The 126,223-nt window shown below is 41.8% G+C and overlaps 3 protein-coding genes, 1 long non-coding RNA gene and 1 other non-coding gene across 10 annotated transcripts; 3 read left to right on the top strand and 2 right to left on the bottom strand.

The window, feature by feature from the left end:
• Window positions 1–15,681: 15,681 nt before the first annotated feature.
• IER3IP1 (immediate early response 3 interacting protein 1) lies at window positions 15,682–22,480 on the top strand. Its single transcript, XM_037033941.1, has 3 exons — window positions 15,682–15,855; window positions 20,284–20,385; window positions 21,581–22,480. The coding sequence occupies exons 1-3, from the start codon at window positions 15,765–15,767 to the stop codon at window positions 21,634–21,636; spliced, it is 249 nt and encodes an 82-aa protein (XP_036889836.1). The 5' UTR covers window positions 15,682–15,764; the 3' UTR covers window positions 21,637–22,480.
• LOC118980620 (U6 spliceosomal RNA) lies at window positions 21,120–21,226 on the bottom strand. Its single transcript, XR_005065150.1, has one exon. It is a non-coding gene; the product is annotated as a U6 spliceosomal RNA (small nuclear RNA).
• A 3,419-nt stretch (window positions 22,481–25,899) lies between the features above and the next one.
• HDHD2 (haloacid dehalogenase like hydrolase domain containing 2) lies at window positions 25,900–56,716 on the top strand. Of its 5 annotated transcripts, none has more exons than XM_037033913.1 (7): window positions 25,900–26,078; window positions 32,297–32,407; window positions 34,883–35,091; window positions 39,983–40,067; window positions 49,121–49,337; window positions 51,377–51,440; window positions 55,895–56,716. In XM_037033913.1, the coding sequence occupies exons 2-7, from the start codon at window positions 32,307–32,309 to the stop codon at window positions 55,996–55,998; spliced, it is 780 nt and encodes a 259-aa protein (XP_036889808.1). In that variant the 5' UTR covers window positions 25,900–26,078; window positions 32,297–32,306; the 3' UTR covers window positions 55,999–56,716. The 5 variants fall into 5 exon arrangements, with proteins under 5 accessions (XP_036889808.1, XP_036889797.1, XP_036889824.1 ...); XM_037033902.1 differs by having other exon boundaries at window positions 25,900–26,082; XM_037033929.1 differs by lacking the exon at window positions 55,895–56,716 and adding an exon at window positions 55,583–55,629 and having other exon boundaries at window positions 25,900–26,043.
• An 8,354-nt stretch (window positions 56,717–65,070) lies between these two features.
• KATNAL2 (katanin catalytic subunit A1 like 2) lies at window positions 65,071–122,329 on the bottom strand. 2 transcript variants are annotated; one of them, XM_037033868.1, is made up of 16 exons: window positions 122,212–122,329; window positions 105,994–106,064; window positions 103,017–103,183; window positions 101,582–101,624; window positions 97,625–97,742; window positions 96,023–96,121; window positions 93,273–93,371; window positions 92,987–93,064; window positions 90,074–90,172; window positions 87,033–87,096; window positions 86,715–86,833; window positions 81,931–82,022; window positions 79,498–79,608; window positions 66,803–66,965; window positions 65,912–66,014; window positions 65,071–65,417 (listed from the first exon to the last, which is right to left on the bottom strand). In XM_037033868.1, the coding sequence occupies exons 1-16, from the start codon at window positions 122,260–122,262 to the stop codon at window positions 65,278–65,280; spliced, it is 1,617 nt and encodes a 538-aa protein (XP_036889763.1). In that variant the 5' UTR covers window positions 122,263–122,329; the 3' UTR covers window positions 65,071–65,277. The 2 variants fall into 2 exon arrangements, with proteins under 2 accessions (XP_036889763.1, XP_036889766.1); XM_037033871.1 differs by having other exon boundaries at window positions 101,582–101,621; window positions 122,212–122,314.
• LOC118978424 (uncharacterized) lies at window positions 83,222–100,283 on the top strand. Its single transcript, XR_005064706.1, has 4 exons — window positions 83,222–83,471; window positions 90,670–90,737; window positions 95,475–95,476; window positions 100,138–100,283. It is a non-coding gene; the product is annotated as an uncharacterized LOC118978424 (long non-coding RNA).
• Window positions 122,330–126,223: the final 3,894 nt, after the last annotated feature.

The following is a 126,223-nucleotide window of genomic DNA, read 5'->3' as shown; positions in this document are numbered from 1 at the left end:
CCTTCTTCAACCTAGGCATAGTCCCCATTGGGGCAACAAATTCTATTTGTTTAGCTCCCAGCTGTGTAAAGTGTAGTTTATTTTATTTATCCCCAAACTCCCTCTTAAAACAAGCCCTGATAGATTAGACATTCTCCTGCTCTGCATATTTGTTTCATTGTAGCTCACGAGTACAATGGAAATGACTTGAAAAATATTTTACAATTTTATATGTATTATTCTTTCACCTGGGACTGCTTTTAACACCATAATTATTCCTGACAGCCTTCCTTGTCTTCGTTGTTTGTGTCCTGCATAGACACCCCAGTATAATCTGTGTGTAATCCGTACCCCAAATAAATGCTAACATTCATTTAATTATTACTTTACATTCTTTTTCTTCCATGCACCATTTAACATTATGCAAAGGTCATCCATGTACCTAGGTGAAACACCCAGGTGCTTCACAGAGAACTCAGTAATTTCATATAAATGGAAAGTGAATCACAGGAAATGGCTCATTCATAGTCACACAGAAACTTATTGACCAAGCTGGAAATAATAATAACTATAATTTACTGAGCACTAACTATACCAGATAGTAGACTAAATTCCTTGCCACCTTATCTTTTTCGATCCTTAGAATTCCATAAAGGGGATCCCACTGTTACCCCCAGTTCATGCATGAGAACACTGAGATTCAGTAGGCCACTTAGCTGTAAGTGAGAAAGCCAGGATCCCCCCCGGGGCCGATATGACTTCAAAGCCACTTCTCCTTCTTACTAGAATCATTGAGGTGGTTTTGAGAAAGTCTAGCTTCTAAATCTGATTCTACCTCCCTATGTTATCTTGAGTAATATCATTTAATCTCTTTGAGTCTCACATTCATCTATAAAATGTGGTGGCCAAATCTGATCCAAGTCTTTGCCAGCTCTGAAATTTTGACTCTTGCATGCAAATCTCCTGCCATATTCTCTCTCCTTTCCCACAAAGGGGCTGCTTTTATTAAAGCCTACCCAAGATCATATACAACACTCAAGGGAAGGCCCACCTACATTTGCCTTATGTCTGCATTTTCTTCATCACTGGTTGCTACTTTATATCCTATAAATTTGAAAATATGAGTTGTTCCTCTACACTAACAATATCTACCTCTTTGGTGAACTCTCATTATTTTTATTTTACTTCTGGAACGATTGCTACAAAAATAACAACAAAGAAAAGGTCTTAAGAGGATGTTGAGGGATTGCAATGGAACATTCTGTGTCTTCTTTTTGTATGGACCAAAGATAAGGGAGCGGGGAGGGGGAATAGCACATTCATTCTCTCCTCTGTAGTCAGACATAAGAGGACCAGATTCTTTCAAGAGTCTCCATTGAGAATGTCAATGTGTTCCCACTGTTCTAAGCACTTTATGCCAATTATCCTATTTAATTTTCGTAACAACCCATTTAGAGAAGTACTGCTACTTTCACTATTCTACTGCTGAAAAAACTGAAATGTGGAGAGATGAGTAAGCTCTCTGTACTTCCACTCCTAGCAAGTGGCAGGATTTGAGTCAAACCATTCAGCTCTGAGGTCCACGCTTCATCCTCTCTCCTCTGATTATAGCCTGAAATTGTGACCTAATTCACATTTTCTAGTATTAGTTACTAAAATGCAGTTAATAACCAATCCAATGGTTTCATCGGTGTTTAATCACAACACTTCTAGGGCTACTTCAACAATTGCTCTAACACCCTAGGTCAGGAAATATAGATTTAACTTGGGCCATCCATCCAATCCACCAGGGCACTGGACCGTGAAATTCTGCCTGTCCCTTTCGCTGCAGGTTGTCTTAATGTTTGTCCAAAAACAAATCAGAGCTTCTAGAAGCCAACAAGATGGCTTTAATGTACAGAAGGCATAGCAAACCATCACACTTGGCTTTGGTAGCTCTGGTTTGGCCTCAATGTCAATGGAGATGCATAACCTAAGATAAACAAACATACGTTAAAAAGGAAAATGATTTCATGGTCACCGTTAAAAGTTTTTGTCCAAACTGTACTAAAAATGTCTTCCCTTAAGGATATATCCATACTACATATTACTTCAAGTTTTTTTAAAAATTATCTGCTTGTATCGTGCCAAGTTTGTCATTCTGCACTCTTTGTCCTACACAGGTGCACAGAACCACTTCCTCTCATTCTCCTGTAAGATACAGCCTGCCACGGAGCACTTCCGACCCACGTAAAGACTGTGATTGAAAGGGCTTGAGAATCAAACACAAAATCAGGTTCAGGAGAACCCAAGGACAAGTGACCTCAAAGCCGCATGGACAACCATGTAAAATAGACTGCAGCGGCCATTCACTAGTGGGGGGAGGGGGGAGCCAACCAGAGCAGTCAATGCCTGTCGCATCTTTTGGTGGAACCAAAGTTTGAGTCTTTGTGTGTTTAAAGGCTGACTGAACCCAGAGAGAGGGAGCTTTGGGAGTGCTGTTAGCCAACCAGGGTGGGAAGTGCATGGGCTGTCCAAAGTGATCTCGGTGTGGAACACTGGGAGTGGGCAACCCTGAAGACTGTCTTTTACTTTGGAAGAGGTGATACTTTGTGGGCGGAAAACACAAGCTCTGTCTGTCCCAGGAGTGGGGATCACGTTTCAACAGCTAGGATGGCATCAGCTGCACAAACCCGCTTTTCATAGCAAACTGGACAGACTGACGCGTGGCCCCCTTCCACTCTGGTACTTTGCCTGCTGTATGAATGAAGATTGTATTCCTCTGGAAATATTTTACAGTTTAATATTCAGTGTAATTAAGAATATAATCATGTTATCAAAAATGGTATTTAACTCTGTTGTAGTTTCTTTAACATTCATGTGGATAAAAAAGTCTATAATAAAAAAAACTATGAAGTAATAGCTGTGTTCATGTAGTTAAATACACATTTGCTTGGGGCCAACTAATAGAAACTAATACTTCTTAGAATTATTTTGGCATACATTTTGAATAAATTATTTTTTAAAACGGAATTTCTTCCAAAATGATTATTAAAGTCTAGATTAGCCTTTGGCCATTGTCAGCGGCCAGAGGCCTCCACCACACTGAGGTCCACGCGGGTGGGGGAATGTTCTCACTTCCTGCTAGGTCTTCTACCGTGTTGGTGATGGAGTTCGTATTGTGCCTTCCTCCTTACTGTGACATTGAGTCAAAGTCAATGGATCATTTTATGTAAAAAATTCTGCCTTTCAGAATTTCTGCATGTTGGAAAGATAGAAGGGCCTGAAATGGTGGCCTCCTTGGGGCCAGGATGGTTCAGGGAGTTCTGGGCTGCATGAAATCTACCACAGATGGCTTCCTGGTGTGAGGTTGCCCAAGACCATCCTAACCTAAGAGGCATCTCACCAATGGTGCCCCTCAACAGATTTCAAAAGATGTTTGTTTAGAATGTATCACCAGGATATTTGATACTTTCCCCCACCATCTCCATGATCATTAATTATGCTAAAAAGCTTCACAATTTCTTATTGAGATAAATTTTCTTATCCTTAGCTGCCATATTAAGAAATCTAAGGAGGGATACTCATGGTGATTTTCTTCCTAGCCTCTGAGGAATGGGAAGCCAGGTCACAGAAGGGATGTAAACCGACTCTCAGCATCTGAAGATAGGTTCTCAGTGATGACTGGCTAAAAGTAATTTGGAGATACTGCAACTGGCTATGAGGGGGGCAGGATGTTCTCTTTAAGGGATTCCTCCAGAAGGGGCCTGGATCTGGGCATGGGGCTCACAAAGCCCTTCAGATATGTCACAGATTTCTGAAACTGGCAGCTGTGCTTGGCGGGGGCAGGGTGGTGGTGACAGTGGGGTGTGTAACTGGACAGTGAAGTTGAACAATGGATCGTTTTCTCCCGTGTATTTTAAATTCCATGTTGTGCTAGAAGCCCAGTGTCCTTAACTTTCTACTTGAAGCCAGTAATACCAGAGATGACAGAAAATTATCTGGTAGGACACACACCTGATTTCTGACCAGCTACCAGGGAACAGCAGAAGTCATTTTCTGCAGAACCCAGTGCAAACTCAGGGACCAGGCAGCTTCTCTGAGCAAGAGCAGCACCTCGGGTAGAGATTCCTGAAGAACTAGGAGGTCTCTGCCTTGTAGCTGCCTCAACTGGCAGTGTCAACGAGCTTTGAAATGTCATTCTTTTCTTTCCAATCACAATTTTTTAAAGATTTTATTTATTTATCTTTAGAGAGGAAGGGAAGGAGAGAAATATCAATGTATGGTTGCCTCTCATGAGTCCCCTGCTGGGAACTGGCCTGCAACCCAGGCATGTGCCCTGACTGGGAGTCGAACCACGATCATGTGGTTCACAGGCCCATGCTCAATCCACTGAACTACACCAGCCAGGGCTCCAATCACAATTTTTAATGGCTCAGAGTTATAGTGCCAAAATCAGCAAATGAGAAATAAGAACCAGATAACTTGGCAGGTATGCCTGCATGCCTGGAGTTATTAACTGTGGCACAGCTCTGAAATGAGTTAATGGCCAAGCTCGATGTGAAGGACCACTGGCCTCTGCTAATGAGAACGCAGAAACCACATTGGTGCCTTCCAATTCTCCACCTAAATTTCAGGAGCCCAGCTGTACATCTTTCCCTGAGCACTAGGAGACTCCTATCATCCTTATTCTTACAACCTTAGAGTTTTCCCATAGTTTGAGATATTTTATCAGACTGACTCCATTCCTTACCAGCACCAGAGCTTAACAGTCCTCTATGCAACCATGAAATTACATACCAAAACCCAAAGCCTCAGATAAAGAGAGTCAAGAAAATCCAACATACAGTATAGATACATTGTTTACCCATATATTTTTCTCGTTAAGGGGAGTGAATCTCTCTTCTCTAGCAATGCTTGATGGTTCTAAATTGGAACAAAAAGAATTTGTCCCTAAAACTGCATGTGATTGGGCTACCTGAGCTGCCTTGTAGAAACAGACAGGACATCCATCTAAAGCACTTCATGGGGCTAAAAATAAAGCCACTCTTCAGAAGGACAAGTAATCCTTGGCTCCACAGAATGACAGCAGAAAAACGGTGTGCTCTTTCCTTCGACTATTTTATCATGTCAGAACTTCAAGGTCAACCCAACTATTAGCTAATGAAGAATACAGGCAATGCAAATAAAATTCTTTTTTTTTAAATTTTTTTAAAGATTTTATTTATTCATTTATCTTTAGAGGGGAAGGAGAGAGGGAGAGAAACATCAATGTATGGTTGCCTTTCGTGCGTCCCCTGCTGGGAGTTGGCCTGCAGGGAACCGGCCTGCAACCCAGGCATGTGCCCTGACTGGGAATCCAATCGCGATCCTCTGGTTCGCAGGCCCACGCTCAATCCACTGAGCTACGCCAGCCAGGGCCAAATAAAATTCTTTATTTTAGCTCCAGATGAAATTATAAGACCAGGAAGGGCCCTAGCAAATCAAAGCAGAAATCCTGGCATTTCCTATAGGGATAGACTAGACATTTCAGACTAATGCTTTTGATCCTCAGAATTCCTTGAGTAATTAATTGCTCATCCTTTTGCCACAAGCAAGGAGAGTGGGACACTACAGCCCAGCTTCCTTAGAATGAGCAATGACTGTTAGCCTTGGGTCTTCAAAAACAGAGAGAACTCTCTCCTAACTACAGGGAATATGATTGAGCAGATAGGACCTCTGTTATTTAAGACAGCCTTGGTCAGCAGAGAGGAAGGTCAGAGAAGAGGAACACCATCTGTGTGCTAAGGATGTGTAACCACCATTGAATGGGGCACTTCCAGCTGACTCCAGGACGAATGAAGAGAGCTCCTTTGTCTCTCTCTACTGAGTTGAGCACACAAAGTTCAATTCTGACCATTTACAAAGCACCCCATACACACCACAGTTTGTAATCATTCACTTCCTGTTCTACAACACCTTCCTACGAAGGTGCACACTAAAAATTTTATGAGGACTGGGGATGTTTGTTTCAGCTCACTACCATCTCCCTAGTACTGCACATAGTCCCTGGCAAGTAGTAACTACACATTTTTTGTTGAATGACTAAGTGGATCTCATCTATTTTACTTGAGCCAATCATAAGGGAAGATCATTTCACTGTTACTACTTTAAATGCTCTCTCAAAGAATGCTGACTTTTCATTTGGTTTCAGGTGACTATGGCAAATTGCTAGTAAATGTCCAATGGTATCCACACTCAGAGGGCAATAGGCCTAAGTAAAGGACTACATTCCCAGGCTTGCTTGCAGTGGATGTGGCCGCATGACTATGTTCTGGTCAATGAGATGTAGGTGGAAGTATGTGGAACTTGCAGGAAGGTCACTTCGAAGGTGACCTTTGACTTAAGCAGTGTCAAGGTGCTAGCTCTGGAGGGATCAGGTGTCAGCTCTGGGACACCCGGACTTGGGTCAGTAACCACCACACAGGACCAGGAGAAGAAATCTAGGGTTTTCTGCACGCAGCTTGAGTGCAGCTTTGATTTGGGTTCGAGAACAGTGTTACAGCTTCAGGAGTACGAATGGAAGGAGGGCTGGTTCTGAACCAAGAAAGGATCTGAAATACACTAAGAGCAGAGAATCTTTCTGCAAATGGCCACTTATTGCCATCACAGGTCTAATACACAGATAAATTAGAAGTAATAAACTCATGTTACATAAAGTAAATAATCATCGTGAAAACCCATGATTCTCTACTAAATTAAGAATTTCCCTGAAAGCATTGGTTTGTCTGGAGTTTTCAAATAATACTCTTCTAATCCAAATTCTACATCATCTCACTATTAAAGACAGTGGCTTCCTGGATGATTGTTAATGATGGTTTTCTTTATTATATTTTAGACCATTTAGCAAAGTTTATTGATTTATACTTCCTTGTAATTAGTTGTAGTGATTAAAATAGCTTTTATGGCTCTCTAGAGATTGACTTTATAAAGAATCAACATTTCCCCCAAATTGTGTGCTTTTAAAACATGGTTAAATACTGTTTGAATTAAGTACTAAGCCATCACTGGTGAAACTGATTTTCTATGTAGTTGCTTTCTCATCCCTCTATTTATATGGCACAACCATCAATCCAATTACTTGGCAGCCAATAATAATAACAGCAGCCAACTTTCACAGAGTGATTACATTGTGCTAATGTATTAATGCATTATTTCATCTAACAACCCTACGAGGCAGGAACTGTTTAACTATTTTAATTAAAACTTGAAGGAGTTAACTCACTCAGCTCATAAGTGGCAAACCAGGAATTTGAATCTATGGCCATTGTGACTTCAAAGGAAAAGCATGTTGGCAAAGAACTATGCGGTTTGCATATTACCTAGAAAAAGGAAAGCTACTCCATGATAAAACAGGCTTTCAGAGCCTCCACAGTCCCCAGATCCTACCTAATGTCTGTAGGCACCCTTCCTACTATACTTTGGTTTCCCTACCCACCCACCCCTCGTCTTTCCTGAGTGTATGAGGTTGATTCAACAAAGATGAATAAGGTCATGTTTGTAAAGAGAGACCTTTTCTTTGATAAACCACATGAGTAACAACAGACATAAGAAAGTCCTTTAGGAGATACTAATTAATTCTCAGAACTCCTAAGAGGTTTTCTTCCTGTAACATAACATTAAGTAATAAGGAAAGAAAACTCTTGGCAACAACCGATGGGTGTTCCATCTTCTAGAACAGAACTTTTTATTCTTAACTCTCAATGAGCCAAGGCTAATTGACCCTGTGTGCTCCAGAACCAAATTGAATTGACACAGTATTCGCACATAGCTGGGGCCTTAAAAACTGATACTAGAACACCAACATTTTCATCTTGGAAATGTTTGACGTTACCTATTGTTTGCAACAGTGACTTTCAACCTTTTTCACCTCATGGCGCACGCAAACCAATTACGGAAATTCTGCAGCACACTATCAATGTATTTTTGCCAATCTGACAAAAAATGGATATAATGTCAATTCATTCACACTAGGTGGCTATTGTTGTGTTGGCTTTTGTCATCTTTTTATTTGACAACCTAGAGGGAAAGAGGTCAGCGCTCCTGACTAAATAGTCAGGTATGGTGTGTTTTTAAAAATGTTTGTGGCACACCTGTTGAAAGTCGCTGGTCAATAAAATAAACCCCAAACCCTTTCCTGTTGTCAAGGGCCTGTATAATGTGGACCCCCTCTACATTTGCCATCTCATAGCAGAACTCTTTCCCTTGGTGGGCCCCCAATGCCTACCTTCTTGCCTTTGCTGACACCATTTCTCCTTCCTCTCTTCTTGCCTAAGCTCTGCCCAACCTTCAAGGTTCAGTAGTTCAAGTCCATCTGCGGCCCTGGCTTTCCAATCCCTTAGATTTTCCCCCCCTCTAAGCCCTGTAGGGGTACTTGATTTTCTATATCAGTCACTTGGCCCTTCCCGTATGCTGCCTTGGGTTTCTTATTGCTCTCTCTGTCTGACATGGACCCAGCAAGACAGGAAACTCCTTTAGGGCAGGAAGAGTCCCAGTCCTGCACTGCACTGCTTTGGGCTGGATAAATGCAGCTGCTCTGTAAGTGTTTTCTAATGCAGATGACTTGGATGTCTTAAATACTGTAAACTGTGCACAGGTTTGCAGAGAACTATCAGAACCTGGGGAAGGATCAACACACAGAAATGTGGCCAACCAAGCTAATCTTTCTGAGCCACACTTGCCCGCCACTCCCCCAGTTCAGAATCTCTGTTTGTCCTCTGCTTGTACATACGGATGCTTCATGACTTTACAAGTTCCATGTATTATGGAGCTTTGCTCCAGTTCCAAAGTAGGTTAATTCCACCAACATCAGAAAATGACTCTGGTGAGTAGTTGTCCAGCGTCCCTGGATTTGTGAATAAATGAACCAGCCACGGTCATTCTTGAACTTTGCCTTCTTTTTAAGCTGCTCCCCCCTTTATTCTTCCTGTCCTTTCCAATTTTTTTCTTGATTCTTCATAGATTAATTCGCTCCTTGGAACCTAGCTTCTGCCTTCACATATGGCCACATTTATCTTGACTTTTTATTGAATCATGAGTTTATTTTGAGCATTTTATCATGAGCATTTTATTTTGTTGAGTCCTGGCTATATTTTTTGTTTCTTATCGAAGGAAGAAGGCACCCCTTCCTTCCTTCCTTCCTTTCTTTTTTTAATCATATTTGTAGTTAAGATAGGTTAAGAAATGCTGCAGTAACAAATAAAAACCCCGAGTCTCAGTCAGTCAGTGGCTCAGCATTCCAAAATTTTATTTCATGATCATATCACCATCCACTGTGGATCAGGAGAAAAGTTTTCTTCTGTGCTGTGGCTCTGACAAACCCTGAGACCTTAGGAGTTCTCTATTGGATCCCGTCCATCCAGCTTACAGAGGGAAGAAAGATCAAGCAGAAAATTCACTGTTTCTTAACCTTGGCCTGAAAATGTAACTCACATTTTACTGGCCAGAACTCATTTATACAGTCCCACCTAACTGTAGGGAACACTGAGAAATGGTAGACATTTTTCGTATCAGGAAGATTGAACTGGGTATTGCTGAACATTCATGATTGCTACCATACCACATCACTTCTATCTTCTGGTTGATTATCATTTTATCTATTATGTTGAATCTATTTTTATTTCTTTTTTTTCTATAAGAGCTTCTTCATGGGGCACACTGACTTCTTGTTCTAATTTGAATCAATGCTTTTTAGGAGTGTGGCAGGCCTCTCTCATCTTAGATTCTTTTCATTGACTAGTTCTATTTCTTATAACTTCTTGCTTTCTACCAATGCATTGCTGGAGTACATCTTCAAATAACTTTTTCAAAAAAAATGCATGATACTTATCTCCATTAGAACATAAGTTTCTTGAGGGCAGGGGTCGTCATATTTATTGTTGTATCTCAATTGCCTAAAATACTGCCAGAATGGGTACTCAATAAATATATGTTGATTGACTAGGCAAAAACTAGTCTTTGCACATTTATAAACTTTTTTGAAAAATGGTTTTTGATCAGAATGTTAGTTTGGCCTTTGTTTTTAAAGTCTTTATTTTACCCTTACCATTAATCATTTGATTGGCCATAGAATTTTAGGTTCAAAGTTATTTCCTTTCAACACCTTAGGAAAAAAAAAACTTTCTCTCTCTTTCTCTCAAATCAATAAACATATCCTCAGGTGAGGATTTAAAAAAACTGTATTTAATTTTTAAAAACAAATATGTTTTTGGTACTTGGTAAGATGGTACTTGATATACCATCTTGAATTAGAAGAAAAGTATGTGTATTTAAAAGCTCCCAGGCAATTCTGGTGATCAGCCAAGTTTGAGAGACCCTGTTCTAAAGTGTCATTTGTTCATACTTTCCCTTTCTTCTAATCATGGAGCATCACTACTTTGTAACTCCTTGAAATCTATGGCATATATATATATATATATATATATATATATATATAAATTGACATGAGAGAGAGATGAAGGGGAGAGGGGAGGTGGGGGAGACATGGATTCATTGTTCCTCTTGTTTAGGCATTCATTGGCTGCTTCTTGTATGTGCCCTGACCAGAGACCAAACCCACAAACTTGATGTATCGGGACAATGCTCTAACCCATTGAGTTCCCAGGCAGGGACATCTTTCTTACTAGTTGATAATTTTCATCAGAGCAGGAGCATGTCTAATTATTATTTGTGTTTAACCTACTGCACCTCACCTAAACCCTTGCGCAATGTAAGGCACATCTTAGAAGTTCAATAAATTCTCCTTGAGTAAAAGAATGAACAAATGAATGCATGAATGAAGGAATGCTACGCACTTGAGAAAGTTGTATGTCTAGTTTTTTATTTGATTTTTACTCAGGTGGTATTTTTTTTAAAAGCCTAGTCAGATATATGTAGCCACTCAGAGTTAATCTGTATAAAAATAGGTATAGTGACTCATTTTTATTTTTTAAAGAAACTTTCTATTTCTAATAGCCCTATTTCCAGAATCACTTCATAATGCACAAGCTTTCAGCTTTCAAATGGTTTCATTTGAGTTTCATACCAGGAATAGCTTGTATGTATGAATCCATAAACATGAATGAGGCTCTTCTTGTGGGATTTTCCTATTTTAGTCCAATGCTTACCTCAAACAGAACCCATTTGGCTGAATTCTGCTGCTGTAAACCCATTTAAGCTCAAAGGTGCCATTGTAAATAGCAGGATTGAAAGCAAACATACCTCAGTCATCATTGATTCATATCTCAGACACAGACAATAAGATAAATATACCTATTAAAATATATTAGGATAAAATGTTTTAAACCAATACTCTATTTTTACCACCCTTCAAGGTGAGTCTAAATTTTTAATAAATAACATGCATAATTCTTACCTTAATGAACTACTTTCAATGAATGCAAAAATAAAAATGCTGAAATTTTAAAATATGAGTGGAAAGAGCTGACAACACATTTATTGAAGGGTTATTCTAGGATTTAACTTGTGAAATTTTTCCTTTACCACATACCTGATGTTTTTTATTGAGTTAGTAAAAGGTTTTAGTCAGTTTAAATAGTGACTACTCCCTTCAATCAGCAAGTGTTTTCACTTTTTACAGAAGATTCTGGCATTGTGTATAGCACTTAAGTCAGCCAAGAAAATGGGGATGCAATATGCAAAATCTGATAATGTGGGAAGTTCTACAAGATAAATGACCCAGTTCTCTCAACAAACAAATTGCATTCCTTACTTGGATTTAGAAGTACTTGGGCTGCTCTGGGGAGAATAAACTGTAGAGAGTTAAAGATGGAACCATAGAGACCTGTTAGGAGGTATTCCACTGATCTATGGACCAGGGCTTGAGCGTAGAGAAGGTGAGAAGTAGTCAGACTTGATAGATGGGTTTTATAATAGAATTTTAAAAAATATTTTTTAAAGATTTATTTCTTTATTTGTAGATAAAGGGGAAGAGAGGGAGAGAAACATCAATGTGTGGTGGCCTCTCCTTTGCCCCCTCCTGGGAACTAGGCCAGAACCCAGACTTGAGCCCTGACTGGGAATCCAACCAGCAACCTTTTGGTTCGCAGGCTGGCACTCAATCCACTGAGCCACACCAGGCAGGGCTGAATACATGTTTTAAGCCCAAAGAATTTGCTGATAGATTGTACACAAGTCATAAAAGAAAGAGATAGAGACAGGGACAATCCAAGGATTTGCCTGGACCCACTAGAAAGATGAAGTGGCCATGAACTTCAGTAGGATGACTGCAGGACACACAGTTTTCAGAGGGAAATCGGGAATTCAGTTTGGGGTGAGGTAAATTTGAGATATCGATTAGACACTGAAGTGATAGTCAGTTGGAAATATCAACCAAGAGTTCATGAGTGAGTTCTGGGTAAGAGATATAAATTTGAGGGTCTTTAGAGTACATAAATGTTTTTAAGCCATTAGAATAAATTAGATCATCAAGAAAGTGACTAGACAGAGATCTGTTGCTTCGGGTTTAAAACAGCAATCATTTATTCTCATACATCTGTGGTTGGAAGAGGATTCGCTAATCTGGGCTGGGCTGGGCTTGAATGGGGTCGTTTGGTTTCACTCCAGCTGTCTCTAATCTCTATCCTAGAACCTGAGGAGTAGCTAGGGACGTTCCCCATTCCTGCCCACCTATGCTCAATTTCAGAGGCACAAGAAACAACCCAGAAACATATACAGACTTTTAAGGTCTAGGCTCAGAGCCGGCACAGCCTCACTTCCTCCTTATTCTACTGGGCAAATCAAGTCATATACCTGAACCCAAAGTCAAGGAAGGATCAGTAAAATAATAAGACAAAGGCATCGATACAGAGAACGGTAAAAATTTGAGTTCAATATGCAATCTCTTGTAAGTCCAAAAACTGGGGCATTTTAACTTTAAAGGGCTCCCACATCTAATTAAGGACCAATCTTAACCATTGCTCACCCTTGTCTGAAGAAGCTTTACTGAAGGCACCGTTCTTTGATTCTTGTCAGAGGAATGAAAACACTGACTCCATATCACTAGTTATAAAGAACGTCTGTGGCAAGATGCTCCCAGACACCCAAGTGTGCCATCTAATAGTCTGAAGTGGAAAAAGCAAAACAAAGCTTGAAGAAGCAAATGATAAGGAGACATCTGCATTTGACATTGAAGAAGGTCCATCCTCAACGGTAGTGTTTGACAGGGTATCTAACACGAGTACATGAAAATGTATCAGAAGCTTGGCACCAAACAGCAAGTTCTAATTTTAAACAGACCATAGCCAGCCATTTTTTCCCAGGCTGCTAAAAATGCAAAATATGTATTTTACCCTCTTCTTTGTTTAGGGGGTGATTTTGAAAAAACTGAGGAAACTATTTCTAAAATATACTTTAAGAATTTGGGCTTTTGAATATCTTTGGGAGTAAGAACGTCAGAAGAACAATTCTTTTAAAGGTTATAATCTACTGTTATCAATTTAGGCTGGAAGCCTAGGTTTTTAAAAAATAATGAATTAGATAACACAGTACTAGTATTTAGACCATCTTATATTTTTAAGCTGCTTTTGCTAAATATAGAGATTCTGGGGACTGAAGGAGCCTTGAGATCATAATCACCTGATTTTATAGATGAAGTAACAGAGGCCTAGAGAGGTCAGTTAACCTGTTTCTTTTGACAATAAAAAAACTGGATGTGTAAGGCGTAACTCAGTGGCAGGTGGCACAAAGGGGTGACTGTGGGAACCCATAGTCCCACCTCCACTCCATCCATCTCCACAATCTTGTTACCAGCCTTTACTCCCCTCTTCAGTAAATTTCATATTTACTGCTCAGGCAAAGCTTCCAAACAAGGCTCCACAGGCATCTCCTCTGTTCCCCTAGCCCAGTGAAGAGACAAATCCTGGAGTGCTTGCTGTCTGCTTGCAGGAGCTACCTTCCTTCTCCATCACTATCACCAGTGTCTGGAGTTTTGTGGGCCTTGAAAAACTGGAGGATGTGTGGTATCCTGTTATTTTGGTTATGTTATCTTTACTTATCTTCCTGGGACTCTCCCTACCTGATTTACACTTATGGCTGATTTTGGAGATGGTGTTTATGGATATCCGTGGGAAATGATACATCTCTTTTGCCCTGTAGGCATTGACTAGTTGACCTATTTAAACTTAATTTCTTCTTGAATGTTTAACTAATTATTCTCTCTTTCTCGACTAGTTTCTCTGCATACCATACTTGCTCTCAAACAATATCTAAAATTTAATATGATCAGGCTCAACTCTTACTGCTCAACTCCCACTGTCAAAGATACAGTGGGACCCCGAGTGGAAGGGTAAAGACAGTATATGAGTAATATGCTGTCGCAATAGGGAAGAGGGTCAAGTGTGAACTAAACTCAACCTCAATTTGTACACAGGTGACTGGGCATTTGAAAGGGAGAGTGAGGGAGTAGAAAGGGAGGAGAGCGGAGGCTCAGTAGAAGGTGGGAAGTGAAAAATACTAAGTGTGGACAGAGTAGATGTCGATTAGACGGGCTCCATTAGCTGGCAATTACCAGCTAGGACACTGCCCTCCCACGGAGACCGAGAGACAGAGGGTTTATCCTTCCTGATGATTACCATATTTTGCCATGTAAAATAGTCACTTTTTGCCCAAATTTTTGAGGGAAAAATACATAAAATTTCTCGCATCATAATATGTTCAAAAATAAATACTAAAATTCCTTTATAATATGTAAAACAAGTATCTAAATATAAATAAGAGTTGAATTAAAAAATCGAAACAAAAGATTTTTTTCCTAAAAGTTTGGGCCCAAAACGTGGGTGCGCATTATACACAGCACAATACGGGTACATTGTAAAAACTGTGGCCTTCAAGCGCTTAAGAAAGACAATCTGGAACTGTGGGAGATTCATATACATCTCAAAAGGATGAAAGAAGGACTCACAATTTTAAGGCCTTTTGGTAAGTGCTGTAATACAGGGCGGGTCAAGGGCCTATTTGCAGCTGTCAGCTAGAACAAAGAAAATTGTTTGGCAGCCTTAAGCTACTTCCAGCAGGTATAGGGCCTTGAGCTGTTTAAAAATGTAACTTGGGCATTGGGAGTGGATGAAATCATGTGTTGAGCATCTGTGGGGGTTTTTGGCGAAGGCCGAGATCTAATAGAAGGCTGAGGGGAGTCTGGCCAGAGTTTGATCAAGCGGAGAATGACCCTCACTGAGTAATTTTAAGGTAAGTTATTTCATTTTAAATAAAAATAACATTTGCCAAAGGCTCCATTTCTTCATCTGTAAAATATTAAGACCTCATATAGCTCTTGGAAGCTAGTAGTACTGCACTGTCCAACAGAAATATAATTCAAGCCTCACATGCCATTATCAGTGTTGTCACAGCCACATTAAAAAATAGAAATAACAAAAGTAATGTTAATTATTAACCTAATACATTCAAAATATCATTTCACATATAATGAACATTTTAAATTTGGGGGGAGATTTTTACATTCTTGTTTTCGTCCTCGGTCTTTGAAATACAGTGTGTATTTTACACTTATGGCACCACAATTTTGACCAGCCACATTTCAAGCTTTGAACAGTCACACGTGGCTCTTGCGTTGTATAGCCTCGTCTGCACAGCTAAGCAGAGACAGGCCTTACAAAGGTTAGCGTGGGGCGGGGCTTAGACAGCTGGGGGCGGAGTTTCTCGGAAAGTGCGTTTTGGTCCTCATCGGCTGCCGTAGGAGTCCACCGGCCTAGGTGGTGCCACGTTCCCTGCAGCGGCCGCAAACGAATCGGTTGGGCTGGCTCCCGGCGACCATGGCCTTTACCCTGTACTCGCTGCTGCAGGCTGCCCTGCTCTGCGTCAATGCCATCGCCGTGCTGCACGAGGAGCGTTTCCTCAAGAACAGTGAGTGGGGCCGCGGGGCCGGTTGAGGCGGCGGCGGTGGCTGTGGCAGAGCCCGGGGGGCGCGGACCCGAGGCGGGCCGCGTGAGGGGACAAGCTGGGCCGGGACCTACGAGCGGCCGAGGGTCCGATTCTTGGGCCCTTCCTTGCGGGGGGAAAGCCGAGCCACTTTCATCTCAGCAGGTTTTGAACTCGACAACGAGATGAAGATCGTGAAACAGACTCCCACTGTGCGCCGGGCCCTGGGGGTGGGAATGAGGGGGATACTGAGACGAGCCGGGGACGCCCCTGCCTACGAATACTTTCGTTTAGTAATCTAATGCAATTCTCCGCGATCGCTTTTAATGCTCAAAAACCTGGGGTCTGAGTGTTTTGCTAAAGAGGGAGGGGCGTGGCTCATTTGGAGCCTAGATGATTGGGTGATTGAACTCCTGGAGGGCCATGGGGCTCCCTAGGCTTTGGGGTTAAGAGGCAAGGGACGGTGTTGGGATTTTGACGACATCCACCCACGCACATTCTAAGAAAGTTTATTCAGCACATAGTTGTTGGTGCCTCCAAGGTGCCAGGAACCGTGCTAGAGTCGTACAAAGGTGAAGACACAGATTAGGCCCCTGGGACCTCACGGTGCAGCTGCCTCCAGGCCATCCTGAGCAGGTTGCTTCTTGCAGTAAGAGGTAAAATTGAGGCAGCTACTGCGTTTATGTGTCTTACTTGACATATTGCACCAATTATGTCTATGTGAATCACTAAAACTCAAACCCATGGACAAGATTGATTTATTCCTACAGAAGAGATTTATTGAGCGTAAATTATGTGTCAGGCCCAGGTGATAAGAGCTGAGGTTATAGCAGTCACCCTGCCCTTCCCATGGAAGCTAATGTAAATAAAACTGAACAAGTAACAACAACAAAGATAACAGAATATTATAGAGAAGAAGTGCAGTGAAATTTAAACCTGTGACTCTGTGAAAGCTTCTTGGAGAAAGTGTGTCCAACCCGAAATCTGATAAGTGAGTAAACCCTACCCAGGTGAAGGTCAGGGCGGCGGGTGGGGTGGGGGGTGGGGGGGGTTGGGGGGAGTTGAGAGGGTGAGAAAACTCTAAGGCAGGCGAAAAGAAGGTCTTAAGCAGGGCAGTGACATGATGAGTTGTGTGTTATTTGCAAGATCCCCTGGCTACAGTATGGAGAACAGATTGGAAGAGTAGAAGAGTGGATGGGGAGCAGCATTGCCAACAGGGCAGGTAGGGGTGGTGGCATACTATCAGCTGAGTGGGTGTAATAACAGGACTAATAACAACTGATACTTCACATTGTGTGTATCAGGTGATGCACATGTATTAACTTGTATAACCCTGACAGCAACCTTATGAGATAGTTTTATCCCCACTTCGGGATGGAGAACCTGAAGCACAAAAGAGAGGAGGTAGCTTTCCCGAGGTCACGCAGCCAGGCAGTGGCAGATCTTGGATGGAAACTTACCGGTCTGACCCGAGTCCATCTCTTCACCCACTGTTGTCTACCAGAAAGTGGAAGAGATCGTGTTGTGGGTTGAATTGTGTGTTTCCCCCAGAAGGTTTGGTACCCATGAATGGGACCTCATTTGAAAGTAGAGTCTCTGCAGGGTAATCAAGTTAAGAGGAAGTCACACTGGAATAGGATGGGCCCTACCCAGTGAGATGTCCATGGAAGGAGAGATATAGAAATACACAGACACACAGTGGGAGGAAGGCCATGCCACACGAGAGGCGGAGATTGGAGTGATGCAGCTACAAGCCAACTGATGCCAAGATTCCCGTTAAGTTTAGCAAGCTAGGAGACAGGCATGGATGAGATTGCCCCTCTGAATCCCCAGGAGAAACCATTTCTGCTAACACCCTGATTTTGGATTTCTGGACTCCGGAACTGTGAGAAAATAAATTTCTATTGCGTTGAGTCACCTAGTGTGGGATGCTTTGTTACAGAGCCCTAGGAAACTTACAAATCAGAAGATATTTAAAGTAGAAAAGGCAGGTTTGTTGTTTGGACGTTAGAAATGAGGTAGGAAGGAAAAAGTCAAAGATCCCTCATGGTTTTCTGCCTTAAACAACTGAGTGAAGGGTGGTACCTTTACCGAGTTAGAGAGTGCTGGAGGAAAATTGGGGTGGTAGTGGTGGTGGATAAGAAGGTGAAGAAAATAATGTTTTGTATGTGCCAAGTTTGAGATTTTGTCTGTGAGATATGCAAGTGGAGGTGTGGTGTAGTTGGCTGGACTTAAAACCATAAAACAGAGCAAGATCCAGAGTGGAGGTTGAACTTTGAGTTTGTCAACCACAGATGATCAATGAAGCCATATGAAAAGAAGAAATAATTGCTTGGGGAAAGAAGAGTACAAAGGGAATTGGTGACCAGTACAGTCCTTGAATCTCTTCCAGTATCTAATGTTTAGGTAGAGATGGAAGAGCTGACAGGAGAAACTGATGAGTGAGTAAAACAGAGAAATGGGAAAATCGGAATAGTGGGGTTTCACAGAAGGCAGGGAACATGTGAGGACGGGCTAGCACAGCAATGGCATGTTCTGAGAAGCCAAATAGGGTCAGGACTGAAAAATGTCCTGAGGATTCAAGGAAGTAAGGTCCTGTAAAATAAAGTGAAATACAGAAAAAGGAGGAATGATTAGCTGGAGAAGTAGGCAAGTCCTAGATTTGTTGGCAGGAAGTTTTTTCTTCATTCCTTAAAACAAAGGGCAGTCACTACATGCTAGGTCAAAAAGATGTAGCAATGTCTCTGTCTCGTATATCTTACAGTGGAACAGACTTTTTAAATTTTTTTAAAGATTTTTCTTTATTTTTTAGAGAGGGGGAAGGAGGGAGAAAGAGAAACATCAGTGTGTGGTTGCCTCTTATGTGGTTCCCACTGGGGACCTGGCCCACAACCCAGGCATGTTCCCTGACTGGGAATCGTACCTGTGACCCTTTGGTTTGCAGCCCATGCTCAATCTGCTGAGCTTTGCCAGCCAGGGCTGGAACAGATATTTTTAAATAATTATACCAGTAGTTCACTGAGCCAGGGGCCAGTTCACTGAGCCACAGGCCTTGGAGGTGAATTTTATCTCAATAATGCTGGGTTTTTTTAAATACATTTTTAAAAAATTGGACAAGTATTTATTATGTCCAGTACTAATGATGAGTGATACAAAAGAAACATGAAACTGTATTAGTCAGCTGGGGCTGCCAAAACAAAAATCATTAACCAAAGTGAAATCTTTTTTCTGATACTTGTATAAAATGAAGACTTGTTCTCTGTCTTCAGGTTTAAGGGTTAACGTGTCAGGAATTAATTAAGTCATTTGAGATTTCAAAAATGTAGTCATAGGAGATATGACAGGTGGACCTGAAATGAGGACAAGAGAAGGACACATTGTAGAAATGAGGACATGTAAGTCTTTAGAAGAATGTGTCAGGCAATTAAAAAAAGGAACTAGCAGGTAAAGATAAAGAAATAATGATTTATAAATCAGGAAAATGATGTAGAAGAAGGTAAAGGGCTCATTTACAGAACACAAATGAGATAGCGGGCTAAATTCCTCACCTCAGAACTGAGAAATGAACAAGGGGAAAAAAAGACGTGCCCCCACTGACGTGACGGAGCATGCTCTGAAGGCGCGGCCAAGCCATGACCACGTCTAGGTCAGAATTTCCCCCATGTAATGTAGACAGCGAGTCTTGGTTACAATGTNAAATGAGGACATGTAAGTCTTTAGAAGAATGTGTCAGGCAATTAAAAAAAGGAACTAGCAGGTAAAGATAAAGAAATAATGATTTATAAATCAGGAAAATGATGTAGAAGAAGGTAAAGGGCTCATTTACAGAACACAAATGAGATAGCGGGCTAAATTCCTCACCTCAGAACTGAGAAACGAACAAGGGGAAAAAAAGACGTGCCCCCACTGACGTGACGGAGCATGCTCTGAAGGCGCGGCCAAGCCATGACCACGTCTAGGTCAGAATTTCCCCCGTGTAATGTAGACAGCGAGTCTTGGTTACAATGTCTTTAGACTGGTAGTTACGGTAGGTTTTATAAATTCTGAATTCAGCTAATTAATTATTCAATTTGACACTACTTTTTCAGTTCTGACTTGAGAAATACTTTGTTAGCTTAAAAAAGGAGTAAAAAAACAATCAGTGTCACATTGGTCATCTTTACTGAATTAAATGCCATGGAATAATTTATTAGACTGCAGTTTATTTTGTAAAACCAAAGTGGAAATGAGTTTTTGTTGCTTATCGAAAGTAAAAAAATATACTGTAAAGTATTTCACTTAATAGTGTTGGTACTTTTGAGTTGTATGACTTTCTATAAAGGCTCAAGATAATCTTTCAGAAAATGACTAATGAGGGAGTAAGGCCAGTGCATAATAAATTCTAACACAGCTAATCATTTTTATATTATGCAGTCGGCTGGGGAACAGACCAGGGAATTGGCGGATTCGGAGAAGAGCCAGGAATTAAATCTCAGCTAATGAACCTGATTCGATCTGTGAGAACCGTAATGAGAGGTAAGAAGAAATACTAGTGGGGCACTCTTATGTGTTAATTGTATGGTTCGATTTAAGTAGCAAAGCTTCTGAGTGTGAATGCTATCTGCTATCTTCGTGGTGGGAAAGTTTTTTGTCTTTAACCTCGCTTTATTGGTTTCTTAGTTTGCTTCTTGTTTTTAAGCCTGTTGATGCCAATGGAATGCTCAGTGATATAATCTAAGTTACCTCTCAGAGTCAAAATACTTGATATTCTTACCTTCTGGAACTCTGTTGCTTCCAAGTAGTAAAGTCATCTAGAGTCCTATATGGGTCCTGTATCTGCTATATAAAGTCCTAGAAAGGTCCCATATCTGCTATTCTCTTAGAAAATAAATATTTTAGAGCTGCTCAATGAAGAAGAGTCCGGAACCTTTTCTTTTTATTATTATTATTAATTAATTAATTAATTAATCTTTAGAGGGGCAGGGAAGGAAAGAAGGAGAGAAATATCAATGTATGGTTGCCTCTTGCAAGTCCCCTGCTGGGAACTGGCCTGCAACCCAGGCATGTGCCCTGACTGGGAATCGAACCACGATTGTGTGGTTCACAGGCCCGCGCTCAGTCCACTGAGCTACNTTTTATTTTTTTTCCTAGATTTTTTTTTGATTTTTTTTTTTTTTTTTTTTTTTTTTTTTTTTTTTTTTTTATTTAATTATTTTTCAAGTACAGTTTTCTGTCTATTACTCCCATCCCGTCCCACCCCCCATCCTCCCAAAAATATGGAACGCTTCACGAATTTGCGTGTCATCCTTGCGCAGGGGCCATGCTAATCTTCTCTGTATCGTTCCAATTTTAGTATATGTGCTGCCGAAGCGAGCACTTTGCAATGTATTTCTAATGTCAAGTGTCCCTGATAGCCAGTCATATGGGTCTCTGAATATTTCTGCCTGGGTCTAGTGTGCTGTGTTCCAAGAGCTACAACAGCACTACCTACATGTGTTTATGTATTAATATAATTGTAACAATGTGACCTTTATTGCCAGTAACACAAGCCCTCTTTAAGTTTTGAATTTTATGATCCAGTGATGTTTGAATGTTCCTGTTACAAGTATTGGCAACATGTTTATGATGACATATTATTAAGTATTTCCATCCTTCCCGAATGCTAGTAACTGTGACTTAGTTTTTTCAGATATTTTCTTTATAGTAACAAACTTTTTTTTCTTTTTTGCAGTGCCATTAATAATAATAAACTCAGTTGCAATTGTATTACTTTTACTATTTGGGTGAAGATCAGTGAGGGAAATGGAGACTCAGAAGAAGAGATGCCAGCAGAAGTTACTACTTTGGCCTTTATTGGAAGATACATATATTAGCTGGCTGTCCTTGGACTTGACAAAAATGTAAACCTGAGAAAACCAGAGTCCCTATTTATCTTTTTTTTTTGAATGTCGCACTTAACAGTTTCATTATGAAAAGATGAGATCATCAGAGGCAGTCACTCTCCAGGATTGGAATGCAGTCGGTTGCTGACTGTCAATAAAAGTACGCGGTGCGGTAAAGATTGTTCACAGGTGCAGGGCCGTCTCTGCTGTGTTTCCAGAGCTTTTCCTCTCACTTCTCAGGGATGACTTTTTTCAACTTCTGAAGTTCCTTGTGACTTAGCTATGATGCTTGGAGAGTTGTTCTCCAACTAGACAAAATTTAAAAGATTTTAAAAAGTACCACATATAAATTGATAAAAAGTACTACATATAAATTGAACTCTTTCATTAAGTATTTTGTCTCTATTGTCCTGGCTATGAGAAATTCAAATTTACAGTAACTATCGAGGACCAATATAATCTGACTTCAAGGAGAATTATAATTTTGTAGGTCAGATAGTTGCATGGCGATTGTTTTTTTTTAATTCTTTTCATGCATTTCTTATTTTAGGAATTTGCCTGAATGATGAGACCAGATCAGTATTTATATATTTTCACTGGTGGGAAAATCTGAGTAGAAAAGTCTGTGCCCTTTTTACAACTATGACTTATTTTTTTGAAATCAGCATAAATATTAGCCTGCAAGAGCAATCCTAAACAATCACAGTTCTAAACTGTACTATAAGAAGACTTTATTGTGAAGCATTTACCTCTCCCAAAAGTATCACGTTTTCAATTCTTGGAGTAGTATATTAAGGGGTGTGATTCTTAATTCTTTCCATCTGTCACTAGGGCATTCATGCTGGATAGGTGTGTTTTTTTATGCCTTAGAACATCCTATATTTTCCTCATCCCATAATACAGTTTTATGCAGAAAGATTAAAACTGTGTAAATAGTTTCTATGGAAATTATGAGTTATAATATTTTAAAGGGGTGGAATGACATTTTTGTTTATAGGACATTTATAAATAAAGTTAAATTTCCAAGTCAAACACTTGTTTTTGTACCTTAGTATATACTTGTCAGTGTTAATGAAATTAATCTCATTTTGTGTGTAACACTTATATATGTTCTTTGCTGTAAAATCACTAAGCACAGATTTCATGAGAGTAAACACAGTCCATTTTTTTCTTCAGTGAGTTGAACTGCTGAACTATATCAGAGATGCATGAGCAACTTTTGTTCTATGACTTAATTTACTTATAAAACTTTGGAGCAGGTCTTTGATGCCTGTTGACCATCCCTGAGTTAGAGATCGATTATCTCTGAACCTTGAGCTTGTAGCTGAGCCAAAGAAAAGTACCAGGGATTCATAGTTGATTACCTGGTTCATGGGGGTAGCATATTTTGCACTTAGAGGCAATGCGCTTTTGGCTTTACAAAGAGCTTGTGCATGAGCCTAAGTTTAAGCCACAGGACATACTCAAAAGAAGCACAGGCTCTGAGCCATACAGAATTTTTAAAAGAAAAGAGACTTCTTCCTGATGCTATTTTCATGTGAGACATTACAGCACACCTCGTGTTCACTTAGTGTCATGCTGCCCAAGTTCATGCTCACTTGGGCATCAGTCAGAGCAGTGCAGGATCAGAGTGTGCTGTAGCAATGCAGTTCTGGGAAAAGTAAAGAACACCAAAGTACTCCATTTCTGGAGGCTACTCCAGCATTTGTTACTTGAGTGTGCGGAAGGGAGGCCTGCAAGCTTTCACAGGTTAACCCCGGTTTCCCCAAAGCAGTTGTGACTTTGTAACCATAGTATCTTGTTTTAGTTGGCAGTAACTTAAGTGCCCTGCTTGCCTGCACACATCCTCCTTTTCATCCATTCTCAGAACTAACAATTTGTGATCATCTGGTTTCATGTATCCAAGATGTTTCTGGTCCTTTGTATTCTGACCTGCATATGTATGGCTCTGACCTTTTGTAAAGGATCTCGGCTCTATAAAAATTAACCAAATTTATACCTTAGTCAAGTGCAATGGTATTCAGACTTTGTTAATAGCAGAACAAGACTCTCAAAGGAGCAATAACACAAAATGAGAATGCTCCAATATCTAAAACAGGTGAGAGCAAGTCTGTTTTTAGTCGAAGCGGGGACCAGGCCCAGAGGCTTACTGTTCAGCTTCCACTGTACTCTTGTCAAGCTTAAAAATCCCTGCTTAGAGTAAGCCAAGGGATCTGTGCTCTTTAGGTACATGTATGTAATCACTTGTGCATGCATGTTCATGCACTCATCAAATGGCTAGAGGAAAGCAATATATTGAGTAAAAAGAGTAGGAAGCAGGATATTTCTAATATGCTAAGCAGAACCACTTATCAGATGACTTAAACTCCTAAGACCTCAGTTTTGAGTTGCTCCTGTAAAAGTGCTGATTTAGACATATCTCAGATCACTAAGCTTGGGTTCTAGATGGACCTCAACCAAAGAGATGTTCTGAAGTAAAATGTTTTTGGTGAAGTCACTTTTTCGTTGACTTACCAATTCAAAGTTATTGCCAGTAATAAAATTTCAATACCGTGCACAATGGAATTCTTGTTTGCTAAAATTTTCCTCAGCCCAATTGGTCATGAGATGTCAGATATTGTGAAAATGTTCTGTGGACACAGTGGGCAACGTCCAATGGTATTAATGATCAAGGTAAGTTCTGGAACCCTACTTTTTGTTTTAGTGCTGAAACTGCTTTCTTTGCATCTCTGCTCCCATCTTTTTCCCAAATCAGCCCCTCCATTTTTAGGTCCATCCCTTCTTTATTGATTTTGCCATTTGGCAGCAAAGCCATTTGAGTCTTTTGATGAGGAGGAAGCCATTAGTCCTCTTTCATTATTTCACATCATAGTGAATGACACTATCTGTTATACTATCCAACTGCCCAAACCTGGAGCCTAATAGCCTAATAGTTATCTTGATGCCTATTCTCCCTTACCCTCAGTCTATCACTAATTTCTGACTATTTTACCACTTAAAGATCTCTTGACTTTCTCTTTTTTGCTTTTGTTATCCCACAGTTTAAGTGTCTCTCTTACAAATACCTTCTGCAGTACCTGCTGACCAGGTCTCACACGGTGGCACCTCTCCCACCCACTCTCCATATTGCAGCCAGAGTAAGCATTTACGGAAAAATGCATGTCTTAATACCCAGTTGCTTAAAATCCTTCAGTGATGTTTTAATCTGGTCAAAAACAGGCTCCTAGCTCTTAAGGGGAAACTTAAGAACAGGTTCCTTTACCTTCAACCAAGTGGGTCCTCACATAGAAAAGACTTAACAAATATGAATAAGAAAAAAGCAAAAGGTTCCTAGTTTAGGGAACAGAAAGGATTATATTTGCAACACGGCTGACTACAACACTGGGCAAAGGGGATGTTGGATGGTGTTCTGACGGGATGAGTCTCCAGTCAACCAGAGAGCAGCAGTTTTGTCAAAGGATCCCGTATGTGTAAGCCAGAGTCTATATCCTGTTATGACAGATTGCTCATTCCAGAGAGTTTTTCATTTTAGTCACTTTCACAGAGCATGCATGATGACCACCTCCAATCTCAGTTTAAAGGGAGGCAAGCAGAGACTCCCAACGTGTGTGGGAAGGGAGAAGTGAGGGAGGTGGTTCTATCCTAAGAGATGTCTTCACTAGAGGTGCTAGGTAAGGCCTGTGGTAGCACCCTCTAATGAGAGGCAGGGTGGGTAACAGCAGGTAAGGTGTTGGGATAGCTGATGCAGAAAAGAGGAACGCTACCTGAGGTTGCGGTTAATGGCAGTGAATGCCAGGTGCTATTCAAGTAGCAAAGCAGAAAATAACCTCAGAAATTGGGCATTTCAAGGGAAGTTATCTAGGATGTGACTTCTGAGTTACCCCTCGAAATGGGGAAGTGGTGGAGAGGGTTGCAGCAAAGTTACTCAAAACTTGGGTCAACCGTGGTGCTGCGGGTTGGGAAACAGCTACTGAGCAAAGGCAGAGGTTCTTGTATTTCCTCTTGCAACCCACCTGGCTCAGCAGCCCGCACCATTGAAGACTGCGCCTCAAGAACAACTCGTTGTCCTGATGGGGGCGAAGAGGCAGGACTAGACGCAGTACTGAATGTCCGAGCTTGGAAGGGAACCCCAGGTGGACTAGGAGGAGATGGAGAGAGGCGGGATTTCCGGTACAGTCCTGGGCTCAATTTCCGGCGTCGATCCGGAAGCAGCCCGGGGCTTTGTGGACCCGCGGCCCGGACTCCGCTGACCGGGCGGCTGTGCTGACTTTACCGTTACGAGGCCTTTGCTGAGGACGGCGATCGGAGCAGGGTGAGGATCCGCTCTGGGACTGCCGACTACCGCTTGTCTGTAGGCTGCATTTCTTTGTGAGAGGGCTCGTGATTTGGGGGCTTGTTTGCCTCCCTAGGCCAGCCTCCCTCCTGGGCCACGGACCAACCCACGCGCTCGTTCGTAGAGGACTGTCACACCCCTCCGCGAGGAGACCGCCCCCTAGGCCGCGCGCTGGCGTGCGTGCGCGGAGATGTACCCGAGGCGTTTCCGCCGGTTCTGGAGTGCGCGCGGCCGGTAATTACTCCAGTTATATCGACAGTCACAGGTTGTGGTGGTTCTTCGGGTCGTGCCCCAGGACTGTATTTCGAAACTGGCTTCTTTTCCAGTCCGCAGGCGTTTGCCAGGCCTTGGAACGTGGGGTGGAATAGAGGACAGTGACCGGCCCTTCTGGCCCCTCTGCACTAGGAAATCGGGGGAATCGCTGTTTAATGTTGAAAGATTCTTGTTCTGGGAATCGTAGAAACCGAGGTTCCTAAGTTTAGTAACTCAGAAGTCTTTATTGAGTGCTAAGTAGTACAGTGGGAAAGGCAACACAGCTCCTTTCCCCACAGAGTTTAACAGCTGGGACAGTGATAAATTTAGCAAGGAGAGCACCTGGGGTATCTGGCTCAGCTCTGGGAGAAAAGGAACTGGACTCTGGAATGCCAGAGGAAATGACATTCACCTCAGACCCAAGGGCTGAAGGAGTTGGCCAGAGAAAAGGAGGATGTAGGGGGCAGAAGTGGTCCGGGACAAAAGTCCAGCGATGAGGGAGGTCCAGTGCAGGACTTCTGCCCTACAGTTCCCTTGGGGTTGGAGTATAGACAAATGAGTCGGAAAGGTAAACCAGTGTTCGTTGTTAAGACTTTATCCTGCGGAAATTGGGGAGTAACTGGGTAATACCATTTATTGAGTGCATACAGTGGTTCCAGTCTTTTCTACTGGAACCATGTGGGGGAGAAAAGAATCCCCTCCCCCCCCCCCACAGGGGGTTCTAAGAGGCATGTTCTGTACAGCTCCAGCCTCCGAGGGGAACATTTTTATTGAAATCTCTTTTATCTTAAATATTTATGCAAGTTTTGAATTGTATATCACAATATAGTCTTATTTCGGTATAAAATGTTTTCTCAAATTCTCAGGTAACCTGCTGTCCACTGGCCGCATGCGGCCCAGGATGGTTATAAATGCAGCCCAACAAAAAAGTGTAAATTTGCTTAAAACATTATGAGTTTCTTTTGTTTTCATTAGTGTTTGTGTATTTAATGTGTAGCCCAAGACAATTCTTCTTCCAATGTGGCCCAGAGATGCCAAAAGGTTGGACATCCCTGCTTTTAGGACATCATATTCTGATTTTTGCACTTCTTGACACACATCCAGTATGTACCCTTTCCTCTTTCCCCTACCCCCACAAATACAAGGGTGAACCAAAGAAACCCTGGAATTTATTTATAAAAAGTTGTGTATTCTTACATACTTAAACTTCAGTCACCTTCAAAGTACTATCCATTTGATGCAATACACCTATTGAGACTTTTTTTATAGCCTGCTAAAAACAGGTTTTTAACTTGTCAATTTTGATGCCTTTTAGTGCTGCCATTTTTTTCACCTTTTCCACACTGGTGGAACATTTCTCTTTGAGAACTTATTTTCATCCAGAGAAACAAACAGGGTTGCTTGGGGCAAGATCAGATGAACAGGAAGGGTGGAGCTTGGGGGTTGGCCATTTTGGGGTTAAAAACTGCTGAGCACTCAACATGGTGTGGGCAGGTGCATTCGTAAATTACCCATCGTGAAAGGGCAAACGGATTGAAAGAGTCTTGGAAAAAATTTACTGAAGCCAAATGCAGCCTCTCACACGGGTGCCAGCTCGTTAAGCTGATACAGGTGGGTTCCTAGAACACTCACCTAGCAGGGGAAGCCTGTACTCTGAGGAACCCGCCCTCCAGAAGATAATTCTGTTTTTGAGGGGGTTCCCTCCCCATGTACATAACCCAGCCTCTCTATGTATAGAGCACTGTTCAAAGTACACGTCTTGTTTTCTTTAATCCTATCACCCATTTGAGATGGATGTTATCCTTTGTATTTTATCAGTAAAAAACTGAGGCTGCAAGATTAAGAAAAACTGCCCAACTTCACACAGCTAGTAAGTTAGGGTCCAAATGCAGACATGTGCAGCTCCCTACGTAGTTCTTGTCCTTCACCACTGCGCTATTGCATTTCAGGGAATGGATTTGGAGCTGGACATGGATTATTTGAAGCAGAAAGGACATTTAGAAAGTTGTTGAATTGGGCTAGATGAAAAGCTATGGTTCTAAAACTAAGTTTAACAATGAAGAGAAGTGAGTGGATTCAAGACTGTAGAGGCCATAGGACTGACACTTGGCAGTTGACCCGATGAGACGAAGAAGTGGGAGAGCCACGTGGGTACGTCTGGATTGAAGGTGCCGCCTTTCACTCATAAGGATCCTGGGAGAAAGAGCAGCTGAGAGGGTAATGAGGACTTGCTGGATTGAGATGCCCTCAGCAGTGTCTTGAGTTCCTCTTAGGATGAGAGAGAGTTTACTTTGCATTGACTTTGTACCAGTATCCGTTGTTCCTGTGTAACTTGGTCAAACTGGGAGATGGTGGGACACGAACCCAAGATAAGCCAAACATAGGGACTAGCTTTGAAGTCTTTACAGGTCTTCTGGGATGATACTAATATTTTACAATTACATTTTTTTAAAAAAAATGTGTAATAACTTTTTTTTTGAGACATACAACATTATCCTAGTTTCGGGTGTGCAACATAATGGTATATTTGTATACATCAGGAAACAATCACCAAGATAGGTCTAGTTAACATCTGTCAGTATTCATAGCTAAAATTTTTTTTCTTGTAATGAGAACTTTGAAGAACTATTCTTAACAACTTTCAAGTATGTGATTCAGTATTAACTACAGTCACTGGGCTTTTGACCCCCTTCACCCATTTCTCCCCACCCTCACCCCGCTACTCTGGCAACCACCAATCTGTTCTTTGTACCTAGGACTTCAGGGGTTTTTTGGAGGGGAGATTCCGCATGTAAGAGAGATGATGAGCACGCTACAATTTTACGTTTGATGGAATGCTGTCTTGCAGTTTACATAACCGTGATTACCGAGTTTCTCACTGGGAAGGAGATCATGGCAGAAGCAGTCAAGGCCTCTGTGGGGCCAGCTGAAAAGGTGAAGGTTGAGATCTGAGTGGGGCACCTCAGTCTTCTCTGAGCCCCCAGCCAATCACTCTCGGATGCATAATGCTCCAGAAGAGCATTTTAGAGTTTAGAAAGTGTGTTCTGTGGAACTGATGAAAGCTGCGAGGTAGGCGTTTATAATGCTTTTGTAACATTTAGCCTATGTGGATGCTTCAGTAAGGATTAAAATAATCAATATTCACGAGGACCATTTACTGGTTCTAGTTGGACAGTTTTTTAAAGCACTGTACTCCTTTTGTTGTTATTCCAGTCTTGTCTGTTTTTTAAAGCCTTCAGAGTTAACACTTTTTATTGAATATGAGATGTCTCTCACAAAATGTAGGTTTTGAGAGGAGCAGTTGTAGGTTCCTGTGCATGGAGAGGAGAATGCTTTGTTTTCATTTTGTGTAGCCTTGTCTTGTGCAGTGTGTTTTAAGTTAATGAATCCTTTGCTTGTTACCTGTTATATTCAGACACAGCCTCTAGGAGGCATCTAATCCAGGGGTATCAAACTCATTTTCACCCAGGGCCACATCCGCCTCACGGTTGCCTTCAAAGGGCCGAATGTAATTTCAGCTCCTTAACAGTTAAGGAGTAAGTTACATTTATACAGTCCTAAAATTATTTTGGCCCTTTGAAGGCAACCGCAAGGCTGATGTGGCCCCCAGTGAAAATGAGTTTGACGCCCCTGATCCGGTGTTTTGACTAACAAACTGATTCTGATGCTATTGTTGATGTAATCTTTTATTTCAAGGTCACAATAACGTTCAGAAATAGAATAATATATAGGAGCTATTACAGAGGAGAGGATTTTGCAATTTAGCCTTGATTAATCAAAACTTTTAATATCTTTTTTATTTTTTTTCTCTTCACTCTTTTTTTCCTCCCAGCAGGTATATTATAAAAGACAAACAGAACCAAAGATTTGTTTAAAAATCAAAATATTTGGGGGATAAAGGTTGTTATACTGAGTATATAAAAATTGTATGAACTAATTTAGTTTTTTATAACTATATTAAATGTATGAGAAATGACTGACTAAAATATAACACCACTATTTTTTGGTATGAAATATGCCATTTACACAAGAGTATGGAAAACACAGATGTCAGTTTTTGATAATTTTAATAAAATAAACACACTCATCTACTCACGGGGCTGTGGCAAGAAGACCTTAGAGGCTCCCTTCGAACGCTCCCAGTTGCAGCCCCTCCCATCCCCTGGAGGGGTCGAGGTCTAACCCTCCTGGGACCGTTCCCTCCCCTCTGCAGTTTTATCACCTTTGTATGCATTCCTGTATCTTAATGCTGTGGTTGTAACCGTACTGTGTGTAGGCTCCTACAACGGCCTTCTTTCTGTCTGTAGTAGATTTTTGAGAGTTATTTAGGACGATGTGTGCAGCTGTAGTTTTTTCTTTTTCTTTACCAGAGTACTTGTCACTATGTTTACATTAGCCATCATAAGTTGGTTTTTTTGGGGGGGGGGTATGTATTTTTATTATTGACACTATTACAGATGCCCCCATTTCCTCTGCTTTTGCCCACCTCTATCCAGCCCATTCCCCCTTCCCTCTGGTCATCATCACACTGTTGTCTGTGTCCATGGGTTATTCCTGTATGTTCTTTGGCTAATCCCTTCACCTTCTTTCATTCAGTTGCCCACCTCTCCCTCCCTCTGACAGCTGTCAATCCATGCCTCTGATTTTATTTTGTACATCAGTTTATTTTGTTAATAGATTCCCCATACTGTATATTACTACAATGGAATGCTATACAGTAGTGAAAATGGACAGTGGCTATGTATGATAACATGGATATATCTTCTAACCATAATGTGGAGTGGTAAAGCAAGTCACTACAATAGAAAGAATAACATTAAATCAAAGCTTTCAACTCATTGGAATCAAGAGAGTAACTTTCTTGGAGAAAGAAAGAAAGGAAATTGGATCAGAGAGGGTACATAGAGGGCCTCAACTCTGTCTGTGATGTTTTATTTCTAAAACTGAAGGGTGGGTAAAGGAGATGGCTATATTATCCTTGATACCTTTTTGTATGTCTGAAATTTTTCATTATAAAAACAAAATATGGGGAAAAGTGAATGTTTTTAAGCCCCATCCTTTTTAGCTTCTGTACTCTTCATACCCACTCCCTTATTATCTTTAGACTATACATTCCATGGTATGAAGGATATAGCTCATAATAAATTTTAAAGGGAAAATGTGCAAAAGGGAACTTTTACATTGTAATGTGAGGACAGTATTTCTCAACTTTAAAATTACTGTATGACTTAAAATTCCCTCCTCAGTGACCTGTAAATACTGTAGCTCCTTGGCCATGTATGTCATTTCAGGATACAATAGTGGAGATGGGTGATTAGAACATTTTCATCATATATAACCAAAGATGAAAAAGATTTTGCCCGTGATTTAGTGTTTACATATACCCTTTCTTCAGAGTATGTTATTATTATATTTAACAATGAAATAAATGGTCATGGTTGGGTGGCTCAGTTGGTTGGAACGTTCATCTTGTCCACCAAAGGGGTTGCCAGTTCAATTCCCCGATCAGAGCACATACCTAGGTTGGGGGTTCCATCCCCAGTCGGGGCATATATGGAAGGCAACTGATCAATGTTTCTCTCTCACATCAATGTTTTTTTTGTCTCTCTCACTCTCTTTAAAATCAATAAACACATCCCAAGGAGAGGATTAAAAAGAATTAAAAATAAAATAAATGAATAATTTGTTAACACCAGAGTTATTTTAAGAAACCCGAAAATAAATAGTAATTGTTTGAATTAACTCTCTTTTTCCCCCTTTATAGTTTCAATTCAAGATTTTTTAAAAATCTAAGCATTAGAAAAGTTTTGTGAGTCAAATTTTGGATTTTGATTTCAAAAACCACATTTTCCCCCTGAAGAAACAGCTTAACACTGAGCATTGCCTTTTTGGTTCCAAATGATATTTTTGAAGACTTCCCAGTTTTTAATTGTCCATTGTTTGCTAAACTGTATCTTTCATTTCATTTACTCTCTCCTAGGGAATGAAGGATGGCAGCACGCCGAGCATTGAAAGCTGTTTTGGTGGATCTCAATGGCACACTTCACATTGAAGATGCAGCTGTGCCAGGCGCGCAGGAAGCTCTTAAAAGGCAAGCCATCCTCCAGGTTCAGCTGACAAATACGTTTGTAAATGCCGTTTCACCAAGGCAGATCATTAGCTAAATGCATGGCCTTAAGATGGCATTTCACCAGCTTCCATATATGCAAAAACTGCCTTGGATTTAGCTAGAAGGTGCACACATTGTAATATCTTCCACGCATTGTGCTCCAAGCCCTTATTGGGTTTGGCCTTTTAATCTTTGTTCTTTGTGTGTATCTTTTTCCAAGTCAATAATGTAAATTTGTGAATGAAAACTCAAGATTCTAAAACGCAGAGTAAATAGCTCTAGAAAAATCACATGTGGAGGAATCTGGAAGTAAAACACACACCTACACAGAGGCATAGTGCCACCCCCTGCCCCTTCATCTGAGATCTAGTATTGAGTGTGAAGCTGCTCAAATACAGTTTAATTAAGGAACTTGATATTTTAGAATTATTTCCATCAACTAAATTTAATGCCTTAGAAGGTTAGAGACTGTTTTATATTTCTGATGTATCAGCCACCATAATTAACATGTCTAGCTACAAACTGGGGACATAGTAAAAAATTGTTAAAGTAAACTGAATGTGAATGTTTGCTTCTGAGTGTCCTAAAAAACAAAAAAACAAAAACAAACACCAGTGTAAAAGTACTAATAATTGGTATTAAGCACTTTAATGCTAAAATAATTTAGAGAAGTTTTCAAAGTCAGCAATACTTAGCATGTGGTGCTTATCATTTTTCCACTTTAAAATAGTCAGTAGTATGCTGTTATTCAGAAAATCTAATAACTAGTGTCACAGTACCAAGCATGAGGATAAAAGATGGACACAGACCTTGCTTGCATTGTCTCAGGGAGCTTACTTTCCATTTGGAGAATCAGTAACTGAAAAGAGACTTGTATGTATGGTAGGCATCATTTGGAAGCTGTCAGTTTGGTTAGGAGTCATGATGTTCATTGTACAGGTGGCCAGTGTGTTGTTTAAAGCCAAAAGAAAATTGGATGCATAATTGGACTTACTCTTGACTCCTTAACACTATCTGTTAGTCAGGCTTTCTCTGGAAAAGGATGTGGACAGGATGCTGCTATAAAGATGAGCTTTCCACTTTGGATCGGAAAAAAAATCTCTTTATTTCTACTGAACAACGAATGGCATCATTAAGTATCTCTGTAACCATGAGCCTCCCATTCTGGAGGGGCCGGTGCCTACAAATTGCTCTGGTGGGTTTCCATCCAGGGAAATCGCTATATTGTTTTGGTTTCTATAGAAACAAACGGACTATGAGAAGGTGAGGGACCAGTAAAAAATATAAAAGTTTTTTAAAAACCTTTATTAAAAATTATGTGGTTATTTCAGTACTTCTACATGTTCATTTTTAGGATAACAGTTGTGTTGAAATAATTACTTTCTTTTGAGAGATAAACCAAATTTTAATGTGTTTTTCAGAAAAGCTGGATATCATAGAGGCAATCATGGTTACCGTGAACTATTTAATCATACAAATTTAGTTAATGTTCTTTGCACGAATACTTAAGAATCTCTTTTCTGTTTTATGTGCTTGCGTGTTTTAAATAGTGGTGAGTGCTTTCACATCTTGTATCCATTTGGGGAACAAAATAAAAAGCAATAGGGTATCAATATAAAATTTTAAATTGTAGCTAAACTAGAATTCTCTCTAGATTTTGGATTTAAAAACTGTAGGACCAAGAAAATAATTTTTACTTTTAGAGAAAGCCAGGCTGTCATGAAGTCTTTCTCTGATACCTGATTGCCAGTTTAAGTTCCAAAAGCAGATCACAGAATCAGAACAATCCTGTGTGTAAGTAGTTGAAGGAGAAAACATTTTGTTATTATTTTTAAATGTGATGTTTCTTTGAGATGTCCAGATAGATTCTGTTTATAAATTTGGTAACCCACTAGGGTTTGGCCAGTCTTTAACTGGCTAAGGAAAAGACAACATCTCGAGATGTCCTTTGTTATCTAGCGCAGGAGATCGAGTCCTATACCAGGGCGCAGACTGGAGTTCCCGTCCCAGCTCTGCTGCTACCCAGCCATGTAAAGCTCAGTGAGTCTCTTAGCTCCTCTGGGCCTCAGTGTTCTCCTCTTTAAGAAGAGAGGGTTGCACTAATAATCTCTAAAGTAACTTTCACCTCTCATATTCTGTGAGCACAGTGGTTACTTACCAAGCTTTGTTTTTTGCCCTTCTTTGATAAAACTCTACAGTAAAATTCAGTTAAAGTGCAGCAGCTTCTCAAAAAGGTGGACACAGCTTTCACATTTTGACTTTGTTGCCTTTGGCAACAAAGCAGCCCCGTTGGGTGTAGATAATATGTAGGCAATTCTGGGTAGATAACAAAAAAGATCGTGGTAATAAACATTTACTTTTATTTTCTGACCTTTGGTAAGTGCTACCAAATTAGGAGATTTTATGGGGCTAGAATGTAAAAGTGGCCTTGTTGACATCTGAATTGTACTTTTCCAGGTTACGTGGTACTTCTGTAACGGTTAGATTTGTGACCAATACAACCAAAGAGAGTAAGAAAGACCTACTGGAGAGACTGAAGAAGTTGGAGTTTGATATCTCTGAAGATGAGATATTTACTTCTCTGACTGCAGCCAGGAATTTGGTGGAGCAGAAGCAGGTCCGGCCCATGCTGCTAGTGGACGACCGGGCGTTACCTGATTTCAAAGGTAGGGGAATTTGGAAAGATTTAAAAACTGGGTTTTCACATCTTCCTGTAAGTCATTCTTCAAACTGAATGTTTCGAAGTATTTATTCCGATTTGCTCCTATCATTGAATCTAAATTGGTGTTTCTTTAGCCTGTTCTGACCACAGTCCGCAGTAAGTGAAACATTACATAGAACCTGGTACATAAATGTGTATGTTTATACATGGTAAATAATACTGACTGTATGAGAAGTACTTTAGTTTCTGTTTGATTTACTTAATTTTTTGTTTGATTTTGATGCTGTTTAGAGCCCTCCAAATTAGTTTTGTAATTTACTAATGGATCATGACCCACAGTTTGAAAAGGCACAGGTCAAAATTACTTTGAGTTTATAATCCTTGGTTCATGAGCCACTGTATTCATTTGATTAAATGAAATAATCCAGTAGCTCCTTTTTCAATACTAAGTGCCATTCTGTATTGTATGAAATATTTGTAATGACCATGAAATACTTTCACTTAAGAGAAAATAAAACTGTTTTCTCTTTGGAAAAATGAACAGACTCTGGAAAAATATCCTGGTTTTATGAAGCTTTGCCACATTGCTTTGTTTTGTAGATGATACTCAGACTGAAATGACACAGTATAGGAAAATGGTAAATATAATATAAAACCCTGTAACGGCTGTACAGGTAATGATTAGGGAAGTTCGGCATGAATATACATTTGAGCAGAACCTCACAACTTCTGCTCTCAGTGTATCAAGAATTATTATTTAGAATAATAATTATTTGTAATAAGCCAACCAATTTTGGCTGAATTAAATAAAATATGTTCATTAGAGGAATCTGGGTGTTGGCAGGAATATACGATGGTGTAACTCCAGTGGAGACGAGTTTGGCAATAGAGCATCAAAGGTGCATATGAGCAGTATGTCACTTGTAGGAATCTGTCTCCAAGATATGGTTACAAAAATGTACAATGTCATGTGAACAAGGTTGCTCACTGTAGCTTTGTTGGTAATAGTAAAGGTTGGAAACAACCCGAATAATTATTGGAAGTGATTAATTAATTAATTGTGAATATCCATAAAACAAAATGCTTTGGAGCTAGAAAGTGAGGAGTGATAAAGATTTTTATCCCCTGATATGGAGTGATCTTCACGAGAGGGAAATGAATATATATATGTACACACACACATACACACACACACACACAGTATTTGTAAAAGGAAGCTAAGGAAGAATAAATGAAAAACTGCTAGAAATGATAATCTAAAAGGGGAGGAAGGGAGAAGGAAAGGAGATTCATTTAAAAGTACCTTGTTACGTAGTTTTGACTTTGGAAGCATATAAATATTTTACATAATTAAAAGACAGTTAAACAGTTAAAAACAAACCAGCACCTGAAAACTAAAAACAAATTGGAACAAATGAACTTATAAAGTTGGTGACATAACCACTCAGAGAAAAGAATTATTTCAAATGACATCAAAATACAGTATTTTGACTATTTGTTCAGAGTAGGATAAATTCTAAGGATCAAAGAACTGCAAAGAAATCTTAAACTGCATTCAGTAGTTTAGCCTTATTAGTAATGTTGGTATTGCTATATTTAAATTATATGTAATATTGTATCATACATATAGGATAAAACAAAGTAGTAATTGTGCTAGTATTGTTAAGATCCAGGACTTTAAGTATGAGAACATGTACAAATATAAAAATCAAATTAGTTAATCAAAAGCTGTGTATTATTAATTTTTAATTGAAAATACCATTATCAACTCCCTTTTTCTTTGGAAAAATACATATTATCTAGAATCTTCCCCTGGAAAGGCCTAGAAACAGTGACAACCCAATGCTCACACTGTGGGGTCTGCTACCATTTCCCAGTTTAGTTCCTTGGAGTAATGACTAATTCTAGATCAGGGAAGATATTGTGTGCGTTTGGGAGAACTAACTGTGTTAGCAAGGATACTGTTGAAGGCTAAGGAGGTCTTGTCTAGAGGACCCTGGGGCCAGTTTGAAGGGGTAATTTGAGCATCAAAAAGAATAATAATCGCAATGGATCGCAACACAAACAATATATAAAATGCCATGAGTTCAAATGATACTCAGTTTCTCAGAACTCATTGGTCACTGTTGGAGTTTGTTAGGGTAGTAAATCAATATTTTGAAAATTGCTAAGTTAAAGGAGTGAAACATGCTTGGCCAAGTAGCTCAGTTGGTTAGAGCATCATTCCAATACACCAGGGTTGCCAGTTGGATCCCCAGTCAGGGCACACACAAGAATCAATCAATGACTACATAAATAAACAGAACAACAAATCAATGTTTCTCCCTCTCTCTCTCTCTCCCCCCCCTTTTTCTCCCCTTACTCTTTCTATCTCTAAAAATCAATTAAAAAATTAAGGGAGTTGAATAAGCATTTATCCTTTGCTATTTGAATTATATTTTAGAGTAACCAAATATTTGATAAGGGTACATTCTTTATGGAATTCCAGCTAGTAAATGCAAAAGGAATGGCAAAATCAAAAAACCACCATTGGGAAGCCCTAACAAAATAGGCAACAATGTCCATAGAGTTTAAGCACGTTAGGTAAGGGCTGATGGGAAACTCGAAAAGAGAAGAATCGGCCTGACCCCACTTAAACCTGTTGATCAACCTTAACATCACAAGTACCAGATCAAGCAGAATTTTTGTGCTTCACAATGTGACATAATTAGGAGTTTTATAACATTGCCTATGAAATAATCTTGCCTAAAATTGAATGTGAATCTATGAAGCCTCTAGAGTTAATTCAAAGTTTACAGGAAAAATAAGGTAAAGGAACAAATTAATATTACAACAAGTCAGTCAGACCCAGAACGTGGGACGTTTCCAGGATCGATGATCTGGTTGCTCCAGTAAGCGCAGTGCTGTTACAGAGGAGAAGAAATGACAGTCAAATGTACTGTATGTACCTTATTGGGTGCCAATTACGTATCAGACCTAAAAAGACATTTTGAGACATTTGGGGAAATTCAGATGTGGGCTAGGTATTGAGTGATATTTAATAAATTATGAAATATGAAAAGCTGAAATGAATGACATGGTATTTGAGGTTTGCTTTTAAAAGACTTCAAAAACTATAGAAAATGATAGATAAAATTGGTTAAAAAAGTAAAGAAGGATAGGTGAGAATGATAGATAAGATTGCTAAAGCTGGATGATAGGTACATCAAGGCTTATTACACCAGTCTTTCTACTTTTACATATTTCTGAAAATTTCTATGAGAAAGAAAAGTCTGTTTGGGTAGCCCACAGAATATTTTACCACATTTTTCTGCTTCAAAATTTTTTTCCTATTTTTCTCTAAAACCTAGGTGCATCTTATGGTCTGAAAAATATGGTAAATATCTGGTGTTTTTAGCCTCTGTTATGGTAGGTTGAGCTCTGCTTCTTACCAAGCTTTATGAGCTAGTGAATTACCTGATTATGAGAATGGTAGTCAGAAACTGGGCACAACTAAAAATAATGACAAATACACTCTATAATCAATGTATTTGTGTTGGGTTAATTGAAGTACTACAAAACAATATTTTAATCAGGTTTTTCTCTTTTGACTTTATTTAAAGAAGATTAAGATTCTTGTTGTGCTCTGGCCAATGTGACTCCGTTGGTTAGAGTGTCATCCTATAAACCAAAAGGTCACAGGTTTGTTTCGTTATCAGGGCACAGGGCTAGGTTGTGGGTTTGGTCCCCAGTCAGGGTGCGTAAGTGATGTTTCTCTCCCTCTCTCTCTCCCTTCCTCCCCCTCACTCTAAAATCAATAAGCATGTCCTGGGGTGAGGATTTAAAAAAAAGGTCCTAGTTGTATTAGCAATGAGCTGGTGTGGGGTTATAAAAGCAGAGTCCCTGGTATGGAAGAAATCTTAGTCATTCGGTTCAGGACAACGTCTGAAACATCCTTCTATACATGAAAAAGTTGAAGTAGATGGGTTTTTGAAAAGCAAGAAATACCTTTTTGTCACTGAATATCTTTGCTAGCGGTAAATGAAATAATAAAGGCACACAAAAAACTTTAACTCCATTGTAGCCAGTGATTTTGTTTTCTTCCTTCAATAAACTTTAATCACTTACTGAATACTCATGGTTGCTGGTAGAGAGAAAACTGGAAATCTTGGATAATCTACTCTTCCTACTTCTTTCCCTTACATTTTAGTGGTCTTGATCATGAAAAATGCTCAAATGCCAGCCAATAAGAGAGGGAAATAGGAATTGGCATGTGGATAATCCAAAAAACCTTTAGCCAGACTTTTAATAACTGTGGTGGTGAATGTACTCATTTGGTTGTCATTTCTGAAGTGCTGTTCTCACGTACCAGGGCCCTAAAATATGCTTACATTATAGAGGAATACTTATGACACTTAAAGTAGATGAGGAATTATGCAGAAAATGGTAGAATCTACAGTGCATTACATATTCACATGAATGTGTTAACCTCACCTGTATCAATAAGAGTGTCTAATTTCCCTTGCCTCTTAGATTTTCATTCCCCCGTCAGGTACTATTGATCTGATAGTTCGTGGGGAACTCGTGGCTGTCCTTGTTGATTGTAATCAGTAAAGCTTTTTGAAGTTAGAAATTACTTGTTTGAGAACATCAGGTTACACAGTTCAGGTCAGATATTCTACTTACTGAGTAGCTGTAGAACCATGCGAAAGAAATATGCAAAAATACCAGAAGGCATACTCTTTCATGTATTTTTTATATTATTTCCAAAGTACACAGGGCAGGATAATTTCTTAAACCACAGATTATTCCTACAGCAAAATTTACACTTGATTGACTAAAGCTGCTTTATTATAAAAAGTGACTTCACTATTCATTGCATTTTTCAACAGTCACATCGTTTTTTCCCTTCCCAGGAATACAAACAAGTGATCCTAATGCTGTGGTCATAGGGTTGGCACCAGAACATTTCCATTATCAAATGCTGAATCAAGCTTTCCGGTAAGTCTCTAGCTGTGTATTTTTCACCTGATCATATACTTTGCTATTTCCCATCTTGAGTCTTTGTCACGTAAGGTTATATATGTTTTACTTTCTCTCACTTAGACTGTACATTAGGACAGATACCTTGAAAATCACAAGATCAACATCAAATAGTATTTATTATGGTTCTACCTGTTTTGTTTTTTAAAGACTTTATTTATTTTTAGGGGGGAGGGGAGGGAGAAAGAAAGGGAGAGAAATATCAGTGTGTGGTTGCTTCTCACATGCCCCCTACTGGGGACCTGGCCTGCAACCCAGGCATGTGCCCTGACTGGGAATTGAACCAGTGACCCTTTGGTTCACAGTCTGGCATTCAGTCCACTGAGCCACACCAACCAGGGCTGGTCCTACTTGGTTTTTAAAAAGTGATGAATGTGTTAAAATGTAATGATCATTGGGGTTTCTTTGGTTTATAGAATCGATATTCTGGAGCAGAAATTCATAATAAAATTGCAGCTCCTAAAGCTAGAAGTTTTATCTTTTATCATCACTCCCATGATTCTCCACTGACTATGCTGATTTCTGACAGAAAACAGCATCCAGGCTAATGCACCCAAAATAGTAAATGCGACTCTTCCTCCAGTGAGAACCAGGCTATGGAAAAAAGTAGACACCTTTGACCATACTTTCTAAGAAATTATTCTCTGAGTGATACTGGTAGTCTGAACTGGAATTAGGAGGGATGAAGAAAACCAGATTCAGCCCTGGCTGGTGTGACTCAGTGGATTGAGCGCCAGCGTATGTACCAAAAGGTCACTGGTTCGTTTTTTGGGCAGGACACCTGCCTGGCTTGGGGGCCAGGTCCCCAGCTGAGGGCATGTGAGAAGCAACAAGTTGATGTATCTCTCACTCATCAATGTTTCTCTCTTCTCTTTCTGCCTCCCTTACTGTCTCTCTAAAATAAATAAAATCTTTATTAAAAAAAAAGAAAAGAAAACCAGATTCAGGCAGTGTCCACGTGACTCAATGAATGATTGAGTTTAGGAGGTGAAGAAGGACAGTGAGTCAAGAAGGACAAGTTTGTAACCTGAGCACGTGCGATGGAGAACACTCCTGTGGGGTTCAGGAGTGATCAGTTTAGGTCGGGCTGTTTGACATGTGGTGTATCTAAGTAGAGATGTTCCAATGGCTATTGGTTGAAATTTAGGGAAACACAGCTAACACATAGGTTATAGATATTCATTGTGTATGCATTTTACTTTTAAGAACTTTCTGCTGCTGCTTCTACAAGGAAGACTAAATACTGGTTCTCCTACTTCCTAAGATAAATGGGATCAGAATTTACCTACAAATCTGCTCTAGAGTGAGACTGACTTTTTCCCTGGGATTTTTTTTTTCATTTTCATCTTGTCTTTTACTTCTTGTCAAACCATTGAACAGTGTAATTGATCTTTTAATTTATGACAGGTACTTTAAAATATTACATAAAGATGCATTTGAACTACCTTAAAAAGTTTTTGTAATGACTCTGTAAATTTTGGTATTTAAATTAAAGAATGCTATAAAAACATTTTCTTACCAGTACAAAGGTCTACAAGAATCATTCTAACTTCTATTTGATGTAGAATTCACTTCTTGATGTATGTGTCCTAGAATCAGAATGTTTGTAGGAAACTAAAACTCACTACAAGGCTCGCACATCTGGGCACATTCTTTGCTGTTGAACTTGAAAATGGCTGTCTTTGTGTACAATCTAATTGGCCATAAACAGCACTTTTTTTCCCTGTGTACATTTTAGAGCCTCAGTTAATGGAAACTATGACCACTTAATGCACTTAGTTATTCTGAGAGTTAAGCCTTTGTTTAAGAGAAACAGACCTGCTGTTACAGTTGCTCAGTATCTGTTCACTGCAGTTATTTCCTGGAAGTCCACTGCTGTGCCACAGTGCAAGAAGATACAGTAGGGGGTATGTGGTGTTAAAATTTCTTTTTGCTTCACCTACTTCAATTATTCTACTGTGGCTTCTTGGGGTTGGGGTGGGGACATTATATCATATCCCCTCTCCTTGAGCAAGGTTTCCAACTATACCAAAATCAGTTTTCATTTGAAATAGAGAATGTACTATAATTTCTTACTTCCGAATTTCCCCCTACTAATTACCAGAGAATTCAAGGAGAAGGTATTGATTGATTTTAGCTGGTAATTTGGGAAGGACATATTTAATTGGTCTCTGTCTTAGATGAATGCTAGACTCGGGGCAATAAAAATGTATGTTGACATAGTACTGACTTTATAATTGCTCGGATGCTGTCTAATTAGTACACTTCCCTAACCATATTGATTTTTCTAAATACTACATTTGAAAGCATTACAGTGCACTTGTAGGTCAACTCTAATTTCACAAATGCACTTAACAGCTGGGGGGAGAGTTAACAGAAGGTTTTAGGGCTTGCTCTTCTTTGCATATTGATGTCTCCACAGAGACTGTGCCTTACAACCAATGACTACAGCTGTTTGGATTGTAAGTGGCAAATATAGACATCTCAGATGAACCACCGACCAGTTAAATTACTGTTCAGGTTGATAATGAGAAGAAACATTGGATTTTAAACCCCACTGCAGAGCCGCCTTGAACACCAGCTTCAGGGGCGTATTGCCCTCAGGTGGAGGCATTAGCCTCCCACATTGCACTGCTTCTTATTTACTGTTTCAAATGAGTCGTGCCCCCCCACCCCCACGCATGGTACAATCTGGCTACAAATATGTCTTACACATCTGAGTGAGATTGGGAACACGGAATCCTAGAGAATTGACTTTAGAGAAGAATATGAACCAGTTATAAGGAATAGATAGGATTTGGAGGTTTGGATTCTAGAAAACATTTAAGTCCTGAGAGCCATTGGTGTCTTTTTGTCTTTTACATACTACTAAAAGACACAAAGAATAATGTAACAAATGTTCATGTGCTTATGAAGCCATGTAAGAAAAAACAAATTATCGACATCATTTGATATCCCCTGCATATTCCTTCCCAGTTTTATCACCCAAGACCCAAAACTAATCAGGATTCTGAATTGTGTTTATCATTTGCATGCATTTTTAAATATACTATAACATGTATGTAGGTATCCCTAGACAGTATATAATATTATTTTGCATGTTTTATACTTTATTAGCTTTCTTTCTTTCTTAGTGATACTGTGTGATTCCTCAGGATGCATATCCATAGTTCTAGTTTATTCATTTTCACAACTGTCATACTAGTTTATAGCAAGGTCTTTTTCATCTTGTGACCTGATTTAGAAATGCAAAGTTTGAGCATACTAGTAAAAGATCAATTACAATTAAATTTAATGATTTCTATTAGGAGGAAGGCTACCTGGGCAAAGGTGATTTGAACTTACCATTAACAAGATTAAAAAATATCTAAACAGCCCTGGCTGGTGTAGCTCAGTGGATTGAGTGCTGGCCTGCAAATCAGAGGGTCGCCGGTTCGATTCCCAGTTGGGGCACATGCTGGGTTGTAGGCCAGGTCCCCAGTGGGGGGAAATGGGAGGTAACCACACACTGATGTTTCTTTCCCTCTCTTTCCCTCTCTTTCTCTAAAAAAATAAATAAATAAAATCTTTTAAAAAATATCTAAACAGAAAAGTAATATGTCTCCATGGTGGAAAATTTTAAATGTACAAAAGAGAATAAACAAAATCATCTGTATTCCTTCCACCAAGCTAGTTTGTTTCCATCACATACATATTTAGACAAAGATGAGACTGTATATATACTGTGTGGATATTTGCTTTTTAAAAACTCAGCAATATGCCCTGGCTGGTGTAGCTCAGTGGATTGAGCGCGAGCCTGTGAACCACACAATCGCAGTTCAATTCCCAGTCAGGGCACATGCCTGGGTTGCAGGCCGGTTCCCAGCAGGGGACTCATGAGAGGCAACAATACATTGATATTTCTCTCCTCTCCTTCCCTTCCTCTCTAAAGATAAATAAATAAAATCTTAAAAAAATAAAAACTCAGCAATATATTGTGCATGTTTTTCCATACTCTAAATACTCTTCTAAACATGTTTGGCTCCCACAGCATATCCCTCTTAGCTAGACATTTCCTGTTGTTGGTTATTTCCAAGTTTTTGAAGTTAGTTTTAAAAAAAACACTTTCTGAGAACACTTGTTAAGCAATATTTGTTTGTTCCTTAAGATTTTTTTTTCAGAAGTATAGTTTGAGGAAAAAAACTACATGAAATTGCTTAACCTAGGAAAAGTTCAAGTTTTTTTTTTTAAATAAATTTAGAGCAATTGCTGTCAAGCTTCTAAAGGAACTTATTAAAATGTCATTCTGTCTGAAAATAAGTAACATCACAGCTTTCACGTTTAAATGCAAAAGGTGGAAGGCTGCTTAAGAATAATATGTTGAAGCTTCAAAATGACTTAATTTTGAAGTTAATTACTTCTTGTCTAGAATTATTACAAGGCACAAGAGTCCTCAAAAATCTTAAAGATGTGCAGAAATTGGGTTTTTTGTGTGTTTTTCAGGAACAGATTCTTATCACCATAAATGGCTTCTAATGAATGTTGGATTGCTTTTTTCCCTATCTCCTCAAGAAAAAATTAAAAGTTAATTAACTTCCATATATTCAGTGCCTTAGAAATGGAGAAAAAAAGATCAACAACAGTGGCGTCCTTTATTACTTCATTTGTGCAGTAACTCCTGAGTCTTTTCTAAGCACGTAGAGCTCTGAGGAGTTCCAGAGCAGTACGGTAGCAGGACTCCAGTTAGAAGTATTTCTATGGGCTTTGCCCCTTCTGGAAGGGCTGACTGCTGTGCAGTCTTTTTAATTATAGTCCAGACCATGAGAAATTGTATTAGACTTAAGAACTTGAGTTATTTAAAGCATTCCATTAGTTTATGCAAGGAATGCTTTGTACACCAATTGGAAATTCATGGAATACACAGTTGAGTTTAATTTTAGTCACTAATTGCTCTTATTTTTTAATGTGAGGAGATGGTTGTATGATCAAGGCAACTCTTGCTACTCCAAATAAAAGTTTGTAGGTGAAAAAAAACACATAAAAATATTGTTACCTGTGTTTTAAAAATTAATGTACAAGGGGGGACCCCCCCAAAATCATAATTATCTTTTGGAGGGTAGGCTCCTGGTAGTGCAGGCTTCCCCCGCTAGGTGAGTGTTCCAGGAACCCATCTGTATCAGTGTGCTGGCTGGCATTGTGAGAGGCTGCGTTCAGCTTCAGTATTTTTGAAGAATCTGTCACTGCCTTTTCCCATTTCGTGATGGGTGATTTACAAGTGCACTTGCCCAACTGCTGAGTGCCCAGCAGTTTTTGACCAAAGACGGTGTGACCGCTGTGCCCCACCTTCCCTATTCACCCAGTCTTGCCCCAAGTGAGTTTCTTATTTTGTTTCCCTGAGGAAAAAGGTTCTCAAAGAGAAACGTTTTGCCAATGTGGAAGAGGTGAAACAAAAAACAGTAAAAGAACTAAAAGGCATCAAAATTAAGGAGTTCAAACACTGTTTTGAGCAGAGAATAAAAAAGCCTCCAGAAGTGTATTGCATCAGATGGAGAGTACTTTGAAGGTGACTGAAGTTTAAACATGTAAGAATAAATATACAAGTTTTTATAAATAAATTCTGGGGTTTTTGTGTCCCTCGTTGTACAGGATGCACAGTAAAGTATACAAATTATCAGTAGACAATTCAGTAGAATTTTACGCATAGGTATACCTGTGTAACCCCTCTGTTCAAGATCTGGAACATCCCAGCATCCTAGAAGGCTCCCCGTCTCAGTCAGTTCCGCTTCCTCCTCAAGGTAACCACCACTCTTGACTCCCAGTGTTGCCGGTTCTTGGCTTTCACATAAATGAAATCATACAGTTGTAGCATTTTTGCCTTTTTATGAGATTTATTCAAGTTGCAGGTAGTAGTGCTTTGTTGTTGCTTTGTATCTTCTTTGTTTTTGTTGTTGTGTAGTCAGTCTGTTGTATGACTGTTCCACAAATTATTTATTGTTAGTGAGCATTTGGATTGTTTCCAGTTTTGGCTGTTATGAGTAAAGCTGCTATGAACATTCTTCAACATGTCTTTGGGGGGACATATGGGCTCATTTCTCTTGGGTCTGTAGAGTAGTGAAATTACTGGGTAATAAGATAAGTACTTGTTTAGCTTTAGTAAATATTGCTAAACAATTTTCTGAAGTCATTATAGCAAGTCATATATTCCCACTGGCTATGAATGAGAGTTTGGGTTGCTCTGAGTTCCCACCAGTCTCTGGCCAGTCTGTGTGATTGAAGCTGCTCTGTCTGGTGTGTGCAGTGGCATCTTACTGTGATTTGTTTGTGTTTCCCTGATGAGAAATGTTCTGGAAACCTTGTCATATACTTGTTGACCATTGGGTAACTCATTTGCAATATGCCCATTAAAATCTTTTACTCTTTCTGATTAGATTGTATTTTTCTTACTGATTTGCAGGAATTCATTTTATATATGAGCACTACAGATGTCTTATCCCTGCACTTTCACTCTCTTAATAGTGTGAAAACATGAAGCTCTTCATTTTGATGGAATCCAATTTGTCAAAATATCAGTAGTGCTAAGGTCGAAAAACCCTGGCAGTTCAACCCATTCATTGACAGGAAACCTGGCCTACAAATGTGGAGTGATTTGCTCTTACCTATTTTAAGCAACATAGGTACTACATGTTGGACCAGAAGATGCTGGGGGTGGGGAGAGGCAGGGATATCCATTGTAGGACATTGAGCAGCATCTCTGGCCTCCACCCACCAGATGCCAGTAGCATCCCTCTTCCTCCATCTGTGACGACCAAAAATGCCTCCACACACTGCCATATGTCCCCCGGAAAGCAAAACTGCCCCTGGGTGAGAAGCACTGAACTAGATGTTTGCCTAAGATGTTTATATTGTGGCCCTGCTCCCTCACTAAGATTTTTCAGTGTTTGTCTTTTCCTACGTGGAATTCACGGCCAGAGATTTTTGCATCAAGCCTTCTTTGTGCCCCTTTTTCCTGGCTTCTGGTACCTCAGTAGGCTTGTAGTTAGACAGACAAAATTCACATATGATTTCCCTCTGATATATCATATCCAGTGTCAAGAACAACCAACCCTTGGTTGCCCTGTCTAGTAAGTGTAAAAATCCTCCAAGTGTTGGGGATGTCTGTTTTTGATACTTTTAAATGTGTTTAACTATAAAAGATCTTTTAATCTGTGTCCTAGAAAAAGTGTACCGTTCAGTCCATCCTGACTTGGCTCTTTGAAGACTCGGTAGAGCCTGTGCTGTGCGGAGTACGACAGAAGCAGGAGCCCATCTTCCCAACCGCGTGCAGCACAGTTTCCATTTAGAGAAACGCAGAGGAACCCACGGTTTCGGCCTTTCAGGGAAGGGGCACTAAAGCACTGCTTGGGAATTAAGTACACACATCAATCAAGCTGATAAGTCTTATACCCAGTTAATACATAATAAAATATTAACAAAGTCAAATCAAATGAGTTTTTAGTTTAGCTATGTAAGTGGAAAGCAATTTTGAGGTCTGTTGCATAAAGAATTCCAGTTCCGTGGTAGAGTAGCAAATAAATGGGATGAGGGGCGGGTGACAAGAGGGAGATAGATAAATCACTCGTTATTATCTCAGTGCCATCAGCTGTGGTTCTTTAAGGCCAGCATCGTGGCTTTATCAGGTCTCCTAACAGGTGGATTTTAAGATCTGCTTTAAAAATAAACTTGTATTAATATTCGTGAGTAAATTGGAAGGATCTGTCCTGTGCTGTGAGCAATTTGTAGTAACTAACAGTAAGGCCCTGTAATAGTCCAGTATTGGTTTTTACTTAATAAAATATTTAATCATAAATGTCTGAATTCTGCATCTCCCACAGGAAGGCATTTTTATGCCCACCGACAAGAATAATTTAGCAGTTTCATAGTTGAGCGCTTAATTACTCATAATTGTGAAGGGTAAGATGTGATGAATTCTTCCTCGATGGATACTAAATATTTTAACTAAGTAGATGACTTAAAGTAAATTAAGCTAGTGAGATCATTTATTACATTGGTTAAAAAAGCAGTTTAAAAAGCATCGTGTCCTGCCTTCCATTAGGTGATAATATGTGTGTGACTGTTCTGCTCTGCGCCTGCAGGCTGCTCTGTCAGGATGCGTGGTAGGTTTTTTTGGATGGGGGTTGGTAGGGGAGCATTAAGAAGTTGGTGGGGTTTTTTGGATTTGTTTTGCTATGTTTTTCCTGAGTCACTAATGGAGATCTTTAGTTATCCGTCGAGTTTGGTTATCAAATTAATGGGAAAACTCTTTGCGCCCTTTGGTTTGGTATGAAGACGTCCTATGTCAGGACAGAGAAGGAGATTTGGCAGTAAAGGCTGTCCCTTCAACCTTGTTGGCTAAACCATGCCACACCGCACACAAACACAACATCTTGTTGGTTTGTTCTTCCGAGAAGATGGCCTGATTTGCAAAGTAACATCAGAAGCTGTCAAAAGGTAGAATGAACAGGGGAATGTACGAGCAGAAAGTATTTGTAAAATGCTGTATTTTAAATTTCTGAACTAGAAAGCAACTTACATTTTGGAGGAGAAGAAACAGGGAGTTGGGTGTGTTAGGAGTCAGTTGCGTGCGTCTCTGTGGCGTTGGTTGTGCCGTGTTGTGAAGGGCTCACGAGCCTGCTGCTCACTGTGAGGGGAGGTTGCGACAACTCGTCTCATCAAGTTAAGCTTCTTCCCTTGAGTGTCTTATTTAGCTTTACTTCTCCTAATTCTTTCCCTGGTGATTTGGGTAAAGTGAAACCACTAAAGGTAAAAGGTTGAAGCAATCCCAAATTTAATAATCTATCACCTTTCTTTAGTGTATTTGAGTGTAATTCCCAGCAGTTCTTAGCAAATTCATTAGAAGACAGCAAGTCATTAAAAGTTAATAAGAAACTCTTTGTTTCTGTGAATGTGAATAAAACCACTTTGTAAGTACGACATTCTTTTCCAGGCATAAAAGCCTTGCTTTTAGCCAGTTTCCATTTTCTCGGTCTCTCTAGGTTACTCCTGGATGGGGCACCGCTGATAGCAATCCACAAAGCCAGGTATTACAAGAGGAAAGATGGCTTAGCCCTGGGGCCTGGCCCATTCGTGACTGCTCTGGAGTATGCCACAGATACCAAAGCCACAGTAGTGGGAAAACCAGAGAAAACGTTCTTTTTGGAAGCACTGCGGGGCACTGGCTGTGAACCTGAGGATGCCGTCATGATAGGAGATGTAAGTAGAAGAGCCCAAGAGATGCCCTGAGCCTGCCTGTCACGTTGGGGAGAGCCACCCTCAAAGCACATCTGCAAAACACAGGCAGCCTGCTACTGACCATGGCAGGTGGCTGCCCAAAAACAGGTTTCCAGGAGCTGTTTGGTGGTATTCTTCTAAAGAACTGCAATTTTGATCATTTAGGACATTCTCTATAGTGTGATGAGATATATATAGCCGATATATATAGTTTTCATAGCCAATTAGTGGCACAGCTGGAAGTAGAACTTGCAGCTCTTCAGTCCCTCCAAGACAAACCATAGGTCCCTTGCTTTCTTAACTTGTGATGGTGCAAATGTATCGCAGGCTACTCGATATCCTCTTCCACTGCTGTATGTATTTGTTCATGTTACACTGAGTGGGAGGATCACTGAACTTGATACTCTTCTGAGAAACCATCTTTTCGGTCACCTTATTCTTCTTGGCAAGCCTTCAGCTGACTTTCCTAGGTAGGTTTGTGTATGAAGAAGTGGCTCTCTGAGCCTGGAGACTCCACAGTTCTTTATCCTGGGGGATACTGGTTTGCAGACGGGGTAGGAGGTAGAAGGGCATGCTGTGGCAGCTTCGTGCAGGGTCATTTGGTGTCCCAGAGAGTGGCAGTTTCTTCCCTCCTTTCCTTGTCCACTTTCCCCCACCTCCCTTCTTCCTTCTCTTCCTTTCCTCTACCTTCACTGCTTCAACAGGGCAAGTTGAGATGCATCAGAAAAGGTTTTAAATTAGACTTTGAATGAATTTTGACATTCTAAAACTCATTTCCAAGGGCTGTTACTGAATAGTATTAATGACTTTAACAGAAAAAAAAAAGACAAAGCACTTTCTTCAGGCATGGTCTGAATGAATCCTGCTAATAGACATGAGCTAGCAGGATTGATTTTCTTGATGTTTCTTCCAGTCCTGGGATTTTATTACCTTGGATTTATCATTACAGTCAACCAAGTGTACTGTATTCATCCCCATCTTGAACAAGAATTGGAGAGAGGACCTCCTTTTTTTTAATCCTCACCAGAGGACTTTTTTTTCACTGCTTTCAGAGAGAGAGGGAGTGGGGGCTGGGGAGAGAAAGACAGAAACACCAGTGTGAGAGAGGAACATGAGTCGGTTACCTCCTGTACACACCCAGTTCTGCAGCCTTTTGAGTTTCCAGGGCAACACTCCAACCTGCTGAGCCACCTGGCCAGGACGAGGACCTCCTTTTCTAACTACTTACTCTGTTATTCCCACGCATGAAGTAAATACCAGGCAGTGCCACAGTCTGTTTGGGCAGCTGATTGGACTTGATTGCACCTGGTAGAGGCTGTCGGATGGAGAGTAAGGATAATATATTACCTGGGCAGCAGAACAGCCATCTTCTGAATCTAGCTTATGCACTGTCTGCCTTCAGATCATTCACTTTAAAACCTGCCACATGGGTAGGACACTTTCTTCCATGATCTGTTTTAAGAGGAGATCGATGGACGTGTGGCAAAACTCCAAGAACTAGGACTGCTCTTTGTGTCTGGGTACTAGAATTACTGCTCTGGACACCTCCCACCACTGTGACACTCCCCTTTCCAAACAGTATGCTCCCTCAGACTGTTACGGGTGGGTTTATCTGTCTTTACATTTTCCTGGCTTTCATTTAAGATAAAACCAGAGGCCCCGACTCGGTGACTCAGTTGGAATGTCATCCTGTACACCACAAGGTTGGTGGTTCGATTCCCAGTCAGGGAGCATACCTAGGTCCCTGGTTGGAGCACATATGGGAGGCAACCAACTGATGTTTCTCTCTCACATCAGTGTTTCTCTCTCTCTCTCTCACCCTCACCCTTTCTCTCTCTCTCTCTCAAATCAATAAACATATCCTCGGCTGAGGATTAAAAAAAAGTCAGTATCTCTTTTAAAAAAGGATAAAATCGTGGGGTCACAGTTGGCCATCCAGCCTACAAAGTCACATCATTTGGTAGGGTTTTATTGTCAAGTTCATTGAAGACATACTAAGTGCTTTCTTTACGCTTCTCTAGGATTGCCGGGATGACGTTGGTGGGGCTCAGAATGTCGGCATGCTGGGCATCTTAGTGAAAACTGGTATGTATCTTCTGCGTAAGCCTTCTCCGAAACAGGATGGTAGAATATGCTGTTGCTTACAGAAACGTTTTTTCAGAAATGCCGAAGCTCCCTGGACACTTTAAGTCTGTTTCTTCCACAAAGCGAAAATAAAATGGTCTGAGTATTACAGGGGAAACAGTCCGTGTGGGAGGGCCCGTGCTGTACAACATTAGGAGGATGGGAGTTCGGAGGTGTTTTCGTACTTAGCCAGAGAGAGCCATACACAGTTGGCAGTCAGCATCTACATGGTTTCCTAGGGATACAGGTACCACGTGGGAACAGACCAAGGTCCATTGATTGTGGTGCCCTGTGAAAACATCTTTTCTTTTTGTGCCAGTTATAAGATGCAGTGCATCTCTTTAGGAATTGAGCAGCTAAGAGAGCTGATGCTTTGTGTTAATGTTTGTACTTTTTGTTTTCAATATAATTTTTTACTTTTTAATTAAATTTATTGGGGTGACATCGGTTAATACAGTTACATGGATTGCAGATGTACAGCTCTGTAATGCCTCATCTGTGTAAGGTATCGTGTTCACCGATGTGTGCAACTTCTAAAACACACACACAAATTTTTTCATTCTTTCACTTAACTATTTTAGGAACTATTTTCTGTACCACAATTAGTTACACTCTTTGTGGTTCCTCAAATAAATTTAAAGAGAAGTAAGGAACTTAATGGGGAGGACACAGCTAATCCTATATTCTGTCTACAGTGGACTCTTTAAACGTCTGGGGTCCTGGCCTCAGCTTGGCGCCAACTGGCTGTGTGAGGTTCCAGTCAATGTCCTACACCTCTTCCTATCCTTTAAGAATGATGAGGTTGGACAGGTCACTTCTAGCTCTCCTAGTACAGTGTATGGTTTTGTGCAGTTTTCTTATGTGCATTGTTAGCTTTAAAGGTGTGGGGTTGAATACTGTCGCATTGGGAACTTAATGAGCCTTTCCAAATGTGATGAAAAGGTCCCCTACCCTCACCCCGCCCCCACATGGTACCTGCTGAGCTTGGAACTAATAGCACATGTTTAAAGATGAGAGCCAGAAATTCAGGAATTTTCATTGGGCACTTATAAATGAAATGGCAGATAAGTGGTTTCATAGATGGCTCTGTGAGCTTGTCTGCCTGGTTTCATATAACGGTAGTAGAACTATTTAATAGGCTGTTCATAAAAGGGAAGATTTAAACAAAGTCACAGAAGAGCTGCCAGTTGGAAATTATTTCAAAAAGGTACCTTTACTCATGACTATGATGTTTGTTGAAGAAAATGTGGTTGCATAAAAGCTATGTTGAACTAAAAAATAGAAACAAGAAAATGGAACTATAGCTACAGTTGCATAAGAAGTAACTGGCAAGACCCTTTGTGAACATGGAAACACAGTCTCCTTCTGCCTGGGGCTTGGAGTGAGCCACTGGAGCTTGCAGGTGACTCTGGTCACTCGGGAATTAATGGAGGTTTTCTCAGATTTCTCTGTCAAAATGATCTCCACCTTTTCAGGAGCATTACTGCCCTTTAGGGGGAAACAGGAGGGAAAAATGAGGAAGTATCAGAAAAAGTCAGGAAAAATAGCCACACTGATGATTCTCTCCTATATCTTAATTTTTAAATTCCTGCCATTCACCATTTTTTTTCTAGTCATTAAAAAAATTCTCAGATACCAGCCCTGGCTAGTGTAGCTCAGTGGATTGAGCACGGGCCTGTGAACCATACGATCAGGGTTCTATTCCCAGTCAGGGCACATGCCTGGGTTGCAGGCCAGTTTCTCAGCAGGGGACTCACAAGAGGCAACCATACATTGATATTTCTCTCCTTCTCTCCTTCCTTTCCTCTCTAAAGATAAATAAATAAAATCTTTAAAAAAAATTCTCAGGTAACTATTATTTCTCTTGTTTATTATTCCCATGAACATTTCCTTTCTTTAGCTTACATAATTAAGGATTTACTCTAAGCATCAGAGCTGGTCCTGTGCCAGTGTCTTTCGGCCCAGTTCCCCCACTGGTCTCCGTTGATGCTGCCTTCTTCTCTGACCGGCACTTGGTTGTGATCAGCCTATCACATAGGCATCCAGGTCGTCTTAAAAGTGCCAGCAGCGTAACGCAGTCAAATCTGAAAAGAATAACTGGTAATGCTACTAAGTTCAACTCATCAGAATAGTCCCATTGGAACTGCTCATCTCTGGTCCAAAAAATCCTAAATAAGTTCAGTGTCTGAAATCATGCAGGAAAGCGGAGTTTACTAGTGAATTTGAACTCAGTGCTATTTAAACAAGTATTAGGTTTCCCAGTGTTGAAAATTATCAAAAAGAATTTAACTTATTCATCCCTGGCTGGTGTGGCTCCGTGGATTGAGTGCTGGCCTGTGAATCAAAGGGTGGCGGATTTGATACCTAGTCTGGGGCATTTGCCTGGTTTGCAGGCCAGGTCCCCAGGAGGGGATGTGTGAGAGGCACCCACACATTGGTGTTTGCCACTCTCCCTCCCTTCCCCTCTCTAAAAATAAATAAATACAATCTTTAAAAAGACATTAACTTACTCAGTAATAAGTGCTTTTGTGTATATAGTCTTGAATAATTTTGCTTTTTTTTAAAGATTGTATTTATTTTTAGGAAGAGGGGAGGGGAGGGAGAAAGAGAGGGAGAGAAACATTGATGTGAAAGAGAAATGTCAATAGGCTGCCTGTTGTACAAACCGCAACCAGAAACTGAACCTGCAACCCAGGTGTGGGGCCCTGACCAGGACTGGAACAGGTGACCTTTTGCTTTGCCATCCAGTGCCCAGCCAGCTGAGCTATAATGGTCAAGCAGTTTTATTTCTTAATGAGTAGCACATCATAGGTGCTCAATATACATTTGCTTAATGATTTGTTAATAAAGATTTTTAACTTGTCCTAACTAGAATTTCTGTTGAGCTTGTAAAAAACTCATCTAGAAAAGATGGGATTACTCTTTCTCTAATATCATAACCATGGCCTTCCCGTATTCTTCCTCCATTCATCACTTATCCACCCAGGAAAGCACAGACTGCCACAGTAAGTGAGCTGGGCATGGGTGAGGGTGGTCTGCTTCATTCACTCAGCCAACATTATTGACCATCAGCTGTATGCCAGACACAATGCGAGGTGCTAGAACTATCACACCTATATAAGGCACTGGGTCAATTTGTACTCTGTAGAAATCCCACTTGCTGGGCCAGATTATGCAGAACCATTCTGCAAGTCCTTATCAACATGGCTAAGAAACTTGACTTTCACACATTTGCCCTAAAGGCAAATACAAAGGCAGCCAGGGCCGGGTGCTTGGCCTCTTCCACAAGGCCTGCCTGAAGCAGCGCCTTGCAATTCTCTCCTTCTTTCTTTCCTTCCACTCCTAAAAAAGAGCTGAGGCATGCTTACACTGTGCTAGTCATTTTGTCGGTGCTGGGGGTACGTTGGGAATGTAACAGGCCTGGTCCCCACTCTGAGAGAACGTAATAGTCTTAGGTGTGAGATAAACATTAAACAAAGAAAACTGTATATGTAATTACAAATTGTTGTTGATGTTGTGAATGGGAACGTGGAGTCTGACCTGAAGTATGAGGGTGGGAGGCGAGAAGAGCCTTCCAGGCAAAGGGGAATGCCGGGTCCTCAGAAGAGCCGGGTGCAGTAGGGACTGCAGCTTTGTGAAGGGTGCGCCCACTGAGGTTAGAGGGGTGCTGGGGCCGGATGTCAGAGGGCCTGCTAGGCAACGATGGGGATTTGAGGTTCTTCTGAGAGGTACTGGGGCCCATGAAGGGTGTTTGAAGAGAGACCAGCGTCAGCTGCTTTGCATGTGTGAAAGCTCTGTGACCACTGTGTGGAACGGTTCCTCTGCTGTGTTGGCGAGGTCAGTTGTAGGTCTTGAAAGCCGGAGTCTGGGGAGAAGCAGGTGGTGTCCTGTCCCTTGGTGCCCTGCCATGCATGTGGCACGTCCTGCTGGCCCTGGCCTGTGAGCATCCATCACTCTGTCCCTCCTCATGCCGGGCTCTGTCATATGCCAGGTTGACAGGGTTCCCGATGGCAGCATTCCCCCTCGGGAGGTGACAAGGCCTCTGCCCTGTGGGGTCTGGGCTTCCATTTAGAAGCATTGATTTACTCAGCATTTCTCTTTAGGGCTGGAGGGGTAGAAGATGATTTTATCAGCTGTGGAGATCCGAAGGCACCCTTAGCTGTCAGGTGACCCGTTACCTCGCTTGTCCATAGTGAAAGGCTACTGGGCCTGGGGAAATGCTCCATGGGATAGCTTTCTGAATTTCTTCATTGCATCCCGAAGCCTCAATAAAAGATGCTTTGGGAGATAATGAAGCTCCTGATTCTCTAGTAATTGTGAGGGCGGTTCTGTGGTGGCCTGGGTGTCCACGGAGCGTGGTCACTGTGGCATGCCAGCAGCAGCAGCTTTGTTCACCTGCTGTACTTTCCTTTCAGGCAAATATCGAGCAACGGATGAAGAAAAAATTAACCCACCTCCTTACTTAACTTGTGAGAGTTTCCCTCATGCTGTGGACCACATTCTGCAGCATCTGCTGTGAACCACTGAGTGACTTGGAAGCAACCTGAAACGCAGCTTTTCATCGTCTGGAGTGGAGCCCTCACCAACTCACTGGCAGCGCAGGCAGACACACCCCGCAGCGCTGGCGGGGTGCAGCCCTCTCTTATTGTGCGTTGATTAGAAAGAAAGGTATTGAATTGCAGCCAGCCACCCGGCCTTGCTTCCCTCTTTTGTTTTATTTTGTAAAAGAAGATGAGACCCAGGAAAGGGAGAGCTGAGATTTTATGCCATTCTTTTTAAAATATTCATCAGATTAGCAGGGCTGGGAGGGAGAACCCACTGCAGGCAGTCCTGTTCTTTCCTGTCTCCTCGCCAGTAAACTGGGAGGGCAGGTCCGGATTGTGAATGGAATTGAAAGGTGCATTAGGCTGTAGTTTTAATACTGAGTTCATGTGAAACCTGTCAGACGTGCCAAGTAGAGTACATGTCAGAAGAAGCAAAATAAATTGTCCTTTAGCCCAAGTGACTGAGTGAATTTGCTTTAACGGATGTTGAAAACTAGATTATGTGCAGCACTATTCCCAGCACGGATGACTTCCTTTTCTCTTCATTAGCCAGAGATGACTAATTTAAATTTAGAACCTGATTTTAATTTAAAATAATATTTCCATTAATAACCTATTCATTGCAGATACCTATTATACTGTGTAACAGTTGTTTTGGAAATTTTATGTAAAATTAAAACTATCAGTATTTTACAGATGTTTTAATTAGACATTGTTATTAACAGGAACAGTGCAGAAACTAAAATCAAGCCTTTAATGTCTTACAGACCATGCATTTTTGAAGTTAGTGTCCATTAGGGTCCTATTAACTGTACATTTGCAAGATTTCATTATTTTTGCCTCTGACACTCTGGGAAAAATCTTTTAGAAGCTATTGGGACAGATTCGGGCTTTTATGTACTTGGTTACTACAGCTGTGAAATGAAATCTCGTCTGGCTGCATGGATTATTCTTATGTTAAACCCACCAAAATGAAGGAGTCTAAGTAGGTAATGATCTTCCTAGTGCATTTGCATACTGTGATAATCCTGGGCCTTTGCAATTGTTTTACAGGACTCTTGGGCATTGAATTATTAGCATGTAATTGTACATCATTGTAGTGTTCACCTTATTGAAGTACACACTGATGTTAATGAGCTTCAGGTTTTGATGCTTGTTTAGAGATCAGTTTGGTCTTAGGTGCAGGGGAGCAAAGCTGAGTAAATGGCAGCTCCTCTCCTTTTGGTGGTTTGGTGAGCACTCTGTTCTTGTTTGTGCCGATGCTGCAACTCGGTCCTTAAACATCCTAGAGTGGAAAAGACAGATGTGACGGGGCCACCACCCCAGATCAGAAAGTGAGTGGAGTGGAGGAGAGCATAGATTTGGGAGCCTGAGCAGCAAGCACATAGTTCTGTGATCCTGGGCAAGTTAGCCTCTCATGCTGCCCTTCCCTTATCTCTATAGTAGAGATAATGATCATGTCCACTACTTTGGCTTATTGTGAGGGTTGGATGCATGATTCACATAATAAGTACTTAGGATAGAATCAGGCAAGTGCTAGTTATTGGTCCTGGTGGAGATGTAGCAGGGGTGTCCACGTTTAATAATCTGGAAAGGGTTGGTAGAAATCACCTCTGTAGTTTGTTCAATGGGGAAAGTCTTCCTGAGAGTTTTAAAGAAGAGAGAGAAAGAGAGGGATTCTAGTACATTGAAACCCCCTCAGCAAAGCCGAAGCCGCATGGAGAGGAAAGCTCAGCGTGCAGGTAGAGTGCTGCTTGGTGCCTGGTGGGGGGGCCACATTCAACTTTGGCCTGTTAGCTGGGCTCCTGGGCCCATGGGTCTTCGTTTGCCAGTTGCTCTGTGCTACGTGCCAGGGTAGGAGATAAGCATGCAGGAAAGGGACTGAGCCTTGAGGAGCCTTACGGCTTGAGGAGCTGAGAAGAACACACAAGACATGATGAATACTCCATCCCTCAGTGATGTCACCCCGGCTGCAGGATGGAAGGAGGTGTTCGCTCCATCAAGCCTGTGAAGCACTTGTTAGATGACACATAAGGCTTCATGTGTCTCTTTTCCCTACCATCAGGGCCATTGTCTCACTTTTAAAAAAATACCTGCTACTTCCGCCAAGATGGAGGCGTAGGTGGAAACACTGTGCCTTCTCCCACAACCAAGTTTGGATACAACAAAGGTTTAGTAAACAAAGACGCAGCCAAAGAACAGAAAACTGAACTATACAGAAGTCTGACAACAACGAACCATTCAACTGGGACCAGAGGGGCAGAGCCAGCAGCAGAGCAGGGTCGGGCAGGAAGGATCCCCCAACCCAGGCGACCCAGGCACGCAGGCAACCAGGGTAGCATCACGGACCAAGTGAGGGTGCGGGGCAGGCTGAGCACAATTGCACATTCTCGAGCTCAGATAAACCCAGCAAAGGAGTGAGCAGTGAGATGGACCGCATGGGCCCCGGTGGCGGGAGGAGGCAGAGGGGACCACCACTGATTTTCTTTGACCCCACCCCCACATACAGCGTCACAACCCAGCCACTGAGTTGCCCTGCCCTGGTGAACACCTAGGGCTCCGCTCCTCATACGTAATAGGCACAAACAGTCCAAAATATGGCTCAAGAAGAACTCAAAGCCCCAGAGCCGATAACTCTAAGCGAAAAAGAAATAGCAAACCTCTCAGATGCACAGTTCAAAATACTGGTGATCAGGATGCTCACAACTGGTTGATTATAGTCACAAATTAGAGGAACGTATGAAGGCTAAACTAATTGAAATGAAGGGAAATGCACAGGAAACCAATAGTGATGGAAAGGAAACTGGGACTCAAATCAATGGAGTGGACCAGAAGGAAGAATGAAACACCCAACCAGAAAAGAATAAAGAAACAAGAATTCAAAAAAATGAGGAGAGGCTTAGGAACCTCCAGGACATCTTTAAACCTTCCAACATCCGAATTATAGGGGTACCAGAAGGGGAAAAGAAACAGCCACGAGTGGAAAACATATTTGAACAAATAGTAAAGGAGAACTTCTCCAATCTGGCAAAGGAAATAGACTTCCAGGAAATCCAGGAAGCTCAGAGAGTGCCAAAGAAGTTGGACCCAAGAAGGAACACACCAAAGCACATCATAATTACCTTAGCCAAGATTAAAATGAAGGAGACAATCCTGGAAGCAGCAAGAGATAAGGGGACAGTCACCTACAAAGGAGTACCCATCAGACTGTCAGCGGATTTCTCAAAAGAGACCTTACAGGCAAGAAGGGGCTGGAAAGAAGTATTCCAAGTCATGAAATCCAAAGACCTACATCCAAGCTTTATCCAGCAAAGTTTTCATTTAGAATGGAAGGACAGATAAAGTGCTTCTCAGATAAGATCAAATTCAAGGAGTTTATCATCACCAAGCCCTTATTATATGAAATGTTAAAGGGACTTATCTAAGAAAAAGAAGATCAAAAATAGGAACAGTGAAAGGACAGCAAACTCACAGTTATTAACAACCACACCTAAAACAAAAGCAAACTAAGAGGACAGCTAGATCTGGAGTGGAACCATAGAAATGAAGAACACGTGGAGGGTTAGCAACAGGGGAGTGGGAGGAGGAGAAGGGGGGAGAAGGTACAGAAAATAGCATAGACAGTAGGTAGAAAATAGACGGGGGGGGCAAGAATAGTAGGGGAAATATAGAATCTAAAGAACTTGAGACATGTGGTCATAAACTAAAGGGGGGAATGGTGGGGGAGGGGGTGTGCAGGGTGGAGGGGATTGAAGGGGGGGAATAGAACAACTGTAATGGTATAATCAATAAAATATATTTTAAAAAAAGAAAAAAAAATACCTGCTACAACACAGTTACTGAACCAACTCAGATGGTTACTGAACCAATGGAAAACTAGCTGTAAATATTATAGGAATTTAATGCTAGAAGGTATAGCTATGGGGAGGGAGGAGAAAATAAGATTCATTTTAGACTTGTTGCCCTGGGGAAGCCCCCTTAGACTCTTGGAAATAATGAATGTGATGTTCCGGAGACAGGTTAGCGCTGAAGCGAAGAGGTAGGCATCACTGATGGTCAGGAATTAAATAGAGTGACAGGAATGGGGGAGATCACTTGAGCGCAGTGCATCCAGCCAAGAAAAATGGCTTCTCCGTACTCCTCCATTCTGGTTTGGCCCTGTGGGCCATTAAAATCTCAGTCTGATATTTTATTGATTTAGCAAACATTATATAGGGCTTGCTAACCACCTGTCCACAGTCAGGTTCATGAGGATAAATAAAAATCTTGGTTTAGATCCAGGTTAATATAAACATACCCGGCTCAACTGGGTGGTCTTATTTGGGACCTCATGAAGGAGATTTAAAAACTAAACTTAGGATTTTATTTTCCATCCCTCCCATTTACAGGGCTATCTTGTGGTACTAACCTCAAGGACAATATTTGCATCAAGTTTACTGTAGTACTGTCCTGGGCCGAGAAAAGGGACTGAGTCACAGCTTAGGACTAGAAAGGGTATTTGAGAATACCCATCGTCAGGAGATGTCATTGAGTGTCTGCTGTGAGCTAGGTGCTGGCTGGGTGCAGAGGACGACAGGGTGCCAGGCCAGTGGTGGGGACTTGTGGTTGTAGTGCCCACTGCCTTCAGGCCTCCAGAGTCGGCTGGTTTTGCAGGAGCTCTGGCTGCCTGCCCACCCTCCCACATGGTCGGAGCTGACCCTAATGTCTTGGGAAAGAAGGGGGCTCCCCGAAGTGACAGTTCCATCGAATACCTGTGCAGTGGTGGGCACCAGAAATCCCCGCAGGACCTCTCCCTTCATTTCACACTTAAATGTCACAGTAGTGTGTTGGACAGGTGAGTCAAAGATAGGGCTGTGTTCAGTTGGTTTTGGATGAATCATTGTTCCTGTCATATGAAACTGGGGAACTTTGGGGATCTAATAATGGACAATTTTAAAAATCACACTAATCTGTTTCACTGAAAACTGCCTCAAGCAGTGGAATCCCTTTTTCATATGCAGTTGTTTGCACAGAGCTGTTTTGCATTGTCGGGTTTCTTTGGCATATATCACAGAAGTGTTTTTCAACATAAATGCACAGGCCTTTGCTGACTCTGTAGTATGCCAGCTGTCAAGGGCTACTACCCCAAAGCATGCTGCTGTCTTTAAGAAGCAACCAGAGCAAGGTACCCGAGCACCAGAAAGTATCATAATTTAAACTGCGTATCTGTTAAAACCAAATGAGTTTGAATACCTTACTTTTTTCAATGCTTACTTTCATATCATACAAAACACCTGTTTGTTTCACTGGCTGATGAGCCTGAGAAGATCAAACTGTTAGTTGCCCACTGTGGGTGAATCACTGAGGAAGAGAGAGCAGAATGTAGCTCCAGGTCCTTGGATACCTAGTTAATACCACATACCTTCTAGCCGGTAAACTGATGCATATAAAAATAAATCTGACAGTCCACAGGGCACTGACAAGTTCAAGACGGTTGTGTAAGTCCTCTCAGAGAAGAGGTCATGTGCAATGAGCTAAGTAAGCACTTTGGCCTGTGCCATTTTAAAGAATGTTTCATTCATTCAGTACCAGTGAAAAAAAGTATCACAACCATGGTGTTAACATTTGAGTAGGGCATACAGATGAAACATACAACCTACTACACCAGAGATATTGATCAATGATGAAGATAATTAAAGCCGGTAAGAGGGAGGGGGTTATTTCAGATGAGATGAAGTGTGGGAAACAAGCCAGAATTCTACAGGCAGAGAGTTAATCTTATTGCCAAGACCTGACTCGGGTATTTCAAGTGCAGATCAGTTACTGGTTTTCCTAAGAAGAGAGGAAGTTCTGGCAATGGCAGGTCCAGGTTTCCACATTCAACTGGGGCTGAGCCACTGCTGTCATTTCCACTGACTGTAGTTGTGGCTCTCCCCACTTCCCCACAGTCCCCAGCGCTTCCTTATCTTACACCCAGCTTGCTTTACTCAGGTGTTACTATGTTCCAGGGTCCTAAAGGGATTTGAGTGGTGAGCTCTGCTTTAGAAGAAAATACCACATGTTGGATTAGGTTAAAATTTCCTCCAGTAACAGGCTAATCTCATATAGCCCTATAAACTTAGATAGGCTTTTAATCTACTTAAAGAAAAAACATGCAGACTCTATAAGCAGAGCAGATTAGTCATATGTTAGTTCTCTCTTTCTCAAAGCCCCACTAGAATAAGTGGAGAGGAATAAAGAAAGTATAAATCCACAAGGGCAGGCCAAGAGAGAGTGGTAGAGGAGACACCCATGGGGGAGAGAGTACAATTGTTTGGAAGATGGTAAGCAGATAAAGGGTTGCTCATTAAAACCAGTGCAAAGAAAAAAAGCAAAATTCATCCTGAAGAACCACCTCAAAGACTCAAGGTTGGGAAATACTAAATAGAGAGGAAGCCAGGCGTGAGGCAGGGTTGAGAAGCAAGGAATTGGTTCCAAACCAGCAAACAAAATGGCTGGAGCCCCAGACCCACCCACCCTGAGCAGCCAAATGAGCCCCCGCAGCCTAGACAGGAGAATGGAGGTGTATTTTCTGATAAAGTAGAACGTGATAGTTAAGGGCTGGGGGACAGTGGACATAGTAGTGGATACAGGGCTGACCATGGGAATTAGGTACATGTCTGCTTATTTCAAGTGGTCCTCAGTTCCCTTTCCCTTAAAGGGCCAGCAGCAGAGAGCATGGGGATGGAACTGAAAATTGATCTGATATGTGGCCATTTGGAAAATAATACCGATGGAGACCTGATAGATCTGATGATGTGTTGCAAAAAAAAAAAAAAAAAAAAGTACTCAGAAAACTAAGCAATTGAAAAGCAGGTGGGGGGGGGCTAGTTATTAATTCAAGGAAAGACAAAACTCACCAGAAGAGAGAATGTAACCCTGATTCACTAGTTGGCTCTGCAGTGAACAGTGTACAGTTCTCATAGAAATACAGTTTACTGAGTTAACGTCAAATCATAGCATAACTAGTGGGATGATAGGGAAAGGTGTGTTTGTGTGGTAGGGACAGGGCAGGGATGAAAGAGCTACATTTTACTTCATCTAAAGCAAGAAATTTTAATGTATGAGACTGAATTTTACAAAGCCACTAAAATAAAGAATGACCTAAAAGTATACATGCATAATTATTTGGAGACAGACTTTGCAAGGGAAAGAGGAGAGAAGGATTGAATATGTGACTGAACAAAGGTGAAAGTATTACAAAGATGAACTTGGAGATTCCTAAAAGGCATGGGGGAAGGAAGTGGAGATATGTTAAGTACACAGCAGGCTGTGGGGGGGGCGGGGTTGGACTCGGAAGATTGCATGTATTTACTGTGAGGGGTGGCAAAACCACTCTTAACCTGGACTGGAGTCAGGAACGAGCAGTAAGCTAAACAGGCCCAAATGTGTTGTTTCAAAGGATGTTGGCCCCAGGACTGTCTCCTGCCCCTTCACCTGTTCACCAGTAACTGCACATGAAGTGCAAACTCTCCTACTTCCCAGCCACAGCAAATGAACGACAGTGGAAGCTCCATCTAATTGGGATTTTATAACATCAGAAAGGATGGCGGCAGCCATAAGCAAATGTACTAACAGCTACAAGAAATGTCAGCTGGCAGCCTGATCAAGAAAGTAACCCAAAAGCACAGAAAGCAGATGTTGGAAATTGAACAGTGCAGCATTCTGAGACCATTTAGCTAGAGACCTGTTCATCTAGGTATCTGTAGGCAGCCTAGTGATCACGAAGCTGTTTAGCATATCCTAAGATAAAATGTCTTTGTTGATTGCAAATTTGTTATATACGGTATATTTTAAATTTGCCTGTATTTTTCCATGACTGCCTTTTAAGAGGCATTTGAGAATATTTTGCTCAAAATAATATACCCCAAATGCTTTGTTTTAGTTTAAAAGGCTAAAGTCCTTTGGAATACTTAGCTATTCAAAATGTCTCATTTCCTGGAAGTTTCTCTTCAGAAGAAGAGCCCGCCTTGCAGGGATGAAGAACACAAGGTAAGGGAGAGAAAAGAAAGTGACTTACTGTGGATAAGTTCCAGTTGGGAATAGGGATGACATAGTGGAAGCCTTCCAGATTTATTAGGAGTTCAAAGTAGACGCTTCTCAGATTATGGGTTTCCAAGGGAAATGCTTCTAGCTGTTTATAACCCATAAGAAATATGGAGGGGCCTAAGAGCAGGGAAGACTCAGGATGACTATTCTAGAAGCTCGGGTACTCCATTCTAAGCTTTGGATCCAATGGAGTGCTGTGGTTATAGAAAGAGAAGGGCAGTGCATGTGAGATGTGAAGTGTCAAAAAATGTTACTAGGGCCCTGGCCAGTGTGGCTCCGTTGGTTGGAGCATCATCCCTTAACTGAAGGGTGTGCGTTCAGGGCACATAGCTAGGTTGTGTGTTCAGTCCCTGGTCCAGGCTCCAGGCCAGGTCCAGACCTGATGCTGGGTCTGGGCATGTACAGGAGGTAACCAATCAATGCTTCTCTCTCACATCAATGTTTCTCTATCCCTTCCCCTCTCTAAGAGCAAAGAAAAATGTCCACGGGGGAGGATAAAAAAGTTGTATTGGGGGTCAGAACTCAAAACTCTCAAGCTGGTAGCTGGTGCTGGTGATGTGCTAGTCACCACTGCTGTCAACACTGGACTCAGAGCCGTCACCTCTAGAGCTGGCGCACTTCCGAGTGAGGCCTAGCCTGCTGGGGGCTTGCTGCTGGTACACCCGGCTGAGGTCAGAATTAGGCAGAGCTGGTGAGATCCAGACTATTGTCAAAAGAAAGAGACTCTACATTTCCTTCTCACTCCCACCCCTACCCACCCTTGAAGTGTCAGCAGGTCAGATGGTCTGTCAAGCTTAGCTTCTGCCTGGCTCCCCAACCCACAGCCATTCTGTGCATTCCAGCACAGTTTTCCTAACTACATCTCCCTTTGAAATGAAGACACCAGTTGTAAGTGAGAAACACTGCAAGAAATTGTTCATCAAAATTTTATGGAGTCCAATTGCAAGAAAACTCTCCACTGCGTGACCTAACAGCACACATACCTGTCACTGAAATCTTTACTATTTGCTGACATCAATATGAATCATTAATGAAAATATACTTCCAAAGCAAATACAGTTGTTCAAATTAATTCAGTCTTCAGGAATAATTTCCTCTTATTTCAGTCATTATGTTCTTCTATGTTCACTAATCAACCAGAAGGCCCTTGCGGTTGCCTTTGTGGCCAGGTCAGAGGAAATGTGATTTCAAACAGACTCGAACTCACTTTGCCAGGCTGAGTATTTCTGTGTCAGATTCTTTGCTGAAGGTTTTGTGTGAGCTAGTACATCCAAGAAGTTGGCAGTGGTCACGGTGTCCAGCTGGATCCCAGGTAAATCGCTGCTCTCTGGATAGAAACAACAGTAAGGGCACAACGATCGACCTTAGGGTGATCAATGCTCCCGAAACGCTAACAGGCCCTCCTTCAAGGCGATGCATAATGCAGCATTCTTAATGGCTGATGCAGAAAAGACAAGGCTAAAGAGGGCTTGGGAGAAAATTCTTCAATGCACAGCTCAACCCCTGAAGCCCAGACAAAAATATGTGACTTAAATGTATCATCAAAGTTTTATTTAATATTTATATAGTCCCACAGTGGATCTAGCCTTACATAGTGTGTCAGAGAAGTAAAAGCCTGAGGATTTTATCATCTTGGGGGAAAGTTGGTCCAAAACAGCGCACCCAAGGAACAAGTTGAGTGCAGGCAGAATGATTCGACCAAGATCAGAACAAGTGTAGAGAGCCACCAAGATCAGGCGCAAGGCTCCATCTGCTGGTGAGAGTTGGATTTCTAAACCAAATTAGCCTCCCAACGCACCTTTGCCGTGATCCCACCTTTACCTGACTGGTGGTTTTCAAGTGCGTTGAAGATCTTCCTCACAGGCCTCATAGCTGCCTCCCTGCAGACCAGCTTAATGTCCGAGCCTGAGTAGCCCTCAGTCTCCTGAAACGGCCACAAACCAACCCCTGGTCAGCAGGCAGAACGCTGGTGGTGATTACGTCCTTCTGGGCAGGACCCAGGATCAGAGCAGCCGCTTAGTTTCTGCAGCTGGCCCGCATGGACACTACACGAAGATCCCCAGATAGATCATGCTTGGGGACAATAAACAGCTTCCTAATTCCATCCAAATTTATGTGATAAAATGTTGGTGAAGGACTAGACCACCCACATTAGCCTCACGGTGCCCCTGTGCCAAATCCAAGGATGATCAGATTTAGCAGACACTGATTTTTGTAAGAAGACCAAAGCTGCTTTTGAGGAACTTCAGTGAGCATCAAGTTTAAAGGTGTACTCAGAGGAGGCAGTGACAGCAGAGACGATGAGGACAAACAGACATGTCACTAGAGCGTTTGAGTTCGTGAGAAACTGTCATTTAATTGTCACGGGAATTCCTTGCAGTGCGAGTTTTATAGACAAAGCAGCTGAGGTTCACAGAGTAAGCGACTCCCCTGAGGTCACACAGCTAGTAAGATGGATTTGACCATCGGTTTCTCCAAGTCCAACCCTGTGCTATTCCCACTATACCATCTTGTTTCTCTGCTTCAATATTTCCAAGTGGCAGAGAACTTCCTCATTCTTTTGTAAAGAAGAGGCCAGTTGCATTGATGGGAGCTTGGGTCTCTTCTAAGAGACTCAAGGAAGAGGCTCGGAACAGCTCATGAGAAGATCCCACCTAGGACTGTCATGTGGTGGCTGCTTGGCCTCCAGATGCCTCTCCCCAAGCAGCTTACCTGGCTCAGCACGTCGTACTCCAGCTCTGTGCGCAGCTCCAGGGCTCTGCTCTTGCTCACCGGGGGCAGCCAGTGGTGGATCATGGCCCGCCTGGCCTCCTGGCTGGGGAGATCAACCAGAATCCTCTTCTCCAGGCGGCGCAGCATGGCACAGTCCAGCTCCCTGAAGTCAGGGCCGAAACAGAGGAACTGGTTGGGACAGGAAACTTACTTCCTCAGCAGCTAGTGCAGTTCAAGAAGGATTTTGCACTGCAGGAAGCAATTCTGCCTTTTAACTGTTACTCTATATCTATGCCTGAATGGACAGGACAATTACTTAATGTTGTTTGGGAGGAAGAATTGGTTAAAAAAGAATAAGAAAGAAAATATGTCCTAAAAATAGTTTATGTAAAGGTCATTTTAAGTGACTTAATTTGGGGAAAATAATGTAACAACAACTAAACAAGGAGCATTTCCATTGCAGTTATAACATGAATTGTTCAAGCTGATCCTGCCAGTGAGTAAATTATTCCCGCAATAATTCGGGCACTCTGGGACATACATTAATTCTTCCGAAACTCTCATAGATCCTGGAGCGAATGAGTATCTCCCTCCATTGCTCTGGTGAACTCAGCCAGTGCTCCTTCCAGGGCGCCCAGTGCAAACGTGGCCCTTTGGTGCACTCACCACGCTCCCTCCTAAAACACCATCAGGCCAGGTTCATGCAATTTTGCATCTGCAGGCCATTCCCCTAAATTTCTTAATATAAAATGTTCAACCAAGTAGAATAAAACAAAGAATATCCATATACCTACCATCTTGATTCCACAACAGTTAACATTTTGCAGTATCTGCTTCCTATCTATCTAGCTAAATTATTTCAAAGTAAATTACATCATGAAATCCCACCCCTAGATGCTTTTTCTGGGGTTCCCCCAGCCCCTGCCCTGAAAAAAACATTTTCTTACATAGCTACAACACCACCTTGGCACCCGACAGAATTAACATTGAGGGCACAATATGGCTAGTGCTCATTCTATATTAATATCTCTCTACCCATGTCAAAAATATCAATAGCTTTTCCAACCAAAATCTAATCAAGGATCATGCATTACATGCGGCTATATCTCTTAAATCTCATGAGGGACCGGCCTCCTCGCCCTAGCCCCTTTTCGAAAGGAGGAAGCTAGTTGTAGAAAGTCCCACATTCTCTCGATTTGGCTGATGTTTTCTTCATGGAGTCATGTAACTGGTTCCTTCAGCCTGTGTTGTCTTAAGACTGGAAGTCGGATCAGAAAGCTTAATTATTAGAATCAGGATAAACATTTTTGGCAAGTACATTAATAGATGACGGTGTTTTCATATTTATTATATTGGGATCCACCTGTTTTCTCCCCGTTGGTGATGTGGTGTTTAATTCCTGGGACCATCTGGTGACAGCGTATCTCTCCACTGTAAAACAACCTCTTTCAAATAGTAAGGTTCTATGTACGATACTCTGACACTATGTGAATACTTTCCCCAACCCCTTTCAGCTCGTGGTTTCGCATCATTGATGGTCTTCGAATCGATTTTTCATGAGAGTGATACAAAATGGTGATTTACATTTCTTAAATTCTAAATGTATTATTTGGAATTATTACTTAATGTAAAGCTTCCCCTCATTAACTAGGGCTCTTTGGTTACCCTGAATTACCATTCCTATTATCAATGTATCATTTTGAGGGTAAGTCTGCAAACTCCTCATTTGTTCAAATTTCAAGTTCCTACAAGGAAAGATACCATTTGTTTGCCTTCCAAGTATAGAAATTCAGAAATGCCTGTGTGCTGATCCAGCTTCACCATCAAAAAAGACTAATAATGATAACATGGTCACCATATATTTCTCTTTCATAAAGACTCTGAGAATATCCAAAACATCGTTCCATTTTTCTTACTGCCATTCTGAATCTGTGTCATGATATTTCCTTTTAGATTGAAAAAGAAACAGCCTTCTGGGAACACATGCGAATTCTAAACTGGAGTGGCCAGATTTCTTCAAAGACTGTGTTTTTTTCTTTCCCCGTTGTTCTCCCAATTCTGAGCTGGGAATCCATAGTCCAGGGGCACCTTAACAGTGATAACAGTTACCCATTTCTTCATCGGCCTCACCCCACTGAAATTCATCTCCCAGCAGAGACCTGCCCGCCTCTTCCCAACCTCATCAGCAACATTAATACTCAAGGCACAGGGTCAAGGAGACTTTGCAGAATTCTAAGAGGTTTTTTTTCACATTTGAATATTAATAAAAATGCTTAAATAACACTAGATAGTAGGCACTATTTTAAGCATTTTACGGCTATTAATTCACTTAATTTTCATGACAACCCTATGAGGTAGATACTGTTATTATCTCCATTTTAAAATTAGGAAACTGCCCTGGCTGGTGTAGCTCACTGGATTGAGCATGGGCCTGCAAACCACATGATCGCAGTTCAATTCCCAGTCAGGACACATGCATGGGTTGCAGGCCAGTTCCCGGCAGGGGATGAATGAGAGGCAACCATACATTGATATTTCTCTCTCTCTCTCTCTCTCTCTCTCCCTCTCCTTCCCTTCCCCTCTAAGATAAATAAATAAAATCTTCAAAAAATGTACAAAACTCAAAAAAAAAATAAAATGAGGAAACTGAGGCACAGAGGTTCAGTAGCTGGCTTGAGGTCGGAAAGCTAGTGACCAATGGCACTGAATTTGAACCCAAAGAGTGAGACTAGGGAGCCCGTGCCTCTGTCACTGCCCGCTGCCAGCACAGGCACTGCCAAGTGCACTCCCAAGTCACATCCTGGTGAATTCTCAGAACCCTGGGAACAAGGAGAAGATCATAAAAGCTTCCAGAAAGAAGGATACAGATTATGCACAAAGGATTAAGAAGAAGACTTCTCATCAGCAACATGAGATATTAAAAGGAGATCAAGCAAGGCCTTCAAAATTCTGAGGAAAAAATCTCAAACCATTAATTAAGTTGGTAGATAAAATAAAGGTATTTTCAAGATGCAAAACCTAAAAATTTTTACCTCCCATATGTCCTTATCAGGAAAGTACTGGAGGACCAGAAGGAGACAGGAAACCAAACCAAAGGGCCACGTGGGATCCAAGAAACAAACAGTCTGTCACAGGTAGAGAAGGAGCCTCCCAGGACGATGAGGTGAGGTTCCAGGGCCTTCTCTGCACACTGGGGGGGGGGGGGGGGTTGGGGGGAGGACAATCAGTGCCATCCGGAGGTGGTAAGAAGGCTCTAGAAGACATGTCTCTAAGAAGATGAAATTGAATGAATGAATCCAGAGGTGATTTAGACAGCAGGCAGAGGTGGCTCAATTAGAGGGAAGGGAGGGCAAGGTGTGTGGGGAGGGAAAGGAGAAAGGGCAGGGGAAGATCTTTTAATAGAGAAAAGGAACAAACTCACTTTTTAGGAATGAGTTCATTTCAGCAATTTAACCACCTGTCAAGTGTATTATCACTACCAAGTCTCCAATATATAGACATGAATAAGACTTATCAGTAAATAAAGGCAAGAAGAGGGAGGTTTTGGGCTTGAAGTGCAGGCAAGTTGGTCCCATAAACATCAAAGACAAAGAAGACTTGAGATCCGACTGAGAATCAGGAAGGAAGAGTAGATAAGTTGGGGAAAATGGCAGAGCTGGGATGGTCAATTGCCATGTTTTTCCATGGCCCTTCCTTGCACGAGTCGCCCCCTCCTGAAGAGGCAGGGGACTGCAGAAGGAGGGCTCTGCGGGGGCGCCTTCTTCCTGGTCTCCCCATTCTGCCCAAAGTGACTTCATGCAGAGGGAGGTGGGAAAACAATCCCTCCCTATCGATGTCTGTATTGATCAGCTAATGCCCTAAAGCAAGAGATTTACCTCAAAACTGCCTGTGGGCACAAAATAAGTGCAAGTCTCTGACAGCAGGGCCTGATGAATGTACTTTTAATGACATCAATAACAATATAGTCATGCGAGGGAGGAAACAAAGGACAAATGGAATGTACCCGGGAATCATTCTTTATGCCAATATATTTATATGAAAAAATTTAACTTGTCACAACCAGAAAACATTCCCTTCAGCTCTTACACTTTGATTTTTAATTAGTTATTGTGTTCTCATGTCTTCTTTATTCTGGTTGTTTGGTATTTCCATCACCTCAAAGGGCAAAAGCAACCAGTGAGTGACATGTGAGCTAGAGAGGAGGTTGACAGACTTCAGGGCCCGGCCACTGAACCCATGCCCGCTGGCCACCTGGACAGTGTGCGTGGGCTGTATGGCCTTGCCATCGAGCACATGGGCTCCAGCGCCAAAAATGCCTCAGCCCCTTAGTTTGTCTCCCTGCTAAGCTATGTGCTTCCTGGGACAAAGATCATTCCAAATTTTACAGTTTGGAAACCTAACAATTCCAGTTCGTCCATTCAATAGTGCAAACTATCAGCATGATTGGAGAAAAGCAAAGTTTTGTAAGCAAAGTCTTTGCAGTACATCCACAACCAACAGGAAGTGAGTGGTCGTGGCAATCCTTGAACAGCAGGCGAAGGAACTGTAGTATTCTTTGGTAGACGACGGGGAGCTGATGAGCAAAGCATGGAGGTTACCTCCTTTCCCACAGTGAGCCCCGCATAGGCTAGCTTACACCTACATTTCCCGCTTCACCCTAGAGCCCAGGGGCCGTGTGGAGTTTTTGTGGACAGTACGGGGTTACGCCTGCTGAGCTCCGCCGTCACATGCATACGCTCTAGAAATATACCAGAGAGGAGTGAATTCATTCGGGAAGGAGTAGTTTACCTAGGTATATTTCCACTCAGTGCAGTAATCTCTTCGATTTTATGCCTTCTAAATGTTAGCGTTTGGGGTGGTTTTTTTTTAAATCCAGAGTTTGGTCATACCAGGTTTCCGATTTTTAAGAGGGATAGTAAAATGTCTAGCCCTTTTGCAAAGAGCAAGGAAAAGGTGAGTTTGAACATGCTTCACACATATAATTTTCACACCTTGTTTGTACCAACCACCATCGAGTTAAACAGGTATTTAAAGACGGCATTTGCCTTAATGGCCCTGTTCAGTATTCTGTTTCCCTGCGGATTCCTAGGTGTGAGTTTCTGTATACTCAGCGATCGAGGTGGGTCAGGTTAGCCCTCATTGTGCTCACTAAACACTTCTGACATGACTGTCACTTTAAGCGGTAATATTGACAATGCAACACGTGTTATCCTTCTCATTGCTCATGTACATATCCAGTGACTCAGATGAGCTGCTACTTCTCACCTTCTTCTTGTCCTCTCTGTGATGCTATAGATCAGGGAAGGGGCTCCTTGGAGGACAAGTGTGGAGTAGACAAAGATGCTGCATGCATGTCACCGCCGAGAAGGGAGAAAATGGTCGTCCCTTTGAGACAGACCTGATTTGTCTGGGGAAAATGATAAGTTAGCAAGCAGTGAAGGATAGCCTAGTGCCCTGGATTATACTATAGATGAGAACTACCACTGCCCAACCATGAAGAATTTCTTTGGGAATTTTAGGGCTGGGTTTTTACATAGTTTGATATGATTTAATTATTCCCCCCAGAGGGAAAGACTGCTTAAATCAGATACATTTATTCCCTCACGTAAGACTCTGAAGCCAATATAAAGGTCAGTTCCAATATTCTTAAAAATACACTTCCTCAGAGAAGAACTTGGGCAATATGTAGCAAGGAACTTTAAAAACAAATCTATACCTTTTGATACAGCAATTCCACTTCTAGAAATCTGTTCTAAACAGATTTTTGTCAAAGATTTTTTTCAAGGATGTTTGTTTTGGTGTTATTTATGACAGAGAAAAGTTGGGAGCATTGTGTGTGTTCAACAATATCCAGTTTTCAAGGATTATTTAATGGCATGGGAAATGTTCTTACTAGAAGGTTAAGTAGTGAAAGCAGGATGCTAGTGAGAATACAAAACGTACAACCTTTACTATAATTTCACATGCATTAACCCCTTGAACCAACAATTCTACTTCCAGGAACCTACCCCAAAGACACACCAAGTGCATCTTTGCAAAAACACGAAGCAACATGCGCACAACATTACTCACTGCGGCACTATTTGTAATGGCCAAAGAGTGGGAGTAACCCAAGTGCCCACGGTTAGGTCCCTGGGATAGATTACCTCCTGACCTAAATGGCACATACATAGATATAAAGGAAGGAAGGAAGAATTTTCTGTATTTATTTGGATAGATTTCCAGAATATTTTATTAAGGAAAAAATTAATATGCAGAACAATTTATATAATATGTTTTCTTTTCTGTAAGTAAACCAAGGTCAGTTAGTCTTGGAGTTCTTAAAAAAAACAAACCATCGAGAGTTTAGCTGTGGAGCATGTGACAACTTATATCTCTATAATGTGTGTCCATTCCTGCTATTACTCCAGTGAGTCTCCGCTGGGGGGGGTGGTCTTGTCCCCACCCCAGGAACATCTGGCCGTGTCCGGAGACATATATCGGTCACAGCTGGGTGGTGGTGCTACTGGCTCTAGTGGGGAGAGGCCAGGGATGCTGCTTAGCATCACGCAGAGCCTCGGACAGCCCCCAAACAGAGAGTTCTCTGGCCTGAAATGTCAGCAGTGCTGAGGTTGGGAAATCTGAAGTAGCTTTTCCTTTTTACTTAAGCCAAATCTGTACCATTTGTCTCATCAAAATGCTGTAGTCATGATGCCCTGACTGGTGTGGCTCAGTGGATTGAGCGCTGCTGGCCTGCGAAGCAAGGGGTCACTGGTTTGATTCCCAGTCAGGGTACGTGCCTAGGCTGTGGGCCAGGTCCCCCGTGGGGGCCATGTGGCAGGCAACCACACATTGATGTTTCTCCCTCCCTTCCCCTCTCTCTAAAGATAAATAAATAAAATCTTTAAAAAAAATAAGAATTTGAAAGAATATGCACCAAACTAGTAAGAGTGGTTATCCTGAAGACTGGGGAAAGGATCATGGGGGACTTTTATTTTCTATTTTATATAATCTAAGCATTTAAATCCTTTAGAGAAAATAAGTTACAGTTTGTATTTGGAAAAACAAAAGGCCAGTAAGGTTTAAAGCCAGAAAAAAGAAAGCTAAAAATTAAACCGCTGACTGGTGGCCCATCTGAAAAGACGAAGAAGGCAGTCTGTCCATCAAGAGCCCAAGGGGAGGAGACAAGCACTGACCAGACTGAGACAGGGAGGCCTTGTCATAGAGCTTCATGCCTCTGGCCCATCGTGAGCCGAATTGCCCATGTTATGTGGAAGGGATTAAATTTTTTTGTAAAACTATGTATGTCTTAGCTCTGCCCAGTCAACAGGCCAAGAAGTAATGATAATCCAGTAGCAAGGAGCACCCTTAGCTGTGCAACTGGGACTCTCTCAACAGTACTTCCCACTCAGTGAACCAGGGCTCTGCAAATCAATGGCAGATCCCTGGGCTGGAGCAGAACGCACACGTGGAACTGGGGTCGTCTTGTGCAAACCACAAAGAAGCCTGGCCTCAGTCACACCTAACGGCAGGAAGACTAGGAAACGAACCCCCAAATTCCACTTCAGGTAAAGTGACTGTTGGGAGGCCTTGACCGGTCTCTGCCACACCAGCATGGGGATTGACAGTTTAGCCTCTGGATTTGCACAGTACAGTACGGCAGCCATCAACCACGTGTGGCTGCCAGACACCTGGAATCTGGCTAGCCCACATTGAAACGTGCCGTAAGTATAAAACATACACTGGATTTCAAAGACTTACTATGAAAAAAAAGTAAAATATCATAATATTTTATATTGATTACATATTGAAATGACAATATTTTAGATCTATTGGGTGAAATATAATGTCATTACAGTGAATTTTATGTTTCTTTTTATGTTTTTAATGTAGCTACTAGAAAATTTTCAAGTGCAATGTGCCTCACATTATATTTCTATTCAACAGCACTGCTGTAGAACAACCAGTGAGAGTGTCTTCTGAATGGCTCCAGGCCTAGGAAGAACAGACACGGGAAGTTTAGTGAGAGCAGAGGAGAGAAAGGGGGCAAATACATTCAAAAAGTAAAGAAGGGAGAGAGGACGGGAGGGGAGAGAAAGGAGGCAGGCAGGCAGGCAGACCTGACTAATCACTACAGAACAGGAGAACATATCTACACATTATATATCTGATAAAGGACATGAATATATAGAAAAGAAGATATATAAAACAAATCTCATAACTCAGTAATGAAAATGCAAACTTGAAAATGGACAAAGGGTTTTGAAAAGAGGTTTCTCCAGCCCTGGCTGGTGTGGCTCAGTGGTTGAGCGCGGGCCTGCGAACCACATGATCGCGGTTCGATTCCCAGTCAGGGCACATGCCTGGGTTGCAGGCCAGTTCCCAGTTCCTGGCAGGGGACGCACGAGAGGCAACCATACATTGATATTTCTCTCTCTCTCTCTCTCTTTCCCTTCCCCTCTAAGATAAATAAATAAAATCTTAAATCTTAAAAAAAAAAAAGAAAAGTTATCAATGTTTAAAAAAAAAAAAAAGAGGTTCCTCCAAAGAAGATAAGCACTTGACCAAGTTCATGGAAAGATACTCAGTATCATTAGTCATCAGAGAAATGCAAATCAAATCTAATAACATACCACTTCTCATCACTAGAATGACTATAATCAAAAATATAATGATGAGAGTGTGGAGAAACTAGAACCTTCACCTTCACCCATTGCTAGTAGGAATGTTAAATGGTACAGCACTTTGGAAAAGTTGTGCAGTTCCTTGAATAATGAAGTATAGAGTTACCATAATAATTCTACTTGTTAGGAGAGTAGGCAAATTTATAGAAACAGAAAATAGATTACTGGTTGCCTAGTGCTGTGTGTGTCGGGGGGCAGGTGATTGCCAATGGGTATAGGGTTTCTTTGGTGGGTAAAGAAAAATGTTCTAAAACTGATTATGGTGATGGTTGTACAGCTATATAAATACAGTTAAAACCATTGAACTGGACACTTTAAATGGGTGATTATATGGTATGTGAGTTTTAGCTCAACAAAGGTTTAAAAAAACTGATGGGGCTATACCTGACAAGTCACTAGATCCAGGTGGAGGGGTGGGAAGAGAAGGGAGTGAGAGGGAGAGAGAGAAACACTCATTGGTTACCAGTGGATGTTGCTAGGACACCAACTCATGACTCTAAAATTTAAAGAGAAAGAATCTGGCTTTTCTAGTACAGACTGTATTTCAAGGTAGTCAAATTACCCTACTGGATGAGAGAAAATTCTATTATAGAGAATATCCCAGCTATCAATTAGAAGGAATGATAGACCCACACTTCTTGTGAGTCTGGTGAAATAAGTGACTCAGACAAAGATCATCAGTAGATGCTATAAACCATTGATAGGTATAGGAGACCATTCTGCGTGGCATGGGCCCAGCTCCCACTTGGAAAAGCCAGTGGAGAGTGAGGTCTGATGCATAGGACCCACGCCCATGGATAGGTTTCCCCATGGGGAATCAGGCCTGCTTTGTACATAGACCAATATGAGACTTGTTTTTTGCTAAAACTCCATCACCCTGAATTGAGACAGCAAGTGCTTACTGTAACTTCCTAAAGTCTGTGCTAAACCTCCCAAGTATAGAGTGTAACCAGTTCAATCACTTTTCCCCTTGGCCTGCAACATCCTTCTCTTTGAAGTAATTAGCAACATTCTTTCCTTTGTTTTCTGTAAAACGTAATCACCTAAAGTGAACCTGTGCATAGTAAATGAGGACCATCCTCAATGTAATGTGCCCAGAAAAGCAATGAGAGCCAGTCAAAGCAAGGGTCAGCCTGCTCTCCTCTTGAGTGGCCATGCTGTCGCTTTTCCTCCACAGGACTTCGGTGGTCCATGTGAATTTGTCTCATATCTCATCCACAATGTCACGGATCCCACAAGCTGAAGTCTGCATCAGATAGGAACTGTACACCTGACTCCACTGATCTATCTTGGCATAACTCAAAGCTAGACAACGGTACATTACCTACCTCTCCATAGATGGAATGCAATATGATGTAGGTAGCATCACCTATGAAATATGTTTGCCAGAAATTACATTGATTCTGAATCTAATCCATCTAACTTTTAGTCTAGAGTGATTACAGGGGTAAGGAAAAGAAGCTAAATACTACCATGAGGATACAATGAGCCAAATCCAGAAAGTTGAGACATTCTGCAGGACAACTTCCCTAGCAGTCAAGTTGGTGGCAAGTGGGGAGAGAGGGAAGCAGGGAGTCTGTCTGTTGTATATTAAAAGAGAATTACGAGAACAACCAATTACAAAATGCAAACCTTGTTTGGATACGAGCTCAGTAAATCAATTGTAAAAAGACATTTTTGGAATATTGTGGGAAATCTAAACATAAACTATTACATGATATTAAGGAAATAGTATTAATTTTATTGGGGTTAATGATGGCATTGTGCTCATGTAAAAAATGTTTTTATACAAGAGGGTACCCCCAAGAAAACAGAATTATCTTCTGGAGGGCAGGCCCCTGGTAGTACAGGCTTTCCCCACCAGGTGAGTGTCCCAGGAACCTATCTGTGTCAGTGTACCAGCTGGCACTGGGGAGAGGCTGCGTTTGGCTTCAGTGCATTTTTTTTCAAGACTCTTTCTGCACATTTGCCCATTTCATGACAGGTGATTTCTGAGCATACCTGCCCACACCCTGCTGAGTGTTCAGCAGTTTTTGACCAAAATAGCATGACCCCCGTTCACCGCCGTCCCCATTCAAAATCTCATCCTAAGTGAGTTTTTGTGTTTCCCTGGATGAGAAAAGTCCTCAAAGGGAAACGTTTTGCCGATGTGGAAGAGGTAAAACAGAAAAATGGCAGACGCACTAAGAGGCACCAAAATTGGTGAGTTCAAAACTGTTTAGAGCAGTCTCAGTAGGTGCATTACATGTAATGGAGAGTACTTTGAAGGTGACCGAAGTTTAAGCATGTAAGAATACACAATTTTTCTAAATAAATTCTGGGTTTTTTGTGTCCCCCCCCCTTGTGTATATGACAAATAACAATCTGGATATAATTTAATATATTTCTACCAAAAGAAGGGGAAGGCAGGAATAGATGAAACCAATTTGGCAAGACTGTTAGTTACTAAAACTGGGAAGTGGTGGGTTCATTGTGCTGTTTTGTCTTCTTTAGTGTTTAGAGTTCTTCGTAATAAAATGTTTCTTTAAATCCCACCCATGCTCAGGGATATAGGAGTTAGAATATATTGGTTCCAAGATACATTGTAACAATGTAATCTGTGATATAAAAGAACCCGAGCTTAAAAGCATGTGTATATTCGCCATTTGACATTTTGAGGGGTGATTCTTAAATTTGATTTTTGACTGTTTGCCGGTTGCCGCATTGTCCTCCCCTTCTTATTCTGCCTGTCTGAGCCATTTTATTTGGGGCTTACCCCAAACTGGTCACCTGAGGGAAATTGTGGCAGCACAATAACTTCCTCAACAGAGTCCTTGATGACACCGGGAGCAGAGGGTTCTCTATGAGAACACGTTGGTCTCTCTGGGGGCATAGACCTTCCAAGAGCCACGGACGAACTTCCTGTTCCCACACAACATCCCCTGGGACATAAGCACGATGTTGCGATCAACCATGTTTCAAATGGATGAAGGAACAGAGACTCCTTCTCTGAAGGATTCTACAGTCACATTTAAATGACACATCTCTGTGTGTACGGCACCATAATATGTCTAGAAATAACCTGTGTCTTCAAAATGTAAAAGGCCCATCACCTTAGCATGTTAGAGAACATCTTATGAATTTGAGGAGAGGTGGAACCAGGTTTAAATTGGGAACATATTGAGAATAACAGACCACACATGAACGCCCTGTTCTCAGTGACCACCGCTTTGGGAGCAGGGGGGTTAGCACACACTACAGAAATTTCATGTCCGGCGTGGAAGCAGAACTGGAAGGACAGGGGTGATGGAAGAGAGTCACAAATTTGAGCTCTGTGGCAAATTTGCTGTTGACTTTGGGCAGATTGACTTCCCTTGACCTTGACACCCCTCTGTCTTGTGTCTCACCTGCCTCTCAAAAGAAATGATGTAGGTGAAAACATTCTTGGAACTATAAAGAGAATATAATTATTTTAAAAATACACTCTCCACGTAGATACTGTCTTTCCCTGGTTGACATCTCTTATTCCCCAATTCCACTTCCAGAGTTGTTCTTAAACCACTCTGGGAGACAGTTTGAGTAAAATACTCTGCAAGTAGATTATATTTTTAATTAGAGATTATTTAGCTTCCTGTTTACTGTGCAACATTAAAGAGAAGATTTTCCTCCTAACTTAAAAAAAAGTTTAACTTTAATACTGTTAAAATCCAAACATACTATTTCTGAAATACCTTTGAGTCCTGGAGATTTTAGCATTCTATAGTTCTCTGCCAAAGTCCTGTTTAAACACAGTAGATAAATTGTCTTTAAACTCAAAATGTTCATTTTAAATATTGTCAGTGGTAGCCCTGGTCTATGTTCCTTCTATTAAGGCAGTTGCTTTCATGGTACAGATGGCCAGGGATGAGGACTTGAACAGGAAAGCCTTCAGATTTATCTTCCGGGGCGGGAACCAAACAACGAGGCGTTGCCTGAAGTGGTCACTGTAATACTTTCATCTGTACTCAGTGGCTCGTGAAAAGGCATTCAAAATGTACTCTCAAAATCTCTTACCAGGGCAGGTTAGAAGCTGCTAAGACAAACACGAGATCTTCCGAGCGGGCCAGCCCATCCATCTGCACCAGTAGCTCTGTCTTCATCCGAAGGCTTCCTTCGTGCTCTCCCCTAGACAGAGACAAGCAGGTGAGGTTCTCCCCAGGCAGAGTCTTCGCCTCCACCTCCGGGACAAGGGCAGCACCAGTGACTGTGGGGTGGGTTCTCATCTGACAGCTAACCCTTTCCCTGCCTCATTCTCAGGAGCCACCCCACTAGAGACGGAGAAAACAAGCCACTTGGCATTATTTTCCCAAAGAGAGTAATAGAGTAAAGGAATACAATGACATTGAAAGAAAAACCAAAGCTTGGCAATGAACTAGAAGATCACCAGAAGGCAGACGGTGCCACTGGGAGATGAAATGCTGCCAGGCTCTGTCCACTCACAGTACCGTTTGCCCTTTTGCGAACAGCATAATTGCAAACAATCTTTTTTGTTTAGATAGCAGGCTTAAAACAACTTTTGTGGGAAGTATTTCTTTTAGTATAATGTGTGGATAGAAACTGTCCAAAAAGGGATCCACTGTTCTTCTGAATCGGTTTCACTCTTCTGACAAGAGCCGAGACAGTGCCGTGGGACCTGTGCTTTGCCTGCGCAGCAGCTGGAAGCAGATCCCCCTCCAAGCTCCTCGTCGCCGCTGCCAAAGACCTTCCTGCCAAGACGGAGCCCACTACAGGATCTGAACACGTACGGGGGCTCTAAATACCGGCCACGGCCGGCAGGCCCTCCTTCCTCTTCACTTCCACAGATGGACGTGAAAGGACAGACAAACGGCTGACTTGGACAAGGTGACATCCAGCTGCTCGTCTCTGCATGCACGTGGTGGCAACCCGCAGCAGGTATGTGGTTTTTAAGGAACTATGCCCCTTACTATCTAACCACCTTCTGCTAAGAGAGGAGTCTCACGGTACAGTTACATGTTTACTCAGCATTTGCTCCTGATTATTATTCTTTTAACATGATAGGACCCAAGATGTCTTCCAAGCACCTGCCCTGATTGCCTGACAAGTTGAAGATTCTAGTTTTCGAGTTTAAGTTCCTGACAGGGAAATAGACATTCAGTGCAAAACTAGAGCACACCGAAGGGAAAGCTTCCAGATTAGCTGAGTCCCAGCCGTGGGGACCCGGGATGGAGACTGACAAAGCAAGTGTAAGAGCAAGTACACTGGTCACGAGGGCTAGGCAGGCTAGGCAGACCAGGTGGCCAGGGGCTCTGCAAAGGGAGTGACCATGAGGGCGGTCTGGGGCTCCTGGCCTGGCACCTGTGCAGTTGCGGTGCCCGTCAAGCCCCGTATGGAGAGGCCGAGTGCCCCAGCCCGGGGCTGGCAGCACCCGCTAAGCCTTGGAATCATCCCATTTCAATCAATGGCAAGAGTCCCGTGGACCTTAATGGTTGGCTTTTCCTGCTGGGAACATGGTTTTCAGTAAGTAAAATTTCATAAATTATATTCTGGTTATACTTCCAACAAGCTGATTATTTGCTTTTGATTATTTGCTTTCTATTAGTTCTGCCTTGATGATAGCCCCTTAGAGGCCATTAATAAGTGCGGTTCTATTGAGATTTCCCAGAGACCTGTTGTTTTCAAACCAGAGGAGCCAAGCTTCCTAAAAAGTTTCAGAGAAAAATACCTCTGATCAAGACAGAAAGGGTGGGGCTGGGTGAAGGGAAGAGATGAAGCACACACACAAACCCTCATAGACACAGACATTAGGGTGTTTGCCAGAGGGGTGGGCGAAGTAGAAGAGGGTGTGGGGGGCAGACAAACAGGGATGGAAGGACACCTGAAAAAAAGAAAAGCAGAGAGGCATTTTTAACACACACACACACACACACACACACAAGTGAACTAGCAATGAACAGTCTTTTTCCTGCTGGGGACGTTAGCAGACACTCAATCTTTAGAAATAACACACGCGACACATTTAAATTCGAACATGTTGAGTCACAACCTGTTGTCACAGAGAAGCAGTGGCTTCCCTGGCCTCTCACACCTGGTCAAGGACTGCCCCTCTGGGGACTCGGCTCTTTGCTGCCCCGGTCCCCACCGGCAGCGCCTCTGGCTCCAGAGGAGGTGGTCACGGGCGGCTATTTTAAGCCAGCAGGACTGTTACTTTGTGGCAGCCTGGGACTGTGGGACTAGGGGGTCTTCAGTCCTGAAAACCACTCTGTGGGGAAGGGGGGAAGGGAGGATGACATTTCCTCCGGTTATAAAAACTACTTAAATCAGCTATTCAGTTAACAGGATCTAATTTAAAGACCTTTCCGTGTGTCTGCAGAAAATTTGTGGGCTTATTAATAGGCTCATTCTGCTGGTAAATGTCGATGGGCTTCCGACCATCAAACACACTTACAAGAGGGGAGAAGTGATGACCAAAAAAACCCTGTCTGTTACCCAGGAGCCGTGCCTCTCTGGCTCATCACGGACTCCAGCTCGTCCAGGAAGATGGTGGAGGGGGCATGATAGCGAGCAAGTTCGAATAGCACCTGGGTGGGAGAAAAGCAACCACATGTTCAAATTCATATATTTAAAGCCCTCAGGTGCTCCCAGAGAGTACATTAACCATTTCATTTGGAGGAAGTTAAGTCACACTATAATATTAACCATTTATGCTGCACTGTTATTTCACTAACAACTTTATAGTCATCACAGTTTTTTTCTCTCTAAAATATCCTGTGGGGTTGGAGGGCCCAATTATTTCCATGTATCACTTGCTAAAATTACAGCCAGAGTAAGTGGTCATCTCAAAGTTACTAATCTTAAATAGGAGAGTTTAAGATAAAACTCAGTTCCTGAGCTTTCAGGCCTGTAGTGAGTCCCCGAGACCCTGTCAGTGACGTGTTTCCTAGGGACACAAGAGCCTAGGAACATGTAAAATCAGTTGATAATTTTCCCTAAACCTTTACAGATGATGGGGGGTGGGGCATGCGCAGGAGGAAGAATGGCTGGAAAGGTTAGAGTTCCAGTTATGGGTGAAAAAGATTTTTTTTGACCCAAAGGATTTTGCCCCTTTCTGCTCCCCAAGTCACTCCACAAGGTCCCCAAACCACCCCAACACCACGGTAGGCTCAGGTACTTGAAGGCAATTAATTCCCAGTTGAATGAAATGTTCCATTCCAGAATAAAATGTTATAGACTGAACAAGAACAGGAAAGCAGGCAGTAAAAAACAGCCATATAAAAACAAAGTAAAGCGCTCTAAAGGGAGATGTGGCAGTGATGAAAAGAGGATAAAAAACCAAACCTTTATTTTCCCTGACTCGGAAACTGATCTCTTGAGCACCATATACAATTCTTCACTGGTTGATCAGAGAAAGCAGCAGAGATTTAGAAAAGAATAGAGATTCTTTAATAGGGGGGTGGTGGTGGGGAGGGCTGTTCTCCACGCCACTCAGCACGAGCAAAGCATCACAGAACAAATGTGAAGGGAAGGGCTTCAAAAAAGCCAGGTTGGGGTTTTCATGGGTAGCAGTGGGTCATCCCTTTCCGGTCTCCCTGGTACCAAAGGGGCAAATGCTCGTGTGCGCAGTGCGTCCATGCTCGTGCTCCAGTGTTTCCCTTACAGAGTCCTACTCTGTTTGGACAACCGGCTCAGTCCAGTGAGCCGAGAGAATGGTGTCAATGCTGGGACACTCATCACACATGCCTTTAAAACACAGTAGAGACCACCTCATGAGATGTAAGTAACTTGTTCTCTTCATCACAAAAAATACGCCCAAATATAAGGTTGATTATACTGGCAACAATCTTCCCAGTGAAAAATGGAATATTAGAACCACACATGTTTCTAAGGAGCTCACTAAGGCGCAGAGAGACCGAGGAGCAAGACAAGACCAAACATCCACATGGAAGGGGAACCACATCTGGAGCCTGTGTCTCCTCTGTATGGACCACGTCACTGCTCTTTCCACTGCCAGAGAGTGTATGGAATTCTGGGTAAGCACTCTGAAAGCATTAGTCTAAAATTTTCAAAAGTACTTGGAGGAAGTTAAATCATACATTTAGGGGGGTGTCGGAAGATGTAAGCACCAACAGGTGTGTGCATTTGCTAAAGAGACCGCTCAACTATTCAATAGCATCAACTCCTAAGAGGCATGAACATTAGGAGGGGAGGGAGCAACATAACCTAGGGGTTCCCTATAAATAACTCTTAATTGGAATAGAAAGAGAAGCAAATGGTGGGAAAGCTTCTTTGATTTAGGGGAAGGTCCTGGAGGGCTATCTTTATCTGAAAGCTTCATAGTAAGAAGCTTGATAGCATGACCAAAATTTTGTAGGTGAAGATCTTTTTAAGAGCTCAGAAAATAAGTAGCTTTGGAAAGGGTAGAGGGTGAGAGCCTTCAAGGTTAGCAGAGGTTATCTGTTTGCCTCTTGAATTATTTTTTAAAATATCCAAAATAAAAATGCATTTCAGAGAAAAAAGAAACACAGATTCTTCTAAACTATAAAAAGATGTCCAAATTCATTCAGAATGAAAGAAATGCATATTTGAGCGCTGAAGCATTCCTTTCACTATCAGACTGACGAAGGTTTCCAAATCTGGGTACTGCACAGTGTTGGCCAGGGTATGGGGCAGCAGACGCACCCACCGCTGGCAGGAGTGTCCGCTGGGGCCGTGCTGTCGGGAGGCAGCCAGGTCAGGAATGTTCATTCCCTCTGGCCCAGCAGTTCTTCTTCAAAGGAATCGTCTGACGTGACTGCGTATGCAGAGTCATGTGAATAACAAGACTGTTCGCCATAGCTTTGCCCATAATAACAAGAGGCTAGAAACAACCTAAATGTCCATTGAGAAAAGACTGATTTACTGCATTTTGGGACACTTCTATGCAATAAACTACCGCTCGGACATATAAAAGAGCACATTCTGTCTATCTATAATAGTGTGGTCCAATGTTCAAGGGAGAAAAAACCCGGCCAGGTATAGAAGGCTATGAGTAGCGTGCTCCTACCTGTGTTTAAAAAGAAAGATATACACACAGTTGTGGATGTTAACATAGATATAAATAAAGTTTCGTGAGGAAATTTATACATACATAGAACATTTTGCTTATGTCTATGTTAACATATAGATATGTGTATGTTATTGTTATAGTTGCTTCTGGGGAGAGGCATAGGGGTCTGTATACCCTTTTGTACTTTTTTTCAAAAAGATTAGTTACTTTTTAAATGTAGTGTAAAGTAAGGGGAGATGTCATTTCCTCACTCTTAGAATTCTAACAGAATAATACTGAGGCAGGAGAAAACTTTAGTTAAAGAAAATGCTCACAGAGAAGAAAGAGTTCTGGCTCTTTACCACCAAAGAAGGAAATCCATTTAGTTTTAGTCTTCACTGAGAATACTCATAAGATGTCTGAATTTATCCTTCTGTCTGGGCAGATCCTGCCCAGGGAACATAATGCAACACTTCCTCTGAGCACCTTGCAGTGTCTGGTACCCAGAGTTCTCAAAAGCCCTTTTTTTGTGTGTGTGTGTGTGGTAAAGATTTTATTTATTTTTCCCTGGAGGGGAAGGGAAGGAGAGAGGGAGTGAAACATCAGTGTTTGCTTGCCTCTTCAATGTTTGGTTGCCTCTTGTGCATCCCCTGCTGGGAACTGGCTGGCAGCCCAGGGATGTGCCCTGACTGGGAATCAAACCGCAGTTGTTTTGTTCGCAGGCCCGCACTCAATCCACTGAGCTACACCAGCCAGGGCTCAACAGCCCTTCTCATGACAGGAGGTGGATCTAAACTGATCCTTGGGCCATTTAGTAAGAGTGTTGCTCCTCACACACAGAAATGGAACTTAAAAAAAAAAGTCTTCAAGTTGATGAGGATGCTAATTAGTTAGATTTCAATTTATTAAAATCCAGCTAATTAGAATCACAGGGAACCCACAGTTTTAGGACCAGCTAAATTCAAGCCACATCTTTGGAAATGATGAGTTAGATTCAAGATGAATAATAAGAAAGAATATATCAACACAGGTTTCTATGAATTACAGTCTTAAAGGGGTAATAATAATTTATAAAAACATATACATTTGAAACAATTTGAGAATAATATCAAAGTAGTAAATAATAGGTTGCTTTAGGTAAATTGACCCTTTAAAAATACTTTATTATGCCTTCCAACGAAGCCATCATATTTTGAAAATGAATCATTCAAGGAAACATAATTTAAGGATAATATTTTAATTTCTTTCCAGAAAATGTATAATATTTGTATTCACTTAGTATTGATTACTTATCAGTCATTCTACAATGTGCAATAGTTTAACAGGACCTCTGAGAAGGACTCAACTTACATTGTGGCATAAATCATAAACAAGTATTCTCAAAAGGTAAAACTTTATAATGTAAAATATATCATAAACAATGAATGAGATATTGTAAAGATGGAAATGATCTCTTAAGAAAAGAAAAAAAAAGACCCTATAGACTATGAGCACTATTGAGAAAGGTCGCTCAGAGCATCTGAATGAATAATTAAGTTTTGAGTTTCTTGATTCTTCCACTGAGTACCTAATACCGGGACTAGCATACAGTAGTAGCCTCTCAAAAAATGCTAACTGAACACACTGCACAGGCCTAATAATAAAGGCTTCTTGAATGAAGGAAAACACAGGCCACTTCAGAGGCCATTTTTCCCCAGCTTTCATTCCTAAGTTGCATGAATCACAAAAGGGCTGCTGTCGGTCAAATTCCCAAAGGAAGGGAGATCATGTTTTGCTGATGGGAGCATAATTAATATCTTCATATAATAGTCAGTCTATCTTCTGGGCTTTAGGCAATCAAGATCCAGGATAAATTCTAATATATGTATCACTTGAAAACAAGTTAAGTTGTAACATCTTGTACCATTGTATTCTGCTGGAATTTATTCTGAAAAAGTGAAATCAAGTATTTCTGTATCGATGAGACAAACTACTGGTTAGCAAAGAGGGGAGAAGCTGGGGGCAGGTAAAATAGAAGGAAATAAGAGGTACAAACTTCCAGTTATAAAATAAGTCATAGGGACATACTAGACAGCATAAGGAAGAGAGTTGATAATATTGCAATAACTTTGGTGATAAACGGTAACTAGACTTATTGTGGGGATCATTCTGTAATATGTATAAATATAAAATCACTATAATGTGCACCTGAGACTAATGGGATATTTACTATATGTCAACTATACATTAAAAAAAAAAGCATTCCTACCCGAACAAGTTTTTCTGAATCCCCTCTCCATTTGCTAACAATGGTTGATGCAGAAATGTTGAAGAAGGTTGTTTTGCATTCTGTGGCTACAGCTTTGGCCAGTAAAGTCTTTCCAGTACCTAGAAACACATGTATAGAAAGTATGAGTGGCATTTGAACTTCCTTTCTCTGCTTACCAACAGATGTCAGTGTCACGAGCAAAAAAAAGAGGAAGTTGCTCAGCGTTCGTTTGCCCCATCCTGATGTGAGGACAGATGGAGCAACTCAACCTCTGCGTGCACACTTCACACCAAGGCCAAACCAGAAAGACCTGTGTACCTGGAGGGCCATAGAGCAGTAGTCCTTTCCAGGGAGAGAGAATGCCTGTAAACAGCTGTGGATACTGTGGGAACAAGGAACAGCGATGAGGTTTGGTATCAGTACATCAGTCACGCCCGTATCACTGGCAAGCTAGTGAAGCTGGAGTGAGCACAGCACAGCCCTGGGAGCCCAGGCTCCCTTTTATTAAGGCTGGCTGCATATATATCTATACATATATATTTTTTAGATATCCCCACTTTACTTTCACACTTGATAGGAATGCACAGCTTGATTTGTACCGCTTTTTATAAGAGCATCGTCTTTTAAGGAAAAGAAAGGCATGTGTAGGTACTTTCGCTCTCCATTACAATAGTTATTTCTTACATGCCTAGGATTATTTCTGCCACCACCACCCCCACCCAAGTTCTATATGCAGAACATTTGGCATCTTTGAAGACCTAGCAGGTGGGAACTTTAAGAGGAGCATTAGAACCAACAAATAAAGGTGTACAAAGTCTGTCCAGAAAGTAACCAGCTATGTAATATGAAAAACAAAGACATTTATTGAAGAAGATACAGGATACAAGAAACACTGTACACAGTGTACACTGTACACAGGACAATGATGCCTCAGTCCCCTTCAAAGCAGGCACCTTGGGACCTCACACAGTTCTCCCAGTTGCTCTCAGACACCCCATGGTATTTTCCTGAATCTCATCAATGATCTGAAATCTCTTCCCTTTCAAAGGTGATTTTAGTTTTGGGAAAAGCTAGAAGTCACAGAGTGCCAAATCTGGGCTATAGGGGGTGCTGAGTCACCTGGGTGATTTGACATTTTGAAAAAAACTGTGCACGAGACGTGATGCATGAGCAGGCACATTGTCTCAATGAAGCTGCTAATCACCAGTTAGGCCTTCCGAATCATCTGGATAGTTTCCACAGAGAAATGTTCAAGTTTTACTCAAAATTTGATGCAAACTTATTGCTCTACTCACTCAGTCATTCTGAATGCGATGACCACACAGTGCACATGCTCATTCAGCGGCGTCTATGGCCCCCACTGACTAGTACAGTGAAGTTGTCATTGTTCATGCTTGTGCATTTCAGTACTCTCTCCTTGTCTGACAGGTTACGTCAGTGTCATGCAAACCATCCTCGTTATATTAAAAATAGATGGACTTTTGTCAGACAGACCTCATACTTGAAGAAAGCACAAAACTATGGCGAAGGCTGATTTAGAAGGTGGGAACAGTCAGTGCTGAATGCATTATGAGACACTAGCTCTAAACAGGACATGTATGGATTCAGAGAATCTCTCCCATTAGTTCAAGTTCAAACGATCTAGATGCAGGGGTGTCTAACTCGCAGCCTGCAGGCCACATGAGGCCCAGGATGGCAATGAATACAGCCCAACATAAAATTGTAAATTTACTTAAAACATTATGAGATTTTTTTATGATCACACATCACAATGTATTTAATGTGTAGCCAAGACAACAGGAAATGTTGTCTTCTTCTTCCACTGTGGCCCAGAGACGCCAAGTTGGACCCCCTGATACGGCAGGAGTAGGGTTGGTAGGGAACAACCCACAGGAAAGATAATGGTAAAATTATAGCTAGCTAGCAGTACCTTGCAGATGCTAATGTCAAATCTCTAATACACAGAGCTTATAATACCATGGAGACAACACATCCACAGAGTTTCATGGGATGTTCTATCTTTCCCAGAAGTCCTATACTAGAGGGCCACTCAGAGGACATGGTGAATAAACTACTAATTCTGAACACCAGTATATTTCTTATCCACGTGTCTTAACAGGCAGATAAAAAATATAGGGGAAAAGGGGGAAACACAATCCAAATTTATTGATTTTTGTCTCATTAGAATAGAAGCATCCAAAAATCAGGAGCTGTATGGGCTCAGTGATAAAAATAGGTTATTCAATAAATTTGTAATCCTGGCTGCATAAGATGATAAAAAATGGCCATAAGTTATTTGCAGCTCCATCCACCAAGAGGGAGAGTATATTTCTCTACCACTTGAATCTGGACTTGGCCTTGTGATTTTGGCCAATGGCAAATCACAAGGATGTTAGCAAATATAAGAAAAGACTTGACAGTATAATACTAATTAATATGAGGAATATAAGAAGGGACATGGAAAATACTCATGGATTGGGACCTGCCTGCCCTTCCTTGCTTCTGTCTGGGAACCCTCTGCCACCATGAGAATGAGCAGGATTTGGCAGGCCTGCTGGAGGGTGCAAGGCACAAGGAGAGGGGTCTCAGGGCCCTGATTATCACCTTTCTCAGCCTCTCCATCTTTCCCAACCACCCTGCCTCATGCCTCATATGAATGAGGCCAGCCAATAGCATCTGGAAGAAAGAAGAGCCAGCCCTGCTGAGCCCTGTCCAAACTGCCTACCCACAGAACTGCAAACAAATAAATGATTGTTGTTTCAAAGGCACTACATTTTGGGGAGGTCTGTAATACTTCTCATCACCACGTCTGTTAACCAAACATGGAGTGTCTTGTTTATCATTTCTCTTCCTGTTCAATGAGCCACTCAGCACAAAGACTTGTCAGGAGCAAGCAATGCTAGCTTTACTGGACAGTGGCCTGGAAGGGGCTGTCTAGTCTTTACAGCCAGCTGAAAGCAAAGCCCCAGATGATGGGTGTTTGTGTGTGTATGTTAGGGAAGGTAGATCTCTGAAAGCAAGTGAGTGGCCCTGTCCTACAGGAAGTTTTTCTACTATTCTGTATTTTTAGAGAGGCAGACTGATTTGAACCAATCTCTAGGAACTGACAAATCATATATTTGGAGTTAATACTACCACTTAGAGCAGATGCCTACCTTGAATCTACATGCAACATTTCCACCTGCCTAGGATGGACTGGGCCTTGGTACTCCTAATGGACAAAGAATTGTGACACGGGCGGAAGTTAAGCTTATGGACAGAAAATCATCCTGTGCTTCTCTCCCTGCTGGGTGTATGACATACAGCTTGTCCAGTGGATAATGAACAGAAATAACCCCCAAGAGGCTTCCCATCCTTACCCTTATAGGATACACAACAGCTTCTTTGACTAACTGCTTGGCTGCATCGAGGCCAATAATGTCGTTCCACTTTATGTTTGGATTATGGAGATAAATGTCCTGCAATGCACATTTGATCATTTTGTTAAAATTAATGTTTTCCTCCACAGCTGTAATAAACACAGGAGCTGCAGAATATTTGACTTACAATAGGACATAAAGAGCTGGTGATAAAAAATTTTATGTTAGATATATGTATATATATGCACATCGTCATTTTGCCTTGGTTCACCAAAGGGATACCATAAGAATATCCAGTGATTTTCCCTGAAGAAGATATTGATAATATAATATGGTACTTTTAGAGGAAAAAAGAAGCTCCTAACAATGCAGCTTTTTTTTATACCTGTCTTCAGTCAATAGCGAAGCGTGCTGATTTATGACCGTAATCAAAGAAACTACAGAATATGCCTTCAAATTACATTAGCTTTTACTGCAAAACATAGTTCCTAGCCAGCGCCTGGACTCTCTCTTGCTCCTTGATCTCGTAAACACTTTCTTAATTTGTTGCATGAAGAGATAATGCTCCTCTGAAGCCAATTTCTCTTTTTCCCTAGTGATCACTCCCTCCTTCCATCAAGAGCAATTGCTTCTACAGAATTCAGGGAAGCCAACAACCAAGCAAGTGAGTTTTCCCCTTTTGAGAAGAGCCCTGTAGCAACCACCTGCAGTAATCAATTAAGGTAGCTTTTACTGATAACTCATTTACAGTTTCCAAACTGCAATTTCACAAGACGCCTCAGAACTGTCACTCAGGGGCCCTTCTCAGTAGGAGCTGTTTCAGGCAAACTGAGTATCTAGGGTATTACATTGTTTTAAAAAGCCTCTTTTCCATAGTCGTTCTGATGACTACAGAACAATCTGGAAACTATTTTTATACTTATTTAATTTTTAAATAAGTAATACATGCATGAGTTTAAAAATATAAAAATCCATGTTTAAAATGCTGGTGAGATGTCACGTTCTAAATCCTGACCTCCATCCTCCCAGTTCCCTTCACCCACTAGTGATGACTTTATTAGAGACACTATTTATACAAGTGATTGGGTCATGCCTAATATGCATGATCCACTCTTGGGTGGGGCGACATAGAAGGGACTCAATCTTCTAAGATCTTGGGAGAAACAACCATGTCTTTAAAGCCTAGATCTGCATGTCCACCAGCCACTCATGGATAATAGCAGCATTTCTCGCCCTCTTCTAACATTGACATTGAGTTCCACATGGTAGTGTTCAGTTTCCCAATAAGGAGGTTTTCCTTATAGGAATCAAATGTTATCTACCAGCACTGAACAGGGCTGCCTCACGAAGTGGTGAGCTCCCTGTCACTGTAAGCATTCAAGCAGATGCTGGATGACTGCCTCCCATGGTACTATCAAAAGCATTCCAGATGGAATTGTTTCAGGCCACTTCCATTCTCCAAGTCTATCATCACTAGTCATGTTATCCTTTTGCAGAAAAAATATAATGAGACTATTGATTTCTATGGCCATGAAAAATATCTTTCTCTGCTCTCTTATGCATCCCAGTTACCACAACCTGGCTCAATCCCTCATCCTCTCTCACTGTTATTAACTCCAGAGCTGGTCTCCCTATCTCCGTTTCTTTAATATCCACCCACTACCTGTCATTAGAGCAAGCAATCTGAAAGCACATTTGAATATCCCATTCTCAATGGACACCTTCGAAAGATTCCCCACCTCCTACAGGCAGGTTCCTGGCCCTGGGCCCTGTTCACTGCACCCTTACTCTGGAACCCTGGCCTCTCTCTCCAGCCCCATTCCCAGCACTCCTTGCATCTTACTTGCATCTTACTTGGCTCAATAGAAACACTGCACAATCGATACAGATTCACAAGTATGTACCTTTGCCCAGAATGCCCCCACCATCCGTCTTATACTTTTTTCATGTGGCTATTTCCTGGATATCTTCTTCCCTAAGACTTTCCCTTCCCTCTGGCAGAAACACTCCACCTTTATGATCTCAAAGTCTATCTTGCCCTTGGGACAGGAAACTCTTGCACAAGGACCATGTTGATGGGCTCACCATTGTGTTCCAGCCCACAGCACAGGCTGACACGTAGTAAGCATGTAGTGAGCAACTGCTGGACTGAGAGAGAGACCTGGGAACCCTACACTACTCAGTCACTGAGCGGGTTTTCGCATCATTTTAAACATTTGTCTGAGCTGGCCTAGATTGCAGTCTTTCCTGAAATACAAGATTGCTAGAAATTAGAAAGTCTCCGTAACTCAGGAATCTCTTCCATTCCCAAGGAACTTGCCCAAAGTCTCACAGCCAGAAAGCAGAGGATATAGACATCAAACTCGGGTCAACCAATTCTAGACCCTGTGTCATTAGCCAGAAGACTTCCTGGCCTTAGATTTGGGCAGAGCGGGGTGGGGGACAGAGTTCAAAAATCAGTAGCCTGGATGATAAGCTCTTTCCTGTTAATCCTGCTTTTCATGGAGATTTCCACTTACGAAATCATCAGATTCCTGACATCTTTATTTCTAGGCTTTGACTATTCAAACAAGAGCCAGACAGGCTCTTTCTTTCTCTAGGATGCTTTCTTCCCCTTAATTCTTGGCTCAGCTTAAAACCTTTCACCTGTCCCTTACTTTCTAAATCTTTTTCTCTTTTGGTTTTCTTGGCCTCTATAGTGAGATGGTGGGCTTTTTCTATCGTAATTTTATGATTCTATAATTTATTTATCATGCATTATTGTGCCTCTAAACAATATGAGAGCCTTTGCAAGTGGGGGCACTTTATAAATAAATGATCATATTTATTGTCATTAATAAAAGAAGCAGCCCACGACGCTCCAGGAGCCCCAATCAACCTCCGTAAATTTGTGAATTGAATGTCAGGTCTTACCCGGCTCACCACTGCTGCCAGTTCTCGCATCTCACTGTTCATGCTGATAAAGGCACTCAGAGGCTTCAGCAGTCGTTCCTGACGATGGGAACACAAAACCCCTCGTTACAATATTGCTTGGTGATTTAGGGAAAAAAACAGGGCATGGGTCACAGTGACGCAAATGGTGGCAGGCTGCTAGGACCTTCCAACCACTCTCAAAGCTTCTCTGCACTCAAAATTGTATTTTTAAGTTATTCTGGATTTTGGCAGTTTACAAGATGAATGTTACACTTTAGCCACTTACCGAGGGGTCTGGGTTACAGTCGAAGCTGTTCAAGCCAAGTGTGCTGGTTGTTCCTTTGGTAACATCTGTGAGCAGCCCTCGGAAGTCAATGATTTGGCCCTGAAAGGGAGTAATGGTTATTTGCACCACTGAAACTCGAGGAAAGCCTGTCTTTAGTAGCTCGGCCTCATCAAACCAAGACGCATTTATGCTCCTTGATGTGCAGGGCGAACTTAAAGTGAAGCTTCAAAAAGCACCTGCACTGACAGTGAGGAAGGTAGTTTCCTGAGGCTGGGGCGCTCTCGAATAAAAAACGGGTTGTAACCAAATTCTTTAGAATGAAGTTGGTTTGAATAGAAATTCACAAACATTTTTCAGTTCCTGACATGTGCCACCTGCTTCCTGACATGTCTGCTTCCCCTGTGCTGTCTCCTTCTCCGGGAACATCCTACACAGGAAGAACTTACTGGCACAAGAGCAATGATAGTTCCTATTTACTGGCATGGGCGCTCACCACTCAGCAGAGCCCCTGATATAAAAGAGGTGTGCAAGGTACCTTGTGAAGATTATTTCCAATTTTTTTAATTAATATTTTTTCCAATTACAGTTTACATTCAATATTACCTTGTGTTAATTAGTGGTTAGACAATCATATAATTTACAGAGGGTTCCCCCCAATATCTCCAGTACCTACCTGATGCCATACACATTTATTACAGTATTATCGACTATATTTCCTATTGTATACTTTACATCCCCATGATGGTTTTGTAACTACCAATCTGTGCTTTTGGTGATTTCTGATTCTAACAACACCTCTGCTAACCAGGCGTGGTATCCTAGTTTCATAGATGTGGAGGTAAGGCCAGGGAAGTTAAGTGATCTGCCCAGGGCCACACAGCTAACATGTGACTTCAGACCAGGATTCAAACTCAGATACCTGTCTCCCACATTCCTTCCAACACCTCCTTGTCTCTCCCCCAGGAAGAAGGAAGAAGGAAGGATATGTGGGAAAACAAATAACAATAACTGTAGCTGGCATTTGTTGAGTGTTTATTGTGTATTGGGCACCATACGAGGCCCTCCATTCATTATGACATTTACAGCAGCCCTATGATTATTTCCATTTTACGGAGGAGAGAGATGAGGCTTGGAGAGATTAAACAACTTGAGCAAGGTTACAGATGGGAAGGTCTGAGCTGTGGTTTGAACCTAGACAAGCTGACTCCAAAGCCACTAATTACCCCGAAGAGCAATACGCCTAGTAAATTTGCAAGGGGAACCAGGGAATCCGGAAGCCAAGAGCTCTAACATGGCAATGAGAGACACATTTTGGAGATCAGCCCCCTGGCCACACCCTCATTTAGCTTAGGAACATTTGAAACGCTAGGAAGAAAATCGTGTACATTTTACCCTGAGAACATTTCTGCTGAAAGAGAATTTATAGCCAGACTCTTTCAAAGGTTAAGTGCTGGGTTAAATCGTCCCTTCCTTATGACCTTATCAGAAACATCCATTCATATGAACTTGAGACACTCAGGAGAGAAACCAGTGCCATAAAACTGCTAGGGATAAAACTGCCTGAAAATACAATGAAAATTGTAAAGGTGAACAGGGGAACGTTTCTCCAAGGGAGGCACTGATTCGAATGGTAGTATCTCCAGCAATCACTCATATAGCTGCGGTCCTGAAAAAGAGCCAGTTCAGACCAATGAGATGGCACCCTTGCTTTCCAAGGAGATGCTGCCAGCTTCCCCTCCAAACACAAAGAACCTAGAGTTGGGTTTGGCCGAGAAGAGTTGGCTGGGTGTAAGCCCGCAGTCCTGGAGTTTGAGAATGTGACCGAAGAAAGCAAGATGACTCTTAAAGAAATACGACCCGGAAGTTACAATCAAGAGGTATGTTGGGCACCCTGGCTGGTGTAGCTCAGTGGATTGAGCGCGGGCCTGTGAACCAGACGATCGAGGTTCGATTCCCAGTCAGGGCACATGCCTGGGTTGCAGGCCAGTTTCCGGCAGGGGCCAGTTCCCTGCAGGGGATGCACGAGAAGCAACCATACTTTGATGTTTCTTTCCTCTCTCATTCCCTTCCCCTCTAAAAAGATAAATAAATATTTTTTTAAAAAAAGAGGTGCATTGGTGTTGATGCTGCTTTTCATTTCCAACCAGCATGTTTTACCTGCCTGTTGCCTGTATCCACTCAACTGGGTATTTTCTGTTGGAGAAGTTATGATTTACATATCAGGACATGAGGTTCATCATGAAAGAGGTAGAATATCTATCGAGGACAAGATCAGCTCTCTGGTAACAGAGGTTCCATGGCTCACTGGGAGGAGCCAGACCTCCGAGGAGAAAGGCGACACCCCTGATCACCATCCAGTGAAGGGGCAGGAACGAGCGAGCGAGCGAGGACAGGGACAGGACGCCACAGTTTCTTAAGTAATGCGAAGCAGTCAGCCCAGGTTTATCATTTTAATCACAAAAGCCTTAAGCTGCAAGGAACACTGGAAGCCATCTTTCCAAACCCCTGAGCTTACAGAGGAGAAACTTAGAGATGGGGCCGTTTGTTCAAATCCATTCATCCAGAAGGAAGATTCGGACCAGAACCCGCAGGGTTTGAATCCTGGCAGCCACTTCCCACTTCCCCTCACAGCCGACCTGTGATCATTACATATTAACTTTTCTGTTAGGCAAAAATAATGTTTTTATTTTCACTTTTAAAAAGGAAAATAAAATTCCCCTTTTGGTGTCAGGTGTATCAGTCCCACTTACTTTGTGTGGATGGATGTTTTCTTCTCTGCCGCCTCTGCTGATTCCTGATATGCTTAAGCCAAAGTCAGTGCTCTCCGTGCAACCGTTATTGACAGCCTCCTAAAGAAAGAGGAAGACAGGCAGAAGTCAGCTTGGAAGGCAACACAGAAATGATGGTTGTAATTGCCTATTCCATCAGCCAAATCAAACGCTGGAGGTCAGTTCTGTACATGGGAAACCCAACGTGTAATTTGGCCACTTCTGTGTAACCCCAAGAGGAATTAATTATCTGCCTGTGCCATGGAAGGAGCTGGTCCTGGAAGCCAGAGGCTCCAAGCAGCTTTTCCAGTGAAAGAAACAGTTGGGTCTCAATCCATCACCACTCGCCGCTTGCCTTTTCTCCCATGACCAGAGGCGTTTGTGGCCAGGAGTGGCTGAGTTTGGAGAGGCAGCAGAGCCAGCCGGCTCCCGTGGGATTTACCCTGCTGCTGCTCCTCCGCTTCCCTTCTGCCTGGGTCAGACTGCGATGGCCAGAGCAGCCCGCCTCTTTGAGGGTGAGATGCTCCTTCTGACCAACTTTGACCAAATGGGTTTCGTGATTATTTCTTTCTATCCCACCAGGCATCTTTGATGTCGATTCTATTTCACGATTTCTATTGGTTTTCTTTCCTTGGAAACCTGGGATGATTTGTTCTGAACCAGGGGGTTCTCTGCACAGATCTCCTGAGTCAGGAGCTATTGGTTTCACCCGCCTGCGGGACTCTCTTCCTGTTGCCCATCTCCTCCCCGAGAAAGCCCAGTGTGGAAGTCTGAGGTGGGGACCAACCATGTGCATTTTGGAAAACCCAACAGGAGATTCTGAGACTCTGAAGCTCGGCTGCACACAGAACTACCCCTGGCCTATATTTAGGAGCCCAGGAATGTGCTTCAGGACAGGAAGACCTGCCAACTACAGTTACCTGAAAAGGGAGGATCGAACTCTGCAACAACCAGGCGCTCCTGCTATGGCTGGGCCCGGGGCTCACCCTGCAAGGCCTGTTACCCAGCACTCAGACCAGGGGACAGGCTGAGGGAGAAAGGAGCCATCCTACACATATTAAGAAACTTAGGAAGACTAGGGATTTGCCTGTGGTTTTAACCCAGCAAATCGGAAGAAAATGTACAATTTAGNCCAACAGGAGATTCTGAGACTCTGAAGCTCGGCTGCACACAGAACTACCCCTGGCCTATATTTAGGAGCCCAGGAATGTGCTTCAGGACAGGAAGACCTGCCAACTACAGTTACCTGAAAAGGGAGGATCGAACTCTGCAACAACCAGGCGCTCCTGCTATGGCTGGGCCCGGGGCTCACCCTGCAAGGCCTGTTACCCAGCACTCAGACCAGGGGACAGGCTGAGGGAGAAAGGAGCTATCCTACACATATTAAGAAACTTAGGAAGACTAGGGATTTGCCTGTGGTTTTAACCCAGCAAATTGGAAGAAAATGTACAATTTAGTGAAATTATACAGCAATTTTAAAAACACAGGTCCTCAAATAAATTAATTTTTAAAATGTGACTATTTTCTTGGGGCTAGTTCTCAATCACCTGCGATTTTACCAACACTGAGCAAAGCGTTCCCAACCTGTTTAGGATGTTCCTTATGGAGGGGTTTGGCTTCCCCTGGCTTCCCCACTGTGGTTTTGGACCGTGGCCTCAGCTGACTGATCTTGGGAAGATTTTGACAAGTGTCACTCATCACCCTAGGGGAGGAAACAAAGACTTTGAAGGAAACTATTCTAACCACTTAGTTTGAGGTAACTACATGATTTGTGGAACGCACTTAAAGAGAGTTCTTGAGAGATTGGCAGGCGCACAACAATGGGGCCCTTCTGTGTGCACCAGCCCCCGCCCTGCCCATCCAAGCCCTGACTCACTCCGTCCACCCACCGGGGTCCTCCCAGACCAGGCTAGAGGGCCCACCTCCTCCCGGAGGCCCCCCAACTCACTCTCTTCATTTCCCTTTCATGTCCCCTGGCTTCAGCCCTTCTGGAAATTATTTTCCCAAGAACACATTGCTTTATAAACATCCTTCCATTGTTTCTTTCCACATTTTTTAAAGAGCAGCACTCAGATCAGAGAAAAGTACAGGAGAGGAAGGAATCTTCCAAATTACCGAGCATTAGGAAGCCCAGGAATGGTAATGGAAAACATACAATGTGGAAGGAAGGCGGGGAGGGAGGAGGGGAGGGAGGGAGGGACAGAGGGAAGGAGGGAGGGCACCAACCCAAGGATTTATCCAGAATGCAGTGTGCAGCCCTGCCTACTTGAAATACTGCCCATCATGGTATGTACAATAAATAGCAAAAGGGGCCCTGGCCAGGTGGCTCAGTTGAATGGAGCATCATCTCATACACCAGCAAGGTAGCAGGTTCAATCCCCAGTCAGGGCATATAGGGGAGGCAACTGATTGATCAACATTTCTCTCTCTCTCTCTCCCTCCCTCTCTAAAAATCAATAAACATATCCTCAGATGAGAATTAAAAAATATCGAAAGGTGCTCATGGAAGAAAAGCAACCTTACCTCATCTCTGTTGTCACAGATCACTCATATTTGTAAAACAACTCTTCACCAGAATTGCATACTTCAGGCACAACAGTGTCGGAATAGTGGCTAACCGAGGTGGAGATGAGAGGTACTGGCTGGGAAGGGACCCTGCTGTTGGGCTGTCAGTGCGTTTGGCTGTGTTGATGTTACACGTAAATACAGAGAGGACTCGCTTGGGAGCAGAACACGAATGCCCAAGTCATCAGTCCTTTGGTTCTCTCTGTTTTCTTGTCCTTACATGTGAGATGCATTTGCAGGGGGAATTTCTAGATTTTTCTCCCCATTTTCTGAGTGGTCTCAGAGAGCTACTATTTCAACTCCATTTCTTTGTGGGAAGGAAGAAGTTATTCATGTCTGATATGAATGCATAGCTATTTCCCCAGCAAGACCATCTGCACCAGTACCACCAATGTTTGAACATGGCAGCCCAGTGTCAGGCCTGTGGGGACAAATGTCATGAGAGGTGAGCAACTGCCAGTTTCTCAGGGCATTTGGCTTTCATTTGTAAGTTAAGAATCAGAACAGCTATCCCTCAGGCCTTTTCCTAGCACAACAATGAAATATGTATGAAATGAACACCAAATATTTACTAGTGCAAACCCTTGTGAACAGCATTAATTTAAATGAACAGAATACATACACACACACACACACACACACACTCACATAGTTAAATTTGCATCAACACCTATGTAAGGCTCTCAGGGGCCTGGGAGTCTATTTTCCTACTGTGATTTCCTGCTGGAGGCAACTGGCTCACACATTGCTTTAACACGACCGAACACAACTGCACTAATGTGCAGTTCATTTCCAATCAGCTCTAACAATGGTAAAATTCTTCCTAATATGGAACCAAGTTCACCCCGTGTTAACTTTAGTCACCCACCAGTCCTAGATGTGCCCGTGGAATTTGCAAAGAAAGTTCCAATCTCTCTTCAGAGAGGAAGACGGCCACTGCATTGCTTTAGGGACCATCCCCACCCCAAGTTTTCTGTTCTTCAAGCTAAACACCCCCAGTTGCTCCAATCATTCCCAAGCTCATCTGGCTTCCAGATTCTTGCTCATCCTGGTCACCTTCCCTTTATCCACTGCCTCTGACCACAGTAGAGTCACCTCCTACTTTCTGGACACTATTTCTATTGACGAGACCCGAGGCCACATTGGCAATCACACCACACTGTGGGCTCGCACTGCACTCAGATTCCTAGGTCTCTGCCTTTGTAATGGGGGAGCTGTCTGTTGTGAATCCTTGGTTACAGCTCACACCATACTCCATTAAATTTCCTCTTATTATTTTGGGCCCATGTCCCAAGTTATCAGGATCTGTTGGCATTCTCACGCTGTCATCCGTCACATTAAAGAACCTTTCCTCCTTTGGGTCAGCTAATTTGTCAGCAAATCTCTAAATGGGGAGCTTGCTCTCTGGTATGAGATGCAAGAATTGGAAAAGGCACTTTCATTTGTTAATAGCCAGTCTCATGACACAACCTATTGTTTCAACTATCTTTGAGTATAAAATTATAAACAAGCACCATTTATTATTTTCCTAGTTATCGTTCCTGACTCCAGCCACTTGCTACCCAACCTTCATGTTTATTGATACAAACATCTACTCAGGGAAGAGCTGAAGGAACCCCCAGCCGCCAAGCTTTATCCCAAAAGGGAAGCAAAGCGCTCCAATGAAATTCGCTCACAGAGTGTTCTGCCAGGTAAGGAATGCTGAGCAAATTCCAAGCATGAATGTGTGACTGAAAAAGAATCAGAATCCAAATGTGTTCCCCAAAGCTGGCCTCATAAAATGCTCTTCACTGATTTTATTCATGAGTAGTTATTTATTACCAGAGCCTGACTAGCTTTATGGAAACTATAAGTAGAAGAATGACACTGGTCAAGACAATGAACCTGCTCCTACGGGACAGCACAGAGCAAGGGTAGCCTGGGGCACAGTGTTACTACCGTACCATCAGGATGTGTGTGGAGCCCCATGGCCACTTCATAAGCGATGCCATCAGCCCTATGAGGTGTCTGCTTTTTCCTTGTTAGGCTGCAGACCAGGGGTTGGAGTCCCAAGAGCAGGGAACTTAGCAGGGCACATGGAGCTCGTACCTCCTGAAGGCCTACTGAGTTGCTTGTGAGTATAATCTAAGTTTTCTTCAACTGCATTCTAAGATTTAAAGAAATTTTGTTCACTGACTGAATGGTTGCAGGGCCCCTACTGGAACCCCACTTTGACCTTCCCCTGAGGTCGAGGCCTTGTTATAACAACAGAATACTACAGGCCTTCACGCCCCAAAGCTATGCCATACCGGGCAGCCGTGCCCTGGCACTGGCCATCTCTGAAGAGACTCTGACAATGGGTGTGGGTCAGGAGTGGGAAGAAGGAACACGGAGGATGTGGAGGCAAGGGCGGTGGGACCTTGTGTCTACCGAGAAGGGTCAGGAGGCAGAGGGGCTCCATCAGATGCTTCAAGTCCTAAATGAGACTTGGACTTGAGAAGCTAGAGAAAGGAATGTAAGGTGAGTGTCAGAAAAGGAGGAGAAAAGAAAGGCCTGACTCTCTTCACATAGGTCAGGACATGGGCGAGCACAAGAAACTCGGGATGATTTCAAAGGGGAAAATAATATTGCCTGGACATGTACCGTGTGCTGGGAACTCACTATGTGTCAGAAACCTGCTCCTAGCTTGTCAGAAGTAGAGCCTGGGAGTGAACCCAGGCCCTTTCATCTCTGAGGCCCATCCTTTTCACACCACAGAGCCTAGAAAGACAGAGCCAGTAGATGTGATTATTTGCTATAAAACCAGGACAACTGCAGACATTGGCCCATGTCCTGGGCATCTGTAGCATGAAGGGAACGCATGGCTGGGCCCACCACAGTCACACGACCACAGCCTGGTGTTGCTGGTGGACAGTCATGGAGCCACATTGGAGAATCTTCTGGAAAGGGTCCCACAAACTCCTAGAGTTGGTCACGATGAAGTACCATTCACTTTACCTTCTGGCCTTCCCTCCACTTCTTGGTGGTAAATTACTTTCTGCTGTGGCAAAACAGATATTGGGAGAAAAGGAAAGAATTTAATTCTTAAGAGAAAGTGATTTCTCAGGTACATTAGTTGTTTTACATGGTTTTTAAGTTTGTGCCACAGCCTTTTGGAATTTAAAGAATCTGAGCTACTCTTATCTGGAGAGAAGTGAAATGACCCGTGAAGAGAAAGAAGCCCAGGCTTCCCAAACATTTCCTTAGGTATTAAATCTCTCAGAGACCATGGACCCACTGACAACTCCAACATGGGCTAGCTTTGTAGGTACCGTTTCACTAGGTTTTCATGAACTCGACAACATTTTGCTATGGTCTGTGGGCACTAGGGTGATTCCATGAGTCTGGCAGGGAACGTTCATTGGTCATACTCTGCCAATTTACCTTAACATAAAGATGTAGTTCCGTATCCCAGGAGAATGCACTGCTAAGCTCGATCGGAACTAGCAATTGAGAAATAGGATCATGTAAAGAATAGTTCTGGTGATCCAGTGGCTACGAGTCAGTGCTTCCTTTGCCAAGACCCAGGTCCACCAGCCAAGGACTCTGAGTTCTGAGCCCTGCACTGGAAGGGGGCTCAGATAACCCCTCTCTCTCGGACCCCTTCCAGCCCTGAGACTCATCCCTGGCTATTTTTAATTGACGTTCCTCTTGGTTTCCTGGTCCCCACATGAAATGTTAAAGTCTGTGGCTTAACAAGTGCCTTGTAAACAGGACAATGATCTCCCTTGGTTTATAATTACTTCCCCCACTTACAGACTTCTAAGCCAACGTTACTGTGAAACACAGGGCCCTTACTTTAGATCTTTCCTCCAGCCAGCCTCCTTGACTGCTAACCTATACCGGGTCTTTGCAAAATATTGATCATTATCTGGATTGATGGCTTTCAGAAGCATTTCATTATCTATACATGAGCTATTAGCTTCACCAATACTCATTTTCATGTTATTTTCAAGATAGATAATAGGTCTTCCTAACAAGGAAAGAGTCTTCTGTCATTTATCCTGTTCTAACAGCTCTTTCTATCTCTAAAGAAATGAAAGTAGTGTTGGTCTTCTAAAGAGTACCTGTAAAGTGTATGACTGTGCTGTACACCTGAAACCAATGCAAAATGATATCGAATGCAAACTGGAATTGAGGGAAAAAGTACTTGTGATACAATGCGATTTTGCTTTCATTATCCTAAAACACACGTTCCTCAAACAAATGTCAATATAACTAAAGAAATGTCCATGTCCAGAGGATCTTATTTAAATCGCCTGCACTGGGTCTAAGAAGCTACAGTCTATTCTTTCAGTTCAGTGTAAGAGGCACCATTTACCTGGGAGTCAAGTGAAGAAATGCTAATCTTAAAGATGAGATAAAGTTTTAGTTCTACAAAATAGCCATGTACCTGTGTCTGATGCCTTTTTGACAATTTTGGGGTATTTCTGAAATTTTATAAAATAATAGCTCTCATACTCCATCAAAATAGTTTCAAGGTCAATATTGTCGCAAACTTCAAAGCGTCGAAACCCCAGCTTAGTTTCTTGCTCCAAAGCATTAGCTGCATTGATATATCTGGCCGTTTCACAGAAGAAAAAACAAAAGTAGAAAAATTAATTCTGGGTAGAAAGAATAAAAACAAAACAGGCATTAAAAGCCCAAAGTTGTCATCATTTAAAATGTTTTTGTAAATGCTTAGTCACATAAGTAAGTCGACTAAAAAAATGTCTCGTGATTTACCTTTACTCATTTGTAGCCAGAAGTGAGTATTTGCCCAACATGATAACCTCTTTATTTATGTTAGGTAACATTCGGCATTTGACACAACCCAAAGTCAGCCCCAACAAGCAAGATTTGTCATCGTTGAGGCAATTCAAAAGAATATGTCATGAGCTCCGAAGGAAATTCCAGTGACATGCTGAGCAGCATCACCGAGGAAATTTAGTATCAGGGAATGTCATCCAGTTGGGTGCATTATTCCTGGTAAATTTTCCATCAGTCACACATGACTACGTCTGGGTATAAGTAGCTCCCTCCCCATGGATTCTTCGCTGTCATTTTTAACTCTTCTGTTGTAAAGCTGCCTGACTTAAGCAGTCTTAGCAATAAAAACAAGCGCCTTGTCTCACAATCCTCTGAAAATGGCAAGACCCTCCAGGTCTTCATCTTAGTTCTTAACTTCTTTTTATGAGCAAGAACCCTCTCCTGGGAACTGTACACATGTGTAAATATGCACAAGTTCACACTCAATTTCAGGGATTTATTCAAGTAGCTCAGATTGAGAGCTCCTGCTATGGGTTCTAGTTCTTTCTGTTTGACTTGAATCTGGAAGGTGGAAGGAGAAAACTTCTTTGTTTTCAATGCTCTCTCCCCTGCCCCAGAGTCAGGCCAGCTGGGAGGCTGAACTTCTTTAAAGGGTGTTGCCATGATTATTTCCAACAACCTTGCTCGTTTTTAAGAACTTGAAAACTTCGACTGGCTATCGTCAGTGAGCTTCGCACTCACTGATGGCTCACCAGGCTTCTACATCCCCATTTTACACAGAGGGGAACTAAATCCATTTTCCATTAGTAACTTTTGTTTAGTATGAAGTAACATGTACTAATTTTTTTTAAAAAGCTAGAAAATAGACAAGTCAAAAGAAAATATCACTACTCAGAGGTAATGACTGTTAACATTTTCTTTACCTTTCCAAACATTTTTAATGATTAAATACAAGTATATTTACATATATGCACTTGTGAAGCAAAAAAAAAAAAAGGAAGATGGAAACATATACTATAGATTTCTTGTAATCGTTACTGACATGACAGTATATTCGAAACTCCAGGATCATAGAATTTTCACTTAAAAAACATATTGTAGATGATGGCAGGTCCTGTGTTCCCTAAGTTCACTGATCAGGGGAACAAAACTGCTTCTGTGTGTTCCTGTTACACTACTTGAGCTTGAACAAGGTCTGAACTTGATAGGGTTGGCCGGAGCCACTAGAGGTTCTTAACCCAGAGTGACAGGACAGGACTTAGGAAAGAGCAGTGAGCTGCAATGAGCCAGGCACGGCGTGGGGGGAGGCGGGAGGCTGTGAGTCCCGAGGGGAGGCACGTGTGCTGTTGCAAGAACCCGTGTCCATTACCCTCCACTGTCTGATCTCGCCAATTCTCCCTCATGCACTCGAACTCTGGTCTTTGTTTCCTTAACTGTTCCCACCGGGCAGTGCTCCTTCTTCTTCTGTGCCCTGCCTAGAATGTCCTTGTGCATCATATCTGTCTGTTGCTATTCTACACATCTTTCATTGTATGTCAACTGTAATTGAAAATCAAAAATTATTTTTTTAAAAAAGACCAGCTCACATCATCTTCTCCACAAAGCTTTCTCTGATTGTTTATTCCAATCCACAATAATCTACCCTCTTTGCTGAACTCTTAGTATTTTGTTAAAGGGACGTCTGTTTTTCTGACACTGATATGTCCTTAAAATTACCTATACAGTAAGTCACTTTTCTTCTTGATAATCCACTCATAAGTCCCTTTCCCAGCAGGTCTCAGGGAAAATTCTCAATGCTAAGTAGAGCTTTCATTGACTGGAGATGAAGGGGGCCATCTCATGGCAGAAAGGGGGAATGCATGCTTTGCTAACACTCAGGAAACTCTTTAGACCATAAGGGGTAGGTGGCCAATTTCCCTGCCCAGTCCCCCTCGCCACCAGTTATAGATGGGCTTACACAGAAAAGGGCTGAGCATAGGTCATTCAGGTAAATGCTATGTCTTTATTCTGCAGGAAGAAAACTTGAGGATTAAGAGCGCTATTTCTGTGGGCAAAGACCCCGGGAAGCTCACCTAAAGGCCTACGCTACTATCTTGAAACCTGAATGGGAAAAGGTGTGTATCACATGAACTGGGTAGTTTTGTGAATAGTTTTCAAGTGCACAATGCGAAAAATATCTAAGTAAATGAGGCAATAAAAGTGTGAGTCTGGGTTGCTGGGAGAGTGGCAGGGGCAGGTAGAGCACAGGGGACTTTTAGGGCAGTGAAGCTACCCTGTATGACACTGCATTGGTGGGTACTTGACATTATGCATTTGTCAAAACTCATAGCACTGTACAATGCCAGGCCGAACCCTGATGTAAACTATGGACTTTAGCTGATAATAATATACAATATGCAGTATCAGTTCGTCAACTGTAACAAACGTACCACACAAATGCAAGACGTTAAGAATGGGAGACTGGGCAGGGCCAGGGGGTGCCAGCATATGGGAACTCTCTGTACTTGCTGCTCAAATTTTTCTGTAAATATTAAACCACTCATTAAAAAATGCAGTCTATTGTTTTTTAAAAAGTGCATCTGGAAAGCAGAGGTCAGAAAAAGAGAAGAATCATAACATACCCTTCTTGTGTTAAATAATGCAAAATCAAAATGAGAAGGTTTTTTCGGCGTGCTTCTGTCCTCATCTCGCACTGTGAACAAAAAGGAGAATTTAGCTGGGAGCACAATGAGATAACAACACTTCTTGTGCCACAGGAAACCCTTGGAGGTAGAGTACCCTGTTGGAACCAAGAAGCATGACTTGAAGGCTGGAAGGCAGTTTGACATTTCTCAGGATGTGAAGTTGTTTTCCATTGCTATTTTCTTAGATCTGACTTCTTAATTATAAACTGAAGGTACCATGATTTAAATTAGGATTGCACTTTACTAGTTAACTTCTTACTGCCAAGATAATTGGCATTTTATTGCTTATAACTGTGAAGCAAGAAATACACCTGGTCTGATTTGGACCAGATTAAGGAAAGTGATAAAGACAAACTCGTGAGCCAGAAATCGGCTCTGACATCACATGTACTTACCTGCTGATACACCTTAAATTTGACCCAGTCCCACCCAGCCCCTGTGCGAACGTGGGGATGAGTTCCAGTAAACCTCTCAGGGGCAGCTGCACAGCCGAGCATTGAGAATAGAGGAGTAGAGGCCATAAAGCGAAGTTCCTGCCTAATAACACCCTTATTCAAACTGGATGGATTCGTATATCTATTCACAGTCTTAATATACTGCATTTAGTTATCTGGTATCTCAAATTTCCCTGAAATATATTCATAGAATACTTTCAATAATATTTCCCTTATTTGAGAACAACTTATGTAACATCTTTTTCTAAGGACAACACAGGTAAGAACTGGATAAAAGCAAAAACAGCCCCTGAGTGGCCCAAATTATGTCATGAAATCTATGTACAAACACGCACTCAAGACACACATAAAAATTTTTCAAGGTGTTCACCCAAAGTTTTCTATAGAACAGTACTATAACTTTTCTTTTTATGTTGCTCTTTAATGGAATAGTAGTAAAGTATGTATAACAAACCTGACCATTTGAGCCACTCTCTAGTGTACAGTTTAGACAGTGGCATTGTTGCACAACCATCCCTGCCGTCTCCCTTCAGAGCTCCTTCCTCTTCCCCAACTGAAACTCGGTGTTCGCCCCACAGTAACCCCTCTGCTTTCTGTCTCTGCGAATTAGTCTATTCTGGGCACCTCGTATAAGTGGACTCCTAGACTATTTGTCCCTGTGTCTTGGTTTATTTCACTCAGCATGTCATCGACATTCATTCACGTGGCAGTGTGTGCCAAAATTTTCTTCTCTTTTTAGGCTGACTAATGTCACACTAAAAATTTTTAAAGAAAATGATAGTCTGTCCAGCTCTACTACCCAACCCCACCCCTCACTCCCTAGAGGCAACAACTGCAATTACTTTAGCTGTTTCTTCCAATATTTACCTCCATGTTTCTAAATATATCACTGTTTCATGATAAATGAATATTAGACATTGACTATTCACTTCGTGTTCAGGCAGATGAGGAACAGGCTGTTTCACACATAAGTGTGTTTCACACACTTCTCAGCCTCCCCTCCCCTCCCAGTTCTTTCAGTATCTGGGGACTAGATTATTATGACCATGTAAACAATGTTCTCTGATGAGTGAAAACATACTATGGTTACTTTTCCATTTCTGTACAACCTTATTTTTTGGTAATGAATTATTGCCTCCATTTAAAAATCTGGTTACTTTCCTACGCACCTATTGCTAATTTTCAAACACCAACACACCTGTAAAGACCCCTCATATCCCATTCCTTTTCATGGAACACATCAGATGACATGTCAGTTACACTCCCTGTCCCCTTCCCACGCCACTCTGGACTGCTGACTCCTGGGATGGGTGCCCATCAGAGCAATTCCCTTTGAAACTTCTCCTGCATTGGCCCCGGGAAATGCAATCTTCTCCTTTCCTGGTTCCTCACTTGGTTTTAGTAGCACACATCCTCTTGAGTAAAAATACATGGAGATGAATGTGGCTGAGAATTTGTGTGCCTGAAAATGTCTTTATTCTACTTTAAACTTGATAGTTTGAAAAGGCATTACATTGCCATTCTATTCCCGACTCTATGCATGTATTAGGTCTTTTCTTCCTGGGAAGCTTTTAAGATCTTATTTTTAACTTTGGTGTTCTGAAATTATACAACTTCCTTGGTTCAGGTCTTTTTCCATTCACAGTGCTGGCCATTGTCAAGTTGGACAATCCCATGCTTCTATTCTTAGAAAATTTCTTTGATAAATTACCCCCCTGTTTTTCTGGTTTATTTTTAAGAGCTTGTATTAATTGAATGGGGAATGTTCCAGATTGATCTTTTTAAGATTCTTTTTTTTTTCCTACAGTGTTCCATTTCTATGTCTCTTGTGTCCATTTTCCAGGCAATTTCCTTGGCCTTGTCTTTGAACCATCTACAGAATTTATTTAGACAATAATATTTTTTAATTTCCAATATTTTTTTCTTATCCTCTGATTGTCCCTTTTCCACAACAATTTGTTCTTATTTTTTGAATACTCTATTATCTTATGATTAAAAAACCATAATGAAGAGGTTCAATCATGATCAACATTTGTTGTTTAAGTTGGCGGGTGAAGTATTTTAAAGGTATCCATCCAAAATAGTTTTGGATTTTTTTTCTTAAAGGAATAAGCTTTTATTCAGATTGCTAGAAAATACAACAAATAAAGCAATTTGTATTTCAAAGAGCCTGAGAAGGAAGCATAGTAAGTAGCACTAGTTTAACCAAAATTTATGGTGCATTTCTGCCATTCAAACAGTAGTTACTGCTTTTTAAAAAAAAATGTATCTGCATTTTATTTATCACACTTTTTGTTGTTGTCAGTTAAATGTTTTGCTTTGAATTAAGTGGACAGTACGGAGTGGGGGAAAAGTAGGTTTACAGTTGTGAGTATGCAAAACAGTTTATTCTTGTGTTAGTATTTATAAAGCATTGTATTATTTTCCATATGAACAACTGTAAACTTACTTCTGCTCCACCCTGTAAATAAACCAGGGCTCTTAGAACTCTAAGAGAAAAGAAATTTTATAATAATTCTTGAAGCAATAAAATATATAACATGAAAAGTAGTAACTTAGACTGGGATAAAATATTTACAAAAGATACATCTGATAAAGGACTGTTATCCAAAATATACACAGAGCTCTTAAAACTCAACAATAAGAAAACAGCCAACCCAATTAAAGATGGGCAAAAGACATAACCAGACACCTCACAAAAGAAGATACACAAGTGCCAACTAAACACACGAAAAGACACCCAACATCACATTTCATTAGGGAATGGCAAATTACAATGACAACAAGGCACCACTGTGCATTGATCGGAATGGGGGAAAACCGGACCACTGACAACATCAAGTGCTGGTGAGGATAGAGAGCATTCGTTGCTGTGGAAATACAAAATGGCACAGCTACATTGGAAGACAGTTTGGTGGTTTCTTACAAAACTAAACATTCTCTTAACATAGGACCTAGCAAGTACACCCCATGGTATTTGCCCAAGAGTTTGTATGTCTAGGGAGAAACATGCACACTGATAAATAAACTGTGGTATATCTATACAATGGAATAATAATCAGCGCTGAAAAGAAATGATCTATCAAGCCATAAAAAGACATGGAGGAAACATAGATGCATATTATTAGTGAAAGAAGCCAATCTGAAAAGGCTGTATACTGTATGATTCCAACTATACGACATGCTGGAAAATGCAAAACTTTGAAGACAATAAAAAGACCAAGGTGACCAGAGTTTAGGGAGGTGGGAGGGAAGGGGGTGCAGGGGATTTTAGGTGATTCTATTGTATATGATACTATAATGGTGATACATATCCTCATACATTTGTTAAAATCCACAGAATGCACAACAGCAAACGTGAACTCTGATGGAAACTTTGGACTTTGGGTGATCGTGATGTGTCAGTGTAGGTTCACCTGGTGCAGAATGTTTATACTGGGGAAGCGTGCGCATGTGTGGGAGACGGGGGAACACAGGAATCCTGTGTGCTTTCTTCTTTTTTCTTATTATTTTTCGTATTTTCTTTAGTCTTCATTGAATTTCTCCCATTACCTTTTAGTCCTCTTATACCTCCCTCCCCGCAGCAGTCACACTGCGGTCCATGTTCATGAACCCTTTTTCCTTTTTGCTTAATCCCTCCACCGTAAACTCCCCACCCCAGCTGTCATCCCACTCTCCATCTCTGGGTCTGTCCCCATTTTCCTTGTTTGCTCAGTTAGTTCATTAGATTCCACATATGAGTGGAATCATATGCTACTTGTCTTTCTCTGACTGGCTTATTTCACTTAGCATGATGTTCTCCAGGTCTATCCATACTGTCACAAAGGGTACAATTTTCTTCTTTTTTATGGACGAGTATTATGGAATCCTGTGTATTTTCTGACCAATTTGCTGTGAACCTAAAACTGCTCTAAAAAATAATGTCTATTCTTTAAAGTAGTGATCAATTTCTAAACAAATATATCAGACCTAATATATTTAAATGGAGTCACCCTTCAGTGCAGGCACCTCGGCAAGCCATGCTTTTATTCCATGGCTCAACACATTTCTGAAATTCCTCTAATTAAATCATCTTCAATGTAGATAAAGGACCATAGTCTTACTTCAGCCCACATTTACAAAAATAGTATGTGACCACTAGTATGGGACAATGCATAAAGGCATAAGAAAAAAACAAAACATTTTAGTCACACTCTTTTAGTCTTTTTACAAAAGATGCCTCATGTGTGTTTTGGTAACCTGTCATTTTCTTTTTTCTTAAAAACACTTTGTAAATACAAGGGAGGGCAAAAGCAGGTTTACTGGTGACAACAAAGGACTCTGGGCCAAAGTGTGCCTGAGTGTAACACGCAGACTGCAAGAACGTGTAAATGAGGAAGGCTGGCGATCGAAGCACTTAAGAGATTGTATCTAAGTGCTGTGCACCATGGTGACACTTTTCTGAGTTAGTAAAGCAGTGGTAATGGTCATAACAAATGGACAAGTGTAAACCACTTTTGCCTGGCCCTGTATTTTTCCACGTCAATAAAAGTTTTTCTAAAATATGATTTCTAGTAACTGCAGAGAATGAACCATAAGTTAATCAGCTCTCTGCTGTGGGATAATCCTGTCGTCTGTTGTTACTTGAAGTTATTCAGTTTAAAAACACACTTTATTAACAGATTTGACTGTTTCTAAAATCCAAATTCATCCTCAAGGACAACAGATACCATTAGAAGAGCTTTAAAAGTGTGTAGCAGGCTATTCTTCAAAAACGGCGTTGAGTACTTTTCAATCTGTCCTTGAAGAGACCCCATCAGTCAAGGGGGGTTAACAAACCAAAAAGCAGATTACCAAGAAGAGATAGTCACAAACCAATTACATTAATCTTCTTTGCTGTTATAAAATACATAATTCATACAGAAGAGTATAGGAAACCTCCACTTATTTTAAATAATAGTAATAACAAATGCCACCCTGGGGAAGCCCCAGAGTAAGTACCTTCAGCATCTTAGAAACTCCCTCTTGTGTTCCTTTCAGGTGTTTTCCCCTCCCTCCCGCAGAGATAACTTACTTTTATGTTAATTACTCCTTTTTTCTTTGTGGCTTTACCAACTATGTATGTATCTTGAAAACATATCGTTTAGTTGTCATATTTTTGAACTTTATGTGAATGGAATATGCACTTATTTTATGTGACTACTTTAGTTCTGCAGTATGTAATTTCCCCAATGAAAGTTCATATCAGCCCTGGCTGGTGTGGCTCAGTGGGTTGAGTGCCACCCTGCGAACTGAAAGGTCGCTGATTCGATTCCTGGTCAGGGCACACGCCTGGTTTGCGGGCCATGTCCCCAGCTGGGGGCGTGCAAGAGGCAACCAATTGTTTCTCTCGCACGTCAATGTTTCTCTCCCTGTCCTTTTCCCTCCTTTCCCTTCTTTATAGAAATAAATAATCTTTTTTTAAAAGTTCATATCAAAGGAAAGCCTTAGTTAGATATGATCCAGCTATTCCATAAAATCTTCCCTTAAAATATCTTCTTCCAGTGACTTTTAGTATGTGACATTGCAGTGCCATACAAGGTTGCTGTCTCATATCCTCAAGGTAACTAACTCTTCTGTTTCCCAGTGAATAAGTGGGAAATACCCTCATGTATACATGAGAAATACATGTATTTCTCATGAAATACATGAGAAATACCCTCATGTATTTCTCATCCCTGGTACCTGGTATGGCACCAAGTGCTGCGTGGAGTCTGGCATTTCTTGATAATTTCATTAGATAACTGTTTGTTTGTTTTTTAAATATAGGTCGTGAAATCATTAATGGGGTACAATCAGCAATAGAATTATCACAGAATGCATAACAGGTAAGAAGGCTTACTATTGCTTTGTGGAATGGTGTGCAATTGACCACATGTATGGGTTCTGGATCTCAACCTAAGACGTCTTCGTTAATTGAGCACAATCAAAAAGTTTGAGAGCCACTGTAAGAATGACATTATCCTGATATGAAGATGTCCAACACTGGCAGTTTTCATTTATCTTTCTGAAGATGTTGATGCAACAACTCTTCTTTGGTGAAGAAAACCTTCCTAATTTGTGTCGATAAAGTTTTTTGCCTCTTTTTTTTTTTTTTGTAGTTTGATTTGCCTCGCCTATAGTGCCATCTAGTGTATTAGGATGGGAAGCCGTTCATGAAATTTAGGTAGTTCCAAGTATTAGTTCCATAATAAAGATGACAGTCATTACAAAATTCAATCCAAATCAAGTTTGCAAAATAAAAATAAGACCTCATAGTAAACAAGCAGTAATAAGATTGATGGTATATGTTTTTAAATGTACAAATTCTCAAACTCATGCTTGGAGTTTTGATTCAGAATTTCAGGAGTCTAGAAGGTACCTGGAGATCATTGAATCCCAGGAACCTGAGATCTAGAAAAGTTAAGAGATTTGCTCAAAAGCCTACAAAGAGTGGGAAGCAGAACCCAAGTCTTCTAGTTCCTGGGCCAATGCTCTTCCCTCCACCAACTTCTCCCCTGTAAGAACCCCTCCTCATCAGTACCTACCCCTACCCTGCACATTCACTCCGGACCAGAGAGAAGCTGCTATTTTAATTTGCAAAAAAAATCAAACAGTATGCCAAATTTGCCAAAATCAAACAACTGTGGTTACCAGTCTTTTAAAAAAAATCTTATGACAGCAAAGTGAAGAGAAATAAAAGTTTTTTCAAAAAAAAGTAGGCAGCATTGAATGAGTTAAATACCACTTAGGTGGCAAAAAAAAAAAAATCAGTGCTACTATGCCCTGGCTGGTGTGGTTCAATAGACTGAGTGCTAGCCTGTGCACCGAAAGGTCACCAGTTCGATTCCCAATCAGGGCACATGCCTGGGTTGCAGACCAGGTCCCCAGTTGCAGGTGTGTGAGAAGCAACTGATTGATGTTCCTCTCCCTATCTTTCTCCCTCCCTTCCCTTCACTCTAAAAATAAATAAATAAGATCTTTAAAAAAAACAGTGACAATGTAAACAAAAAACCTGTGCATACACAAAGCAGAGAAACCTGGGAGTCTTATTGTCCATTACCCAAGGTACAATGTTAAATTTCACAGCAACTCTCACAAAACTTGAGCTGAAACATTTAGCAGAATTATCTTCTTCAAGTTCCTTTTAGAATTCCTGGAGAGTCTTTCTTTGGTGGTTTTTGGTTTTTTGGATTTTTTTTTTTTTTTTGGTTTGAGAGAGGAGAAGGGAGAAAACATCGATATGAAAGAGAAACATGTTTGTTGCCTTGAGAGAGAAACATCTATCAGTTGCTTCTCCTATATACCCTTTCGACCCAGGTAGGTGCCCTGACCAAGAACTGAACCTGTGACCTTTCCCTTTGCAAGACGATGCCCAACTAGCTGAGCCACACCTGTAAGGCACTGGAGAGTTGTTTGAACAGTGAACCAGTGACCTAGTGATCTCAGGATGGATCAGGACATGAAGGCAAAGCTCTAATTCTCGGGATGAAGAGAACTCTGGATCCTAAGCTGATCTGAGCAATGTTGCCCATATTCTTCAAAGAATATAAATAACCTGTCAGAGAGGCCTATGCAGGATGTCAATTACCTTCCTAGAAAATGGTAGCTGTCCCAACCTCAGTCATGAGTTCTTCCAGGATTTTTTGGCTAGAATCACAGTTTGGCAAATAGTCAAATGGCAAATGATGAAAACTGAGGGACATCTGTTGGCCCAGTGATTCAGAATTCTGTTTGGTAATGAGGCTGCTTCAAGAATGGCTTTCTTACAATGCAGATTGTGAGACAGCATGTACTTGGGGTCTCCAGGCCTTGAAATAATAATGAGACTTTTTTCTGTGAGACAAGCTTGATGGAAAGTCAGAATTTAATTAAGAAAAAAGAGGTAAGAAAAAACACTTTACAGATTCCTAGTGTTAAATATTTCAGATGTGCTATTACTTGAAATGTAGAATGTGGTCTTATAAATTTGTTAATTAAAAGTGTAAAGTTTGCCAGATCTATAACATCTTTCCACTTATGCCACTCAAATTAGCACAGAAAATTATCTGCTAAATTAAAAAACTAAGAATGGGCCACCAACAAATGGTCAATTTAAACTGTAAAGATGGTGTCCCCCCGAAATGGACACAATTAGATGCTCAATTAATTTCTGTCTACCAAAGAAAGAAAGCCCAGAAATAACATTTACTGAGGTATCTCATTTGTCTCTGCTTCAATAATCTGTCTGTTTTCTTCCCCCTTCATTTCCTTTGTGGGCTTTTGTGCAACAAAAATGCCTCCATTATCAGATTCAAAATTGAATCCTATGATACTGTAGCCTGAGGAAAAGGAAGCACTGAATATCATTCCTAGTTTCAGACCCAGAAGATATTTAGGAAATGTTACTGTATATATACCACATGCAACATTAGTGCTTTTAATTTCTTTTTTACGGGTGCAATGGAGATTAATTTGCGTGAGCTCATTTCAATTTCTGTAATAAGATCCAAATTTTGCATTAAGCTTTCCATCTCAAAAACAAACAGTTAAAAAGGACGTTTCTTCTTTCAAATGTTTTTATTATAGTTCTATTTTACAGTCCCTGCATCTAATATTCACTTAAAAGCTTGAATATATATACCCGTAGGTTCTTATTTGTTTTTTGTTTGTTTCCTGATTACCTCCTGTTTCTACCAGGAAACTTCCTAAGTTTTAAATGCTGCATAATTTGGAGAAGCGCTAGAACTATCAAAAGGAATATCTGCGGATCCAGGAAAGCATTCATTGCACTTAATACAAAGTTAGGACTGGTCAACCATGCTCAGCAACAGTGTTCCATGAAAAAGGGCATTTGTTGTTGATTCTGAGTAGGAACTGGTCATAGAATTTGAAATTTCAGAGAAGTGTAAAATCCACCAAGACACGGGGGGACTTTCCATTCTGTGCCATGCGCACCGTGCACCTTTCCAGAGCTGCATGTTTCAGAGGTCGGACTGCCATCACAGCAAGGCAGTAGCACAGTCTCCCGGTGTCCTCAATGCCACCTGCCAGGCTGTTACAGGGATTAACTTAAATCCATTAAGCCTTTGGAACCAACTTTCAGTTCACCAGCGATGGGCAGCAAATGAGACCTCAAAGAATAAATCAGACAAATGAGAGAGAGAGGTTCTACAGAAAAATTTTCATGATTTCTGAAAAAGTCAGTGTCATTAAAAATAAAATTAACATAAAATAAAATAGCGACTGTAGGGGCTGAGAAAAGATGTGCTAACTCAAAGAAACTTAAGGGATACAAAAACCAGCTACAATGTACGACCCTGGATTGGATGCTGGTTAGAGAACAAGTTGGTTAAAGAACAGCATTTATGATATGATTTCATTTGGATAAAACAATACAGTGTGTGTGCATGTGTGTGTGTGTGTACACACAGGAAAAATGGTTTGGAAGAATACATGGGCTGTACGCTAGGGTTCACCCCTGGTGAACATCTTAGTGTGTCTGGGTGGTAGGCCTGTGGTGTGTTCGTTTTACTTACTGTGTTTTTTATATCCTTTCCTTAAAACTGATTTGTGACTCTGAGTAATTATGCAATATTAAAACCACCAATTGATGCTACTGAGGATATTGAAAACAATGATAACTGTCAAGAATTCTCAGACTGCATAAAATCTCTAAGATTTGGGATATCTTTAAAACCCAGGATGACAGAGGAAATATAGACTGCTCAATAAATAACGTTAAGACAGCTAGAAAATCTGAGGAGAAAGTTGAACAAAGGTATACCTATATAATTGTTCAAGAGATCAAAAAACTTACACATAAAACATCAAGGAAGAGCAACCAGGCAAAGTGGTCAGGCCAGGTGCCTTCCTGGAGGTCTGGTCAGGGTCTCATCTGTGAGACAGAGTCAGTGCTGACAAGGATCCGGACCAGACGGTGTCCCTAACCAACAGGGTGAAGTCAGTGTTGACAAAGTCAGTTAACGCTGTGAAGTTGTCCTTTGGGGTTGTAATCACGGTAGTGATGACACTGAGTCCTTACAGGGTGATACTAAGTCCCTCGAGGACCCTTGAGGACCCTGGGGTGTCCAGGCCCTACTTCTGAGAAAATGGCCCTTCAGTCATTCATTCCAGAAGAACTGACTGAATGCCGCGGCCAGACACTGCTCTGCGGGCAAACGGATGCAGGGACCCTTAGTGCCCTGGTGGGATTGTTGTTTGACTTCAGACAGATCCCCTTCTCTCTCTAGGCTTCCACTCCTCACCCTCTTCAGAACCGTACTTCGCACAGTGGGGCCTAAGCTTAAGTCCCAGCCTCCCCTCTTCCTGTTGCCTGATCTGCACAAGCAAATTCACCTGGTCCCCCAGGTCTCAGCAGGCCTGGCTCCGCCCCAGGCCTCAGAAGCTGCAGATTTCAGGCGAGGAGATCCCCACCAGGCCATAGCCATTCTGGCGGAGCCACGGGCAGACAGTCGTCTGCCCAAACACGAGCACACGAGAAGCCTTGCCAAGGACTCAGTGGTCCAGTGCGAGAAGTTGCTTCCCGTGGCAGGAACTGGCCCCACGAAAGGGCTTCGGAGAAGAACGAGTCGCGGGGGATGGGGGGGGGGGGGCTCGCCATCTCCGAGAGGAGATGCAGGGAGGCCGCGGAGCATCCCAAGGGCCATTGTGCCGCTCCGAGTGCGGCAGAGGAAGCCCAGCGCGCCCTCACAGCTCCAGAGGCCCAGCAAGGGCCCCACCTTCGTGAGCCGGGAGAGACCAGCCACCAAGTTTCACCCGCTGCCGCCGCAGAGCAGGGTTCTTCTGGTGGCCGGTCCCACCCAGCAGTGGCAGCTCCTGGCCAGATGTCTGGGGACACTGTCAGGCACACAGCCTGGCCTGGAAGGCATGCCAGCGGCCTGAGGAAGGCCACCTTGCAGCCTCAGGACAGACGGACAGATGAATGGGAGCTCTGCTACGACACCTGGGGATACCCCAGCAGAGAGGGGCTGTGAATCAGAGTGGGGAGCACCCACCTTCCCACAAGGACATCCACCGTGCAGGTGCCAAGGGACAGGAGAAGCCCTCCTCTCTGATCAGCCAGAGGTCACAGCAGGTCTTCAGCAGAGAGAACGCCCTGGGCCTGTCTTCCGAGATGGTGCCATGGAGAAACCAACCTCTCGTGGTGTCAAGAAGGGAAAGGAGAGAGGGCCGTAGCTTCCAGAAGTTTTCAACTCTCTCAGAGGAGGCTCTGCACAGCCCCCCCAAAAAAGCGAAGGTGCGACGACTCAGAAAACCCATCCGACAAAGACAAGGTGTCTAGATGGCTTAGACCCTGCAGAGGCGGCAGGGGTCCTGCTCTCCACAGTGGGAGGGAGGGCTGAGGACAACCTCGACTCTGGAAGAGAAAGTCAGGCCGCCTCACTTGGACAGGATGCCGGCGGGTTCCCTACCAGATGTGGAGGAGGAGCTTTCAGTTTTCCAGTGTTCTAGCTGCGTATGGCAGGATTACTAGTCTGGTACCAGCTATTCTATCACATTTAAAAGCAGAAGGCTACATCAATTTTTTAGCTTTTTATATATTTTTAAGATTTTATTTATGTATTTTTAGAGAGATGGGAAGGGAGAGAAAGATTGACCAGTTGGCTCTTGCATGCCCCTAACTGGGGACCTGCTCCATCCCAGGCATGTGCCGACTGGGAATCAAACCAGCAACCTTTCCGAATGCAGGCCAGTGCTCAATCCACTAAGCCGCACCAGCCTGGGCTGTATCAACTTCTTAAAAATGTTTTCACCCTGGCTGACGTGGCTCAGTGGAGTGAGTGCTGGCCAACAAACTGGAAGGTTGTTGGTTCAATTCCCAGTCAGGGCACACGCCTGGGTTGCAGGCCAGGTCCCCAGCTTGGGGTGTGAGAGCTAACAGATCGTCAATCAATGTCTCTCTCACACGTTGATGTTTCTCTCCCTCTCTTTTTCCCTCCCTTCCCCTCTCTCTAAAGTAAATAAATAAAATCTTTAAAAAATGTTTTTGGGATTTATCTGGCTGGTGAGACATATACTTTTTTGTATTTAAAAATAAAACCTAATGTTATTTTTTCAAAATAAAGAATGTTTTTAACCCAAAACATCAAATATACAAATTCATTTCTATATATTCTCAGTTAGTGGTTAAAAAAGAAACAACTTTCCAAGAGCAGCAATGTGACATTAGCAAAGGATTCCAGGTTTTCTGATCAGTCTGCCTGTCTTGGTCCAAGTGCAGGAAGAATGTGGTTCAAGAGCAGCCACAGCATTTTAAAAGGTGTCCACAAGCCTACAGCCATGGTCAGTCCCGAAGGGGTTAATCTTCCTTATGTAGGAGCATAGTACTTAAAACGTGAGTTGCTTAAAATTCAGCTTAGGTTTATGGTGATTTAGAATTTATTTAATTAGTATTTAGAACTGCACATGGTTTATAGCTATTGGTATCTCAATAGATGCTTAAATGTTTGAACATTTAAAGTTTAATAAGCCTTAGTTATTTGAAGAAAAACATTGATGTAATTAAATTTTCAATTACTCTGTTGTTTTTTTAGGGGCCCATGCAATTAATAAAAGCTAAGACATTTAACGACACTCATTTAAAAATCTAGTCAACCACTTAATTAATTAACTAACACTTATAATAGGTATTTTTAAATATAAAAATTTCACATAGGGAGTCACAACTTTTGAAAAGTACATATAATGACACACGAGCATAAATGCAAGTAACTTTGTTTCAGGATTAAATGTGTGTACACATGAATGTGTGGGTCAATTATGACTTTCCCAGTACCATTCTTATGCAGTGATACCAATTACTGTTTGTTTTAATTGTGGGGTCAAATTAAAAACATCGAAGCAATTGTTCCTCAGAACTTCCTTGCCCTTAGCACATTCTAGAACATTTTACATGCAGGTTGGAAAAAAGAAAGTAGCAGAGGTTTTTCAGATTGAATATACTCTTATTTTAATTAAACACTAAATTTAAAGTGGAATAGGAGAAAATTCCCCACTCCCAGATCTTGGCTATCCAGAGATCAGCAGTAGCATCTGTATCACACAGGAGCTTATGATACACATCCCTCCTCCACCCCCCACCTCCCCAGAACTACTGGATTAGAATCTGAATTTTCAGAACATTCCAGCATTTAGTGTGCACATAAAAGACTGAGAAGAGCTGTTAAAGCACAATCGCTTTCCCAGTCAGAAAAGAAAGTTGCCAGTCTACTTGGGTGGGGGTGGGAACCAAAAAGGAAAAATCCCATTATGATTTCCAAGGATGAAGGTGGTGTGGTGATCTCTATACATGGCATAAAGCAGGGGCACTTTATCAAGTTTGGGAAGCAGGCTGACCAAAAAAGGCAAATTCAGATCCTACAGAGTAAGAACTTAAGGACCAGAGAAAGAGAGGCTCATCAAACAGGCCAAAAAGTGAAGTAGAACACTAGGAGACTGCAGTAGGAAAACCGAGAGAGAGGGCATTCCATAAGGTAATTAAGCATTGAGCCCTGGCTGGTGTGGTTCAGTGGGTGGAACACCAGCCTGTGAACCAGAAAGTCACCAGTTCAATTCCTGGTCAGGGCACATGCCTGGGTTGTGTGGGCCAGGTAACCGATTGATGTTTCTCTCCCTCTCTTTCTCCTTACCTTCCCCTCTCTCTAAAAACAAAAAAATAGTGTTGATACTTCCATTTATGGATATGTCAGAACACCAGTACCAAGTTTTGTTTTGTTTACTTACTAGGTCATAAGTTCATTATAAAAGAATATGATTCAGGAAAAGCTAGACAGAAGCGATACATAGGGCAAGGCCAGAAAGGATGCCTATAAGAAAAAAAAAATAACGGAACCGGGAAGCTTCTCGTGAGCTGCACCAAAGGGAGAGGAGTTCCACAGTTCTTTCAGAAAGTTTAGGAAGGATGTGACATCAAGTATATAAAAAACTAAGCCAGAATTCTGATTTGAGCAAATAGGTGGATGGTGGTTTCACATTCTCAGGTGGAAGGAGAATGAAAAGGAAAGGTATAAGTTTTAGATGGAAAGGTTAAAAGTTAGGTATGGCCCTCACTGGTGTGGCTCAGTGGGTTGAGTGCCAGCCTGAGAAACACAAGGTTGCCAGTTTGATTTCCCGTCAGGGCACGTGTCTCGTTCTCTGGCCAGGTCCCCAGTTGGGAGCGTGTGAGAGGCAACTGATTGATGTTTCTCTCCCACATCGATATTTCTCTCCTTACATTTCTCTCTTCCTTATCCTCTCTCTGAAAATCAACAAATAAAATCTTTTAAAAAATAAATAAAATATTTAAGTTAGGTATTGAACAAATTAAGATGCAGATACTTGAGATGTCCTACTAGATATGTCAAGTAGTCAACTGATTCATCGTCCTCTCTGTATCCTCTGTATCCCATCTGGGACCACACACAGGTTTGGGGCTCGGCAGCTGAGTCCATTCTAGAGTCAGTTTGGGAAATTCCTGGCATATAAATGGCATTGGAAGTCATGAAAATGCATGAGACCATTTAGGGAGGTGGTTTTCTCACCTGGGTTCTGTGTTTACAGTGCAGCTCTCTGGGACAGAAACACCCTGGCCCAGAGTGTTTCTGAGTCAGTAAGTCCTGGTGGGGTCCAGAAATCTACCTTATTAAAAGCCAGCCTAAGAGGTTCTGATGCTCAGGTTGGAACAGGCTTAAGTACAACCCAAAACTGAGGAAGTAGCAAAAGAAAACATATCCAACCCTCTCCTGAAGTTGAAGAGAAAGAGGTTGTTATTGTTACTGGGGAGAAGAAGGATGTGAGGGAAAACAGGAAGTGATATTCTTTGCATTATTAGTTTTAGGTTTTTGTTTGTTTTCTAAGCTGGGAAACATTAGAGCTGTGGTTTGTAACACCGGCTACACATTGTAATCACCTGCTGAGCTTTCAAAAAATGAACAAACAAACAAACAAACACACACAAGCAATGCAGTTTCCATCCCAAACCAATAAATCAGAATCTCTGGAGGTGGCACCCAGATAGTAGTAACTTTTTACTTGAATTTAATTTACCCTACCCTACCCACCCCCCACCCGCCAAGCATTGATTTTTTTCTCCAGTGACTGGCATAGAGCATGTCCTCAGTTCACATTTGTTGCTGTAACAAGTATTGCTGGCCAGTTAGCAGATGATAGACAAAAGGAAACCACTGTACGTATTGTGAATTTCAGGTAATCTTCCTGTGAAAAAGAGTACAGTCCAATTACCTTACTTTCAAATGGGGGAACTGAAGCCCAAAAGGGGAATTCCTTAAGTCCCTCGGACTTGGTAGTGGTGAATGAGCACCAGAACCCAGTACCCCAACTTGTGAGTCACACTGTCCCGCCTTTCAACAACCTGCATTTTGACCACTCCCCAAACCCACTCACGTATCAAGGCTCAGCTTGTCTAACATTACCTCCCCCGCGACATCCCATTTCTTCCGTCACAAACCCAACGTGCCTTCTCTTTCATTAAACCCGTTTTCACTCCCAAACCTGCCTCTGTCCCAGACTGGTCAGCATCATGTGATACCCTCAAGCCCGGCCCCAAGTCTTTACCAATGAGACCTAGAGGGCCTCCATGCGCTTGCGCCACTCTGGCGGCTACTCTGTCACCACAGCAACCGATGACACACAAATCATCAGCCTGCAGCAACAAGGGGAAAGGAGTTCCTGATACAGTTATTTTTTTATGTGCTTTCCTTACCGCTTCCCGTGCCTGATGAGTGACTTTTAGGGTCTGGTAGGAAAGCTCCATCAGACACTGTGTTAGGGCCGGAGAGATGGGAGAAAAGAAGCAACTCGCTGATCGACCGTTAAGTACACCCAAGAAAGGCAGCTCGGGGAAACCTGACGCTTAACTAGCCCGCCCCTTTCAGGATTGGCCAGAGCCTAGACAGGTTAGCCAATCCCTGGGCACAGATGGATTCTTTGTCTTGCCAATCAATGTTAAAAGTAGCATGTTTCATCCGGAGCGTTTGCACGACACTGACCAATCAGGAGACCTAGAGGGGATGATGGGCAGGACTCGGAGAGAGGGTTGCAATTGTTTTGGTTCTCTTACTTCTATCTCTAAAATTAACTCCGGTTTATGTGCCATAGAATTTGTTCTTGATTTTGGCAGTTGTTCAGGCCTTTATGATCCAATGCTTATGTTCCCAAGACATCCCTTCTCTAGGCCTCCCTTTCCCGCCCCATTATGGTAAAGGTTTGAAGCTCCCGCTTTACTATGAAATTGCCTATACATGGTCCATTTAGGCTGAGAAATGCTGCTGTAGACTTTTTGTTGTTGTTGTTGTCGTTAGGGGTATTCCGGGATGCAAACTGTGCATCAAACCTTCCCTTCTCCAGTTCCTTCCACATCAGACCTATTCTCATTAGAAGTGGACGAGTATGCACTTCACATTTTGCTCTGCTCCATTTTCTTCATATATTAACCACTCTGTGTCTTCAATGGCTTTCTCTTCTGTCTCTCTTGCTGTGGATCCTACTGTAAACCATTCCATCTTCATTATCTTCAGCTTTCATCACCCATTCTCTCCCCTCAGTATACAAACATATTCAGGTCTTCTCAAAAAAAAAAAAAAAAAAAGCTCTCGTTATTGTTGAATTGAATCTCCTCTCTCCTACTCACTTCAAGCTTTCTGACAGGACTCACTCTCCTGCCTTCACTACTTCCTATTCTTTTCTCAGAACATTCTGCCCATACTCCTTTGAAGCTGTTCTTGCTAAAGTCACCAATAACTTCCTAATTAGGAAATCCAATTATAGATTTTTTTCACTCTTTATCTTATTTAAACTTAGCATCATTTGAAGTTCACTCTTATTCGTGATAATAGCTATAATTTATTAAATACCTATAGCACCAGATAATGTACTATGTGATTTATGTAATTATTTAATCCTAACATGCCATGGAGGAGTTATTAATACTCCCAGTTTACAGTTGTAAAAACAGACTCATTCTATTGCTGACATGATTTCCAAAAAGTTAAAAACATGACTCGTGTGAATGGATATATGTTGATGATTTTACCTAACTCACTGAGGAAGCCCATGTGATGGCAAAGCTGGTTTAAAGAACGTTTTTGAGGAACTGGGTATTTATAGGCATTTTAAAGAAACAATGTTAGAATAAAATTGCTAGGTTAGCTATAAAACTGGTTAAAATTCTACGGAGCAATCAAACCATACTTTTGAAATTTTCTTTTGTGACAGACATATATATTTCTCTACTTTTGGCCATTTACGTTTAATTTTAATTAATTTAATTAAATTAAGTTTAAAATTCAGTTCCTCAGTCAGACTAGCCACATTTCAAGTATTGAATTGTCACCTGTAGCTAATGGCTAATACATTGGACAACGCAGCTACAGAACATCTCTATAATCATGGAAAGTCCTACTGGATAGCTCTAGTCCCCTTAAATGTTGCTCAAGTATAACATTGAAAGGATATATACTCTGTTTTGCCTTATTTGCAAATTAATATAATTTTTTCTGAAGACTCTCCTTCACATGACCACTGGCTTTCAAACTTTTCTAACCAAGACCCACATTAAGGAATAATTTTTGGTCAACTAATATTTGACAAGGGAGCCAAGAATACTCTCTTTAATGTGTTGTTGGAAAACTGGGTATTCATATGCAGAAGAATGAAATTGGACCCCTCTCTTACATCACTCACAAAAATTAACTTGAAATGGATTAAGGACTTAAATGTAAGACCTGAAACTGAAAAATTCCTAGGAGAAAATGGAAAAAGCTCAACAGTTTTGACAGTGATTTTTTTCTATTTAATTGTTGTTCAAGTACAGTTTTCTGTCTTTTAGACAACCATTTTTTTTAATGTGGCAAAGGCATTTACAGAATGGAAGAAAATATTTGCATACTATCTTTCTGATAAGGGGTTAGAATCCAAAATATTTAAGGAATTCCTATGTTTTAAATCCAATTTTAAAATGGGCAGAGGACTTGCAGAGACATTTTTCCAGGGAAGACATACAAATGGACAAAAAGTACATGAAAAGCTACTCAACACCACTAATTATAAAAGAAATGCTAAGCAAAACCACAACGAGGTGTGACCTCACGCCTGTTGGGATGGCTATTGCTGAAAAGACAAGAGAAAAGAAGTGTAGATGAGGGAACCCTTGTGCAACTATTGGTAAGCATGAAGATTAGTGCAGCCACTGTGGAGTTTTCTCGAAAAAAAAGGTAAAAATAGAACTACCATATCATTCTGCAATTCCACTTCTGGAAATATATCAGAAAGAATAAAAAAATCATTATTTGGAAGAGGAATCTGCACCCCGACTTGCAAAGCTGCATTATTTGTAATAGCCAAGACCTGGAAACAGCCTGAGAGTACAAATGATTATGGAACTATGTTTTTAAAGTGCTAAAAGAAAAAAATAGCGTCAACTAAGAATTCTATATCCAGTGAAAATATTCTTTAGAAATTAAAGTGACTTTGAGAGGGCTGCAGCTAGGAGCTCTCTCAAAAGATGAAATCTTTAGGGATCACCTGACCACTGAGTTACTCCTAGAATAGCGATCTTATCACACTGCTGCCTGCCAAACCCTGTGTGCTGGCCCAGAGCATCCAAATTCCTCATCTTCACGTGTATGTCCCTCCCAATTTCATCTCACCCAGTCTTAAAATTAGTCTTCATTAAAGCCAACACTTTAAAAAGAAAAAAGCAAAAGCATGAGATTTTCATTTAAGAATGGAACTCTATTTTTCTTACTGAAATCCTCTGCTAGCTGAGTGGGCTAGGGCAGGGTTCCTCAAACCGGGCACTATTGACATCTTGGGCTAGATAATTCTCTGTTGTAGGGAAACTGTGCATTGTAGGATATTTAGTAGCATCCCTGGCCTCTCTCCACTAGCTACCAGAACAAACTGCGAATTGTGACAACCAAAAATGGCTCCAGACTTTGCCAAATTTAGTTTAACATGCCCTTTGATCTTAAGAGAAACATGTCAAGCCCTGGTTGGTGTGGCTCAGAGGACTGAGGGCCAGCCTGTGAACCAAAAGGTCACTGGTTCAATTCCCAGTTAGAGCACGTGCCTGGGTTGCCAGCCAGGTCCCCAGCTGGGGATGTATGAGAGGCCACAGATCAATGTATCTCTCACACATTGATGTTTCTCTCCCTCTCTTTCTCCTTCCCTTCTCCTCTCTGTAAAAGTAAGTAAAACTTTTTTTTTTTTTAAAAAAGAGTCCTAGCTAGTGTGTCTCAGTGGATTGAGTGGCAGCCTGTGAACCAAGAGGTTGCTGGTTCAATTTGTAGGCAGGGCACATGCCTGAGTTGTGGTTCACATCCCCAGCTAGGGGCATTCGACGAGAGGCAACGGATCAATGTATCTCTCCCACATTGATGTTTCTTTCCCTCTCTTTCTCCCTCCCTCCCCCGCCAAAAGAGGAAGATGTCAAAAGAAAACCTAGGACATATACAGAAGCATGCAGGCCTACCCCCAAACCAGATAACGTTGTCGTTGTCATCATTATTATCATCACCATCATAATGGAGGCAAAATTCCACTAAACAGATAAATGTATCCTTACTGCTGGAAGATATCTCTACTCCCTTGTCCTCTCAAGGCTGCTTGGGTTTTCAGATTAACAGCTCTTCCCAGCCAGCCCCCGAGCCTCAGTTTTTCTTTTTCATGCTTTTTAACATGGGTGTGTTTTTCAGCCTGTCAGACAAGATTGCAAA

This window comes from Sturnira hondurensis, unplaced genomic scaffold, assembly GCF_014824575.4.
Source record: "Sturnira hondurensis isolate 20B ecotype Veracruz unplaced genomic scaffold, ASM1482457v3 Scaffold0001872, whole genome shotgun sequence".
NCBI lineage: Eukaryota > Metazoa > Chordata > Mammalia > Chiroptera > Phyllostomidae > Sturnira > Sturnira hondurensis.
The sequence above is the reverse complement of the archived record's forward strand: the minus strand, read 5'-3'. Positions and strand labels throughout refer to the sequence as shown.

Excerpts from the sequence above, each read along its gene's own strand:
- IER3IP1 (XM_037033941.1), top strand. The coding sequence starts at position 15,765 with ATGGCCTTTACCCTGTACTCGCTGCTGCAGGCTGCCCTGCTCTGCGTC. Across the intron at positions 15,856-20,283 it reads GGAGCGTTTCCTCAAGAACA|TCGGCTGGGGAACAGACCAG; the intron begins GTGAGTGGGGCC and ends TATATTATGCAG. Across the intron at positions 20,386-21,580 it reads TGTGAGAACCGTAATGAGAG|TGCCATTAATAATAATAAAC; the intron begins GTAAGAAGAAAT and ends TCTTTTTTGCAG.
- HDHD2 (XM_037033913.1), top strand. The coding sequence starts at position 32,307 with ATGGCAGCACGCCGAGCATTGAAAGCTGTTTTGGTGGATCTCAATGGC. Across the intron at positions 32,408-34,882 it reads GCGCAGGAAGCTCTTAAAAG|GTTACGTGGTACTTCTGTAA; the intron begins GCAAGCCATCCT and ends GTACTTTTCCAG. Across the intron at positions 49,338-51,376 it reads ATGCCGTCATGATAGGAGAT|GATTGCCGGGATGACGTTGG; the intron begins GTAAGTAGAAGA and ends ACGCTTCTCTAG.
- KATNAL2 (XM_037033868.1), bottom strand. The coding sequence starts at position 122,262 with ATGGAGCTTTCCTACCAGACCCTAAAAGTCACTCATCAGGCACGGGAA. Across the intron at positions 103,184-105,993 it reads CATTATTTAACACAAGAAGG|ATATATCAATGCAGCTAATG; the intron begins GTATGTTATGAT and ends TGAAACGGCCAG. Across the intron at positions 66,015-66,802 it reads AGTACGACGTGCTGAGCCAG|GAGACTGAGGGCTACTCAGG; the intron begins GTAAGCTGCTTG and ends TGGCCGTTTCAG.